Below are 130929 nucleotides of genomic sequence, written 5' to 3' on the forward strand. Positions count from 1 at the left end.
CAGTCAGGGCCCCCGTCACCGGGTCACCCCTGACCCGGCATCCTCACCGCTGCCCCTCCTCTGCAGCACCTCTCAGGTGGAGGACCGGCCGTCCTCCACATGGAGCGCTCCTCCCCGGAGCACCCCGTGTCCAAGGAATCGTCCTGGTCTATCATGTTGCAGGACAGATGTGTTGGAGGCCCAGAGGCTGCTGCCAGGTCTGGTCCTGCGGCGACAGAGGGCTTAAGGGGGACACAGTCACATTAGGGAACAAACAGCACCCCATACCGTGGGCGTGTATGTCGTGGGGACACAGGACTGACTGTGGGTGTGTCTGGGAGGACTCGAGTAGAATATGTGCCCAGAGCCGCGTGCCTGGGTGGGCCCTCAGGTATCCCCCCTCGCTGAGCCCATCCTGGGAAGTGGGTCTGCTCCCTATGGGGGGGCCTCCTTTCAAGACCAAAGTGGGGTCTGGGAATGTGGCTCAGTGGTAGAGTGCTTGCCGAGCACGCATGAAGCCCTAGGTTTGATCCCTCAGTACCATACAAACAGAAAAAGCCGGAAGTGGTGCTGTGGCTCAAATGGTAGAGCTTTCACATTGAGCTGAAGAGCTGAGGGACCGTGCCCAGGCCCAGAGTTCAAACCCCATGACTGACAAAAAAAAAAAAAAAAGCCAGAAGTGGCGCTGTGGCTCAAGTGGTGGAGTGCTAGCCTTGAGCAAAAGAAGCCCAAGGACAGCTCTCAGGCCCTGAGTTCAAGCCCCAGAACTGGCAAAAACAAAAAAACAAAAAAACCAACAACACGGATTTGTTGAAACCCTTTTGTAACAACAGATAATAAAAACAGGGCTGGGAAGGTGGCTCAGTGGTAGAGAACTTGTCTAGCACACATGAAGCCCTGGGTTCAATTCCTTAGTACTACATACACAGAAAAGGCCAGAAGTGGTGCTGTGGCTCAGTGGTAGAGCGCTCGCCTTGAGCTGAAGAGCTGAGGGACAGCGCCCAGGCCCAGAGTTCAGGCCCCACGACCGGCAAAAACAAGAAAGACCAAAGTAGTTCATCCTGGGCCAGATGGGCCCCTTGCTCACTCTACCCTGCCACTGCCCAGAGCAGAGCCTGGGGCAGCAGGTGGTACACCAGGCTGTGAGTGTTTGGCTGCCTGGATTTCTCCGTCGCCAGAACTGGTGTCCACCGCTGTGTGTGTGGTCGGCTGACCACGGCCACGGGGGCTTTCCGCCACCCTCAGCCCTTGCTCCGGCCTGACCTGCCCCTGTCAAGGCTGAGGATGACTCAGGGCCCAGCTGTCACCGCAGCAACGCGCGTAGCTTAGTGATGGCGGTCTGGTCTCCTAGCAACGGCCGTCTCCTAGCAATGGATATTTTCCCAGCCCTGGCTGGAGCAGCAGCTATTTTTAGCTCAGCTGCAAATCAATCGGCAGCTGCATTTTGGGCTTCTTGAGAGACACAAGGTGTGGGGGTGGGCTTCTTAGGCAGACAAAAGGAGCAGAGGTAGGAACCTTGGCCCGGGGGCCAAGACAGAGGAGCAGTGGGAAGGGGCCCGGAGGAAGTGCAGGCCGCGTGGAGGTCACAGCCAGGACCATGGACTGCCTGAGGCCTCCACAGGCCAAGTCAGCAGGGTGACCAGGCCCGTGCTCGGGAGCGTCCTGGCGGCTCCGTCCTTAGCTGAGGACCCACCTTCCCCCCCCCCAGGCTTCTGGCCTCTTCCGGACCAGCTTGAGTAGCAGATGTGGCCAGTGGGAGGTGCCACGGGCTCAGGGATGCAGCCGGGACGACCACCAGCCACCCATGTTGCTGCTCACCTGATGCTGGTAGACGCTGAGATCCGCGTAGGGAGGTCCTGGACAAGGGGGGAGGGGGGGACCTGAGCATTCTCTGCTTCCTTAGGGGCGCGTTCCATCCAGCCCAAACTCAGCCTTGACCATTGGGCCTGGTCACAACCCACCAGCTACTTTTTTTGGGGGGTCAGTCATAGGGCCTGAACTCTGGACCTGGGCAGCTGTCCCTCAGCTCTTCAGCTCAAGGCTAACGTTCTAACATTTGAGCCCCAGCGCCACTTCTGGCTTTTTGTGCTTATGTGGTGCTGAGGAATGGAACCCAGGGCCTCATGCATGCAAAGCAAGCGCTCTACCACTGAGCCACCTTCCCAGCCCCCAGGCTGGCTTTGAACCACGATCCTCAGATCTCAGCCTCCTGAGTAGCTAGGATGACAGGCGTGAGCCACTGGCACCTGGCTCACCATCTACTTTTTGTGGTCCAGGTTTACTCAAAGTTCATGTGGGGTCTTCAGCACTGGGTCTCCCATGAACGCCCCTGGCTCTTGGTGGTGTCTCCTGGGAGTTCCCGCTAGCCTAGCCTCTAACTTGGTTGGGAGTGCTTCTGCCCTAGCACCATGACCTGCCCTTCAGGACTAGCTGCCTCCCTGCCACTATCTCCCCTGAGCTGCCTGCCGCAGCCCTGCTCAGGACCCAACACCGTGGACGCAGCACCTCATTCTGCTAGAACCCCAGCTGCAGGAGGAAGGGCCGAGCCTGGAGGTGAGCAGCTCCAGGGTACACCCCCCGATGGCATTGGAGGCCTGCACTGGGAGGACCTTCAAGGCCCAGCACAGGAGCTGGGCCTCGGGATGGGCTCTCCAGCTGCCCTGTTTGGGTCACGGGGCTTTGGGAATGTCTGCCTCCAGTTAGTCCGAGCCCAGCAGTCTTCGGCGGGGGGAGGGGACAACCATTCTCGTTCTGCTCACCCCCCAGAGGGGCTGCAGCCTTCTGCACACCAGGCCCCCAAAGGCTACTCTTCCTTTTCTTACTCCAGTCTCTGATACCGGAGGGACGGGGATCATGGCATCGGGAAGCCCAGAGCTAGGTCCCCCAAACTGACCTTAGCCAGCCAGGAAGCCCGAGATCTGGGCTGTCAGACATCCGCTCATTCATTTCCCACGTAATGACTGCGCGCTCGAGTCCAGGTGTGTGGTGCCCTGTCCTCACAGAAACGGAAGGCCGCCATGGGTATGGGAACTCATGGCTGCGCCCAGGTCTGACCCTGGGCAGGAATGCAGAGCTCTGAGAGGTGGCATCTGTCAGATCTTTGTGGCACCAGTGTCATTGGAAGGCCGCGAAAAGTAAGCTGAGCAGGGCAGGCCTGGCGTCCAGGAGACAGCTCAGGACCAGCGCCTGTCTTCAGGGAACCCTAACACTCCTTCTCCCAGAGAGGTCGGGGCCTGAGGCTCGCCAGGTGATGCCTCACCACCACCAGAGGGCGCCCAGAACCCACTCCTGCCCAGTGGACTGGTGACCACTACCCTGCTGACCACCCCCAGCCCTGGCTGGGAAGGCTGCGGGGGCTGACCCGTGTGCCCCGCGGTCCCGAGGCTGTGGGGGCTGACCCGTGTGCCCCGCGGTCCCGGGGCTGTGGGGGCTGACCCGTGTGCCCCGCGGCCCCGGGGCTGTGGGGGCTGACCCGTGTGCCCCGCTGCCCCGGGGCTGTGGGGGCTGACCCGTGTGCCCTGCGGTCCCGAGGCTGCGGGGGCTGACCCGTGTGCCCCGCTGCCCCGAGGCTGTGGGGGCTGACCCGTGTGCCCCGGGGCTGCGGGGGCTGACCCGTGTGCCCCGCTGCCCCGAGGCTGCGGGGGCTGACCCGTGTGCTCAAGGGCCTTGAGCACCTGATAGTTTTCCACCAGGCTCTGACACTCTTCTTTTTCATTTAATGTTTGCTGGTCACGGGGTTTGAACTCAAAGCTGGAGCACTGTCCTGCTCAGGGTGAGCGCTCTGCCACTTGGAGTCACAGCTCACTTCCGGTTTTCTGGTGGTTCATTGGAGATAAAAGTCTCACAGACTTCCCTGCTTGGGCTGGCTTTGAACCAGGACCCTCAGATCTCAGCCTCCTAAGTAGCTAGGATTACTGGTATGAGCCACCAGTGCCTGGACCCTTTACATTTTGTGATTGTTTTATCCTTATTGCTGTTAGTGTGTTCTGGGGACTGAAGTCACTGCCCTGCACACACTAGGCATATGCTCTGTCCAGCAAAATCTCCAGCCCATTTTAACTTTTTTCTTATAGCTCAGTAGGAGTAAGCACATGGTCTAGTGCTCTAAAGCGTTTTCCACCTCCCCAGACTGAAATCAATGATTTAAACCCTAACTCCCGGGGCTGGGTAGGTGGCTCAGTGGTAGAGCACTTGCCTTGCATGCTCGAGGCCCTGGGTTCGATTCCTCAGCACCACATAAGCAAAAAGAAAAAAGCCAGAAGTGGCGAAGTGGCTCAAGTGGTAGAGTGCTAGCCTTGAGCTGAAGAGCTGAGGGACAGCGCCCAGGCCCAGAGTTCAGGCCCCACGGGGACTGGACCCAAAAAAAAAAAAAAACCCCAAAAGCCCTAACTCCCGGTCTTCTTCCCCAGTGGTCAGTTTGGAACTTCAACTGTAACCGAAAGTTCCTATTCCTGTGGATTTCATTTTACTCTCTGTCTCTGTGGATGTCATTGCTCTAGGGTCCTTCTCCTGGAGGTAATCACATCGTCTTTGTCATTTGTGAGTGGCTCATTTCACTTTAGCAAGGATCTCAATAATCACCTGCCTGCAGGTCTTCCACACACCTCTGCCCCCCAGTGAGTTCATTTTTTTTGGGGGGGGGTCTGGTCATGGGGCCTGAACTCTGGGCCTAGGCGCTGTCCCTTGGCTCTTCAGCTCAAGGCTACAGCACCACTTCTGGTTTTTTTTTTCTGCTTATGTGGTGCTGAGGAATCGAACCCAGGGCCTCAGGCATGCAAGGCAAGCGCTCTACCACTGAGCCACCTTCCCAGCCCGAGTTCATTATTTTCTATGCTTAATAACCCATTGTGTGAGTAGACCACCCTCTGTAATCCTTCCACCTGCCCAGGACTCCGGGTTGCCTCTCGTGTCCTGGCTATTTTGGGACTGTTTTGGTTCTTCAGCCCGAGAGGCCCTTGGGATGTGAAGGGGACGTGCGAGAGCATCCGTGAGCATCAGTGAGTGTACTAGCAACTTCTCGCTTGGACGGGCAGCGGGGTCCGGTGGCTGTCCGGCTCCTGTCGGGGCGGCCCAGGCCAGGGCAGAGGGCTGGCTTCGAGAAGGGCTGGGCGCAGTAGGTGGCGCTGGCTCCCGCAGGTGGCCGGCCTCCTGGCCAGCCCGGGACCGGCTCCGGGCTGCCGCCGGCCTGGGGGCTTCCGGGCTCAGGTCTCAGCCGGTGTGGATCGCGGGCGTCCACCCGTGGACGGAGCGGGCTGGAGCTGAGGCCCTGGCCGCTCCCCTCGGAGCCGCCGGCCCGCGCGCCCCGAGCCCCCGCCGGCCCGCGCGCCCCGAGCCCCCGCCGGCCCGCGCGCCCCGAGCCCCCGCCGGCCCGCGCGCGCCCCGAGCCCCCGCCGGCCCGTGAGCGCCCCGAGCCCCCGCCGGCCCGTGAGCGCCCCGAGCCCCCGCCGGCCCGTGAGCGCCCCGAGCCCCCGCCGGCCCGTGAGCGCCCCCCGAGCCCCCGCCGGCCCGCGCGCCCCCCAGCCCCCGCCGGCCCGCTCCTCCGGAGGGAAGGGCACTGACCCTCCGCCCCGGGGCACTGTCTCCCTGGGGAGAAGGTCAGTCCCCTCCCTGGATGTCTTCCACGGGGACAGCGCCCGCCGCGCCACCCGCGCTTCTCCGCACCCCGCTCCCGCACCCCCGTCCCCAGGCCTGGGGGACAACAGCGGCCGGACGAGGAGGAGCCGCTGGGGCCCGGGGTCGTCCCCGCGCTGGCCCCGCCCCGCCCCGAACACGCCCCGCCCCGCGCACAGGCCCCGCCCCCGCGCACAGGCCCCGCCCCGCGCACACGCCCCGCGCAGGCCACGCCCCGGACAGGCCCCAGGCGCCGCTGCCATTGGCGGAAAGTTCCGGGCGCGACGGCCATTGGCTGGAGAGCGGCAGCCCGCCCTCCGCCCCGGCGCGGCGGGGGCCGAGCGGAGCGGTCGGGGCGGAGGGGACGCGCGGGGCCGGCGGCGGCGCCCCGGGCAGCTCCCGCCGCCTCGCCCCGCCCCGGGGCAGCGCCCGCGAGCCCGGAGCCCAGGCGCGGGCGCGTTCCTGCGCCATGCCGGCCGGGGCGCTGCTCCGCGTCCTCTGCTGCGGCCTCCTGGCCGCGTCCGCGCGCGCGGGCTACTCGGAAGACGGCTGCGGCTGGCGGGGCAGGTGCGGGCCTCCGTGAGGCGGGGGACGGGGGGGCGGGGGCGGGCGGCGAGGGGCGCCGGAGGGCGGGCGGCGAGGGGCACCGGAGGGCGGGCGGCGAGGGGCGCCGGCCGCCGCGGGCTCGGGGGCTCGGGGGCTCGGGGGCTGGGGACAGGGCCTCGCCGGCGTGGGCTCGGGGGCTCGGGGGCTCGGGGGCTGGGGACAGGGCCTCGCCGGCGCGGGCTCGGGGGCTCGGGGGCTGGGGGCTCGGGGGCTCGGGGCAGGGCCTCGCCGGCCCGGGCTCGGGGGCTCGGGGGCTCGGGGCAGGGCCTCGCCGGCCCGGGCTCGGGGGCTCCGGGACTCGGGGCAGGGCCTCGCCGGCCCGGGCTCGGGGGCTCGGGGGCTCGGGGCAGGGCCTCGCCGGCCCGGGCTCGGGGGCTCGGGGGCTGGGGGCAGGGCCTCGCCGGCCCGGGCTCGGGGGCTGGGGGCAGGGCCTCGCCGGCGCGGGCTCGGGGGCTCGGGGGCTGGGGACAGGGCCTCGCCGGCGCGGGCTCGGGGGCTCGGGGGCTGGGGGCTCGGGGCAGGGCCTCGCCGGCCCGGGCTCGGGGGCTCGGGGGCTCGGGGCAGGGCCTCGCCCGCCGCCGCCTCAGCGCCTCGTCCCGTCCCCAGCGGCCTGACGCAGGAGCCGGGCAGCGTCGGGCACCTGGCCCTGGCCTGCGCCGAGGGCGCCGTCGAGTGGCTGTACCCGGCCGGGGCGCTGCACCTGACCCTGGGCGGCCCCGAGCTGGGCGCGCGGCCCACCGTCGCCTGCCTGCTCCCCGCGCGGCCCTTCGCGGGCGCGCAGGTCTTCGCCGAGCGGCCCGGGGGCGCCCTGGAGCTGCTGCTGGCCGAGGGCCCGGGCCGGGCCGGGGGCCGGTGCGTGCGCTGGGGCCCGGGCCAGCGCCGGGACCTCTTCCTGCAGGCCACGCCTCACCCGGACATCAGCCGCCGCGTGGCCGCCTTCCGCTTCGAGCTTCGCGCAGACAAGCATCCGGAGCTGCCTCCGCGGGCCCAGGGCCTGGGCGTGGACGGTGAGCGCGGGGCTGACCCTGACCGGGGCCTTGTGTGCACGGGTGCGTGCCTGTGTGTGCACGGGTGGGTGCGTGTGTGCACGGGTGGGTGCCTGTGTGTGTGCGTCTGTGCATCTGCATGAGTGTGCATGCATGTGCGAGTGTGCACGGGTGCGTGCCTGTGTGTGCGTGTGTGCGTCTGCATGAGTGTGTGCCTGTGTGCATGCATGTGCGAGTGTGCACGGGTGCGTGCCTGTGTGTGCGTATGTGCACGGGTGGGTGCCTGTGTGTGTGTGCGTGTGTGTGCGTCTGTGCACGGGTGCATCTGTGCACAGGTGGGTGCCTGTGTGTGCCTGTGTGTGCGTGTGTGCGTCTGCATGAGTGTGTGCCTGTGTGCATGCATGTGCGGGTGTGCACGCGGGACAACATGACTGAACTAGAGGAGTCGGGCCTCGACACTGAGGCCTGGAGGCCTATCTGGTTGTCAGTGCCACGCTGGGCCAGGAACGCAGCTCTCACCAGGCCAGAGGGTGGCGGCTGGGGTGCCCTTTTCCTTCTCCCTCCCCCCCAGAATTCATCTTAGAGAAAGAGTGGGCGTGGGGACAAACATGGCAAATGTAGAAAGGTAGGCCCGGCAGGGCAGCCTGGGGGCTGTGGTCTCAGAAGGGTTGGGGGAAGGGAGGGAGGCGCAGAATCAGAGCTGTGGCTGAAGCTGTCCAGGGCTCCCTGGCCTAGCGGTGACCTCACTCCCCTCCCCCAGCCCAGCCAACAAAAGTCCAGTGTGCCTCATCACCATGGAGACCAGGAGCAGCCGGCCCCCTTGCAGGGCAGCAGGCCCAGCTCTTGGCTCTCCTGAATCTCCCAGCCTGACCCTGCTGGAGATGGGACCGTCACTGTGCTACCTCTGGCTGGGGACCCTAGAACCAGGGCCAGCCAGACCCCCCCACCCGCACCCCCCTGCCGCCCTGTCCGGCTGTTGTTCTATGGTCCAGGAGGCAGTTCAGGAAGGCCGCAGCACTGGATGTGCGGTTGTAAGCTGGGCAAGCGAGAGTGCAGCACAGCTCCAGCTCCAAACAGGCAGCCCGAGTTGGTGCCCCGACCCACACGGCCGTGCACACAATGTGGTGCAGCCCTTTGGTTTCCATTGCTCCTTGGGGCTCCTGCTGAGAGGAGCGGTGGGCAGGCCCCTGGGTGAGGCAGAGACGGGCTGACGGGCTGCCCTGCTCGACAGGTGTCTGCAGACCCTGCAGCGACGTGGAGCTCCTCCTGGCGGCGTGCACCAGTGACTTCCGTGAGTGTCCCCTGAGCGAGGGAGCCCCGGGGCCCGCTCTCCCTCCCGTCCTCACCCTTGCCACCGCGCCTCCCTGCAGTGATCAACGGGACCATCCACGGGGTCACCCACGACTCGGAGTCTCAGGAGTCCATCATCACCGTGGTGCCCACGCGTGTCCTCCGCCCGATGCTGCCAGTGGGCGGCGCCGAGGGCCCGGGACCGGCCTCCATCCACACCCCCCTGCAGTGCGGGGTCCGCCCGGGCCCAGGCACCTTCCTCTTCATGGGCTGGCGCCACTTTGGCCAGGCCTGGCTGGGCTGTGCCCCCCGCTCCCAGGAGTTCAGACGTGCCTACGCTGCTGCCCATGCTGCCCACACCCACCCCTGCGAGGTGAAACTGGACTGAGGGGACTGGGGACCGCCAGTGGGACCTTCCTGGGCGAGGGGGCAGGAGGGTGGGGGGCTGGAGGTCCCCAGACGGCATCGCAGGACCAGCTGACAGGCGTCCTGAGCTGACAGGCGGCACCAATAAGAACACTGCTCATACTGGCTACCGCAGACCTGGTCTCTTGGGTCAAGCCCAGGCTTGGACTGGGCTCCCCGCATTGACTTCTCTCTGCTGTCCCCCCCATGCTCCCTAGCCTGACCTCTGACCGGCTCCCGTCGGCCTCCCTGTCTTGGGTCTTTCCGGGGCTCAGAGTGGGAGTGGAAAAGGTGCCTGGGGTGGCTGTGGTCCCTCACCGGGCCCCGGCGAGGGGCAGCGGACACCGGAGACCCCGAGCTGGCTTGGCAGGGGAGGGGACGCACTCCAGCAGGGTGCGATTCCTCTGTGGTCACCATGAGCCCCGGTGCCATCGTCGGGGGAAGAATGGGCCCCTCTGTCCAGACGCGGCCAGGCGCGCGGTGTGGCAGCGCCACCGTGGGCCTGCTGGGCTGCGTCTGGCAGGAGGGGTGCACAATGGGAGCTCTAAGGACCGTTTCCCGCCACTGGCCCCATTGTCACTGTCCCTGCCTTTCTCCTGGGCCTCCTGGCCGCATAAAGAGCCAGTGGGGCTCTGCCAGACGCGCTGAAGGCCTGGTGGACTCGCATTGAGGCCTCAGCTCCGGTGCCGGGGGTCCGGCTGCCCCCGCAACGGCTGACTGGTTCCCTCCCTCCCTCCCTCCCTCCCTCCCTCCCTCCCTCCCTCCCTCCCTCCCTTCCTCCCTTCCTTCTTTCCTTCCTTCCTTCCTTCCTTCCTTCCTTCCTTCTTTCCTTCCTTCCTTCCTTCCTCCCTCCCTCCCTCCCTCCCTCCCTCCCTTCCTTCCTTCCTTCCTTCCTTTCCTCTCCTCTCCTCTCTTCCTTATTTTTCCCCACCCCAACCCCCAAATACTGGGGTTTGAACTCAGGACCTCATGCTTTTGCTAGGCAGGTGCTGCACTATTTAAGCTGTGCTCCTAGGACAGACTTTCCCCCTTCCCCGACCCCAAGAGAAAAACTGGGGGTGGAAGCCCTGTCAGGATGGGTGGAAGCCTCACCTTTCAGGCCAGGACAAGCTGGGAGAGGACAAGGCTGTGCACAAGGACCACACACAGGGCCCATGCTCCAAACCCAGCTGATGATGCCTGGCGATGCTGTGTCCTGAGCCGGCACCTACACCCTGAGCCGGCACCTACACCCCGAGCCAGCACCTACACCCTGAGCCAGCACCTACACCCTACACCCCGAGCCAGCACCTACACCCTGAGCCAGCACCTACACCATGAGCCGACACCTACACCCTGAGCCGGCACCTACACCCTGAGCCGGCACCTACACCCTGAGCCGGCACCTACACCCTGAGCCGGCACCTACACCCCGAGCCAACACCCTACACCCCGAGCCGGCACCTACACCCTACACCCCGAGCCAGCACCTACACCCCGAGCCGACACCCTACACCCTGAGCCGGCACCTACATACACCCTGAGCCGGCACCTACACCCCGAGCCGGCACCTACACCCCGAGCCGACACCCTACACCCCGAGCTGACACCCTACACCCCGAGCCGACACCCTACACCCCGAGCCGGCACCTACACCCTGAGCCGGCACCTACACCCTACACCCCGAGCCAGCACCTACACCCCGATCCAACACCCTACACCCTGAGCCGGCACCTACATACACCCTGAGCCGGCACCTACACCCTGAGCCGGCACCTACACCCTGAGCCGGCACCTACACCCTGAACTGACACCACCCTACACCCCGAGCCAGCACCTACACCCTGAGCCAGCACCTACACCCTGAGCCGGCACCTACACCCCAAGCCGACACCCTACACCCTGAGCCGGCACCTACACCCTGAGCCAGCACCTACACCCTACACCCCGAGCCAGCACCTACACCCTGAGCCAGCACCTACACCCTGAGCCAGCAGCACCTACACCTTGAGCCGACACCCTACACCCTGAGCCAGCACCTACACCCTGAGCCAGCACCTACACCTTGAGCCGACACCCTACACCCCGAGCCGACACCCTACACCCTGAGCCAGCGCCTACATACACCCTGAGCCAGCACCTACACCCTGAGCCGGCACCTACACCCTGAGCCGGCACCTACACCCTGAGCCGGCACCTACATCCTGAGCCGGCACCTACACCTTGAGCCGACACCCTACACCCCGAGCCGACACCACCCTACACCCTGAGCCAGCACCTACACCCTGAGCCAGCACCTACACCCTACACCCTGAGCCAGCACCTACACCCCGAGCCAACACCTACACCCTGAGCCAGCACCTACACCCTGAGCCAGCACCTACACCCCCAGCCAGCACCTACACCCCGAGCCAACACCCTACACCCTGAGCCAGCACCTACACCCTGAGCCAGCACCTACACCCTACACCCTGAGCCAGCACCTACACCCCGAGCCAACACCTACACCCTACACCCTGAGCCAGCACCTACACCCTGAGCCAGCACCTACACCCTACACCCTGAGCCAGCACCTACACCCTGAGCCAGCACCTACACCCTGAGCCAGCACCTACACCCTGAGCCGACACCCTACACCCTGAGCCAGCACCTACACCTTGAGCCGACACCCTACACCCCGAGCCGGCACCTACACCCTGAGCCGGCACCTACACCCTACACCCCGAGCCAGCACCTACACCCCGAGCCGACACCCTACACCCTGAGCCGGCACCTACATACACCCTGAGCCGGCACCTACACCCTGAGCCGGCACCTACACCCTGAGCCGGCACCTACACCCTGAACTGACACCACCCTACACCCCGAGCCAGCACCTACACCCTGAGCCGGCACCTACACCCTGAGCCGGCACCTACACCCCAAGCCGACACCCTACACCCTGAGCCGGCACCTACACCCTGAGCCAGCACCTACACCCTACACCCCGAGCCAGCACCTACACCCTGAGCCAGCACCTACACCCTGAGCCAGCAGCACCTACACCTTGAGCCGACACCCTACACCCTGAGCCAGCACCTACACCCTGAGCCAGCACCTACACCTTGAGCCGACACCCTACACCCCGAGCCGACACCCTACACCCTGAGCCAGCGCCTACATACACCCTGAGCCAGCACCTACACCCTGAGCCGGCACCTACACCCTGAGCCGGCACCTACACCCTGAGCCGGCACCTACACCCTGAGCCGGCACCTACATCCTGAGCCGGCACCTACACCTTGAGCCGACACCCTACACCCCGAGCCGACACCACCCTACACCCTGAGCCAGCACCTACACCCTGAGCCAGCACCTACACCCTACACCCTGAGCCAGCACCTACACCCCGAGCCAACACCTACACCCTGAGCCAGCACCTACACCCTGAGCCAGCACCTACACCCCGAGCCAGCACCTACACCCCGAGCCAACACCCTACACCCTGAGCTGACACCCTACACCCTGAGCCAGCACCTACACCCTACACCCTGAGCCAGCACCTACACCCCGAGCCAACACCTACACCCTACACCCTGAGCCAGCACCTACACCCTACACCCTGAGCCAGCACCTACACCCTGAGCCAGCACCTACACCCTGAGCCAGCACCTACACCCTGAGCCGACACCCTACACCCTGAGCCAGCACCTACACCTTGAGCCGACACCCTACACCCCGAGCCGACACCCTACACGCTGAGCCAGCACTACACCCTGAGCCAGCACCTACACCCTACACCCTGAGCCAGCACCTACACCCCGAGCCAACACCTACACCCTACACCCTGAGCCAGCACCTACACCCTGAGCCAGCACCTACACCCTACACCCTGAGCCAGCACCTACACCCTACACCCTGAGCCAGCACCTACACCCTGAGCCAGCACCTACACCCTACACCCTGAGCCAGCACCTACACCCCGAGCCAACACCTACACCCTACACCCTGAGCCAGCACCTACACCCTACACCCTGAGCCAGCACCTACACCCTACACCCTGAGCCAGCACCTACACCCTACACCCTGAGCCAGCACCTACACCCCGAGCCAACACCTACACCCTACACCCTGAGCCAGCACCTACACCCTACACCCTGAGCCAGCACCTACACCCTACACCCTGAGCCAGCACCTACACCCCGAGCCAACACCTACACCCTACACCCTGAGCCAGCACCTACACCCTGAGCCAGCACCTACACCCTACACCCTGAGCCAGCACCTACACCCTACACCCTGAGCCAGCACCTACACCCTACACCCTGAGCCAGCACCTACACCCTACACCCTGAGCCAGCACCTACACCCTGAGCCGGCACCTACACCCTGAGCCGGCACCTACACCCCGAGCCGACACCCTACACCCTGAGCCGGCACCTACACCCTGAGCCAGCACCTACACCCTACACCCCGAGCCAGCACCTACACCCTGAGCCAGCACCTACACCCTGAGCCAGCAGCACCTACACCTTGAGCCGACACCCTACACCCTGAGCCAGCACCTACACCCTGAGCCAGCACCTACACCTTGAGCCGACACCCTACACCCCGAGCCGACACCCTACACCCTGAGCCAGCGCCTACATACACCCTGAGCCAGCACCTACACCCTGAGCCGGCACCTACACCCTGAGCCGGCACCTACACCCTGAGCCGGCACCTACACCCTGAGCCGGCACCTACATCCTGAGCCGGCACCTACACCTTGAGCCGACACCCTACACCCCGAGCCGACACCACCCTACACCCTGAGCCAGCACCTACACCCTGAGCCAGCACCTACACCCTACACCCTGAGCCAGCACCTACACCCCGAGCCAACACCTACACCCTGAGCCAGCACCTACACCCTGAGCCAGCACCTACACCCCGAGCCAGCACCTACACCCCGAGCCAACACCCTACACCCTGAGCTGACACCCTACACCCTGAGCCAGCACCTACACCCTGAGCCAGCACCTACACCCTACACCCTGAGCCAGCACCTACACCCCGAGCCAACACCTACACCCTACACCCTGAGCCAGCACCTACACCCTGAGCCAGCACCTACACCCTACACCCTGAGCCAGCACCTACACCCTGAGCCAGCACCTACACCCTGAGCCAGCACCTACACCCTGAGCCGACACCCTACACCCTGAGCCAGCACCTACACCTTGAGCCGACACCCTACACCCCGAGCCGACACCCTACACGCTGAGCCAGCACTACACCCTGAGCCAGCACCTACACCCTACACCCTGAGCCAGCACCTACACCCCGAGCCAACACCTACACCCTACACCCTGAGCCAGCACCTACACCCTGAGCCAGCACCTACACCCTACACCCTGAGCCAGCACCTACACCCTACACCCTGAGCCAGCACCTACACCCTACACCCTGAGCCAGCACCTACACCCTGAGCCAGCACCTACACCCTACACCCTGAGCCAGCACCTACACCCTGAGCCAACACCTACACCCTACACCCTGAGCCAGCACCTACACCCTACACCCTGAGCCAGCACCTACACCCTACACCCTGAGCCAGCACCTACACCCTACACCCTGAGCCAGCACCTACACCCCGAGCCAACACCTACACCCTACACCCTGAGCCAGCACCTACACCCTACACCCTGAGCCAGCACCTACACCCTACACCCTGAGCCAGCACCTACACCCTACACCCTGAGCCAGCACCTACACCCCGAGCCAACACCTACACCCTACACCCTGAGCCAGCACCTACACCCTGAGCCAGCACCTACACCCTACACCCTGAGCCAGCACCTACACCCTACACCCTGAGCCAGCACCTACACCCTACACCCTGAGCCAGCACCTACACCCTGAGCCAGCACCTACACCCTACACCCTGAGCCAGCACCTACACCCCGAGCCAACACCTACACCCTACACCCTGAGCCAGCACCTACACCCTACACCCTGAGCCAGCACCTACACCCTACACCCTGAGCCAGCACCTACACCCCGAGCCAACACCTACACCCTACACCCTGAGCCAGCACCTACACCCTGAGCCAGCACCTACACCCTACACCCTGAGCCAGCACCTACACCCTGAGCCAGCACCTACACCCTACACCCTGAGCTGGCACCCTATGCCAAGCCGGCACCCTACACCCTGAGCCGGCACCCTACCCTGCGCCCTGAGCTGGCACCCTGTGCCCTGAGCCGGCACCCTGTGCCCTGAGCTGGCACCCTGTGCCCTGATCCGGCACCCTATGCCAACCTGACACCCTGCGCCCTGAGCCGGCATCCTATGCCAAGCCGGCACCCTGCGCCCTGAGCCGGCACGCTCAGTCACTCCAGTGGCTGTCCTGAACCGTCTACGGCACAGGCTGCTGGCAAGGGAAGAGGCATTCACTTTTACTTGGCTTGTGTCCCCTAGGCCGGGCTGACGAGGCTGAGTGGGGACGAACGGTTTCTTCCCCTGTGCTCCTTGGGCTCCTTGCTTCCACGCATCAGCTAAACTTCCAACCATTGTTGGCTGTGTGCTCAGGCTCAGACCCTCACTTTTTTTGGGGGGGGTCCTGTCATGGGGCCTCAACTCTGGGCCTGGGCGCTGTCCCTCAGCTCTTCAGCTCAAGGCTAGCATTCTACCACTTGAGCCACAGCGCCACTTCCGGCTTCTTTCTTTTTGCTTATGTGGTGCTGAGGAATTGAACCCAGGGCCTCAGGCATGCAAGGCAAGCGCTCGACCACTGAGCCACCTTCCCAGTCCCCCCCCCCCCACTTTTTTTTTTGGGTCTGGTCGTGGGGCCTGAACTCTGGCCTGGGCGCTGACCCTCAACTTTTCAGCTCAAGGCTAGCGCTCTACCACTTGATCCACAGCGCCACTTCCGGCTTTTGTTTTGCTTATGTGGTGTTGAGGAATCGAGCCCAGGGCCTCATGCATGCAAGGCAAGCACTCTACCACTGAGCCACCTTCCCAGCCTCACTTTTTTTTTGTCAGTCCTGGGTCTTGAACTCGGCCTTGGCACTGTCCCTGAGCTGCTTTTGCTAAAGGCTAGTGCTTGATCACTTGAGCCACAGCGCCACTTCCAGCCTTTTCTGTGTATGTGATATGGAGGAATCAAACCCAGGCCTTCATGAATGCTAGGTGAGCACTCTACCGCATTCTCAACTCCTTTCACTTTTTCACCCCCAGCCCGGATCATATTTTGGATGCCAGGCCCTTGTATCCCTGGCACCAGCACCCTGTACCCCAGCATCACCAGGAATAGAAGCCCTGTGTGTCTCCACCTCTCAGTTACCTTGGGGAGACGGTCCACACAGGTCTCCCAGGCCTTGCCACCAGGGCTGAGCAGCACCCTCCCCTTTGGCACCTGCCCGGATCCTCTAGCTAGCTCCCCACAACCTAAGAGCTGTCCCCACTGCCTGGCCTCCACACGGCATGGCCGTTGGCTGAGCACCAGCCCCAGACCACCCATACACAACAGGCCGGGCTGCTAAACGTGCTCTGCTCACTTGTTCTGGGAAGGGCCGGACCCCAATGCACTGCCTTCCAGAGACAGCTCCTGCTTTCGGCCTGTGCTCGGGCCAAGAGAACCCCGTGTACCCCCAGAACACGGCCAGACGGGTGGGGGCATGGGAGGTGAGGCAGCCAGGCTAAGTGTGGAAGAGCATGTGGTCTGGAGCTAAGGGAGGCGGGCCGGGGGCCTCTTGTGGGCCAGCTGAACCTGTCACGGGGTGCAGACACACAGGCGCACCTGTGCCCTTGGTCTGACGTTGCTGAGCATCTCAGGTGCTCTGGGCACTGGGAGTCCTGAGACCAGGTGTGTGTAAGCACTCCTGTCTGGAGTTTGGTGATGCCCTGCCCTGGGAGGGGGTCAACTACAGCCCCCGAGGAGGCTGGACACAGAGCTGGGAGTGCAGGTCACCTTCTCCCTAGCAAATGAAGGCTCTCCTGTGGCCTGTGGAAGGCCTGCCGGTTAGACTGGTTAGACTGGGACCAGTGTGCCAGCACCAGCAGGGCCCTTGCTGCGGGGAGGCGTGGTGATCGTGGGCGCCGGCTGGCCGCAGGGGATGAGGCCGGAGCTGGGGACACAGCCCTTTCTCCACACAGACAAGACAGACCTCAGCGGCGTGAGTAGTCAGCCCAGCCTGGCCCAGGGCTTTGCCCAGAGCGACTCTTCCCTCTTGTTCTCCTTGGTTGTTGGGCTGTTTTACCCCCCCCTCCACATGTTCGGCCAGCTGCCAGCGGCCAAGCCCATATCCAGAAGCTTCTCCCTCCAGAGCCAACATCTGTCTCTCCCCATCATCCCTCCCATGACCCCCACCGGCTCCCGGGCATCCACTCCCCCTAATTGTCCTGGGGGGGTGGGGGAGAGGGACTGCAGGGAGTCTCTGTGGGACCTGCCCTGGGCTTGGCTAGCTTTCCAGGAAGTCCTGGCTGGTGAGCCCTGGGGACAGCGGTCACATGGGTCCACGAGCCTGAGGACAGCGGTCACATGGGGTATGGGGCAGTCGCACCAGCTTGGCCGCTGCCCGGCCCTGCCTGAGCCTGCCCCCTGCCCCCCCTTTCTGGCTCCAGAGGCCGGCATCCAGACGCAGCGGTCAGGCCAGACAAACCCGGAGCAGGGCACGGCCCGCCGGCCGCCTGCCAGAGCCACCATCCGGAACCCCGGTGAAGGCCGGCCCGGCCCCTTCCGGTCCTCCCAGGCCTCCCGTCCCGCAGCCATGGAGCACGAAGACCCGGCTGAGGCGTTCCTGGGGCCGCGCGCCAGGCGGCTGCGGGCGGTGGAGCTGCTGCAGCTGGCAGCGGGCTCGGGGCTGGCGGCCTACGCCGTGTGGGCGCTGCTGCTGCAGCCTGGCTTCCGCGGGGTGCCGCTGCGGCTGCAGGTGCGGGGCGCGGGGGGGACGCGGGGGGCCGGGCCGGGCGAGCCCCCAGCCTCCCCGCCGCCCGTCCCAGCGCCCGCACCTCCTCTCCAGGTGCCCTACGTGGGTGCGAGTGCGCGGCAGGTGGAGCACGTGTTGCTGCTGCTGCGAGGCCGCCCCGGGAAGACGGTGGACCTGGGCTCTGGGGACGGCAGGATTGTGAGTGTGTGTGTGTGTGCACGCGCACGCGTGCTCATTCGTGTCCCACGCACCCCTCCCCTGCACCAGCTCACACTCGCGACTCCCGCAGGTGCTGGCGGCACACCGGTGCGGGCTCCGGCCAGCCGTGGGCTATGAGCTGAACCCGTGGCTGCTGGGGCTCGCACGCCTGCACGCGTGGAGGGCCGGCTGCGCAGGCCGCGTCCGCTACTACCGCCAGGATCTCTGGAAGGTAACCTGGGGAGCCCTGGGACCCCAGGCCTCGGCTGCCCTCCCCGCACGCCCCTCGCCCTCATCTCCGCTCGGGTCTTGCGCAGGTGAGCCTGAAGGACTGCTACAACGTGTCTGTGTTCCTGGCCCCCAGTGTGGTAGGTCGGGGTTTGCTGCTCTGCCGGGAGGTCGGGCCATGTTCGGCGTTGGTGGGCCTGGGGCCTGGGCCGGGGCACTGGGCCCGCTGACGGCCGGCCCCGCCCGCCCCTCCCCTGCTCTTTCCCGCAGCTGCCCCTGCTGGAGGACAAGCTTTGGGCAGAGCTGCCCCCTGGGGCTCGCGTGGTAGCGGGGCGCTTCCCGCTCCCTACTTGGCAGCCTGTGGCCGTGGCGGGAGAGGGCCAGGACTGCGTCTGGGCCTACGACGTCCCTGGCGCTGGGTTTGCTGTGTCCTCCTCGGGAGTGCCCAGCGAGGCCACCCCAGGGTTGGGCTCTCCTCCAGTCCCCGGGACCCCCACCATACAGGCTGGCTGGACACAATAAAGACTCCGCAGCTCCCACCCCAACTCTTGTTTGGTAGAGGAGGGCTAGTTTCCCGGGGGGGGGGTTGGGGAGGCTCCTCCATGCCGGCTGCCCTCGGAGACCGGCTAGCAGGTGCCGCGGGTGCTCGGGTGCTGGGGCCTGGCTGGAGGTAGGGCCTCTCCATCCCGGGGGTCCTCAGAACCCACCAGCGTCCGCAGTCTCAGGATCTCCTGCTTATACCTTGGAGGAGAGGCTGGGTGACGTCGCTTGCTTGGTGGTGGGCTTTCTTCCCTCTTCCGGGGCCAAGATCCTTGGGTCACGCCTGGCCCACCTGCCTAGATGCTGGTCTACGTACTCCTGTAACTCAGCAAGCTGCTCTTCCGCCACCGTGGCCCGGACCAGCAGCTGGGCCTGCTGACGCTCCAGCTCCGCCTGGCAGCAAAGCACGCCGTGAGCCAGGGCAAGGGGTGCGGCGGGGCCCCTGCCCGGCCTTGCCTACTACCTGGGTGTTCCTGGAGAAGTCCCGGAGCTTCTGGTGGATCTCGGCCCAGGACACAGTGGCCAGGCCCCTGGCAGGGGGACAAAAGGTTGGTCTCCGCGGGGGTCCCCCCCAGGCCCATTGGGCTCCTTTCCCCAAACCCTAGGAGGCGTTTCCTCACGAGCCCTGCTCACGGGCAGCCGGGAAGGGGGAGGTCTGAGCCAGGGGCCGGCCTGGTCACAGGCGGTCGGCGCCCACTCTGACCTCCTTCTAGCAGGTCCCTCTTCTTTATCTGCAAGCTGCTTAGCAGGAGCAGCCACTCCACTATTCCTGTGATTAGTGTCTCCCAGGAGGTGCCAGGGCAGGGGTAGCAGGAATAAACGAAGGCAGGCGGCTGCAGGGTTCTGTGCTCTGCCTCTTCCTCCATTCTCCTCCTGCCCCCACCCCGCCCCACTCACAGCGACAGTGACGTCCCCTGGGAGCCTTCACCAGGTCCTTTCTCTGGGCCCAGAAGTGAGGTCCCGAGGCTGCGGCACTGTAAGACATGGCAAGGACCCCTCCGCTGGCCGCGCAGAGGCCCTGGGGCTTTGCCGAGCCCAGGGCAGTGCTGGGCAGCGGGGAGAGGCCCTGGGCTTGCTTGTCTCACCTTATCGGCCCTTGGGTGGCCAGGCTCGGCAGCACAGGTGGCCCCGGGGGTCTCCAGTGCCTTGCTGGGGTCCGTCGGTGCCTGGGGCCGTTCCTGCTGCACACTAAGCCGCATTCCAGGTCACGTGGGGCTCACCCCACCCCATGAGCCCGAGCCGGGATGGGGCCTACCTGCAAGTGGTCAGCAGCAACTCGTGCCTACGACTTAGGTCTGCCAGGCGCTTGCGATAGGTCCGGGCGGCCTGTGCCAGCTGCCGCTCACGGCTGCGGTGCGCTGCCCTGATGTCCTCCAGAGTGGCTTCCAGGAATGTCCGCAGGGAAGCCTGGCCCGTGCCACTGGCCTGTTCCTGGGGGATGGGGCGGAGCTTACTTGGGCCCCGCCTCTTCCCGTCCGGCCGGCTGGGTTCTCTGCCTGCGGTGGTGCCCAGTGGCCAGGGCTCACGAGGGCTGCTCACCACCGCCTGCTGCGTGCAGTGCTGCAGCCGGGCGGCATACTCCTCTGTCAGTCTCTTCAGCCGCAGCTGCAGCCGGGCGTTGTCGGCCTCGGCCTGGTGGAGCTGGGCCTGCCAGGTGGACAGTACCTGGGAAGACGGGATCCTTTGCTGCGTTTCTAGGCCCCGTCCTCCAGACCTCTTACGTGTGTACGGCGGGCTAGGCCTCACCATAGCTTGTGCGGCCAGTCGCTGCCCGGCCGCCCTGGCTTCTTCTTGGGCTCCCTGCAGCTGCCGGTCCAAGGCTGCCCTGCTGACAGCGGGGGGCTCAGTCAGGCCAGGGTGGGGGGTCAGCACGGCCGCGCTGGACGCCGAGTGCTGTCCTGCTGGGCCCTCCCGATCCAGGATGGGGGGGTGGCTCACACTCGTTCCTGCAGGGCCTGCTGCACCCGGGTCCCATCTTCCCGCAGGTGTCCCCCGACTCCTGGTGGCTGTACGGTACAGAGCTGGTTGTTCATACCCAACCCCCAGCGACCCCCAGGAGGGAAGCCCTGCGTTAGGGGCTGTGTGGTCCCGTTGCTCCCCAGTTTGACTTGCTCTTGCTCAGAAGCCGGGTGTCGTGGGCTGCATCCCCAGGGAACAGACGGGACTGAGGCTCGGGTGAGCAAGCTTCCACCTCGCCGCGCCCCCGTGGAACTCACCGGCACCCCGCACCCAGCCCTCCACGTGCTCACGGTGACCTGGGGTCTCTGGTGCTCCCGGGGCTCAGGCCCCTGAGTTCTGTGGCTGAACTCCTGTGCCGGTATTGGGCAGCACCCCTGGTGAGGGTCTGCTGGGGCTCTGTGGCTGGCGCGATCTCGGTGCAGCTCCAGCTCCAGCACCCGACTCTCCAGCCGCAGGACCTGGAGGCAACAGGGCAGCTGCCCGCTGGACCGCCCAGCGTGGGCGAGCATGTATCGGGCACAGACACGGCCACACGGCTCACGAGGGACAGGCCAGGCCCCCGCGGTGCCTGGCGGAGGTGCTCACCTCCTTCTGCAGCTGGAAGACTTCAGCCTCGTGCTGCTCCTGCAGGCGGTGGGTGGTGATCTGAAGGTCAACCAACTCCTTGGAGATCTGCGGGTGCCAGGTTGAAAGGCGCTGCCTCTGGGCTCCGTGGCTGCCCTCCCCAACTGGGAGCTCCGGGGTTCCCCACCCACCTGCAGCCGCTGCTGCTCACTCAGCTCCCGGGCGGCCGGAAGCTCCGTCTGCAGGCTGCCGGCCCATGCGGGGGTGTCCCCAGGCTCCCCCAGCAACCAGCTGTCAGCCCCTGGCACCTGGGGAGGCCACAGCACCCCAGGCCCCGGTGGGTCTGAGGCCTGGGCTCTGGACACTCAGCCAAGGCGGCCCTTCCCTGGCCAGGAGAGGAGTGGGCGCCTGCACACCTCCTGGCCTCTGAGGGAAAGAGCCCCGACCCAGGGTGCTGTTGGGGAGACTCACTTTCTCCATGGCTCTAGGCGGCTCCTCTCCTAGGGCCAGGGAGCTGTGCCCAGGGCGGCTGGGCCTCCTGCCGGGTGGTGGCTGTTGACTGGCCTGGTTGCCAAGGCCTCTGTTGGTCTTCGGGCCTGCCCGCCCCGCCCAGGAGGCCCTGGCCCTGGCCGGGCAGCGGCTGAGGAGGAGTCCCTGTGTGAAGGTCCTCCCTGCTGGCTGCTGTGTGTGTGGGGGGGGGGACGGGGGGAGGCGATGGGAGGGAAGGGGAGGGGGGAGGGAGGAGGGGAGGGAAGGGGAGGGGGGAGGGAGGAGGGGAGGGAAGGGGAGGGGGGAGGGAGGAGGGAGGAGGGGAGGGAAGGGGAGGGGGGAGGGAGGAGGGAGGAGGGGAGGGAAGGGGAGGGGGGAGGGAGGAGGGGAGGGAAGGGGAGGGGGGAGGGAGGAGGGGAGGGGGGGACCAGAGGTCGAGAGGAAAGCGAGGGGCACGGAAACGCCCAGCTGCGAGACGCGGACCCAACGCGGCGGGGTCCACGCACGGCCAGCCGCCCTCCGTGCCCTGTGCCCGCGTGCCAGTCACCACTCCTAGTCGCCTTCTGTGCACCCCGCGCCGACCTGAGACAGGGGTGTGGACGGCGGGGCGGGGCTCCGGGCATCGCTCCTGAGGGGGCGGGGCTCTGGGAGATGGGGCGGGGCTCTGGGAGATGGGGCGGGGCTCTGGGAGTCCCAGGTGCAGGGGCGGGGCTCTGGAAGATGGGGCGGGGCTCTGGGAGTCCCAGGTGTAGGGGCGGGGCTCTGGAAGATGGGGCGGGGCTCTGGGAGATGGGGCGGGGCTCTGGGAGTCCCAGGTGCAGGGGGCGGGGCTCTGGGAGTCCCAGGTGCAGGGGGCGGGGCTCTGGGCATCCCGCGTTCAGGGGGCGGGGCTCGCAGCGTCCCGCGCGGAGGGACGGGGCTGTGGGCTCCCGAGGAAGGGTCTGAGCATGCGCCCCGCCCGGGCGCTGCCTGCCGCGCGTGCGCGCTGCCTCCCGCTGCGGAGGTTCCGGCCGGGAGGCGGGGTAGCGGCCGGCCAGCGCAGCTCCGGCGTCGGGGCCGTGACCGCCTTCGTCCTCCGTCCCCCGTCGCCCAGGTCTCCCGCTCGTCCTGGCCTGCGCACCGGTGCGGTGAACGGAGAGGCCGGGCTGCCGGCGGGGCCTCCGGAGGAGGAGGGCGGGCGGCGGGCAGGGCCCGGGAAGCCGCGGTCCTTCCGGGAGCTTCCGGGGCGGCGGGCGGGGGCGCGCCCTCTCGGGGCGCCGGGGTCTGAGCCCCGCGACATGAAGGTCAAGGTCATCTCGGTGCTGGAGGACAACTACATGTACCTGGTCATCGAGGAGCGCACGCGGGAGGCCGTGGCCGTGGACGCGGCCGTGCCCACGCGGGTGAGGGCCGCCGCCCGCCGCCCCGCCCGGCCCGGCCCGACCCCGCCCCGCCAGGCTCCGCCCGGCCCGACCCCGCCCCGCCAGGCCCCGCCCCGCTCAGCCCGGCCCCGCCCCCCGCTCAGCCCGGCCCCGCCCCGCTCAGCCCGGCCCCGCCCCACTCGGCCCGGCCCCGCCCCACTCCGCCCGGCCCCGCCCCCCACTCCGCCCGGCCCCGCCCCACCCCCCACTCCGGCCCCGCCCCGCTCAGCCCGGCCCCGCCCCCCGCTCGGCCCCGCCCCGCTCAGCCCGGCCCCGCCCCACTCGGCCCCGCCCCGCCCCACTCCGCCCGGCCCCGCCCCCCACTCTGCCCGGCCCCGCCCCGCTCAGCCCGGCCCCGCCCCCCACTCCGCCCGGCCCGCCCCGCCCCCACTCCGCCCGGCCCCGCCCCGCTCAGCCCGGCCCCGCCCCCCGCTCAGCCTGGCCCCGCCCCCCACTCCGCCCGGCCCCGCCCCGCTCAGCCCCGGCCCGGCTCCGCCCGGCCCCGCCCTCTACTCCGCCCGGCCCTGCCCCGCCCCGCTCAGCCCGGCCCCGCCCCCTACTCCGCCCCGCCCCGCCCCACCCCGCCCGGCCCAGCCCGCGCCTCTGTCCTCTCCCCCCCTGGCCGGCCCGACCCCGCGCTCGCTGGGGGCGTGGGGCGCCTTGAGGTCGGGTCGCATCTGCTCTCCGGTGCGGCCCCTGCAGTAGCCCGTGGCCTGCGGGGCGCTGGGCGCGCAGCCGTGGCGCCCCGTGCGGGAGGGGCGGCCCCCCGGTTCCCGGCCCCCCCCAGGCCCGGCCCCCCGCTGCCCCCCCACCCGGACTCCCTCCTTCCAGCTGCTGGAGATCGCGGGCCGGGAGGGCGTGTCCCTGACCACGGTGCTGACCACACACCACCACTGGTGAGCGCCTGGGGCCGGGCGCCTGGGGCCGCCCCCGCCCGCGCCCGGTGTGACCGGCTCGGCTCCCCCGCAGGGACCACGCCCGGGGAAACGCGGAGCTGGCGCGGCTGCTGCCCGGGCTGGCCGTGCTGGGAGCCGACGAGCGCATCTGCGCGCTCACCCGCAGGCTGGCCCACGGCGAGGAGCTGCTGGTGAGCCTGCGCAGGGCGGGGAGGCGCCCAGGCCGGGACCCCCGGGGGCTGCCCAGGCTGCTTGCCAACCCTCAGGCCCTCACGTCCCTTACTCCGGTGCTGCTGCAGTTTGGGGCCATACACGTGCGCTGCCTTCTGACGCCCGGCCACACCTCGGGCCACATGAGCTACTTCCTGTGGGAGGAGGACAGCCCGGACCCACCTGCCCTCTTTTCAGGTACCCTGTGAGCGGGAACCTGCCACCCCTTCCCGAGCACACTGCCCACCTCCTCTGACCCATCTTCCTCCCCAGGGGACGCCCTGTCGGTGGCTGGCTGTGGCTGGCGCTTGGAGGACACGGCTCAGCAAATGTACCAAAGCCTGACAGACATCCTGTGTAGCCTGCCCCCCGAGACGGTGAGTGGGCCCTGGCTCTGTGACAGGGTTTCCGCACGCAGTGACCCGGCATGGACCCCGGCCAGGCCCCGAGCGCTTGGACATCCCTGTGCCACGGAGCACCCGCTTTCCGCAGAAGGTGTTTTGTGGGCACGAACACACGCTGAGCAACCTGGAGTTTGCACAGAAAGTGGAGCCCTGCAATGACCACGTGAGAACCAAGCTGGCCTGGGCACAGGTATGGCCGCTCCTCGTCCCCTCCTCCCTGGGAGGGTGTTGTGGGGGCGCTGCCCTGGTTTGACACCGCCACCAGTGGCTGTAGTGGCCTGGGCCTGGGCCTCGCGGCCCAGCGCTGGAGTCCTGGGCGGCGCTGGACGGCCCGTGGCCGTCAGCGGCGTGCTGTGGGGCGAGGGCCTGTGTCATTGCAGAGGAGGGAGGAGGACGACGTGCCCACCGTGCCTTCCACACTGGGCGAGGAGCTCCTGTACAACCCTTTCCTGAGAGTTGAGTGAGTACGGCCGTGGCGGGCCCGCCGGGGCTCCCTGCGGCACGGGCTGGCCAGGGCCGGTGTCCCGCTGTCCTTGGGGCCCCCGTGGCGGTCACTGGGGTAGTTAGGCGGGTGCTCAATGTCCCTGTCACCGGGAGGCACACTGTCATCCCCCGGCCTGCCCATCCCTGCTCTCCTGGGCATCCAGCCAGACCTGCTCTCCCTTACAGGGAGGGGGCCGTACGCCGGTTCACAGGCCAGACGGCCCCGGCCCAGGTCCTGGAGGTGCTCTGCAGGGAGCGGGCAAAGTTCCAGCACACGTCCGAGCAGCCGCAGCCCCAGGCCCGGGCTCTCCTGGCTCTGCAGTGGGGCCTTCTGAGCGCACTCCGGCAGAAGTGAGCCCGAGGGCCCCCTCCGGGTCCCCCTCCCCTGGCAAGGGACAAGGGCCTCCGCCAGTCCCTGGCCTGGGACTTCCCGCTGGGCTCGGCTGGCCGCCACTCCGCCCTGGCCTGCTGCTCCAGGAGGCCGCCAGGTGCAGGGAGGGCTTTGTACTGTGAATAAAGCGCTCAAAGCCTGGCTCAGTGACCTGCCAAACGCCATCTGTTTATTAGGACAAGGCCGGACCAGGTGAGGGCCAGACTGGGGACAGCCAAGCCCCCGTCTTCCTCACACACACCTGGTTTGAGGGCGCCAGGCACCCCTCCCTTCCAGGCCCCATGTGGGGCAGTCCAGCCCCGTGGCCCTCTGCACCAGCTTCAGGGTTGACCCTGGAGAGCAGGAATAGGGTTCACCAGGAGCGGGTCATCACAGCCAGGAATGGGGCGTCGGCGCCCTTGCAAGTCAGTTCTGGCCAGAGAAGGAGGTTCTGGAAGCTCTCTTTGGCTGCCCCATCCCAACAGGGCCAGTCCGGAGGCACGGGCTGTGTGTGGGCCATCCGTGCGAGGCTATCTGTTCACGGGCTATGCGCGCGGGCCGTCCGTGCGAGGTGGCCCCTGGTGAGCGGCACCGGGGCCCAGCACGGTCCTGCAGCTCACTCTGAGTTTTGGAGAAGGCCCCCGCGGCTGAGGGTGTATGGCCTCGCCGACCAGAAGCGGCCTACCACCGGATGCTGAGGCCTGAGCTGGGCCTCTCCACCGCGTGGTACTGGGTGTGCAGCAGGCGGCCAGCCAGCTCCGAGCCCTCACCCTGCAGCCAGCGCTGGTACAACTCCTGGACTTCAGGTATGTCCTCTGGTGCCCGTGTCCTGACCATGCTGTACTTTCTCTCCACCTGCAGGAGAAGCTGCTTGCTGGGCGTGTCCGCAGCCTTGAGCTGGCCCCCGCCGTTCAAGCAACCTGGGGCAAGCAGAGCAGGGGTAGGGTAGTGAGAGAGCCAGGCGGGGGGATTCCCAACACCACCCCCCCCTGCACTGGTGGAAGGCCGTCCGTCAGTGCCCAGGCGGTTACCTGACGGGCAGGCCATGATCTCCACGTAGTGGTAGGGGCAGCGGCCCCGCTTCAGCTTCTGTACGAGGTTCTGGATGTTGCGAAAGCCATAGGCTGTGGCGAAGTGCAGCAGCACGCGGCCCTCCCTCTCCAGGGCCACCTCCTGGAAGTCCTTGTTCCTGGTGGCACAGGCTGGGCTTGCGTCACGCCCCCTCCCCTGCGGGTACCCGGCCCCCTGGGGAGGCCTGCTGGGGTCCCTGGCTCCTGGCTGCTTCCCCGCCATGCTCCGGTCCAGCAGAACCTCATCCAGCTTTTGGCTTCCTTAACTGCACGGATGGAGTGCAGCAGGCGGGGTTGGCCGGGCCTCCCGGGTGGGGGTCACACAGCCTGTGAGGAGGGAGGCTGTGCGCGTCTCCCGCCCACCTTGGGGCGGCGCCGGCGGGCGGCACGGCACTCACCTCAGAGGTCTGTAGGTGACCTCGTCCACGTGGATCCCAAAGAGCTCCTGGGCTGCGTAGCGGAACACGTGCTCCAGGTACCCTCCGGACCCCCCGCCCCGGTGGCTGGTGGGCTCTTCACACGAGCCGCCGGTCCTGGGGGAAGGGCGTGTCAGTGCAACCCCCCAGCCACCAGCCACTGCGCCGGGCTGCGCCGGGCTGCGCCGGGCTGAGGGCTGAGCCTTGCCTCCTGTCGAGCCTCGGGGCCCTAAGGTGGCAGAACCCACCCACACCACCAAGGTCCTGGAAGCTACACCCGACGCAGCCCCTGCCTAGCCCAAGCAGGCCACAGTGTACGAAGGCAAAGAGGTGGGACAGGGCCCCCCCCCCGCCCCCAGGCCATTAGCCAAAGTGAACGTTCCCAGCGACTGCATAGACTCACAGGCTGTCCAGAGCGGCCGGCTCCAGCTCCAAGAGCGAGACCCCCTCTTCCTCCAGCAGCTGGAAGACTTCCCCTGCAGCGGAACCACAGCGCACGGCTCAGCGCGAAGACATCCGGGGAGCCCGGCTGACCCCTGGACTTTGGGAGGGCCGTCTCAGCCCTGCCGGGCGATGCAGCCTGCTCAGCTCAGAAGCGGGGTGAAGGTTCAAGCCCAGGGATCTGCTGCCTGTCCCCCAACACACACAAGGAGACACAGCTGGGGCTGCGGGGCCCTTGGGGGCGCCCCAGCAACACACTGGCGGGGGCGCCCTGGCCTCACCTGTGGTGAGCACGCAGTCCACCTCCCGAGCCGGGTGCTCCCGGCTGAGGAAGTCGGGTCTAGATGCTTCCAGCTTTTTGTCATAGCAGGGCATCACCGTGACGTGGTAGACCTTGTCTGGGGTCAGGTGCTGCGGGAACAAGGGAGTGGGGGGTCTCACCACCTCAGACGGCCTGGCCGTGACAGGAGAGGCGGGACCCATGGCTGACCAGGATGTCAGCCGTGAGACCACGTTTTCCAGAAGGTTCTGTGCACATGGATGCCACGAGGCCGACCTGCAGGAAGGCCAGCTGCGCACACGGCCATGGGCACTGTGTCAGTGGCTCCCTCCCGGCCCCGCTGGCCAGGACCTCAGGCAGCGCCCGGCGGTATTCACCCAGCGGCCTGTGCGGGCTCCGGCCACCTCTGGGCAAGTGACAAGCACTTCCACCTCAGAGCTGGCCCCTGGCGACACCTGGGCAGCGGGGGTGACGGAGAACCGAGACTGCCCACGGCAGCCCCCGTGGGGTTCCCTGGCAGCAGGCCCTGCCTGCCCCAGCTCCCGGCCCGGGCCGCTACCTGCTGCTGCGTGAAGAAGTCCTTGACCAGGGCGCCCATGACCTGCTGGGGAGAGCGCACCGTGCTGAGGTAGGGGAGGACGAGGCTGCCGTGCGTCTTCTCGGCGTAGCAGATCCAACCTGAGCCAGAGGAGCAAACGGGTGTCGGGGGTGTCGGGGACGCGGGGCGGCAGGGGGCTCTTAGCAGCTTGGCAGTGACTTGACATGCTGGGGGCGGGCCTCTCCCCCAGTGTCACCACCGTCACGAGGCAGCACGCTCCAGGCAGCCGGCACCGCGGGGCGGGGCAACAGCGGGCGACCCCGGGGCACCTCCACCCTCCGCCCCACACACACCTGGGCAGGCAGAAGCCAGTACGGGCAAGGCCTCTTTGGAGTCAGCCTGGCGTTGGAATCGCCGCACAAACTCTCGCTGGCTCTCCAGGAGGCTGAAGTTCCTGGAGAAGGCGGTGTCGAATACGTAGTGCACCCCTGGAAGTGGAAGGAGGGGCGCTTGACACCTCGCCGTGGCAGGGGCCAGCGGGGCAGGGGGCTGGCACCGTGGACGCGCTGTTCCCACGGGAGGGCAACCGTCAGCAGTGGGCGCAGATTCCGTTCCCCAGCAGCCACCAGAAGACGCTGCTGCGCACAGCGGTGACCCCGCTTCACCTGCTCCCCAGCACCCACCCACGGGCTCTTCTGCATCCCTTCACTGGAAGTGAAGCTCAGCCGGCGACAACATTCCTCCCACAGAGGCCTACCTTACGTGGCCCACTCCGGGTGCCCACGGCCCCACAGGCAGAGACCTGAGCCCCCAACCCTGTCCCTGAGATGCCCTGGGCTCATGCGTGGCCCAGCTGCCACATGCAGCTCCCACAGGATGTGCAGAGAGGAGTCCCTGCCCCCAGGACCGGAGCTCGCGTGCCAGGTAGCACTGCACCCGCTGGCACCATCGGAATCAGGCCTGGGCCCCGGGGTGCCCGGGACTTGGGCGAAGTCCACAAACCAGACCAGCCACAGCATCGGTGTGCTCCCGAGGGAGCTGGACCCCACGGCCAGCGTCCTGTGGTTGGGCTGTGAGCGCCACGCCCAGCCCCTGGCCCCCTGCCAGGGCAGGCTGCCGGCGGCTGGAAAACGAGCTCGTTGAGCAGGGGTCGCTCTCACAGCACCCACGTCCTCCTGCAGCCCAGCACCCGGCACAGAGCCAGCCAGGGCCGGCCCAGGCCGAGCGCCGCAGAACTGCCTTAAAGGCAGGAACCGAGGTCTGGGTGGGAGGTGTGGCCCAGGTGGGAGCGTGCCTGTCTAGCAAGCACGAGGTCCCGAGTTCAAACTTCACCACAAAAAAAAAGCCAACAAAACAACCTCCCAAACCACACCAAAACCCCAAAGTACAACAGGGAAGGCAAAGCACAAAACCAGAACGCAGAGGGCTTCTCCAGAGACCCTGCCCTCAGCCATCCAGGCAAAACTTCAGGCTGAAGTCAGACTTGGAGCCGAGTCTGCCGTGGGGTTCACAGGAGTGACGCGTGACCCGGGTGGGAAGAGGCCTTGGCACCAGATGCCCTTTTGTTCTGTGGCGGTGACGCACCCGGCGTTCTGTGCCTACCTAATTTCTTAAAGAACGAAGTTAATTTCCTGGCAGCGTCTGTGGGATCCAGCTGAAACCTCACTGCCAGGGACGCCGTGGACTGAGGAGAGATTGACACCACCACCAGCCGCTGCTCACCGGGCGCCGCTGTCTGCAAAGCAAGGGAGGTAGGCCTCTGACCCCGCAAGCCTGGTGCAGATCCCGTGCCCAGCCTGCCCCAGCCGGGCGCCGTCGCCCCACTCAGAACCCAAAGTTCAGGGCCCAGGACTGACGGGTGGAGCGTGCAGACGTCATGGGGGGTGCCCTGGAGACCCACGAGTCACCTGGGAAAGGGTGGGCGGCCGGGGACGAGGTGCCTGGTGGAAACACGGCGGGCTGCGGGGGCCGATCTCCACGGCTTACCTTATTAGCATCCAGAACTTTCCGCAGCTCCTCGTGGCTCTGCTGGGTGATGAGGACGGTCTCTGCAGAAGTGACACAGCCGCTGCACGCCAGGCAGTCATTGAGCGAGACCTTGGCTCTCTCCAGCTTCTGGGTCCCACCATCCTGCGGAGAACACGGGTGGAAGGTCCTGTGTGGGGAGCCCGCAGGCCTGGGCTCAGCAGGAACTCTGTCTTCCTTTTATAAACAGCTGCCACGGCAGCTATCTGGGCTGCTTGCCACTCCATTTTCATTTCTACTTTTGGGGTGCTAGGGATTGAACTTGGCCTTATGTGTGCCAGGAAGACACGCTGCCACTGAGCCAAGTCCCTAGCCCTGCTACTCGATCGTTTTCTTTTTTTCCTTTGAGGTGGAAGATAGTAGGAGGGGTTGAACTCAGGGCCTGGTACCTGCTGGGCAGGTGCTTATCACTTCATACGTGTACCCAACCCCGACTCGATGTTTTAAAAAATTTCATACTTATGATGGAAATGTTAAGTTTACATCCTAGGTGTTCATATCAATGTCACATTCATTAGCATATCTGAGTGATGCGAACAGGGAGGGCGTGAATTAAGTCAGTGCAGAAAAGTGGACTCGCTCACTCAAGGGTCTGGGGGTCGTCCAGCCCCCTGGGTGTGCACGCAGGCTATGAGAGAGGACAAGCCAGGGTAGACAAGAGAGGAGAGACGGTGGCGTGGACAGTAGTGTCAGACTCAACAGAACAGAACAGACCTAGGAGTCAACGTCCTAGAGTTCAAGTCTGAAGACAGTTGGGGTGAATTTTAACACTGTCACACCTAGATCTTATGATTGTTTAATTAGGAAGGAAGTAGGTGTCCTGGTGCCAGAATAGAAAATCTAGGACTGAGGCAGGCAAGTCTGCCTGCCGCTAGGCCTGGGTGCCCTACCCCGCCCCCACCCCGGTCAGGGAGGGGCCAGGAACTGAGGTCTGGGTGGGAGGAGGGACTGGCGGGGGAAGCAGAAGACTCAGGGTCACATGTGTCACGCGTCTCAGATCCCCCGCTTACAGCGTGCACTTGGAAGTAACTTCCGTCGTCTTCAATGTGGATCTTGGCCACGCCACCTCCTGGCTTCTTATCCACCTTCACGGGCTTGATGCAGTCCTGTGCAGGGAGAGACCCAGGCCGGCCTGTGAGGGGGAAGCGGGCTCCAAGCAGGCCAGGCGGCACCAGGCAGTGGCCCCAAACAGGCAGCGCCCTCCTGCCGCTGAAACCAGCCTAGGCTAGGGCTGAGGCCAGGGCAGCCCCGAGGGCCAGGCCACAGACGGCCTGCACGCCAAAGCTCTGCCCACCCTGACCTCCATCCTAAGTGTGGACAGCAGCACCGGCCCTCCACCTCTGCAGGCCGCGGGCAGGGGGGCGGCCAGGCCGGGCTGACAGCCCCCAACAACCCCCACAGCCCCCTCCTCCGCACCCCAAAGTCCTCTCCTCCCCCCTTCCCCTCTCTGGGCTGACAGCCCCCCCCCCGCGCCCTCCCCCCGCTGGCAGCCCCCCGCGCCCTCCCCCTCGCTGGCAGCCCCCCCCTCCCGCTGGCAGCCCCCCCCCCGCGCCCTCCCCCTTGCTGGCAGCCTCCCCCTCGCTGGCAGCCCTCCCCCGCGCCCTCCCCCCGCTGGCAGCCCCCCGCGCCCTCCCCCTCGCTGGCAGCCCTCCCCCCGCTGGCAGCCCCCCCCCCGCTGGCAGCCCCCCGCGCCCTCCCCCTCGCTGGCAGCCCTCCCCCCGCTGGCAGCCCCCCGCGCCCTCCCCCTTGCTGGCAGCCTCCCCCTCGCTGGCAGCCCTCCCCCGCGCCCTCCCCCTCGCTGGCAGCCCTCCCCCGCGCCCTCCCCCCGCTGGCAGCCCCCCGCGCCCTCCCCCTCGCTGGCAGCCCTCCCCCCGCTGGCAGCCCCCCCCCCCGCTGGCAGCCCCCCGCGCCCTCCCCCTTGCTGGCAGCCTCCCCCTCGCTGGCAGCCCTCCCCCACGCCCTCCCCCTCGCTGGCAGCCCTCCCCCGCGCCCTCCCCCCGCTGGCAGCCCCCCGCGCCCTCCCCCTCGCTGGCAGCCCTCCCCCCGCTGGCAGCCCCCCCCCCCGCTGGCAGCCCCCCGCGCCCTCCCCCTTGCTGGCAGCCTCCCCCTCGCTGGCAGCCCTCCCCCACGCCCTCCCCCTCGCTGGCAGCCCTCCCCCGCGCCCTCCCCCCGCTGGCAGCCCCCCGCGCCCTCCCCCTCGCTGGCAGCCCTCCCCCCGCTGGCAGCCCTCCCCCCGCTGGCAGCCCCCCCCCCGCTGGCAGCCCCCCGCGCCCTCCCCCTCGCTGGCAGCCCTCCCCCCGCTGGCAGCCCTCCCCCCGCTGGCAGCCCCCCCCCCCCGCGCCCTCCCCCTCGCTGGCAGCCCCCCCCTCCCGCTGGCAGCCCCCCCGCGCCCTCCCCCTCGCTGGCAGCCCCCCCCTCCCGCTGGCAGCCCCCCCCCGCGCCCTCCCCCTTGCTGGCAGCCTCCCCCTCGCTGGCAGCCCTCCCCCCGCGCCCTCCCCCTCGGTGGCAGCCCCCCCCCCGCGCCCTCCCCCCGCGCCCTCCCCCTCGCTGGCAGCCCTCCCCCCGCGCCCTCCCCCCCGCCGGCAGCCCCCCCGCGCCCTCCCCCCGCGCCCTCCCCCCGCGCCCTCCCCCCGCTGGCAGCCCCCCCCCGCGCCCTCCCCCCGCTGGCAGCCCTCCCCGCGCCCTCCCCCCGCTGGCAGCCCTCCCCCCGCCCTCCCCCCGCTGGCAGCCCTCCCCCCGCCCTCCCCGCGCCCTCCCCCCGCTGGCAGCCCCCCCCCGCGCCCTCCCCCCGCTGGCAGCCCCCCCGCGCCCTCCCCCCGCTGGCAGCCCCCCCGCGCCCTCCCCCCCGCGCCCTCCCCCCGCTGGCAGCCCCCCCCCGCGCCCTCCCCCCGCTGGCAGCCCCCCCCCGCGCCCTCCCGCCAGTTCCCCGCGGCGGGGCGGGACCCCCACTCCGGGGGCCTGCCTGCGAACCCCGCGCCCTCCCACGGCTCCGAGGGCCCCCGCGGGGCATCTGGGGCACGGCGACCTGGCCGGCAGACCCGGCCCTGCCCGGCCTCAGTTTCCCCGGAAGGAGGACGGAAGCTGCGCTATCTGGAGCCCCGGCCAGGCGGACGGAGCTGGGAGCGGCCGCCCCGCCCCGCCGGCCCACCTGCGACGGCCCGATGAAGTCGTCCAGGTCCGTCAGCTGCAGCGCCCCGCTGAAGGGCGACGCCATGTCGGCCGCGCCGCCGCCCGGCGCAGGTGTCGCCAAATGGCGCTAAACGACGGGGCTCTTCCGCCACGCTGCCGTAAAGCGGCGCACTGCCGTAAAGCGGCCCGGGGCCCGGGGGGCGGGAGCGCGCGCCCTCCGCCGGCGGCCCGGAGCTCAGCGCCCTCCCCCGGCGGCCCGGAGCTCAGCGCCCTCCCCCGGCGCCCCGCTCAGCGCCCTCCGCCGGCGCCCCGGAGCTCAGCGCCCTCCCCCGGCGCCCCGCTCAGCGCCCTCCGCCGGCGCCCCGCTCAGCGCCCTCCCCCGGCGCCCCGAGCTCAGCGCCCTCCCCCGGCGGCCCGGAGCTCAGCGCCCTCCCCCGGCGCCCCGGAGCTCAGCGCCCTCCCCCGGCGCCCCGGAGCTCAGCGCCCTCCCCCGGCGCCCCGGAGCTCAGCGCCCTCCCCGGCGGCCCGCGTTGACCCGGCCTCACGCTGCGGCCCCGCTTGGCTTCGGCTCCCAGCTGAGCCCGCGCCGGGCTCCCGCCGCCGTCCGAGGAGGAGGAGGCCTCGCCGGCCCGCGCCTCCGCCCCTGCCCGGCGCGGGTGGGCGGCGGGGTCCGTGCGGAGGCCTCGGGGCCGCGGCGGGTCTGTCTGTCTGTCCGTGCGGAGGCCTCGGGGCCGCGGCGGGTCTGTCTGTCTGTCCATGCGGAGGCCTCGGGGCCGCGGCGGGTCTGTCTGTCTGTCCGTGCGGAGGCCTCGGGGCCGCGGCGGGTCTGTCTGTCTGTCTGTCCGTGCGGAGGCCTCGGGGCCGCGGCGGGTCTGTCTGTCTGTCTGTCCGTCTGTCCGTGCGGAGGCCTCGGGGCCGCGGCGGGGTCTGTCTGTCTGTCTGTCTGTGCGGAGGCCTCGGGGCCGCGGCGGGTCTGTCTGTCTGTCCGTGCGGAGGCCTCGGGGCCGCGGCGGGTCTGTCTGTCTGTCTGTCCGTGCGGAGGCCTCGGGGCCGCGGCGGGTCTGTCTGTCTGTCTGTCCGTCTGTCCGTGCGGAGGCCTCGGGGCCGCGGCGGGGTCTGTCTGTCTGTCTGTCTGTGCGGAGGCCTCGGGGCCGCGGCGGGGTCTGTCTGTCTGTCTGTGGGGAGGCCTCGGGGCCGCGGCGGGGTCTGTCTGTCTGTCTGTGGGGAGGCCTCGGGGCCGCGGCGGGTCTGTCTGTCTGTCTGTATGTGCGGAGGCCTCGGGGCCGCGGCGGGTCTGTCTGTCTGTGGGGAGGCCTCGGGGCCGCGGCGGGTCTGTCTGTCTGTCTGTCTGTGCGGAGGCCTCGGGGCCGCGGCGGGTCTGTCTGTCTGTCTGTGCGGAGGCCTCGGGGCCGCGGCGGGTCTGTCTGTCTGTCTGTCTGTGCGGAGGCCTCCCGGCTGCCCTGGGCTCTGGCTCCTCTGTGGGCCCGGCCCAGCCTTGGCTTAGCGGCATCAGATGAGGGCCGCGCACCGCCTGGGGGCTGGGCCTGGATTCAGCCTGCCTCCCCCTGCCTCCTCCCCCTGCCTCCCCCTGCCTCCCCCTGCCTCCCCCTGCCTCCTCCCCCTGCCTCCCCCTGCCTCCTCCTGCCTCCCCTGCCTCCTCCCCCTGCCTCCCCCTGCCTCCTCCCCCTGCCTCCTCCCCTGCCTCCTCCCCCTGCCTCCCCCTGCCTCCTCCTGCCTCCTCCCCCTGCCTCCCCCTGCCTCCTCCCCCTGCCTCCCCCTGCCTCCTCCTGCCTCCCCTGCCTCCTCCCCCTGCCTCCCCCTGCCTCCTCCCCCTGCCTCCTCCCCTGCCTCCTCCCCCTGCCTCCCCCTGCCTCCTCCTGCCTCCTCCTCCTGCCTCCCCCTGCCTCCTCCTGCCTAGTTTACTTCCCAGCTGGAGCTCTGGCAGCCTCCAGGCCAGTGGGCATCTGGCACTGCCCAGGCCTGCCTTGGTGGTACCCAAGCAGAGTCTGAGATACTGTGTCCACCATCTGAACAATCTCATTGGTAGTAGAAGGACACAAGTGAAGGGAGTGGCTCACATTTATCAGCCCAGCCCCCGAAGGATCTCAGTTCCAAGTCAGCCTGAGCCAAAAGTCAGGGTGCCTGCAGCTCAGAGAGCAAGCTGGGTATGGGGGTCACCTGCGTAAACCCATCTGCATGGCGGGTGTGGGTAGGAGGCGTAACTGGGAAGGCTCATCCAGCTCGTCCAGGCTCATCGGAGGACTGAAGCCAGCCTGGGGCCAGCCTGGGCAAACAGGACCAGGGGTTTTTGACCCCCTCCAATCCCGAGCAAGTTCTCCGCTGTTCTGGGCCGAGCTTCTCAACCCCTTGGGGATGGTTCTTTAACTCATTTCCCTGCAGATTCCGCTCCTGTGCCAACCCTGCACCTCCGGGTCCCCTGGCTTTTATTTGCAAATTGTTTCATCATCATCATTAGTGTGTATTTACTGCGCGCTTCCGTGCGCGTGTCCCTAGGCCAGACCCTGGGAAGAGCACACATCGGTGAGGGGAAGGGCAGCCCCGTGGTCAGCTGGGGATGCTGGGCTGTGCGCACGGACCCCGGGGTGCTCTGGGGCTCCCCGTGTGCCTCACTTCCTTGTGCGCTGCTGGGACTCCTGGAGGGGCCCATCAGCATCCACGGGCCACTGGGTGGCAGACCCAGGGCCTGGTGCCCGCCACTGCCCCTTCCCCGGGCTGGCCACAGCTTTGCAGGCTTCTGTGCCACAGGCTCAGGTGCGGGTTTGTGGAACCACAGAGATCTCTTCCCACAGTTGTGGAGACCAGAACTCTGAGGTTTGAATGTGCATAGCCGCGCCCCTGCGGGTGGGGGGCTGTGTGCCCCCTCTCCCCTGCGGGTGGTTTCTCCCCTGTCCTGAGCATGGGCAGTCTAGCTCCAGCCCCTCTCAGCACAACACCTGCTGTTGGACATAGAGCCACCCCAGCCCAGGACCCTGTGAGCAAGGACCACTGGTGGGAGAGCCTCTTCCTGGGGAAGGTCACCCTGGGGTTCTGCAGGACGCACACCTCGGACACCCAGCCTGGCCACACTGCCCCCGTTCCAGGTGCCCATGGGCCTGGAGGGCAGATGCAGGAAGTGGGCTTTGGGGGGCCCACAGCAGCGGTGGGGACCAGGTGGGTTGGGGCCAAGCCGCTGTGCCCGCCCGGGCGCCACAGGCAGGGATTCTGCCAGGCAGCGGCCCTGCGTGAGGTCGGCGTCCAGAGCGTCACGGCCGCGGTGGGCCTGTGGGGCAGCGGCAGTGGAAGTGGCCACCGTGAGGATGCAGCGTGGGACCGGCCGGCACCTGCGATGTGCGGTGTGTGTCTGCATTGCGGGACGGCCGCGTGCCCGGCTGAAGGCGAAGCTGTCTTTGCCTGCTCATCCCTCCATGTGTTTTGTGCGTGTGCTCCATTTTGTGACCTTATCGTTTTTTTTTTTTTTTCTTTTGTCGGTTGTGGGGCTTGAACTCTGGGCCTGGGCACTGTTCCTTAGCTCTTCAGCTCCAGGCAAGTGCTCTACTGCGTGAGCCACAGCGCCACTTCCCGTTTTCTGGTGGTTCGTTGGAGATAAGAGTCTCACGGACTTTCCTGCCCAGGCTGGCTTTGAACCGCGATCCTCAGATCTCAGCCTCCTGAGTAGTTAGGGTTACAGGCGTGAGCCACCGGCGCCGGCTTCGTTCTTATTGTTGAAGCAGTGTTTTGCTATGTGGCCCGGGCTGGTACAGCATGTGTGGCTTTCATGCAGGGATTACGGCATGCAACGTCATACCTAGCTGTTCCATCGGTGTGTTTATGAGTGTGCATACGTGGCGTCATGACCGCCGGCTTGTGTGTGTTTGCACAATGACGTGGCCGCCAGCCTGTGCGTGAGTGTGCTCATGCGTGTCCGCATGCCCCCACCCAGCCCCCATGAGAGCTGGGACTCGGCCCACAGAAGGTGGCCCGTGGACAGGTTTTACCCGTTGAAGGAATTACTGCCAGCAATGAACGCATCATTAGTGGCATAATCAGCGCGATGTCTTCCCTCTGGGGCCGCCACATCTTGTCAACAGGCGGAAGCCTGGTAACAGCCCCGGGGGGCCTGGCACGGGCCGCGGTGAGCCTCTAATGAGCCGGCCGCGCGCCACACAGGGCAGCCGGCTGGGTGGCCGCAGAGTGCCAGCCACGGACCCCGGTCTGTCCCCAAGGCTGGGCACCATGTAGGGACGCGGGTGTGCCCGCCTGCGATGTGCGTGGCCCCACAGTCCTGCAGGGGACGGGCGTTTCTGGTGGAGGCTCTGGGGTGCCTGACGTGCGGCCCGGACGCTGTTCCTGGGACGTGGTGGAAGGGCCTGGTGCGTCCGGGGACAGCTCTTTCTGCCTCGGAAGCTGGTGGCTCCTCCTGGGACTGCCCTGAGTCCTCGCTGACCCCGGGGCCACACAAGTCAGAGCACCGGGCAGTGCTGGCGGCGGGGCCAGGCGCAGGACAGACGGCTGGGTGTGGGGAGCTGGGAGGCGGGCAGGGGCCTGGGCGGCGTGGCCTGCCCCTGGCAGCTCCCGAGGGTGCGTGCGGCCCTGGGGAGGGGGGCGGGCCACGTGGGGGAGCATGAGAGCCCCGGGCCTCCCCCTCCATCCGCCTTTCTTGTGGTGATGCCCACAGCGTCTCCTGGCGGCTCCCAACCACTCCCCAGCTCCCATTCTCAATGGTTGCAGGGTGACAGGGAGGGCGTCTGGCTGACTCCTGCCCTGGGCTCCGGCTGCTCTGTCCAGCTCTTCCTGTGAGTCCCGGCCTGTCCTTCTGCCCATGGTCCCCACCCTGGGACCCCAGAGGATGGGAGAGGTGGGGCTGTGTACCCACTGGGCCAGCAGTGCCCCTGAAGTGGACCAGATGACCAGCCCTGGGGACGCGGTGGTCAGGGACACTAACTGCCACCACCAAGGGAGAGAGGCCCCTCCGAGGCCCGCCCCAGCCCCACAGGCCTCCGCGCCTCCTTGCTGGGAGGGGATGGCGTGCAGAGACCAGAGCGAGGCCCGGCCTCGTCGGATTAGCGTGGAAGCAGAATCAGTGTTTATCCAAGTTCTCAGCAGGTCCGCAGGTAGCCTACAAACAACAGATCTGCTCATGCGAAAAGTCAAAGAATAAAGGGTGTGTGTGTGAGTGTGTGTGTGTGTGAGTGAGTGTATTTCCTCACACAGTGAAAAGGCCAGCGGTAGCCTGGGGCTGAGATTGGCAGCCCACGGGGGTGGGGTGGGGGTCACAGGAAGCCAGTGGTGCCCGGAAACCAACAAGGAAGATCACCTGGGGGTGGCGTCTGGGGACCGGAGCCGTGTGCCAGCTCCGGACACCTCCCACAGCTCGCCGTGCACGCACCCCGGGACCGCAGCCTGAAGTAAAGGCTTGTGTAAATGCCCACCCAGAACACCACTGGGACACACAGTCACGTAGGAGAAAGAAGCGTTTAATGTCAGCTAGAGGCTGGCAGGCTGTCCCTCGCGGGACTGCGCTGCAGCTGTGGAGGTAGATAGAGTGGCAGGAGTCGGAAGGCAGAGGAGGGCCGGGGCAGGAAAGCTTCATAGTCACAGCTGACACTGGAGCTCTCGGACAGCCAGGGCAGGGAAAACATCCTAGAGCGGATGCACCTTGTGATCACACACTGGAGACCAGTGTGGCCGGACTGGCATCCCGGCAGTGTGGCTGACACAGCCGGGAGGTGGGGATAGACATCTGTGGCCAGGCCTGGCTTGGGAATGGCTCAGGGTGAAGGCTGGCAACCCAAAATAGGGGTGAATAAGCTTACACTGTGTACCGTGATCGGCCTCGGCATTCGTCCTGTTCCCTCCGTGCTGGGCTTAAGCAACCCCCCTGCCCGGGTCTCCAGGAGTGTGTACCACTGTACCCTATTTGCTTCCAACAACCTTTTTTTTTTTTCTGTTCAGTTGTAGGGCTTGAACTCTGGGCCTGAGCGCTGTCCCTCAGCTCGTCAGCTCAAGGCGAGCGTTCTACCACTTGAGCCACAGCACCACTTCCAGTTTTCTGGGAGAGAAGAGTCTCAGGGAGTTTGCTGCCCGGGCTGGCTTTGAACCGTGATCCTCAGAGCTCAGCCTCCTGAGTAGCGAGGATGACAGGCGTGAGCCACCAGCGCCCAGCTCCAACAAACTTTTTACAAGTCAGGATTTACTCATTTGTAGTGTAGAACCCACAGCCTTGCAATTCTCTGCCACCACCAACACGCAGCCAGGCCGTATTTACTGACGTGTATGTTACACAGGGAAATTCCTTCCTTGTAGCTAGTCCGAGCAGCACCCGGGTGCCAGCTCTTCCACCACCGTGAGAAGGGTTTTCTCTGTGGTTACCTTAGACATATCAAATTTCCTCTGCCATTGCTGCTTTGTTCCGCGGAATTAGGCGGGTGGTGAGGTTTGCGTGCGTGGGTTTTCCTAGGTGTGTGGTTCCTGGGAGTCTTACATCTGTGGGGGCCAGATCACATTCTGTAATTTCCGTCACCACAGAACCCCTGGCACCTGTCGGTGTACGGCTGAGAACGGCCGGTTCTCTGCCGTTGGCTGGGACGTTCTGTGCCTGTCCACCGCCCTGCCCCGAGGGTTCGCTGTGCTGTCCGAGCTGCCCGGGGTTCAGGATCCTCGGCCTCCCAAGCGCTAGGATTTCAGACCCAAGCTGCCAAATCTAGCTAGGTGTCCGTGCTCTGTGATTTGCAGTGTGTGTTGGGGGTGAGCTGCACCCTGGCCTGGCACCCGGCCTGGGCTCCGCTGCCTCTCAGTCCCTGCCCCTAGAGGTCAGGGTGAGCGCAGCCCGACCCCCAGCTCCTCCCCAGGGGCCCACCCACCCTTCCCGTGCCCGCCCGCGGCCGCCCGCCCCCAGCCAGGTAGCCACGCTTCATTGGTTCCACTTGGCCTGCTGGGAGCCTCCACCCAGCAGGTGAAGAAACTGAGGCAGGGTGCTCACTCAAGTCCACCACCCCCGGACTCAGTCTCACCGTGAGAGGTCACACAGGGGGCGTCCCTACACAGCCAAGCGCAAGCCCTCCCCTCCCCGCACCCCCACCCCGGGCCGCCCTCCCCTCCCCCCCACCCCGGGCCGCCCTCCCCTCCCCGCACCCCCACCCCGGGCCGCCCTCCCCTCCCCGCACCCCGGGCCGCCCTCCCCTCCCCCCACCCCGGGCCGCCCTCCCCTCCCCGCACCCCGGGCCGCCCACTTCCCAGCCCTGTCTTCACATGAACTCAGTGACTTACAGTGACCCTGTGCCCATGTGCACGGCGTGCGCTGCCTTGCTGTGCCGGCTCACACCCCCCTCCTCACCCCTCCTCACCCCTCCTCACCCCTCCTCACCCTCCTCACCCCTCACCCTCCTCACCCTCCTCACCCCTCCTCACCCTCCTCACCCCTCCTCACCCCTCCTCACCCCTCCTCACCCCCCCTCCTCACCCCTCCTCACCCCTCCTCCCTCCTCATCCCTCCTCATCCCTCACCCCTCCTCATCCCTCCTCACCCCTCCTCCCTCCTCACCCCTCCTCACCCCTCCTCACCCCTCCTCATCCCTCCTCATCCCTCCTCACCCCTCCTCATCCCTCCTCATCCCTCCTCACCCCTCCTCATCCCTCCTCACCCTCCTCACCCCTCCTCATTCCTCCTCACCCCTCCTCACCCCTCCTCACCCCTCCTCACCCCTCCTCATCCCTCCTCATCCCTCCTCACCCCTCCTCATCCCTCCTCATCCCTCCTCACCCCTCCTCATCCCTCCTCACCCTCCTCACCCCTCCTCATTCCTCCTCACCCCTCCTCACCCCTCCTCACCCCTCCTCATCCCTCCTCATCCCTCATCCCTCCTCACCCCTCCTCATCCCTCCTCACCCCTCCTCATCCCTCCTCACCCTCCTCACCCCTCCTCATTCCTCCTCACCCCTCCTCACCCCTCCTCACCCCTCCTCACCCCTCCTCATCCCTCCTTACCCCTCCTCATCCCTCCTCATCCCTCCTCACCCTTCCTCATCCCTCCTCACCCTCCTCACCCCTCCTCATCCCTCCTCATCCCTCCTCACCCCTCCTCACCCCTCCTCACCCCTCCTCACCCCTCCTCATCCCTCCTCACCCCTCCTCATCCCCCTCATCCCTCCTCATCCCTCCTCACCCCCTCCCTCCTCACCCCTCCTCACCCCTCCCCCATCCCTCCTCACCCCTCCTCATCCCTCCTCACCCCTCCTCATCCCTCCTCATCCCTCCCCCTCATCCCTGCCTCCCATGAGTGCAATGTGGAGCCCTCCCCACTGTCCACCCTCCTCAGGACCCAGAGTAATGCCCAAGTCTGGATACTGAATGGAGGCTGTGCCCCCCAGGGGCACAGAGGCTGCTGGGGCCCCAGGGTGAGGGGGTCAGGCTCAGGTGGGAGGGTCAGGCTCAGGTGGGAGGGTCAGGCTCAGGTGAGGGGGTCAGGCTCAGGTGAGGGGGTCAGGCTCAGGTGGGAGGGTCAGGCTCAGGTGAGGGGGTCAGGCTCAGGTGAGGGGGTCAGGCTCAGGTGGGAGGGTCAGGCTCAGGTGGGAGGGTCAGGCTCAGGTGAGGGGGTCAGGCTCAGGTGGTGGAGTCAGGCTCAGGTGGTGGAGTCAGGCTCAGGTGAGGGGGTCAGGCTCAGGTGAGGGGGTCAGGCTCAGGTGAGGGGGTCAGGTGCCGCGTGGGAGGGTCAGGCTCAGGTGAGGGGGTCAGGCTCAGGTGAGGGGGTCAGGCTCAGGTGGTGGAGTCAGGCTCAGGTGAGGGGGTCAGGCTCAGGTGGGAGAGTCAGGCTCAGGTGGGAGGGTCAGGCTCAGGTGAGGGGGTCAGGCTCAGGTGGTGGGGTCAGGCTCAGGTGGTGGAGTCAGGCTCAGGTGAGGGGGTCAGGCTCAGGTGAGGGGGTCAGGCTCAGGTGAAGGGGTCAGGCTCAGGTGGGAGGGTCAGGCTCAGGTGAGGGGGTCAGGCTCAGGTGGAAGGGTCAGGCTCAGGTGGTGGAGTCAGGCTCAGGTGGTGGGGTCAGGCTCAGGTGAGGGGGTCAGGCTCAGGTGGTGGAGTCAGGCTCAGGTGAGGGGGTCAGGCTCAGGTGGGAGGGTCAGGCTCAGGTGAGGGGGTCAGGCTCAGGTGAGGGGGTCAGGCTCAGGTGGGAGAGTCAGGCTCAGGTGGGAGGGTCAGGCTCAGGTGGTGGAGTCAGGCTCAGGTGAGGGGGTCAGGCTCAGGTGGGAGAGTCAGGCTCAGGTGGGAGGGTCAGGCTCAGGTGAGGGGGTCAGGCTCAGGTGGTGGGGTCAGGCTCAGGTGGTGGAGTCAGGCTCAGGTGAGGGGGTCAGGCTCAGGTGAGGGGGTCAGGCTCAGGTGAGGGGGTCAGGCTCAGGTGGGAGGGTCAGGCTCAGGTGAGGGAGTCAGGCTCAGGTGAGGGGGTCAGGCTCAGGTGGGAGCCGTGGGCATCTGACTGCCCTCAGCAGGACCACCCTGTGCTCTGTGCACACTGCCTCCCCGGGGCACAGTCCAGCTCAGCCTGGGGCTTGGGGCAGGGCCCGGGCACTGCAGGGCCTCCCCAGGGTTCCGGCCTCTGCCCTGTGCCTGTGCTGTGGTGGGCAAGCCTGCGGAAGGGCACGTAGCCCCTCAGCGCTTCAGCCCTGGGAGGGAAGGGGGCCGGGGGGGAGGGGGCTGGGCTGATTGGAGACCTGCCCGCCTGGGATGGAATGTGGGGGGCCCTGGGCGGATCCAGGGCCTGCTGGCCTGTGTCCACTGTGGACCCCCTTCCTCTGCAGTCACCGGAATGTCTTCCTGCCCCGCCCTGCCCGTGCTGGGTGCCCGTGGCTGCCACAGGCTTCTTTGCGGGCCCCAGCAGGAATGCGGCTCGGCCTCTCTGCCCCGGGTTGAGGGCCAGGCCTGCGAGCTGCAGCCGGACGCCGAGGCTGACGGGTGGGCGTGGCAGGTAGGCCAGGAGAGAGGCCTTGTCCTGGGGAGCTCCAGACCGCGGTGGCCGGGGTAGCAGGCACTGTCCCCCGAGACAAGCCTCCTCAGCGCCGCCCTCCTGGACGAGCTTGCCTGGGTGGGGAATAGGCAGCCTGAGGGCACCCTGGGGTCTCACACAGGCCGGGGTCGGGCAGGTGCCCAGCTGCGTGCAGCGCGGAGCTGGGGGATGGGAGGGGCCCCTGCAGCTGAGTCCCGCCTGGAGTTCTGGGCTGTGGAGGCAGGCGAAGGGCCTACCACCGCCAGAGCCTCTGCCGGGGGCCGGGAGAGGGCCGCGGGCTGCCAGGGTGCCATCGCCGTGGTTCTCGCTGGGTCACTCAGCCCTCACCGGGCCAGCCAGCGCCGGGCCGTCCACCACCTCCTCAAGAGTCAGCTGCAGGAGGTTCCCTGGAGCAGTGGGTGGGGCTCCCCTGGGGCGGGGGGGGGGGGCCGGGGAGGGTGGGCTGATCTCTGTGCGTCCCCCTCCTCCTCCCCTCCTCCTCATTCAGGGAGGCCCCTCCCCACAGCTGCAGGGGGGTGTGGGGTTGGAGGAGCTGGCCGACCGGAGGGCGGGCAGAGGCCAGTGTCTCCCTCCCCTGCCCCTCACCGTCCACCTGGCAGAGCCCCGGGGCTGCAGCTGAAAGCACTGGGGAAGGGAGAGGCCTGCTCAGCCCGCCCCCTTCCCCACACAAACGGGGAAACTGAGGTCTGCCTGATTGGAGGCAGCCCAGGGCTCTCCCGGCCCTGCCCTTCAGGGAGTGGGGACGGGCTCAGAGCGGGGCCTGGCCCAGCACCCCACCCCCTGTGGGAGGACTCACTTCCGCGGGGCTGGCCTGGAGCTCCCCTGGGCGCCCAGGAGGTGGGACCCACAGAGCCTGGGGCGGCCCCGGGTGGGTGGGAGGGCGTTGGAAGGGGAGCCCAGCCACTGTCCTCCACAGACCATGGCCTTGTCGGCAGCCAGACGCCTTCTGGGGTCCCGCAGGACCCCTATTCGGGGCGGTCTGCTGCTGCTGCTGCCGCTGCTGGGCCTCGGTAAGTAGGGGCAGCTGACCAGAGAAGCCGGGGAGGGCTGGGCGTTGCGGGGGGCGGGGAGGGGTGCTGAGCACGGTGGGGTCTTGAAGACTGGTGGTACCTGACCACCCTGAGGAAGGTGTGGGGGTCCGGGCCCCCGTGGGGGCCGAGCCCTGGGCCTCCACACCCGGCAGGGGGTCACTGGGCTGCGGCTAGGGAGGGAGAGGCTTTGTCCCCTTCTCAGGGCCAGGCGCACCCCCAGAGCCCCTCCACCCCAGCCTCCTGCCTGTGCTCCACAGGCAGGACAGAACCTCCAAGGGCTGCAGAGACGGGACAGGTGAGGCTGGAGGACGGGGGGGGGGGGAGACGGGACAGGTGAGGCTGGAGGATGGGGGGGTGAGGGGGGTGGGGGTGGGGGAGGGGAGATGGGACAGGTGAGGCTGGAGGACGGGAGGGTAGGGGAGGGGAGGCAGCTGGGCTTTCCCCTCCTGGGTGGAGACCCAGGCCTGGCCCGCAGTGGAAGACAGGGCCAGGTATCTTCCACACGCACCAATACCTAGCAGCTGTTCAGGGGACCCACTGGCAAAGGTGTAGCTGGGCCCTAAGCATAGCTGGGTCAGGTAGAAGTTAAGCCAGGAGATCCAAACGTGGGTCCCAGCAAACAGCCAGGCTCCGCATACCCGGCCCCCCACCCCACCCCGGAGTCTGGGCCTTGAAGCAGCTGAGCCCAAAGTGTGGCAGAGACTGAGAAACACCCACCTGGGCGGGCATCAGCAGAGCCTTGTCCCCACAGCCTCCGCTCCCGGGCGCGGCGGGCCTGCGTGACGCTGACAGGTACGTCCGGGGTTCCTCAGGCCCCGGGGCTCCGGGGGCCTCGTAGGCCGGGCACCCAGGGGCCGGCTGCACCGCTTCCTGGGCCTCTGCTCCTGCCCCTCCCCTGCCTCTCCTGCTTCCCGGGGCCTGACCAGGCTCAGGACTGGGGAACGGCGGCCAGCCCTTGCCCTCCAGATGTTGCCTGGCCCTGGGAGGCCTACGGGGTCCTGCAGGGAGGGGGTGCTGTGGGACCAGGGGGTACTGAGAAGGCCAGAAGTGGGTACACACTCGGGGCCCGCCCCAGCCCGGCCCTAGGCCTCTCGAGCTTCTCCTGCGAGGAGGCGTCCCGCCTGAGCGCCGGGCGCGCCCTGGAGCTGGCTGTGACTGTGAGGCGGGAGCACATCCCGCTCCAGGAGGATCAGGTGGGTCTCCCGAGGGTCTCCTGTGGGTCTCCCGCCGGCGGGAGGATCAGGTGGGTCTCCCGTGGGTCTCCTGTGGGTCTCCCGCCGGCGGGAGAATCAGGTGGGTCTCCCGAGGGCTGACCGGGTGTGTGGCCACACGGGTCTGGCTGTGGGGGGTGACTGAGGAGGCCTGCCCGCCCCCCTGGAGACTGGGCCCCCCTTCAAAGCCTTGCCCCTAAAACCCGGCTTCCATGGGCCGAGTCCCTGCCTGCCCGCCCCGGCCCGCCCTGCCCACGGGTGCGGGGGCTGGGGTGTGCTTTGTGGGTGGGAGACCTGGAGCCCCCCGCCCGGGGCCCAGCACATTCCGAGCCGGCCGGCCTGGTCTCTCGGCAGCTGCGCTGTTTGGCTCACCGTCTCTCAGAGCACCTTGCCCCCCAGGACCTGGACGCCCTCCCAGTGGACATGCTGCCCTTCCTCAAGTAGGCTCGGTGCCAGGCGCTGGGGCACCCCCCCCCCCCGTCCCCGGCTTACAGCCCAGGGGCTGGGAGGCTGGGCCAGGGCGGGATCGGGAGGGGGTGGGCTGCGGGCAAAGCCGTCCCCGGCATTTCTCTCCACAGCCCTGCCTCGTTCCCGCGGCCTCAGGTCTGTAAGAGCTTGTTGTCTCGAGTCTCCAAGGCCAGCACCTTGCGCCAGCTCCCACCCGGGGCTCCTGAGCGCCAGCGTCTGCTGTGCCTGGCTCTGGCCTGCCGGGTACAGAACAGAAGGGGGGAGCGGGGGGGGGGAGCAGGGCAGAGAGGGAGGGGCGGCCCCTCACAGGAAGGCACTGAGGCCGAATGTGTGTTCAGGGTGTGCGGGGCTCTCGGGTGAGCGAGGCCGACGTGCAGGCCCTGGGGAGCCTGGCGTGTGACCTGCCCGGGCGCTTTGTGGCCAGCGCAGCGGCCGTCCTCCTCCCCCGGCTGGCCAGCTGCCCAGGTCCCCTGGACCAGGACCAGCAGGAGGCAGCCAGGACGGCTCTGAAGGGCGGAGGACCCCCCTATGGGTGAGTGAGGGGGTGTCTGAGGTCTCTGGGGCGTGCCCCTTCACAGCCAGGAGCAGCGTCTGACCCCGGCTGCCCCCTGCACTGCATCTGGGGGCTCCTCTGTCCAAACAGTCCTCCCTCGCGCTGGTCCCCCTCCACCCTGGACGCTCTGCAGGGCCTGGTGACAGTGTTGGACCTGCCCATCGTTAATAGCATCCCCCAGGTGAGCCCCCCTCCTCTGCTCCCGGCTCTGATCCCGGGGACCCTCGGGCTCACTGGTCTGCCCTGCTCTGTCCTCAGGAGGTCTTGGACTCCTGGCTACAGCGCATCTCCGGGCCCCCATCGTGGCGGAGGTCTGAGCTGGCCCCCGCGGTCCAAAGGTTCCGGCGAGACACAGAGAGTGAGCTCTGAACCTGCTCACCAGGCCTTGGGCACTGGAGCCGGGGGCCGGGCATGGGGCAGGCCTGGGGCAGGGGGAGGGCACGGAGGAGGGCAGGTAACCAGGGGCCGGGAGGCAGGGGGGACGGGCGGCACTAGCACTGTCCATGCCTGAGATCTTTCCTGCCTTCTCAGCTAACCAGGTCATCCCCTCACAGACCGGGTGGGTAAGCGGAGGCCGGAGCAGGATGGAGGCTGTGGGAGGAGGAGGGGCTGAGGCAGCAGGCCTGTCCTCGCAGGGGCCTGTCCCCCGGGGCAGAGGGCGTTGGCCGTGGACGAGAGCCTCTTCTGGTATGAGGAGTGGGAGCTGGAGGCCTGCCTGGACGGCGCCGTGCTGGCGGAGCAGATGGAGGAAGTGAACAAGATCCCCTTCACCTACCAGCAGCTCGGCGCTCTGAAGCGCAAGTTGGACAAGGTAGCTCACCGTGCCCCCCTGTCCCGGACAGACACGGGGCGGCCCAGCCCTCCAGTGTGGCCCTGGCCCTCAGGGTCACTTCCTTTCCAGACCTTTCCACAAGGGTACCCCGAGGCCCTGATCCAGAGGCTCGGCCCCTTCTTCCGCCACGTCCTCCCGGAGGACATCAGCAAGTGGAACGTGACCTCCCTGGACACGATCAAGGACCTGCTGGAGGCCAGCAGTGGGCACAGCACAGATGCGCAGGTGAGGGCCGCCCGGGGCGTCGGCTGGGGCGCATCCCGGGCAGGGTGGGTCCCGGGCGGGTTTGCCTCTCCCTGCCCCGGGACTCCACGGTGGCGCCTCCACAGGTGACTGCCCTCATCACCCGCTACCTGCTGGGAAGGGACGACTTGGACGAGGACACGCTGGACCTCCTGGCTGGTGTCCGCCCCACTTACCTGTGTGTCCTCAGCCCCACGCAGCTGGAGTCCCTGCCCCTCGGTGTCCTCTGGTGAGTCCCCCCCCCATGTCCTGTGCTGTGGTGCCCGCCCCCCGTGTCCTGTGTTGTGGTGCCCCCCGTGTCCTGTGTTGTGGTGCCCCCCGTGTCCTGTGCTGTGGTGCCCGCCCGCCCCCCGTGTCCTGTGCTGTGGTGCCCGCCCCCCCCCCGTGTCCTGTGCTGTGGTGCCCCCCGTGTCCTGTGCTGTGGTGCCCCCCGTGTCCTGTGCTGTGGTGCCCGCCCCCCGTGTCCTGTGCTGTGGTGCCCCCCGTGTCCTGTGCTGTGGTGCCCGCCCCCCGTGTCCTGTGCTGTGGTGCCCGCCCGCCCCCCGTGTCCTGTGCTGTGGTGCCCGCCCGCCCCCCCGTGTCCTGTGCTGTGGTGCCCCCCGTGTCCTGTGCTGTGGTGCCCCCCGTGTCCTGTGCTGTGGTGCCCCCCGTGTCCTGTGCTGTGGTGCCCCCCGTGTCCTGTGCTGTGGTGCCCCCCTGTGTCCTGTGCTGTGGTGCCCCCCGTGTCCTGTGCTGTGGTGCCCCCCGTGTCCTGTGCTGTGGTGCCCCCCCCCCGTGTCCTGTGCTGTGGTGCCCTCCATGTCCTGTGCTGTGGTGCCCGCCCCCCGTGTCCTGTGCTGTGGTGCCCTCCATGTCCTGTGCTGTGGTGCCTGCCCCACCCATTGCTCAGCCCCACGCTTCCCCCAGGACAGTCACACCCAAGGATCTGGACTCCTGCAGCCCGCAGCAGCTGGGCCTTCTCTATCCCAAGGCCCTGCTGGCCTTTCAGAACGTGAGCGGGCCGGAGTACCTTGGGAAGATCCAGGCCTTCCTAGGTGAGCCGGGGCACACGCAGCCAGTCGGGGCGGGCACAGGCAGGGGCGGCCCCGGCCTCTCCTGCCTCCCCTGCCTCCTCCGCCCCTCAGCAGGGGCTGGCTGATCTAAGCTCCAGGCCGTAGGCCCCCAGCCCACAGGCTGAGGTTGGGGGATTCCCCTGGAAAGAAGGCAGGGTGGGGGCTGGGAAGGCGGCTCAGTGGCAGAGCGCTCACCTCGCATGCCTGAAGCCCTGGGTTCGATTCCTCAGCACCACATACACAGAAAAAGCCGGAAGTGGAGCTGTGGCTCAAGTGGTAGAGTGCTAGTCTTGAGCAAAAGAAGTTCAGAGACAGTGCCCAGCCCCTGAGTTCAAGCCCAGGACTGCCAAAAGGGAGGAGGAGGAGGAGGAAGAGGACGAGGAGGAAGAGGAGGAGGAGGAGGAAGAGGGGGAGGGGGAGGGGGAGGGGAGGAAGAGGGGGAGGGGAGGGGAGGAAGAGGGGGAGGGGGAGGGGGAGGAGGAAGGGGGGAGGGGGAGGGGGAGGGGGAGGGGAGGAAGAGGGGGAGGGAGAGGAGGAAGAGGGGGAGGGGGAGGGGAGGAAGAGGGGGAGGGGGAGGGAGGAGGAAGAGGGGGAGGGGGAGGGGGAGGAGGGGGACTGTCTGTGGTGGGGCTGAGGCCCGGTGTTGCGTTGCACGGTCTGGAGCCTGGGTTCCACTCTCCGTGCAGGAGGGGCCTCCGCAGAGGACCTGCAGGCTCTCAGCCACCAGAACATAAGCATGGACATGGCCACATTCAAGAAGCTGCGGGTGGAGTCGGTGGTGGTAGGCGCGGAAGGGCTGGGGAAGGGCTTTCGGGAAGGCACAGCCAGGTCACAGCCGGCCTAGAGGGGCCGAGGTCTGAACACAGGGGAGACTGACGGCTGGCTCGCTCCTGGGCAGCGGCTGACGGTGGACGAGGTTCAGGCACTCCTGGGGTCGCACGTGGCAGAGCTGAAGGGCGAGGAGAACAGCAGCCCTGTGCGGGACTGGATCTTCCGGCAGCGCCAAGAAGACCTGGACCAGCTGGAGCTGGGGCTCCAGGGCGGCATCCCCAATGGCTACGTGATCCTGGACCTCAGCTTCCAAGGTGGGCCGGCGGCCCGGGGCGGGGCCGGGGGGGCTGGGGGCTGGCGGGCCTGAGTCACCCCTCTAACGTGCAGAGGCCTTCTCCCGCGGAGCTCCGCGTCTGACACCAGGACTGGCGCTTGCCTGGAGCTCTGCTCTGCTCTTGGCCTTCGCTCTGGGCTGAGACCACCGCTTCCGACCGTCCAGCCCTGGCCCTCCGAGGAGCTCTGCCTGACCCGAAGGCAGCCCAGCCCCGAGGGCGTTTGGGCTCAATAAACAGCAGTGTGTCACTGCGCTGATGTGGGCTGTGGTCTTGTCAGGCTGGGGAAGAGGGAGGGCCTGAGCTCGGGGCTCCCTGTGACCCCACGCACGCAGCACCCTGAGTTCCCATGACCAGAGAAAGGGGTGCAGGGCCTCTAACTGGAGCCCGCGACTGTCCAAGGCCTTCCCGGCATGATAACTGCCCTTCCCGAGCCCCCAGTTTTGGGTGTGGGGGAAGGTCTGGGCCCAGGAAGGTCTCTGTGTCACTCCTAGCAAAGACACAGGTGGCAGAATAGCTCCACACTTTATTCAGATCCTCTCAACAAGGCAGTGACAGCCAAGGGCCGCCCGGACCGGCTGTCCTAGCAGCCAAAGGGCCTTCTGTTCCCTGCCGGCCTGGGCTTGTAGCTGGGCATGCTCCCTCTCCTCCCAGACCAGGCTCTGGGAGCCGAGGTATGTGGGTGGGGGGCCTCCTGGGGCCTGGGGTGTGAGGCTCCCGCTCAGCCTGGGCAGGCATCCAGCTCGGCTAGGCTAGCAGCTTTGTGAGCCTGGCTGTGTGGGAGCAGGGCTGCCCGCAGCGGCCGGGGTCCTGATGCCCGGTGCACAGCTCAGAGCCGTCCATTACAGCAGCAGCCACAGGAGGCCGGAGGGCAGGGCCACGGGGAGTGGCAGGTATCTCCGGAGGACCGGCAAGCTGCCTGTAGGTGGAACAAAGGAGGGCACCCGTCAGGCCCGGGGCTCACGTGGGGCCGAGGCCTCGGTCTGTGGCTACTCTCCTGGTCCAGTCGGGTCCCCTCTCCGCAGCTCCATGTGGGATGTGAGAGCGCAGGATCAAGAGTAGCTAGTGGCTGGGGAGGGGGCGGGGAGGGGGAGCGGGTCGAACCTGAGGCTGGGGCTCCGGCTTCATTCTCGGGCAGGCCTGAGGTGGGGGCCAGGTGGAGTGCCAGGTGCGTGGTCCAGGAGGGCCGGGGCGTCCCGAGGCCAGGGCCGGGGCTGCTGGGGTTGGCGTCCAGGCCCAGCTCCCTCAGAGCTGACCCGCTGAGGCTGCGCAGCCAGGAGCTGATGGTGGGGTGGCTGCGGGCCTTCTGCAGGTCCCCCACGTTCTGGCCCAGCAGCGAGGTCACGGTGCCCACGCTCAGGCTCTGCGTGGGGGCAGACAGGGGTGTGGGGGAGGGTCATGGGGAGGGGCGTGGGGGAGGGGGGCCGTGGCTGTCTCCTGGGCTGGGCACCACGCGGGTGGCGAGGCCCAGAGCCGGCCTGGAGGAGCCATGACACCAAACCCAGGGCTGGGAGCCCGGCCCGCCCTGCCCCAGCCGCCCGCCACCAAGGCGGCCGCAGACCTCACCTGCAGCACGCTGGGGTTGAGGTTGGTGAAGGTGTCGATGTCCATGGAGACGTTGGCCTGGACTAGGTGTTGCAGCTCATCCACAGACGCGCCGCCTGGGGGCAGGGGTGAGGAGGGCAGGGGGGTGAGGGTGGGTCTAGGGAGGGAGGGCAGGGGGGTGAGGGTGGGTCTGGGAAGGGAGGGTGGAGGGTGAGGGAGGGTGGGGGGTGAGGGTGGGTCTGGGGAGGGAGGGTGGGGGTGAGGGAGGGCAGGGGGTGAGGGTGGGTCTGGGGAGGGAGGGCAGGGGGGTGAGGGTGGATCTGGGGAGGGAGGGTGGGGGTGAGGGAGGGTGGATCTGGGGAGGGAGGACGGGGGGGCGAGGGTGGATCTGGGGAGGGAGGGTGGGGGTGAGGGAGGGCAGGGGGGTGAGGGTGGGTCTGGGGAGGGAGGGCAGGGGGGTGAGGCTGGGTCTGGGGAGGGAGGGCAGGGGGGTGAGGGTGGATCTGGGGAGGGAGGGTGGGGGTGAGGGAGGGCAGGGGGTGAGGGAGGGCAGGGGGTGAGGGTAGGTCTGGGGAGGGAGGGTGGGGGTGAGGGAGGGCAGGGGGTGAGGGTGGGTCTGGGGAGGGAGGGCAGGGGGTGAGGGTGGGTCTGGGGAGGGAGGGCGGGGGTGAGGGTGGATCTGGGGAGGGAGGGTGGGGGGTGAGGGAGGGTGGGGGTGAGGGAGGGTGGGGGTGAGGGAGGGCAGGGGGTGAGGGAGGGCTGGTCTGGGGAGGTTGTCAGGGCTGCACTCACCCAGGTAGGGACGTATGTAGGGGTAGTATTCCTCTGAGCTCCTAGTACTGCTGAAGGCCTCCCGGGCCTTGGCGAAGAGCACGTTTTTCCGGCTCTGAGGGCAGGAGGAGATGTCCAGGGCCCCAGCCAGCCTGGGGTGGGGTGAGGCGGGTCAGGGTGGGAGCTGCTTGGCCCTCTCCCGCTCGGTACCAGGTTCAGCGGCCTCTCCCCCAGAGCCGTGTCCACCCAGAACCTCGGGGTGTTGGCAGATGAGATCAGATCCAAAGAATTTAGGCTGGATGGGGCTGGCAGGAAAGCCGGTCCCTGGCGTCCGTGGAGGACGGGAATCTGGCCCAGCCGCGTGGGGAGGGGCTGTGCAGAGTGGGACAGCGGGACGGGCCTCGCTGCCTGTTGGCAGCACCGGCGGGTGGCGGGGCGCCAAGGCCGGCTGTGGGCACGGAGGGGACCTGTCCTGCTGCTCTGGGCTTGGCACACTGGTTTCCAGAAGAGAGTAGACGTCACCCCGTTTGTGATACGTTGTGGTGGTGGCCGGGGGCATCAGCTCTTTACTGCCTCAGCCCAAACAGGACTCCGGCCAACCGCAGTTCCTCACCGGAGCTCGGAGGGCCGGATAGCCTGGATTTGCAGCGGACTCATCCAGCAGAGGCGAGAGCCCCCGATGGCTACCAGCAGGGCGCCGGTGACCGTGCCATTGTGGTCCAGGAACTTCTGTAAGACGGCCTGGCGGGGAGGGGGGGCGGGGGTCAGCTAGGCCCAGCAAACCAGGGGCCTGCGGCGTCCCCCGCTCCCCCCTCACCTCCGTCTGGTTCTGCAGGGCCCCGTCCGAGGCCAGCAGGGCCATGACTGTGTCTCTGGACGTGATGTTCCACTGGCTTATCTCCGCACGGGAGTAGAGGTAAACCAGAGAGGTGATGAGACGCAGCTGGTCCTCAGGAATGCCGCCCGGGTAGATCTGAGGGGGGCCGGGGGTGGGGTTGGAGGCAGCAGGCGGGCCCGCCCTCCCGGGCCTCCCCCTCCACCCGCGCGGGGGGGGGGCCCCCCCGGCCCACACACCTGGCTCAGCTTGGCCTTGACAACGCGCTGGCACTCAGCGGGCAGGGGGTGCTGCAGCAGGGGGTTCAGGTTGGCCCTGAGCACCGGGTGGCCCAGGCAGGCCCCCAGCTGCACGCAGTCATAACGCACCAGGAAGAGGTCATCCCGCAGCGTGGCCGCCGTGATGTTACCTCGGACACAGGATCTCCCTGTGGGGTGTGCCGATGACTGGGCTGGCCAGCCCAGACTCCAGCTGAGCAGTGTGTGTGTGTGTGTGTGTGTGTGTGTGTGTGTGTGTGTGTGTGTGTGTGTGTGGTGTGTGTGTGTGTGTGTGTGGTGTGTGTGTGTGTGTGTGTGTGTGTGTGTGTGGTGTGTGTGTGTGTGTGTGTGTGGTGTGTGGTGTGTGTGTGTGTGTGTGTGTGTGGTGTGGGTGTGTGTCCTGGGCCTTGAGCCACGCCCCTAGCCGGCTCTCTGCTGGTTATTTCTTGCTGAGCAGTGTGTGTGTGTGTGTGTGTGTGTGGTGTGTGTGTGTCTGTGTGTGTGTGGTGTGTGGTGTGTGTGTGTGTGTGTGTGTGTGTGTGTGGTGTGGGTGTGTGTCCTGGGCCTTGAGCCACGCCCCTAGCCGGCTCTCTGCTGGTTATTTCTTGCTGCCCGCCCTGTGAGGAGTCCTGTAGCTGCTGGGGTCATAGGTGAGTGCTACCACACCTGGCTGCCCTGGAGAGATGGAGTCTCAAAAACTCTACTTTCTGGCTGGCCTTGAGCTGACATCCTCTGCACCTCAGCCTCTGGCCTGTGGCTGAGGACGGCCGGCTTGTGCCCACACCCCACCCCGCTGTGAGCTGAGAAGGAAGTCCTGCCCACTTCTCTGTCCCGCTACGGCAGCGCTGTCAACCCTCCCTTCCACTTTGACCCCAGCCAGAACCCCCCTCCCCCCGCCCCGCACTTAACCTCTGACTGAGAATCTGGCCCAGATCAGATGGGCTTAGGGAAGGCCGCGATGCCACACTGACCTGTGCCCCGCTTGGGCCTCGAGGACACGGAGGGGGACTTGGCCTCCAGGAAGCTGGTGACAAAGTGCCTGGCATCTCTCTGTCTGAGCCTCCCTGCCCGGCAGGCGGCCACCACACTCTGGAAGAAGTCCAGGGCCACGGCCTGGCAGGGCGGATGTTGCCGCTCTGGGTCTCAGGGAGGGCCAGCCCGGTCCCTCCTCCTGCCCCCCTTGCAGCCCTGCCGTGCACTGACAGGAGGGCCGGGGCCCCGATGGCTCAGCGTGGACATGGACAGGCCACCGGTGACCGCGGCCAGCCCCACCCTGGCCTCCTCCTACCTCCTGCACCTGCTCCCACAGGCGCGGGCTGACATAGGCAGCCAGGGGTCCCAGGGCCTGCAGCCCCTCCAGCTTCCAGGAGCCAGGAGGCCTGACAGGAAGGGGACACTGCGTTGGTTCCCACGTACCACCCGCCTCTCGCTGAGCAGAGAGGGGACCCCGCGGTGTGTGAGGGGGGTCCCGGATGGTGCCCACACACAGTGCATGGGGCTGTGTGCTGTAGACACCAGAGCCTCCGGCCATGTGCCCGAGTCTGGAAGGCCAGAGTGGACTGAGGACCATGGCCCTCCACACCCAGGACGCTGCTCCCTCATCTCACAGAGGGGATGCCCGTCCCCCATCCCCGTCCCCGTCCCCATCCCCTGTCCCCGTCCCCAGTCCCGTCACCTTCACTTACCCAAGCAGGGTCCTCCCGCTGGCCAGCAGGGTGTTGAGGGCGGCTGCCTGGGCAGCGGTCAGCTGGGGGCAGCGTAGCAGGTTCTGCAGCACGCTTGGGTCCGAGGTCTGGATGCTGGCTGCATCCATGTCACATACCAGGGCCCCAAGAAGAACCAGGTCTGAGGCACTGAGCCGCAGGTGGGGCCCGCCCTGCAGGGACCACCGGTCAGTGGTGGGCAGGAAGGAAGCCCCGCCCTGCTGGTCAGTGGTGGGCAGGAAGCCCCGCCCTGCCGGTCAGTGGTGGGCAGGAAGCCCCGCCCTGCTGGTCAGTGGTGGGCAGGAAGCCCCGCCCTGCTGCCCACCCCCTGCTCTCTGGAGGTGCCTACCAGGCAGGTCCAGGCGGTTTGCTGCAAGGCAGCCCTCTGGTCAGGCAGGTTGGCCAGCAGCTGTGGGTCCCCCTGTGTGGCGCGGTGGGTGAAGGCCCGGCAGTCAGCTGCCCTCACCTGGCTCAGGCTGCAGACAGGCGATAGGAAGTCGGGGAGAAAAGGTTGGGCCTCCCTCACTGTCCCCTGCTGCCCGGGGCCCCTGCAGGAGAGGCTCCACCGTGGCTGTTGGGCATCCTGAGGGGAGAGGTGGGCCAGGGGCACTCACTTGTAGAAGAGCAGGAGGTCAGGAGGGTGCAGGGCAAAGTCCTCCTGGAGGCCGAGCCGCGCAGCGAGGTTGGCTAGGCAGCTGAGCTGGGCAAGGTGGGCAGCAGGTCACTCCATCCAGTCTGGACCGGCCCTGGGGGACACTGCCCAGCCCCTGCCCCCTCAGCAGTGTGCACATTTTAGTGAACCGTTGGTGGTGTATGAGAAAACACCGCAGCACAGGGAAAAGTAAAGTGTGACGGAAGAAATGAGGCCAGATGGAGATAGCAATCAGTGTAAACGGGCTAACTTCGCTGCTGAAAGACAGACGCTTAGATTTCAGCTAGATCAGCAACTCAGATCTGTGGGGTGTAAAAACTGCACCTAAAACGAAGACAATTCAGAGCTGCATGCCAGAAGCTCGTGCCTATAATCCTAGCTACTCAGGGGGCTGGGATCTGAGGATCTCAGTTCAAAGACAACACAGGCAGGTAAATCCAAGAGACTCTTATTTCCAACTAACCATCAAAAAGCCAAAAGTGGAGGTGTGTCTCAAGTGGTTGAGCACCAGGCTTGAGCAAAGAAGCTAAGCAAGAGTTCAAGGCCCAGTACTGGTGTATGTGTGAATGCGTGTGTGTGCATGCACACGCACACATCCTACTCATGAAAGACAATTCTGTCAAATGTTCAAAACAATCTGGCAGCTTTGGCAAGTTGACTGTTGCTGCCATTTCTCCCGTTGGCAGTACTGGTGATTCCGGTGATCCGTGTTCCTCACCTGAGCCCCGGACTTCATTCCTCTCAGCTATTACACTTATGTGCACAGCTATGCCCTTCACCACCAGATCTGTGGCTCGTGCATGTTAATATTAATATTAATAAGTTGCATCTGCTCTCTGTGTTCCCCACCGTGGCCTGGCTGGGAGCTCTGATCTGTTCAAAGAAGCTTCATTTTGTGGATTTTGTCTTCTTCAGTCTCATTGGTCTTTTCTGTCACTTCCTTCAGATCTTTCTCCCTCCTAATGTACACTTTCAGTGTATAAACCCAAATAGCTACGATTCTAGCTACCTAGGAGGTGGTGAGCAGGAGGATTGAGTTTCTAGGCTAACTCAGGCCAAAAACACAACCCGCCCTCCCCCCGCATCTCAGCCAGTAAATCCAGTGATGGTTTGTGCCTGTGATCCTGGCCGCACCAGGTACTGTAGGTGGGTCGGAGTCTGGCTGGAACAAGAAGGGGCCACCCTAACTGAAATGGCCAAAGGGTAGAAGGAGGGCTAAGGGCGCGGATCAAGTGGTAAGGGTCCTGCAAAGCTATGAGTTCAAATTCCAGTACCACACAAAAGAAAGTTGAATATTTCATTTTCAAGTTTTTGGGGGGAGTTTTCCAGATATCACTCATTGATTTCAAGTTAGATTCCACTGTGGTCTGAAAGCAGACTTTTATTTAGATCTTTTGGCAGTACTAGCACTGGCTAGGAAGAAAAGTTAGCCCTTTTGTGCTTTGATACACTGGGTTTTTGGTTTTGTTTTTTTTTACAGTACTAGTTTGAACGCAGGCTCTCACATCCGCAAGGCGGACATTCCACTGTTTGAACTACATCTCTAGCCCCATTTTGGCACTGGTTATTTTTGCATGTGTGCAGGTGCTGAGGCTTGAACTCAGGGCTGGGGTGCTGTCTCTGGGTTTTAGTGCTCAAGGCTAATGCTCTACCACTTGAGCTCTACTTCTTTTTTTGGTGGTTCACTGGAAATGAGTCTTATGGACTTTTCTGCCCTGGCTAGCCTTGAACTGTGATCCTCAGATCTCAGCCTCCTGAGTAGCTAGGATTATAGGCATGAGCCACCTGTGCCCTGCTCTCTTCCTTTATTAAGTTGGGCTGAGGCTGGGGTGGGGAGGTAGAGAAAATCCTCAGCTCACCAGGGAGGCAGAGAACAAGCTGGAAACTCCAGAGACACACCCCCCCCCCCCCCCCCGCCGTGGGGCCAGACTTTTGGAGCCACTAAAGAGGCCGCATTTCTGTCTATTTTTGTCTGTTTTTGATAGTACTGGGTTTGAACTGAGCCTCATGTTTGCTGGGTAGAGGATCTGCTTGATCCAGGTCCCCAACCCATTTTGTTTTAGTTATTTTTCAGGTAGGTCTTGCCTGAAAAATAACTCGACTGGGTCACGTCCTCTCCTGACCACCTCCTGTGTGGCGCGGGTTACCGGCATGCGCAACCACATCCAGTCCGTGATGTTTCTGAAACTGGCAAATCTGCCCAGCCTAAGCTTATCAGCTGGGTTCCACCTGGAACCCTGGTCCCTCTGGACGGTCACCACATCAACCGACTACCCCTGCCGTGACCACCACTCTGAGGGAAGGGGGGTGGCCGGACTTCAAGGCCTGCATCCCCCCGGCCCTGCCCTGCCGTGGCTCTGCCCATTCCTCTGCTGGGGCCCTGGGCACCCATACAGGACACCTCCATCTGCAGCTGCCCGGGGATCCCGGCTTCCCCTCATGCCCTCACTCTCTTCACCCAAGTTACCTGCCAGGCTTTGAGGGGTACCCGCTTCGAGGCCAGGCTCCTGACCAGAGCTGAGAGCTGCTCCCGGGGTAGCTGGCTGGCTGGCTGGCACCAAAAGTCTTGCAGGAGGGCAGCGTTGGCCCTGGACAGAAAGGGAAGGCACTGAGAAGCTGGGAGAAGCTGGGACTGGCAGCTCTGAGAAAGGCCAGGCTACAGCACGTGGAATCAAGGTCAGACTGTTTCCTCTCACTGGGAGAGTGAGAGGCAGGAAATAGCTTTTCTTCCATCCATCCATCCATCCATCCATCCATCCACTCATCCATCAGCTATACATCCATCCATCATCCATCCACCCACCCATCCATCCATCCACCACTCATCCATCCATCATCTATACATCCATCCATCCATTTGTTCATCCATCCACCCTCTTACACATCCATGCACCCACCCATCCGGCCATCCACCTGCCCATCCATCCATTCATCCATTTCCTCTTTCAAGGAGCCCCCTGATGGGTGGATTCTTAGCTGTATGGGGGTTAAATGTGGCCACAAGTCCAGCCGTCTCCTAGAGCCTTCCTTAGGTATGACTGCAGTGAAACGCATACGTAGAGAGTGTGTGTGTTCTGTGTGGGGTGACATTAGCCTGGGTTTGGCTGGTCCTACTTGGGTCCCTGCTCCTCCAGGACCATCCACTTCACTAAATGACCAGCTCACAGGGACTATGAATCCTAGAGAAGAGGAGGACAACTGTCCAGCCCAGGCGGGAGATCCCTGGATGCCAGGAGATGACCAAGTGGAGGAGAGCTAAGAGACTTGGGAAGAGGTGAGGATCTGGGGACGCACAGGTGGGTTAATGGGGTTTGAAGGCTGCAGGAGGCGGCTTGGGGAGGTTTGGGGGGACCTTTGGCAAGGTCCTGGCCCTTCGTTGTTCAAGATGGCTTTTACTTCTGGCTGCACTCTGGACAATGGCCAGGCGCCTTCGGAAACTGGACCTTGAGTGGGTGGCCGGGGATGCGGTCAGGCCTGAGACCAGAGCCCAGGGTGCAGGAACCCCACCTGGGAAGACTCTGGGCGTGGTCTCTCTTCAGGGAACCCCAACAGCGGCCCCTCCGCTCTGACCGGTGTGCACTCACCTGGCCCAGGGGTCAGCCGCTGTGGCAGCCAGCGCTGCCCGGGGGGCGCTGTTGGCCTGGGCGCTGGAGCAGTGGGCTGTGAGGGACAAGAGGAGGGCCAGGCCTGGGCTGACCAGAGCACCTGGAAGAGAGTGGAGCGCGTGCCGTCGGGGCTGCGGGGCCCCCGAGATGCCTGTGACGCCCACCCCGGGGGGCCCCCCGAGATGCCTGTGATGCCCACCCCGGGGGGCCCCCCAGATGCCTGTGACGCCCACCCCGGCCACGCCTCCCTGTGTGGAGGAACCGGAGCTGGTGTGGGAGGCTCACGGGAGCGCCTACGCGCACATGCGCGGGTCTGAATGTGGCGTGTGTCACAGGGCGTGAGCACACACCCATCATGCCTGTCCTGGCGTGGGCTCCTGTCCACCACCCGTGTGCCGGCGTGCGTGGGCGCGGCCGGCCTGGGAGGGGGGACGGCAGTGCAAGGATGCCAGGAAACCAGGCTGGAGCACTAGGCACCCCATCCCTCCCAGGCTGGGCACGGCAGAGCCCCCGGGGGCCCGGGCCCCCGTCCGTCCGTCTGTCCTCTCACCTGCTCTGGGTCCGGTGGAGGAGTGGCGGCGTGCACTGGTCATGGTGGCTGAGATGTCCCAGGGCAGCCAGGCACAGGCAGCTCTCGGGTCCAGGACCAGCGGGAGAGGAGGACCGCGCAGGATGCCGGCCTGGGGGAGAAGACATGGGCATCAGAGGGAAGGGGAGCGGAGCTGCCGAGCCGGCCTGCCTTATCAGCAGCAGGACCCCAGGGAGGGCCTGTCACAAACAGCAGGTCCCTCAGGCGGGGGAAGAGATGCCCTTATGCGGGGGCCACGCCAGGCTGGATGGGCCTGACCATGGCCAGGCCCCAGGCACCTGCACCACCATTGAGACCCAGTTCTAGGGACAGAAAGGGGCTGTGGAGAGCCGCTGGCCCCACGAACCCCGCACGTACCACCCAAAGCGGGGTGCCACCGACCCCCCAAAGCCCTGCACACACCATCTGATGGCTCTTGAGGCCTCTTCAGTCTCCTGGGCCTATGTAGCCTGGGAGAAAGACAGACTTACTGCCCAGTACAGAGTTCAAAAGAGAGGCTTGGCCCCTACCCCACCCAGTACCCGCCCCTCACCTGAGCAGGAGCAGTGCGGTCTGTGGTAGAGAAGGTGCTCGGGCCTCATGCACAGATGGGGCTGCTTTGGGCCAAATGGTTGCGGGGTGCAGGCAGCTGCAGATCGGTTGCTCCAGACACTGCTGATCTTAACCTCTGGGCACATCAGTTCCTGCGGCTGAGCTTTGCGTGCAGGGGTGGGGAGCAGGGACACTGTGTCTGCTTGCCTACATGCCTGGCTCGATGCATCTGTCCATGCCTGGTGCCTGCCCCTGCCTGGTGCCTGCGGGGGGCCCTGTGGGGAGGGGCTGTGCCGTGCGGGGTGACGATCCTCTCAGCCCCAGGGGGCCCCAAGCACAGCCGCACCTGGTCCCCGATCCTGGGGGAGCGCAATGCTGAGCTCAGAGTTGGCTGGCACCCAGGGCCAGCCCCGCCCGCGCCCCCGGGGGTGGGGTGAGCCTGTTTGCCATCTGTGTTGTGTCTGTGTGGAAGGGTGTGCGCTCCTGTGTCTCAGTCCTCGTGGGCCTTGCGCGCTGCTGCTCGGGGTCCCGCGTGCGTGTCCGGGAGTGCAGAGGGCTGGCTGGCTGCGTGTCCGTGGCAGGCTCCCTCAGGGCAGAGCCATGTGCCGGGACACACCAGGAGACTGCCCCCGTCCTGACGGCTGCAGCCAGGCCCCAGCAGCCCTGGGAGCACGGGGCTCCACAGTCCGGACTTGGGGGGCGGGGGCACATGGAGCCAGGCAGGAGGGTAGACCAGAGGAGGAACTTTCTGACTCTCCAGGGTCTAGGGCATCTCCCAGCTAACTGCAAAGAGCAGTGATGTCCCAGGCCAAACTGAGCCCGGCCTGGCCCTATGCAGCTGCAGCATCAACATCATCTGCACCCCAGGGTCTCAGGTGCCCCTATGCCAGCTTTGGGGGCCCCAGCTGACCTGGGCTGTGTGCGCTGACAGCTGGGGAAACGGCAGCCGGCAGCCTCTGCCTTCCTGACAGGCCCTCCCAGAGCCGGAGCACGGCAGGGCTCCCGGGACGGAGTGGAGAACACAGGCGGGCAGAGGCAGCAGAGAGGGAGGCCTAGGCGGCCTCTAGGGGTCTCGGGACAGCCCTGCCTGGGGGACCCGGGGGGGGGGGTGTCAGTCCCAGCCCCTGCAGGTCTCACCCTGCAGACGCTGCCTCTCCGGCAGCCAGGGCACCTTGGGGATAGAGTAAGGGCGGCCGCCGGCCGGCAGCGCCACCGTGTGGCAGCAGCAGGTGTGACAGCGAGGGGAGGGGCAGAGCCATGGGTGCTGGGCCCGTCCCCGAGGTGGGTTCTCCTGTGGAGCTTCCAGAAGCATCTCTCCTGAGCACTGCTGTGGGCCAGGAGGGCAGGGGCCCCACAGCGAGGAGGCCTGTGAAGCCCGGGGGTGAACCAGAAGGGAACAAACCGGATCCTCTCTGCTCTCCTGGCAGATGAAGCAGGCTCGGGACCCCGTGGCCCTCCCAGGAGCCTGTGTGTGCGCATGCACGCGCATGCGTGGCCAGGCCTTGTGGATCCAGACACAGGCTGCCACAAGGAACAGGCTTCAGCTGGCTGGAGGCTGATGCTTTTGGCTAGGAGGGCTGTGGGGTGCTGAGTTCCTGCTGAGCAGGTCAGCAGCCAAGACCCCCATGTCTGTTGTACCTGCCGGGAAGTCTCAGGGCGATCCTGGTTGCAGGAAGCAGGGCTAGCAAGGGTCTGGAACATTCCAGCCCGTGAATCAGGTACACCTGTGAAAGCTCTCAGGATTAACAACTAAGCATTTATTTATAATTCTAGATTCCAGCCGCACCAGCATGGCGTGGCGGTACTGCGAAGGATGGAGGTGAGGCCCGGGACTCCCAGAGACGGACATTGCTGCGTGGGAGTCCGGCAGGTCACACCGCGCTGCGGCCCCGAGCCCATACAGCAGACGCATCACACGAGGCTTGGTAGCCGGGTGCAAGTGGAGGGCGTCCATACTCCGGAAACAGGCAGAGGAGGCTGAGCCCAGGAGAGTCTGGCAAAAGCAAAGGCATAAGGCAAGCAGGGCGCAGGCTGTGGGTCCAGCCCGATGGAGAATTAGGGGCTCTGAGTGGAGCAAAGTGCTTCAGAATGCAGGAAATGGCTGGGCCAGGCCGGGGCCAGGTGGCTCTGCTGAGTCAGTGGGCCCAGGAAGGGCCCTGTCCGAGCAAAGGCTTCCAGGCCCTGGCTCCACCCCGCCCAGCAGCGTGGTCTCAAGCAAGTGTAGAAGACAGAGACCCTTGCACTGATGTTCCTGTTCCAGGAGAAAGACACTGGGTTCCTCCGGGGGAATGTTTCCAGAAAAGCCTTCCCAGGCCCAGTAGCCATCCTCCAGCCCCGGTGGCTTTCTGCTGCCCCTCCCAGCCCGAGCTCTCAGTTGTCTGGCTCCAAGGTCCACTCCGAAAGCCACTGCAGGCAGGAGGCTCGCTGGGCCTGGGTCTCGGGAGGGGGCCGGCCGGGCTCGGGTGGGGGGGCTGCAGGCCCGGGCTCCCCCTCCGTGGGGTCAGGGTCTGGGGCGGCCCGTAGGGCCTGCACAAGCTGGTCGAGGGGCTGCACCAGGGTGTGGGGGCTCCAGCAGGCGTCAAGGGCAGGCAGGAAAGGGTCTGGCGTGCAGGCCTCCACACACTCGGCCCGAGTGGGGATTCGCAGGTAGAAGGCATGCAGCATCATGCGGAAGGGCTGGTCCTCTGGGCCCGTGGCCTGCCCATAGGTCAAGTCGCCCACAACAGGGTGGCCAAGGGCGCTGCAGTGCACGCGAAGCTGGTGCGTCCGTCCTGCGGGTGGGGGAGGGAGGGTCAGGCGCCCCGTGACGCCGCACCCAGTTCTGCTGTGGAGCCTCACAATGGTCTCTGGGGCCCGCGCCTCCCCGTCCCGTGCCGACGAGATGTCAGGCTCTGAGGCAGAGAGACCCTCGGGGCCGCGGCCTAGCCACCCGCTCTGCCCAGGAGGTGGGGGACCTCAGGCAGACCACACTGCTTCCACCTCGGGGTCACACGGGGGGGGCACTGGACGCACCTGTGAGGGGCTTCAGCAGCACCTTGGACACGGGGTCACCGGCGTACAGCCCGTGCTCCAAGACCACCAGTTCTGTGAGGCTTGGCTTTGGGTTCTCACAACCTGGGGGCAGAGAGGAGTGTGGCGGTGGGCTGGGCCAGCCCTGGGATTCCAGTCACCCCCAAGCCTCACCTGCCTGGGCTGGTGCTGTCTCTGCAGCAGGTGTGCACGCAGCCCCTGCCCCAGCCTGCATACCCTGGGTGCCCTCAATGCACATGGTGTGGGTCCGGCCCTCCGTGCTGTTCCTGCCAATGGCATAGCTGATGGTCGTCTGGTGCTCCTGGACATGACCCCGAACCTGCCAAACAGGAGCAACCCCTTCAGCTCACAAGACCAGCCTGCCTCCGCTGGGAAGCCTGCCCTGTACCCAGTTGACCATCTGGAACCAGGGGCTCACGTTTGAAGCCTGCTGAAGTGGATAGGGAGTTTTGAGCTCTAACCCTGCCCCCCCCCAACCACCTAGACTTTGCCAGGGCCAATCTACCCCCCCCACCCCATGCCCCCACCTCACCAGAGCCAAGTAGGCTTTGGTGACCCGCCGCTCCTTGAAGCATCTGTACGCGCTGCCTGCTGCTGCCTTGTTCAGAGCCACACATAGGGCGCCACTGGTGGAGAAGTCCAGCTGGTGGCAGAACCTGGGCAGGGAGAGGAGTCGTGGTATTTTAGTCCCCACCTTCTGGGCGCAGTCCAGCGCCGGGTTGCTTCCCTGGGATGAGTACAGCCAGCTGTGTGTACCTACCTGAACCCGTAGCAGGTGTCGGGGTCGGCCAGCTCCGGGAAGCGGTGCCTCAGCTGCTTCTGCAGGGTCAGCGTTTCCCGCCAGGTCTTGCTGTCGATGCGCAGGTCCCAGTGCTTGTTCACCACCAGGAAGTCACTGCTCTGATACACAATGGACAGGTTCTCCATGCTGCCCGGCTCCATGGCCCGACTACCCTGTAGATGGGAGTGAGGCCTGGGGAGGAGAGCCGGGATCCCTGGCCTGCAGCCCCCCCCCCCCCCCGCGCCACGCACCCGCACCCGCACCCGCTGGGGCCCTTATATGTGCCTCCCACCAGGACCAGGGCAGTGGCGTCGGCCGGGGCCGCCCGGCCAGGGTCTGCGCTCAAGAGGGCTCAACATGCCCGGGACACGGGGGGGACAGCTTGGCCGCCCACCTCCCCCGCCCCGCCGTCCGGTCCACCGCCCCCGCCGCGGCCCAGTTTCCGAGCGAGCACTGGGGCTGCGGCGCCCCGCCGGGTTTCCTCCCCGCCCCGCCCGCGGGAGGTCTGAGCGGCCGCTGCCCCCGCCCCGCCCCGCCCCGGCTTCCTCGTCCCGACACCGCCGCCTCGCCCCGGCCGCAGCCCCGCGTACCACTCACGGGCAGACCCCGCAGCCCGTGCCGCTTCCAGGCCCAGCCTGCGCGCGCAGCCCCGCCTCCACCCCGCCGCGGCCCGCCCCGCCGCGGACAGACGGCCGTGAGGGCCAATGGTGAGCGCCGCCATCCCGCGACTCCGACCTCTGAGACGTGATTGGACGCCCGCGGTGGCCAATGGCGGACGGCGCCGGGCACGCCGGCCGCTGATTGGCGGCGCCGGGACGTTCCGGGGGCGGGACGCGGCGGCTGCGCGGGCGGTTCGGAGCGCGCGGCCGGGCGGCGGAGCGGAGCTCGGGCCCGGCGGGATGGAGGACTCCGAGGCGCAGGGCGTGGAGGACGACTTCCACCGGCAGTTCGAGGCCGAGCTGGAGGTGCTGGCCGAGCTGGAGGGCGGGCCGCCGCGCTGCCCGGAGCCGGCCGGAGCCCCGCTCGGCCACCGCGACCCTCTGTCCGCGGGAACGCCGGCCCCGGCGCCCTGCGCGAGTCCGCGGCCTGGCCCGCGGCCCGGCTTCCAGGCGGCCGGGGCCGCGAAGCGGGCGGTGGGCGGCGTCGAGCCGGCCGGGCCCCCGCCTCCCAGTATGTGCGGGCGCCGGGAGTGCGGGAGCGAGAGGGGCTGAGGCATGGTGTGTGTGTGTGCGTGCCCGGAGCGCGGGAGCGAGAGGGGCTGATACACTGTGTGTGTGCGTGTGTGTGTGTGCGTGCGTGCCCGGAGCGCGGGAGCGAGAGGGGCTGAGGCACGGTGTGTGTGTGTGTGTGCGCGTGCGCGTGTCCGGAGTGCGGGAGCAAGAGGGGCTGAGGCACTGTGCGTGTGCGTGTGCGTGTGCCTAGAGTGCAGGAGCAAGAGGGCTGAGACACTGTGTGTGTGCGCATGTGTGCACATGCGTGCACGTGTGTGGAAGGGGTGAGGCAGGGAGGTTGTGGGGCTGAGATGGGGTGTGGGAGGGACCGTCTTTTCCTTGCTTGTCTCTGTAGCCCCCAGGGCCAAGCGCCCCAGACTAGAGGTGGTGAAGAGGCTGAACTTCGATTCAGAGATAGAGGAACCACCGTTTCCTGACTCCCCTCCTGGGGCCATCACTCCCCCGCTGAGTCCTGACGTTCCCCCAGAGCTCTGGGGTGTTGGGTGTGTGGCTTAGGGACTGCCAATTCCCTTACCTGGGAGGTGGAGTTCTGTGTGTGTGTGGGGGGGGGGGGTGGAGGCCGGCTGGGCACTCTGGAAGATGGGAGCTGGACCTCGGCCCCTTCCAGGCCTCCGGACCCCGGCGCTGAGCTGGGCCCCGCACACGCCCTGCCGGCTCCCCGCAACCCTGTCTTGAGGCGGCCTCCCACCTTGGAGGACTACATCAATGTGACATCCACAGGCGGCGACCGGGCCTTTCTGGTGTTACGAGCAGACCCCACGGGCACTGGGGTACAGGTGGGTGCTGTCTAGGAAGGTGCTTACAGAAAGGGGTTCCCAGTGTGCCTTGTGGTCCCCGAAGGTCTTCTGCAGATCATATTTGCCCATTTTGCCAGCAGGGCGTGCCCACCGTCCACCACCCTGCGGGAGGTGGTCTACAGGCCACTGTGGCTGGCATGAGGCGAACGGATTCTCCGCCCTGCCCTCCCCTTGCTCCGCTCCCTCAAAGCTCTCGTCCTTTGGCTCCCATCTATGGAGACAGGCTCTCCTCTGTCTCACTTGGCCAGGTAGCTTCTAGGGGTGGGCACTGTATCCAGAGATGATGATGTCTTCTCCCCACCCAGAGCCCCCTCTCGAATGTCCAGTGGCGAGGCCGTGGCCAGCTGGACCTGCTGGGTGTGTCCTTCACCTCCCTGAAGGAGCAAGTTGACAGTGAGGTGGGGCCTGCAGTTTGGGCTGGGGTGGGAGGGAAGGGACTGTGCACTGGAGCTGTCTGACTTCAGCCTGTTCTGTTTGCACAGCGGCGGCAGCGGCTGGTTGAAGAGACCCAGCGTCTCTCAGACTTTCTGCACAGGTGACTGATGGCCCTTCTGCTCCTGGGTCCAGTGTTGGTTCCTGGACCAACCCTGTGGCGTACACAGTTAGCACAGTCCAGGTCAGGGGTCATAGCTGGGGCTTGTTAGCTCAGGACACATCCTCTCCAGCCTTAGGTCTGAAGAGGAAGACGCCCAACCTGTGGGTGCTCCTGAGGAAGAGCTTGCTGACACCCCCCAACACTGTCTCTGGGTAGATGAATTTGCACCCCAACACTACATGGAGCTGCTCAGTGATGACGTGAGACTGTGTTATTGCTCAAATATGACTGGTGGTCGGCTTTCTCTGTTAGCTGTGGGTTGTGTTGCCAGCCTGTTACAGTGGTGTGGAGTTGTAGATGGGGAAACTGAGTCGGCATAGACTTGGCTTACTGCTTGTGAACCTGTGAGCTAGGTTAGGGGTTTGGGTACCTTTCTGGTGCTGGAGTTCCCTGGCTAGGGTGGGGAATTGGGTTCAGGGCTGTGAGGATACAGGCCCTGGTGTGAGATCTGCTCTTACCTATTGGCAGGGCCTTCCTCTGAGCCTGTGTTCCCGTCTGTGGTGGGTCTGGTGGCTCAGGGGACCTTTCCCTTAGGTCATGTCTCCTCCCCCTGCAGTTCACCAATCGCTGCCTTCTCAAATGGCTGAAGCTCTGGGACCTGGTGGTGTTTGGGCAGGAGAGGCCTGCCCGGAAGCCCAGGCCCAGTGTGGAGCCGGCACGGACAGGGAAGGAGGCCACAGCCCCTGGCAAGTGGAAAAGCCACGAGCAGGTGCTGGAGGAGATGCTGGAGGCCGAGCTAGACCCCAGCCGGAGGCCCCGGCAGAAGGTGAGTCCTGTGTTACCCTGGTGTGGACTCCCTGAGCCTGAAGGTCTGGTCTCTGGCAGCCAGTCCCACTGCAGCCTTAGGGGTCCTGAGATACTTTTAGTTCTAGAGGTTGGGCAGGCGTGACAACACCAGGGCTGATGGGAAGAGCCAGCGTCAGCCTTTTCTCTGGTTGTGTTTGGGCTTGAATCTGTTTCAGTGGTTAGATCGGTGACCGTGTTCACTGGAGGGCTGTGGAGGGCGCTGGGGTCATTCACGCGGTACTGGCTGTGTCAGTTCTCGCAGGGTCCTCTGCTCTGAGCTCTCTGCTTCCCCGTCTCCAGCTGTCCTGTGGGAGCTTCCCAGAGGCCAGGGCCGCAGAACCCCTTGTTCTTACCTGCAGGTGGCACTGCTGTGCGGGCCCCCGGGGCTGGGCAAGACCACGCTGGCACACGTGGTTGCCCGACACGCTGGGTACTGTGTGGTGGAGATGAACGCGAGGTGGGAGGCGTGTGTGCGCATCTCTGGTTGAGGGTGGGCTTTCTCCTGCGGGTGGGGGCTGGGGCTGTGGGTGGGATGACTCCCCGCGTGGGCCTGGCTGGCCTTGCTGGCAGCTGCCGTGTCTCGTGGTAGGCACCGTGTGGGTGTGGCTCTGGCACAGAGGCCGCCCTGTGGAGGGGCTGTGTCTGCCAGTGACCCCTCTCCTGGGCTCTACGCTGTGCAGTGATGACCGTAGCCCCGAGGCCTTCCGGACACGCATTGAGGCGGCCACACAGATGGAGTCGGTGCTGGGCGCAGGGGGCCGGCCCAACTGCCTGATCATTGATGAGATTGACGGGGCTCCTACCGTGAGTCCCTCCTACTTGCTGGGGCGCAGGGCGGCCGGGGGACTCAGGCCAAAACTCACCGGTCCCCTCTGCTCCTGCCCCAAGGCGGCCGTCAACGTTCTCCTGAGCGTCGTGAACCGTGGAGGTCCGCAGGAAGCGGAGCCAGGGACCCAGGCGGTGCCCGCGGGTGGAGGGCGGCGCCAGGCGGGTGGAGGCCTTCTGACCAGGCCCATTATCTGCATCTGCAACGACCAGTGAGTGGGTGTGCCCTGGCGTGGGCGGCCCCTGCCCTGGCGTGGGCCCGAGCCTGCCCGTGGTACGGCCAGTGCTGCACCTCCCTCCCGTAGGTTTGCTCCCTCCCTGCGGCAGCTGAAGCAGCAGGCCTTTCTGCTCCACGTCCCCCCGACTCTGCCCTCCAGGCTGGTGCAGCGGCTTCAGGAGGTCAGCAGGGTGGCTGTCAGTGGAGGCTTGGGGGCACAGGGAGCCCTGGCCTCCCACCCCGCCCCTATTTTCCCTCCTTTGAAATGCCTCCACCCCTTCTCCATCTAGTCCGGGTCCAGCTTGGCCTGTAGCCGTGGGTGGGTAGGCTATTTCCTGTGAGCCCTTGTTTTCTGTAGCCCCTCGCTTCCTGTGAGCCCATGTTTCCTGTGGGCCCTTGCTTCCCATGAACCCCTGCTTCCTGTGGGCCTGTTTCCTGTGAATCCCCTCTTCCTGTGGGCCCATGCTTCTTGTGGGCCTATGCTTCCTGTGGGCCTTTGCTTCCTGTGGGCTTTTGCTTCCTGTGGGCCTATGCTTCCTGTGGGCCTATGCTTCCTGTGGGCCTGTTTCCTGTGAATCTTCGCTTCCTGTGGGCCCCCGCTTCCTGTGGGCCCCTGCTTCCTGTGAGCCCAGGCTTCCTGTGGGCCCCCGCTTCCTGTGGGCCCCCGCTTCCTGTGGGCCCCATGCTTCCTGTGAGCCAGTTTCCTGTGGATACCTGCTTCCTGTGGGTCTGTTACCTCTGTGCCCATTTCCCGTGAACCCAGTTTCCTGTGAGCTCAGTTTCCTGTGAACCCCAGCTTCCTGTGAACCTGTTTCTTGTGGGCCCTCCAGGAGGGCTTGTTGCTTATGTCTAGGGATTGGACTCTGGGGCCAGTGGCCTGCGCTCGTGCTCTTGGAGCAGCGTGGACCGCCTCTTTCTCTAGATCTCCCTGCGGCAGGGCATGCGGTCAGACCCGGGCGCGCTGGCAGCCCTCTGCGAGAAGACAGACAACGACATCCGTGCCTGCATTAACACCTTGCAGGTGGGGGGTGGGAGGTGGGCGGGTGGGAGGTGGTCCAGGTTGGGGGGTGGGCGGGTGGGAGGTGGCCTAGGTGGGGGGGTGGGAAGTGGGGGGGTGGGAAGTGGGGGGTGGGAGGTGGCCCAGGTGGGCGGATGGGTGGCCTAGGTGGACAGGTGGGTGGCCTAGATGGACAGGTAGGTGGCCCAGGTGGACGGGTGGGAGGTGGCCCAGGTGGGCGGGTGGGTGGCCCAGGTGGGCAGGTGGGAGGTGGCCCAGGTGGGCGGGTGGGTGGCCCAGGTGGATGGGTGGCCCAGGTGGATGGGTGGGAGGGGGCCTGGGCAGTGGGCCAGGCGGGGCGCTGCCTCTCACTCTACCACCTGTGTCCAGTTCCTGTACGGGCGTGGCCGCCGGGAACTGAGTGTGCGGGATGTGCAGACCACCCGCGTCGGTCTGAAGGACCAGCGCAAGGGGCTCTTCTCAGTGTGGCAGGACGTGTTCCAGCTGCCCCGGGCTCAGAGGTAGGAGGAATGCCAGGCCAGCTTTGGCCCCAGACAGCCATAGTGCTCAGAGCCAGAGACGCCCGTGGTGTCCTGAGCTGGGCTCAGCACCCAAGCTTCACACCTAGTGCCGAGAGGCCTGCAGCCTTTGACCAGCCTTCAGGCTTCTCTGAGCCTCCTAGGTCCGTGGGATGTTGTGTGCTCAGGCTGGTCGCTGAGATGCCCTTCCCTGACACCCGCCCCAGCCCCCAGGTCAGTTCTGAGCAGTCTTCCTGCCAGGCCTGGGGGCTTAAGCCAGCCTCCGGCGTCCCCGGCCAGCCCTCCAGTGTCCCCGGCCAGCCCTTCAGCGTCCCCGGCCAGCCCTCTGGTGTCCCCGGCCAGCACCGGTGTTGCCAGGATGACCCTCTGAGAGAGGCGGGTGCCCTGTGTCTCCCTGGACTCCCTGCCTCCCGCTTCTGCCTGCAGGCGACTCGTGGGTCAGGGCCAGCCTGTGCCAGCCCCGGCGCTTCCACACGGTGAGGGGGACACGAGCTCCCTGTCGCTGGCCTCCCAGCGTTTCCACCACATCCTGCGCGTTGCTGCCGCCGTGGGCGAGCATGAGAAGGTGGTCCAGGTACCCGCCTTCCTCTGAAACCCTGACGCCCTCCGCCTCCAGAGCGCAGGGGGCTGGGGGGGGACTGGCAGTGGGTCCCTGTGCTCTGCTGGGGTCCCGGGATGCAGGTTGTGGGTCTTCTGCTCTAGTCCAGGGTGGGCGGGGTGTCCTGGGAGCGAAGGAGCTCCATTTTGGATGTGGGTACCCAAGGTAGAGGTGGATTCCGAAGTCAGAGTCCTCCCCCTCCCCTGGAAAACCTGCCTAAGCTGCCTCCAGTGCTAAGCAGCTTTGGATTAGCAGCTGGGAATCTGTGACCCATCTGAAAACCTGGGGTGGGGAGGGAGGGGCCCACAGGGCTGGGTGAGGAGGGGCCATGGGTGGGGAGGACCCCACAGGGCTGGGTGAGGAGGGGCCATGGGTGGGGTGGAGCCCACAGGGCTGGGTGGGGAGGGGCCGTGGGTGGGGAGGAGCCCACAGGGGTAGGATGAGGAGCGGCCGTGGGTGGGGAGGACCCCACAGGGGTAGGATGAGGAGCGGCCGTGGGTGGGGAGGAGCCCACAGGGCTGGGTGGGGAGGGGCCGTGGGTGGGGAGGGAGGAGCCCACAGGGTTAGGATGAGGAGGGGCTGTGGGTGGGGTGGACCCCACAGGGCTGGGTGAGGAGGGGCAGTGGGTGGGGAGGAGCCCACAGGGGTAGGATGAGGAGGGGCCATGGGGTGGGGAGGACCTCACAGGGGTAGGATGAGGAGGGGCCGTGGGTGGGGAGGACCCCACAGGGCTGGGTGAGGAGGGGCCGTGGGTGGGGAGGGAGGAGCCCACAGGGGTAGGATGAGGAGGGGCCGTGGGTGGGGAGGGAGGAGCCCACAGGGCTGGGTGAGGAGGGGCCGTGGGTGGGGAGGAGCCCACAGGGCTGGGTGAGGAGGGGCCGTGGGTGGGGAGGAGCCCACAGGGCTGGGTGAGGAGGGGCCGTGGGTGGGGAGGAGCCCACAGGGCTGGGTGGGGAGGGGCCGTGGGTCGGTCACAGAGCTGGGCGCCGTGCTGCTGTCTCTGGTTGGGGCTGCTGTCTTCAGTCAGTGTGGGCTCCTTGGTCTGTAGCCACTTCCTAGCATTGGGGCAGATTCCTCCACCCAGATCCACAGGGCCCCCTAGGTGGTGTCTGCCGTGAGGGGCAGGGTGCCAGGCCCAGGCGCGGCGCTGAGGCCCTGCTGCCCGCAGGGCTTGTTTGACAACTTCCTGAGGCTCCGGTTGCGGGACTCCAGCCTGGGCACGGTGTGCTCGGGCCTTGACTGGCTGGCCTTCAACGACCTGGTGGAGGGGGCCGCCTACCACGGCCAGAACTTCCAGCTCCTGTGCTACCTGCCCTTCCTCCCTGCGGCCTTCCACGTGCTCTTTGCCTGCAGCCACGTGCCACGCATCTCCTTCCCCAGCAGTCAGCAGGAGGTGAGCCGCCCCGCCTGCGCCGCCGCCCGGCCTCCCGGCTCCGGCTTTTCCCAGCTCGGCCCTGGCTCACTCTCTGCCCCAGGCCCAGAGCCGCATGAGCCACACAAGGAACTTGATCCAGACGCTGGTGTCGGGCATCACGCCGGCCACCCGGAGCCGGGCCACGCCGCAGGCCCTCGTCCTGGACACCCTCTGCCTGCTTCTGGACGTCCTCGCGCCCAAGCTGCGGCCGGTGAGCGCTGCGCACCACGGAGACGCGCGGGCTCTGGCTGCGGGGCCTCCCCTGCTCAGCCTCCTCTCCGCCCCCTCTGCCTAGGTGAGCACGCAGCTGTACAGCGCCCGGGAGAAGCAGCAGCTGTCCAGCCTGGTGGGCACCATGCTAGCCTACAGCCTCACCTACCGCCAGGCCCGCACCCCGGATGGGCAGTACCTCTACAAGCTGGAGCCGTGAGTCCCCCAGAGCTCACGGCAGGGAGCGGGGAGGCCGGGGGTCCCAGTGAGATGTCCACGGGTGGTCCAGGCCAGCGCAGCCGCGGCCGTGCTGGAGGCCCTGCTTGGGGAGCCTTGCAGAGACGTGCAGACTCGGCGTCTCCCTTGTGCGTGCCCGGCTCCCTTTGCTGTGACGCGTGGCTGCCGCAGGCTGGGTCCTGCTGCCCGCGAGAGGCCCGGGCCGCTTCAGCTTCTCACAGCACCCCCCTCGGTACAGCTGGGGGCCCTCGCTGTGGGCTCGTGTGCGTGTGCCAGGGGCGCTGACTGCCGTGGGACCGGGGGAGGCGTGGCATGGCACCCCCCGCGCCAGGTCAGGCGCCATCGGTGTCTCTGGCTGGTGACCAGTGCCCTGGTGTTCTCTGACCACGTGAACAGGAACGTGGAGGAAGTTTGCCGCTTCCCTCAGATGGCCGCCCGCAAGCCCCTTACCTACCAGGCCAAGCAGCTCATTGCCCGGGAGATTGAGGTGGAGAAGATGCGGCGGGCAGAGGCTTTGGCCTGGGCCAGAGACAACCCCCAGGTGAGCTGGCCCCCAGCCCCGAGGTGGACATGACCGTGGCCTGGCCCTGTTTAATGACCCTCACATCGCTCCTGCAGGTGGCCGGGGTCCCCCCAGGTCCTGCCAGCCCGCAGGGGAGCAGTGCTGAGAAAGGGGAGAAGCGGCCTGCCCTGCGCAGTCACGAGCAGCGGCTGGAGCACATGGTGAAGAGGGTGGCGCTGGAGGCGCAGGTGAGGGGCTGGGCGGGGCGGCCTTGCCGTGCGGGAGAGGCTGGCCGTGCGGCCTCTCGGGCTGGAGGCGCAGGTGCGGGGCTGGGCGGGGCGGCCGTGCGGGAGAGGCTGGCCGTGCGGCCTCCCGGGCTGGAGGCGCAGGTGCGGTGCTGGGCGGGGCGGCCGTGCGGGAGAGGCTGGCCGTGCGGCCTCTCGGGCTGGAGCGGCTCCCTGGCCCTGGCATGTTGCTCAGAGGTGGTTGTGTTCTTTCTGCTCTGGGAAGGCTCTAAGTCCCTTCTCTCTCCTGATCTGCTGGCCAGACCCATTCCCCCCATCCTCCCCCCCCCAGGCCACGGGTCTGATGGCTCTTTTCCCACCAGCCCGAGAGGGACTTCTTTGGACGAGTGGTGGTCAGGAGAGCTGCAACCCCAAGCACAGGTGTGTGGTGGCTGGGAGAGGCGGACCGGGGCTGGGGGGCGGGGGGGTGTAGGAGGTTAGTTGGGGTGAAACGGTGTGGTCCCCACAGAGGCCAAGGCTGCAGAGGACGCTGCCGAGTTGCGTATGGGCGTAGCCCTGGGCAGGAGCGAGGTGTGGTTCCGCTTCAACGAGGGCGTCTCCAACGCCGTGCGGCGCAGCCTGTACATCAGGGACCTGCTGTAGGCCCGCCCCAGGGCCGGCGGCGTTGCCCCCACTGTACGCATACGCAGACACAGACACACACACAGGGAGGAGTCTTTATAAACCTGCAGCCGCGCTGCTCAAACCACGCTCACAGGATGGCACACTTGGCCTTCTCCACCCAGGGGTTGTTCTTCATCAGGTCGGGGTTCAGAAAGGGGTCCTTGGGGATCCCGTCCTCAATCCACTTCAGCAGCCTGTGGGTGGGGCCGGCATGAGTGCCCGAGAGTGCCAGCTGCCATCCTGGCTACCTGAGGGTGCGGCCCCTCCCAGCCCCCCATCTGGCCCCTCCCGTGTCCTCCCCCACTGCCCCTCCCCTGACCCCTCCCAGTCCCCCCTCTGGCCTTTCCCATGCCTCCTCTCTGGCCCCTCCCGTGTCCTCCCCCTCCTCCCTGCTGGCCCCTCCTGTGCCCCCCCCTCTGGCCCCTCCCGTGCCCCCCTCTGGCCCCACCCTTGCACCCTTGCCCCCCCCCCCCCCCCGCTGGCCCCTCCTGTTCCCCCAGCCCCTCCTGTGGCCCCTCCTGTGTCCTCCCCCTCCTCCCTGCTGGCCCCTCCTGTGCCACCCTCTCTGGCCCCTCCCTCCCCCCAGCTCCTCCTGTGGCCCCCCCCACCCCTCCCATGCCCCCCCTTTGGCCCTTCTCATGCCTCCCCTATGGCCCCTCCCATGGCCCCTCCCCTGCCCCCCACCCCTCCCCTACCCCCTCCCCTGCCCCCCCACCCCTCCCATGCCCCCTATGGCCCTTCCCATGGCCCATCCTCTGGCCCCTCCCATGGCCCCTCCCTTGCCCCCTATGGCCCCTCCCCTGCCCCCTTGGTCCTGGCTCATGCAAATGAGCAGCCTGGGCAGGTGGACGAGGTGCTGGGTGGGCGGCACTCACTCGGGGATGCTCTTGGAAGACATCTCCCTCTTGAAGGCCAGCTGGTACTTGAGGCTCTCCACCTCTTTCTTCATCTGTGGGACGTCCCACTCCTCCATGGGGTCGGGGGCTTCGGAAGTCGCCAGCCTGGAGCTGGGGGGCAGGGGAGAGGCAACAGCCAGGGCTGCTCACCACGCTCACGTCCCGTCCCGAGCCCCCAGGACTGAGGGAGGGGGTCCGGGCCTGGGGGCCGTCTCCTGCCAGCGTGGCCTGAGGTGGGGCCAGGGCGCGGGGCCCGGATGTCCCAGACAGCCTCGTTAGCCATGCCTTCCCTCCCCAAAGGAGCTCATTAACTGCAGGGCAAACTTCCATCCCAGGCTCTGCGCCGCAGTCCGCAGCCTCCCCGCCGGGGCCCAGGGTGCCCGCGCCAGCCCCCTCCCCCACTGCCCCGCAAGCCGGGGCCCCTGGGGGGGCTGCGTACCCTCCCGCTGTGCGAAGGTGGGATCCCCGGGCAGGACCTGAGCCCACGGCCCCGGGGTGTGGCTGCCATTTGCATCCCAGGCTGAGCCGGCTGAGTGCAGGTGTGGGATGCTGCCCCTGCCCTTCCCGTCTCCAGGGCATCCGCCAGTCCCTTCGTGCCCCACCCCGGCTACCTGGGCTGGGCTGGGCAGAGCACCCAGGGGTGTGAGGCTGCACCCCTTGGGCCTTGGAGCCTGGCCTGGGAGGAGGGGGTGGGCCAGAAGCTGGGCTGCTGGCCTGCAGACAGGTTCCCCCAGAGCCTGAGGTTCAGGCCCGCCCTGCATGTGCTTGTGTCCCGACACGGCGTCCCGCCGCCCTGCCTTGCTCTCAGGAGTTGGGGTTGGGTGTGGAGGGTAGGGGGCCTTGGTCCCCCCTCCCTCCCGGCACCTGCTGGCTGAACTTACTCTGGAAGGTGACAAGCAGGAGCGTGTGGTGGGTAGCGGTGGTGGCTGGAGAGGCGGGCAGCGATGGGCAGCGATGAGCAGCTCTGCAGGGCTGGGCAGCAAGGCTGGCAGAGCCGGGCAGGGGCCCCGCCCACTCCTGCCACCTGGGGCCAGGCACCGCCTCACTGGGCTGGGCCAGGAGCTCCCCTGCCCCCGCCACTCTGCTGACCCCTCCCGGCATGCAGTGGGGCCCTGCAGGTGCTGAGGCCTCCGGGGCTGCCTTGGGGGCCAGTGGCACCCAGACCAGAAGGCGCCTTGGGGTGGAGAGAGGCCGGGACCCCTGCCCTGCCCTCTCCTGCCCTGCCCTCCCCTGCCCTGCCCTGCCCTGCCCTGCCCTGCCCTCCCCTGCCCTCCCTTACCCTGCCCTCCCCTGCCCTGCCCTCCCCTACCCTCCCTTGCCCTCCCCTGCCCTGCCCTGCCCTCCCCTCCCTTACCCTCCCCTCCCTTACCCTGCCCTGCCCTCCCCTACCCTCCCTTGCCCTGCCCTGCCCTCCCCTGCCCTGCCCTCCCCTGCCCTGCCCTGCCCTCCCCTGCCCTCCCCTGCCCTGCCCTGCCGTCACTGGCCTCCTGGCTGAAGGCCTTGGCCAGGTGTGGTGTCCCCCCTCTGCCCAGGGGCCTGGGCCTCCCAGGAGTTGCTCCCTGTGCTGTGGCTTCAAGTTGACAGCACCCTGAAGGAGTCTGGCTGGCTGGGGGGGCTGGGCGGGGCCTCTGGCTGGGCTGGGGGGGCCTGGGCGGGGGGCTCTGGCTGGGCTGGGGGGCCTGGGCGGGGGGCTCTGGCTGGGCTGGGGGGCCTGGGCGGGGGTTCTGGCTGGCTGGGGGGCCGGGGCGGGGGGCTCTGGCTGGGCTGGGGGAGCCGGGGCAGGGTTGCTGTGTTGGGAGGGGAGGGGGCCGGGGAGGCGCTGTGCTCATCAGCCCAGCACAGCTCTGCCGAGCACCTCGCCAGCTCTCAGCAGAGGGGCTCCCTAGAGGCCGCGAAGTGACGCATGTGCCGGGCTGCACCCTGGGCAGGGGCCCCCAGACAGCAACCAGGGGCCGCACAGGACTAGGAGAGGCTCTGTAGACAAGCCATCCGGCCACTGCCTGGGCGTTAGGAGCCCCCAGTGCTGGGCCTGGCGGGGAGGTGGTCAGTGGACAGATGGTGCTGGGCCCGGCATTGGTTGGCAGACCTCCCTGCTGGGGCTGGTGAAATGGGGTCACCTGTGCCTCACTGCTGGGCTTGGCACCTCTGGAACTGGGGCATGGGAGGAAATGAGGGATTACTGTCTTCTACTGTGGATTTGGGGTATGGGGAGCTTGAGGCCGCCAGGGCCAGCCTGCCTCGGGGCTGATGGCTGCATCTCAGCGTGGGGGAGGTTTACCTCGGGGCTGGCCTGTGCACACCCTTCCTGCTTAGGTCCCCCTGTGCTTTGGATGTGCACGCCCGTACGTAGCCTGTAGGGGCACCCCGGGAAGAGAACTCGAGTTAGAACATGAGGTTAAAGGGTCCTGCCAGGAAGCCCTGGATGCTGTGCACTTGTTGCGGTGCAGGAATGTTTCTGGTCCGAGCTCCAGTGGGAATACCACAAGCCTCAGGGCCCAGGACCCTATATTGCTTAGCATGCCCCACAGCAGGCCCACCATACCTAAGATGCAGCCGGATGCTGGTGGCTCACGCCTGTCATCCTAGCTACTCAGGAGGCTGAGATCTGAGCATCGTGGTTCAAAGCCAGCCCAGGCAGGAACATCTGTGGAACTCTTACCTCCAATGAACCACCAGAAAACTGGAAGTGGCACAGTGGCTCAAGGGGTAGAGTGCTGGCCTTGAGCTGAAGAGCTGAGGGACAGCGCCCAGACCCAGAGTTCAGGCCCCACAACCAAGAATAAAAATAGAACCAAGGGGCTGGGAAGGTGGCTCAGTGGTAGAGCGCTTGCCTTGTATGCCTGAGGGCCTGGGTTCAATTCCTCAGCACCACATAAGCAAAAAGAAAAAAGCCGGAAGTGGCGCTGTGGCTCAAGTGGTAGAGCGCTAGCCTTGAGCTGAAGAGCTGAGGGTCAGCGCCCAGGCCCAGAGTTCAGGGCCCACGACCGGACCCAAAAAAAAAAAAAAAAAAATGGAACCAAGATGCTCACAGCAAGGGGATTCAAGTACTGGTGTGGCCCTGGGTTCAGGCTTGGGTTGGGGTGCATGTCCCACTGATCTGGTTCCTGGGGTGCTCACCACAGAGGGCAGGGGTGGGGGGTGATCACTGTGTAGGGCAGTCTGGTATTGACCCCCACACACTTTTTTTTTTTTTTTTTTTTTGCCAGTACTGGGATTGAATTCAGGTCCTGGGTGCTGTCCCTGAGCTTCTTGTTTAAAGCTAGCACTCATCGCTTGAGCCTGTGCGTGTGGTGCTGAGGAATGGAACCCCGGGCCTCGAGTGCCCCTCTGGCCGCCTCTGCAGGCATTGCCCACCACGCCCTGGCCCCTTGTTTGCCAGGAGAGTGCAGTGTCCCCATCTGCCCGGTGCGAGTCCCTTCAGGGAACCTCCCGCTCCGCCAGACCCCTGAGACCTGGTCTCCACCAAGCAGGGCCCAGAATCCCTTTGTGCTCATCTTCCTGCCAGGGGCCCGCTCGGCCTGCCGAGGCTCCTGGATCTGGTCCCGACTCGCCCTGGCCTATGCTCTGGCCACCTTGTTTCCTACTACTGGCCCGCTCAGGTGCCAGCAGCTGTCCCAGAGGCTTCTCGTGAAATTAGGGCACAAATTGGGCCACCAGGTGAGCACACAGGCTCCTTCTGCTGGCCTAGAAAGGGCGTCCCTGGGCTGGAGTGCTCCCAGTGGGCACGCAGGCCGGCGGGAGCAGGAGCTGGGGTCCGCGCAGGGGAGGGGCCGGCGGGAGCACGCCGAGGGGTCCGCGCAGGGGAGGGGCCGGCGGGAGCACGCCGAGGGGTCGGCGCAGGGGAGGGGCCGGCCTGACCACGCCGAGGGGTCCGCGCAGGGGAGGGGCCGGCGGGAGCACGCCGAGGGGTCGGCGCAGGGGAGGGGCCGGCGGGAGCAGGAGCTGGGGTCCACGCAGGGGAGGGGCCGGCCTGACCACGCCGAGGGGTCGGCGCAGGGGAGGGGCCGGCCTGGCAGGAGGGGTCCACGCAGGGGAGGGGCCGGCGGGAGCACGCCGAGGGGTCCGCGCAGGGGAGGGGCCGGCGGGAGCACGCCGAGGGGTCCGCGCAGGGGAGGGGCCGGCGGGAGCACGCCGAGGGGTCCACGCAGGGGAGGGGCCGGCCTGACCACGCCGAGGGGTCCACGCAGGGGACGGGGCCGGCGGGAGCACGCCGAGGGGTCGGCGCAGGGGAGGGGCCGGCCTGGCAGGAGGGGTCCGCGCAGGGGAGGGGCCGGCCTGGCAGGAGGGGTGCGGGCCGGGGCGGGGGAGGGGGCCTGGGGTGTCAGAGCAGCGGGGCTCATCTGGGGCTTCTAGAAGCAGCCCCAGCGTATGCGGGAGGCTCTGGCAGGGCAGTGGGCCCAGCGGCAGGGGGAGCCGGTGTCCGTGAAATGGCCACATCCCGGGGCCAGGCGGCGTCCAGCGGCGGGGGCTGGGCCGTGTGTGCGTGCGTGTGCGTGCCCCGCGCCGCCTGCCCGTGCAGGACGGCCGTCCCGTGTGTGACCCCGGGCGCGGAGGCGGAGGGAGCGGCCCCGGCCGGGGGGGCCTGAGACTGCACGCGGCCTTCGGGGGCTGCCCCGGTCCGGCTCCGCGTCTCCTCGGCGGCAGCTTCCGGTCGGGACCGGAAGGGGCGGGGCCGTGGGCCGGCTCCCGCGCGGCCATCTTTGAAGCGGGCAGACACTCTGGGAGGTGGGTCTCGGGTGGCTTTGCCTGTGGGCCGGGAGCGCCGGGGAGCCCCGGGCCTCGCATCCCGCCCTGGTCCTGGTGCGGGGCCTGTGCCCACGCGGGGCGGGGCGGGGCAGGGCTGTGCGGGGCCTGTGCCCACGCGGGGCGGGGCTGTGCGGGGCCTGTGCCCACGCGGGGCGGGGCTGTGCGGGGCCTGTGCCCACGCGGGGCGGGGCATGGCTGTGCGGCGCCTGTGCCCACGCGGGGCGGGGCTGTGCGGGGCCTGTGCCCACGCGGGGCGGGGCAGGGCTGTGCGGGGCCTGTGCCCACGCGGGGCGGGGCTGTGCGGGGCCTGTGCCCACGCGGGGCGGGGCATGGCTGTGCGGCGCCTGTGCCCACGCGGGGCGGGGCTGTGCGGGGCCTGTGCCCACGCGGGGCGGGGCAGGGCTGTGCGGGGCCTGTGCCCACGCGGGGCGGGGCTGTGCGGGGCCTGTGCCCACGCGGGGCGGGGCTGTGCGGGGCCTGTGCCCACGCGGGGCGGGGCGGGGCTGTGCCCGCGCGGGGCGGGGCTGCGCGGGGCCTGTGCCCACGCGGGGCGGGGCGGGGCTGTGCCCGCGCGGGGCGGGGCTGCGCGGGGCCTGTGCCCACGCGGGGCGGGGCAGGGCCGTGCGGGGCCTGTGCCCACGCGGGGCGGGGCTGTGCGGGGCCTGTGCCCACGTGGGGCGGGGCAGGGCTCCTGCGGGGCTCAAGCTCCAGCCTTGGGGCTTCGGTGGTGGCAGAGACCTGGCGCAGGGCCCTCAGTGCCTTATGAGCTGCGGCCGGGCCGGCCTCTGAATAGCTCAGTGCCGGCCGTGAGCAGCTTGGCTGCGGCAGGCATCACAGTGCATTTTAAGGAAAAATAAAGCATAAAAGGAGTATTCGCAGCCGGGCACAGAGCCTCACGCCTGTCATCGTAGCTACTCAGGAGGCTGAGGTCTGAGGATCGTGGTTCAAAGCCAGCCTGGGCAGCAAAGTCCGTGAGTCTTATTTTCAAAACCACCAGAAAACCAGAAGTGGTGCAATGGCTCAAGTGGTAGAGCGAGTGCTAGCCTGGAGCTGAAGAGATGAGGGGCAGGGTTTAGGCCCCACGACCGGATCTAAAAAAGAAAAATTAGGGAATTGGTAACCTACACCAAGCTTGAACAGAACAGGGGTGGGGCCCTTCCCCGCCAGCTGATTCTTTTTGACTGGTCAGAATTGAGAGGGGCAGCAGGGCTGCTGTGGCCTGGCCCTTCCCCAGGCCCAGGCAGGCTCGGTCTGGAGAGAGGACCCCTCTGGTTTGCACAAGAAGACTGCTGACAGCGCTCCACTTCTCATGTTGCTCTGTGGACAGAGCTGGTCTCCACACCCCGGCCCAGCCTACGCCTCGGCTGGCCTGTGCTCCTCCCGGTGTGGCCGCAAGGTGGAGCCACAGGCCTGCGGGTCGGTGCCCCAAGCCTGCGTGGCTCCAGACGGAGGCTCTGCTCTGAGCCCTTCTAAAGATAACTTTTCCTCCTCTTGTGGTGCTGGGAATTAAGTCCATGATTTCCTGAACACTAGGCAAGAACTCTGCAGTCGAGCTACCTCCCCAGGAGTGGAAATTTGGGCTTCAAATACTCAGTGTTCTGTGCTTTCAGGTGTGTGAATTTAGGGGCTGCCGCCTGCCCCGGGGTTCCTCGGCTGGGGTCAGTGCTTGGAGAGCCTTCTACCCTTGGCCTCTGCGGTCCTCCTGTCTGTGGACTCCACCCAGCCCGTGTCCAGATGGGAGCTGGGGTCAGGGTTGGGACGCTGGGCTGCGGCCTCTTACGTCTTCCTGGTCTTTGTGGCCAGGCTCTGCTGGCTTCAGGTTCCTCGCTCTCTGACACTCAGAACCACTGTCAACCTGTCCCATGGCCCACACCCAGGTGATTCATGGCAATGCCGACTCAACTGCCCTAGGTGACCTTGGGGAGTCACCATGGTGATGGCAGTGAGGGTGGCAGGATCGACGGTGATGGTGGTGATGGCAGTGAGGGTGGCAGGATCGACGGTGATGGTGGTGGTGATGATCGTGATGGTCATGGTAGTCATGGTGGTGATGGCCGTGGTGAGGGCGGTGGTGGTGATGATTGTGATGGTCATGGTAGTCATGGTGGTGATGGCTGTGGTAAGGGCGGTGGTGGGTGGTGATGATCGTGATGGTAATGGTCATGGTGGTGATGGCCGTGGTGAAGGTGGTGGCGGGTGGTGATGATCGTTGTCATGGTCATGGTCATGGTGGTGATGGTCACGGTGAAGGCGGTGGCACGTGGTGATGATCGTCATGGTCATGGTCATGGTGGTGATGGCTGCGGTGAGGGCAGTGGTGGGTGGTGATATCATTGTGATGGTGATGGTCATGGTGGTGATGGCTGCGGTGAGGGCAGTGGTGGGTGGTGATATCATTGTCATGGTCATGGTCATGGTGGTGATATGGTGATGGTGATGGTGGTGATGGCCGCAGTGGTTGGTTGGTGATATCATTGTGATGGTGATGGTCATGGTGGTGATGGCCGTGGTGAAGGTGGCAGTGGTTGGTGATGATCATGATGGTGATGGTCATGGTGGTCGTGGTGGTGTTCACCATCATGGCTGCCAGGACCCCGGGCCGCCCTGGCTGACTGCCACACACAGTCCGAGGATTTCTGACCGCAGCCACTCTGCATGGCATGGTGAGCAGAGCACTTGCTTTGCCCCCTCGGAGTCATTCCCTTTTTGCTGGAAGGCAGCGTCTCAGGAGTGTGCTGTCGGCCCCACAGGAAGCTGTGGCAAGAGCAGCAGAGCGCGGAGGGCTGCCCTCAGGTCGTTTCTGGGGCCTGGGGCAGGTGGGCCTGACAAAGCCCCGTGCTCCCAGGGTTCCAGGGTGGGAGGGCAGGCCTGGCTGGCAGCCGTGGCTGGGAGGTGGGGACGGCGCTCAGTCCTCCGACTCCATGTGGGAGAGACTCAAGGTGAGTTCACACACAGGCATCTTACCATTATTCATGGTAGTTGTCGGAGCCCTGGACTGAGGAGGTGGAGGAGGGATGGCCTGTTCTTCGTGGCATAGTTTGGTCTTTGTGGCCGAGGCATTCAGGAAGCGGTCAGCTGGATGGTTTTCTTCTGGACGCCACTCTGGCCGGAGCTCTGGCCTGGCTTGCGTGTCCAGCCTCCGCTTCCTCCGCTCTGCACTTCATCGAGGCCCAGCATGGCCCCTCCCTCCCGCCATGCTGGGCCTCCCGGGAGAGGTGAGGCGCTGGCCCAGGCAGGTGGGCTCACGCTGCGGCCGTGGGGCTGCTGCGGGTCACACGTCAGGGCCTCCCCGGGACTGTGATGACCAGGACCCTCGCTGACCCCCGTGGCGGTGCTGAGGGCCTAAGCTGCTCTAGGGTTTGGCTTTTAGTCATTCTGGCTTTCACCAGGTTTTAGGATAGGGTCTCCCACAGGGTAAGAGAGGAGACATTATTTAACCTGGGCTGCTGTTGAGTGGCTTTAGTTCTATCAGCCCGAGACATGGTGTACTAAGCTAGGGGCAGCAAATGAGAGGGGACTCTGGTGGCTGTGGGCAGGGTTGGTGAGGGGGCCTGAGGGGGTTGAACTCAGGGCCTGGGCACTGCCCCTGAGCTACTTTTGCTCAAGGCTAGCGCTCTACCACTTGGGCCACAGCGCCACTTCTGCCTTTTTCTGAGTAATGTATTGGAGGTAAGAGTCTCTCGGACTTTCCTGCCCAGGCTGGCTCTGAACTGTGATCCTCAGATCTCCGCCTCCTGAGTAGCTGGGATTTTAGGGGTGAGCCATCAGCACCTGACTTGAGGAGCTCATTTTGAAGGGAGTGTCTGGAGCTCGGTGGGTTGGAGGCTGCAAGCTGTGTCCACGTCATTCGTGGCTCTGGCTTGGGAACACTGAGGTGGTGAGGTTCACAGTACGCGTGTTATACAATGAAAAGAAGAGGGGGCTGGGCCAGGGCGGGAGGGGCCCCAGACAGCCCTGCCTCTCCATTGGGGCTTGGGCCTCTGGGCCGCTCCCAGGACTGCCCCCCCCCAGGGTGCAGCCCACCCATGGCCTACCCTGAGGGTGAGGGGGGCTGTGGTGTCCTGCCCAGAGGGGGCCCGGCCCCACCCCTCCCTGGCCCCCAAGCGGGTCTGGTGGGGACTGGTTCCTGAAAGAGCAGGGGTCCAGGAGGCCCCTGGGCTGGGCTCCCCTCTGCCGGTGGGACCGGAGGTTTTCGAGACTGTTTAACGTCTTCCTGGAGAGACCCCAGGGATTCTAAGTCTCACTCACTGTCTCTAAGTTTTCATTAGCAGCTTTCTCCCAGAGATGATGGATTAGATTTTATTGTTGGAAAAAAGCCAGATAAAATCAGATGCCTCCTTCAGCCCCTGCCTCCCTTCCCTCCTCCCTCCTCTTCCTTTGCTCCCTGGCTTCGGGGTCTGCCGCACCTGGCCTTCATGTTGCGTGTTGTGCTCACTCCCAGTCTAAGAGGGCAGTCCACCAGCCCCAGGCTGTGTGTGAACTCTGCGGCTCTCAGCTGTGAAGCACTCTGATTCCTTGTGTCTGCCTCCTGGCCGTGCGGCTCCTTCCCCTGGGGAATGGAAGGGGGAATCTGGGAGCCCTGGGCACACCCCCAGGCTGCCCTGCGGCTTGGGGCCCCAGAGGACCAGGTGCATGCTCTGTTCTGTGGGGCCGGGGCTCTGTTCCTGGGGTGCAGCAGCTGGTTTGGTCATTTTCCTGGGTTCCCGTGGGGCCTTGTGCACACCTCTGGCTGCCTCGCCCCCGGCTGATAGTACTTTCCAGTAAAAGGTGGAGTGGGGGGGGGGGGGAGGCGCCCACCTGCCCCTGTGTTCTGGGACGGAGCTGTGTCCGCTTTTCTTTCTGTGATGTTGTGTCATGGTTTTCTGGCCTGCAGAAGCTCCCAACAGGAATGGGCGCCTGGGGTTTCCCGCCACCAGGCAGAACCTGTGGGCGGCTGCTGGGAGGACAGCCCGCAGGGCTTGAGCCGTGAGCCCAGCCATTTTTGCTGTGATGACGTTCAGGTAGGGTCTGATGCTTGCGCCACACGCTCATCAGGTCGGATGGGTTCTTGGGGGCGGCGGGGGTGGGGGTGGGAGGGAGCTCAGTGGCAAAGCACTTGCCTAGCAACTGCAGCGTACTGGTTCCATCCCCACCACCACAAAAAGAAAGACAAGAAAAAAGGGGTTCTTGAAAACCTCTCGCTTAGGATGGCTCCAGTTAGTGATCTGGTCTCCGCTTCCCAGGTAGCTTGGGTTAGAGGCATGACTTAGAGGCCACACCTGGTCTCCCTTTACTTGTTTTTGTTGTTGTTGGTCATGGGGCCTGAACTCTGGGCCTTGGCGTTGTCTCTCAACTCTTCAGCTCAAGACTAACACTACTACTCGAGCCACAGCGTCACTTCCGGCTTTTTCTGCTTATGTGGTGCTGAGGAATCGAACCCAGGACCTCATGCATGCGAGGCAAGCGCTCTACCACTGAGCCACCTTCCCAGCCCTCCCTTTGTGTTTTGAGTGTGGCACTAGGCAAGTAAAGTCGCTCCGGTAGCTCTCTGTCAGGGCTGTCTGCAGCCATTCTTGCAGCACACAAAACATGTAAACGCAGCTACACGTAGCACACACGCAGTTGTTGGGGACCACAGGCACACAGGGTTCCCAGCATGGGCACCCTCTCCAGCTTGCTGAGTCCCTGGACACTGTGCTTCCACTGCCAGGCTCCAGGGTAAGAGGACATGGGAATGTCCAACTTTTAAATCAAAGTATCGTGTCCGCTTCAAACACCAGCAGCCAGAATGTCCTGGGGGAAGGACTTCCCAGCCTAGTGGGGACAGTGTCTGGACTTCTGAGTGTTTACCTGCTTCCTTGTTACGCATGGAGCCTCAGGTGTGTGTGGGCTGTGCTGAGGTCTGTGTACATTGCTGAGGCCTTCCAGGCTCTCCACTTCCCAGACGGGGCCTGGGGTGGTCTGGAATCTTGGCTTCTGGGCCCCAGGGCAGGGCGTGGCCTTCCTCTGCTCTAGGATCCTGGTCCTGCGTGGGCAGCTGCAGTTTCTACCTCAGCCTTCTGAGGAGCTCTGGCTGGGAAGGAAGTCTGGTGAGGGCCAGCTGACAAGGTGGAAGGGGCCCTGGTGTGGAGGGCCGGGGTGCTGGACCCCAGCAGGGCCCCCAGGGGATGCGAGGGGTGGGGGTGGAATCCAAGGCTGCACACTGCACATGTGGGGAGCCCCGAGGAGTCAGACGAAAGGGCAGGCTGGGGGATGCTTCCTGCCCACCCCCCAGCCTCTGACCCCACTGGGGTCCTCGGGGGTTGGGCTTCCTGTGCAGCTTTGCAGCCGGCTGCCCTGCAGCGTCAACGCTGCGGTGAGCAGCCCAGGCTGGGGCTCATGCAGAGCTGCACCCCCTGCCCAGCGGCAGCACATGCGGACCCGCCCGGCTCTCTCCCGTTCTCCGCCCTGCTCCAAGGGTGTGAGCTTCCCATGGCACTCCAGACCCGAGGCGCTACCTCTCAGACATGCTGCAGGCCAGACAGCCTGGGACACAATAAGGCGGCTGCCTGAGCAAGCACTGAGTAGCTTTCTTTCCCTCAGATGGCAGAGATTTACCTCTCCATCTGGCGGCAAGGCCCGAATGGGCTGAGCACGCTGGGGGGCGTCCGGAGCCTGCTCTGCCTGCCCCGGTGTCACTCTAGCCCTCGTCTGCCTCCTGGGGGGTCCGCTGCACAAGGCCAGCTCTTCCCTGTGCGTCCTCACATTCCCAGGAGGGTGGAAGTGAGTTCTGGACAGGAGGCTGCAGCAGGGTGGCGGTGAGCTGGCGGCCCTGCCTCACTCCCCTCCTGCTGGGCTGCTGCTGCCCAAGCCTCAGGGACCTGGCCTGAGGGGCTGCAGGGCCCAGTGCCTTCCACACATCGGGACACTTCCTGGGGAAGCCACGGCTTTGTTTTTATTTATTTGTTCCAACCAATGTGTTTTTTGGAGATGACCTTTAAGATTTGGTTCTGATTGCTATCTCAAAGAGGATGCAGAACAGCCACAGGTCAGGCTCCAGAGAAAACAGAGGATGGGAACTGAGTTTGGTCTCCGGGAAGGAGCCAAGCCTGCTTGTGCACCCAACCCCACCTGGCCTCGCTCACAGGGGCCATGGTTGGTCAGTGCCTTCTGCCTTGGGAGGACCAGGCAGGCCCAAATGCCTGTCAGTGGTGGCCTGTGCCGGCTGCCCTGAAGAGGAAGGGTCACTGTGCGTGTGTGCTTGTGTACGCAAGGGCGTGTGTGTCACCATGTCTGCGTGTAAGCTGCAGTAACGGGCAGATATATCCGTGGGACTGCTGGCCCTGGCCCCTGGGGCTTCCCCCAGATCCTTCACCACCCCTGGCAAGGCTGGAAGACAGGAGGTGAGACAGGCGTGGCCGCACACGCCTGTAATCCTAGCTGCTCAAGAGGCTGGCATCTGAGGATGGCAATCTGAACCCAGTCCAGGCAGGAGAGTCCCTGAGATTCACCTCAATTTAGCAGCCAGAAGCTGGGAGTGGAGCTGTGACACAGTGCCACCTTGAGCAGGAAGCAAGCTAAGGGACAGGGCCCAGGCCCTGAGTTCAAGCCCAGTACCAGCACACACAGAAAATGGTACATTAGGTGCTTCTTGGCCATGAGATGGCCCTGGTGTCTGGGTAGACACACCAGCCAGCCTGCTGTCAGCCCAGGGTCCTCCCACGGCCCGGCCTAGGCCTAGCTCAGGACACTGCTGTGGCGGCTGTGGCAGTCATCCTAGTGATCAAGGGGAGCTGGTGTTTCCCAGGCCTCCATCCTCCCACCAGCTTCTCTCTCTCTCTTCCTCTCTCCTCTTTCTCTTCCTCTCCCAGTTTCTCCAGCAGGCCCTGGCTGTCCTGAGCCCTACTTCCTCCCAATTAGCATATGAAAGAGCCACATTTGCATTGGACAGGCAGAGGTGATTTCCCACCCCATCCCCACATCCCAGACTGAAGGAGAAGCTGAGTCCTCCCTCTCCACCCCGCCTCCCCCCAGGCCTGAGGACAGCAGTCCCTGGCGGTGGCATCCCTCCCAGAGGATGGCAGTCCGGGGACCAGGCAGCTCTGCTCCAGAAAGGCCTCGGTATTTTGTCAGTGGCCCTGCTCCCAAGGCCATGTTCTGAGGGTGCTGACTGGAGTTTGGGGTGAGAAGCCCCACCCTCCCAGTGGCACCAAGCGTATCCCCTACCCCGTCATCCCTGCCACACCACTAAAGACGGGCCCTGGTGGGCAGCAGAGAAAGCAACTGTGTGCAGCACAGCTGTGCTGGGAGCTGGAGGGGCTCAGAGATGCTGAGGTCTTAGGGGAACTGGCAAAGGTTTTAGGTTTAAAGAAAAAGAGGGCTGGGAAGGTGGCTCAGTGGTAGAGTGCTTGCCTAGCATGCATGAAGCCCTGGGTTCGATTCCTCAGTACTGCACAAACAGAAAGGCAGAAGTGGCGCTGTGGCTCAAGTGGTAGAGTGGTAGCCTTGAGCAAAAGAAGCTGAGGGACAGCGCCCAGGCCCTGAGTTTAAGCCCCAGGACTGGCAAGAATAAAGAGAAGAGCAGGGAGCTGGGGCAGGGGCGTGTGACTGTCACTTTGGTAGTAGCAGGCCCTGGGAGGGCGTCAGGCGTCAGAGGTGGAGGTGCCCGAGGTCTGTCCTGGAAGCTCTGAGAGCTTCATGGCTCCGCAGGGAACACAGGGCGGAGCGGGGCCGGACACACCTGCAAGCCCGGCGTTCGGGAGGCCAGGCCCTCGGTCTGTCCCTCGCTCCCTCCCGGTCCGGCGGCGGGCGGCTCGGGGGCGCCTGGGGCCGTGCCCCGCGCGCGGGCCGGAAGCGCCTCACAGCCTCGTGCGCGGGCCGGAAGCGCCCCTCCCTGCTTCACGCGAGGAGCCGGAAGCGCCTCACCCCCGTGCCCCGTATGCAGGACCGGAAGCACCCATCAGAGCCTCGTGCGCGGACCGGAAGTGCCCCTTAGAGCCCCGTGAGCGGGGCCAGAAGCGCCTCACAGCCTCGTGCGCAGGACCGGAAACGCCCCTCAGCCTCGTGCGAGGAGCCGAAGCGCCTCAGAGCCTCGTGCGCAGGACCGGAAGCGCCTCACAGCCTCGTGCGCGGGGCCGGAAACGCCCCTCAGCCTCGTGCGCGGGGCCGGAAGCGCCTCACAGCCTCGTGCGCAGGACCGGAAACGCCCCTCCGCCTCGTGCGAGGAGCCGAAGCGCCTCAGAGCCTCGTGCGCATGACCGGAAGCGCCCCTCCCTGCCGCACGCGAGGACCAGAAGTGCCTCACAGCCTCGTGCACAGGACCGGAAGCGCCTCAGAGCCTCGTGCACAGGACCGGAAGCGCCTCAGAGCCTCGTGCACAGGACCGGAAGCGCCTCACAGCCTCGTGCACAAGACCGGAAGCGCCTCAGAGCCTCGTGCACAGGACCGGAAGCGCCTCACAGCCTCGTGCACAGGACCGGAAGCGCCTCACAGCCTCGTGCACAGGACCGGAAGCGCCTCAGAGCCTCGTGCGCGGGGCCGGAAGCGCCTCAGAGCCTCGTGCGCGGGACCGGAAGCGCCCGCCCGCTCTCGGAGCTGAGGCGCCGCGCGCACGAGGACGGCCGCGGCTCGCCCTTCAGCTCCGGACCTGGAGACGGTCAGGTGGGTGCTTCCTCCCCGGCCTGCGGCGCCGGGCCACCCGAGGCCTCCCCGCTCGCGCCCGGCCCGGCCTGCGCGGCCGCACGCGGGCTCCGGGCACAGGTGCGGGCGGCGTTCCAGGCGGCTGGGCCGAGGCCCGGCTTGTGCGGCACAGCTGTGGCACCGGCTGACGGCGCCGCCCCAGCTGTCCCCAGGCCGAGCCGCCGGCGGAGAGGCCGCCCGGGCCCGAACCGCGCCGCCCCCCAGCCCGGGCCCGAACCGCGCCGCCCCCCCCCCCCAGCCCGGGCCCGAACCGCGCCGCCCCCCCCCCCCAGCCCGGGCCCGAACCGCGCCGCCCCCCCCCCCCCCAGCCCGGGCCCGAACCGCGCCGCCCCCCCCAGCCCGGGCCCGAACCGCGCCGCCCCCCCCCCCCCAGCCCGGGCCCGAACCGCGCCGCCCCCCCCCCCCCAGCCCGGGCCCGAACCGCGCCGCCCCCCCCAGCCCGGGCCCGAACCGCGCCGCCCCCCCCCCCAGCCCGGGCCCGAACCGCGCCGCCCCCCCCCCCCAGCCCGGGCCCGAACCGCGCCGCCCCCCCCAGCCCGGGCCCGAACCGCGCCGCCCCCCCCAGCCCCGAACCGCGCCGCCCCCCCAGCCCGGGCCCGAACCGCGCCGCCCCCCCCAGCCCCGAACCGCGCCGCCCCCCCCCCAGCCCGGGCCCGAACCGCGCCGCCCCCCCCCCAGCCCGGGCCCGAACCGCGCCGCCCCCCCCCCCCAGCCCGGGCCCGAACCGCGCCGCCCCCCCCAGCCCGGGCCCGAACCGCGCCGCCCCCCCCAGCCCCGAACCGCGCCGCCCCCTGCTGACCCCCGCTACCCCCCCCCTCAGCCTGCGCTTCGTCCGCAGCTGGGGAGGGGCTCCCGTCGCGGCTCTCCGCAGTCCCCCCCCCAGCCTGGCCCGGCTGTCTGACCCGCCTGCGGCCCCGCCCCGCCCGCCTTCAGGCCGCGCTGCCTGCCGGGGAAGGCGGGGTAAAGCGGAGGTGTCAGCCCGCAGCTGCCTCCAGGCTCGGGTCAGACTCCACCCCGGGGCTCTCTAAGCGTTTCTTGGTTAGCTGTTTTTCAGGTGGGCTTTTTTTTTTTTTTTTCTGTCACCGTCACTCGGATGAGGTCTTACCAACTTTGTGCCTGAGCTAGCCTCTAACAGTCTAGTCTCTGACTCAGAGGCCTGAGAGGACAGGAGTGAGCCACTGCATTCAGCCCTAGGGCTGTCCTCGTTAAGTTCTGTTTTGAGAAGTCTAAGTTGCTTCGGGCTGGTGTGGAACTCAATCCTGCTCAGCCTCCTGGGTAGCTGAGCGTGCGGGCCTGGGCCGTCTGCTGCAGGGGCCTGAACTTAAGGTGGCCTTAACCCTGGGCCCTTGTTCTAGGCTCACACCTCAAGGTTCTGGGCAGACTTGGGGGACACAGTCCAACTCGCTTGACCCTTGGATGATCCCACATTCCCAAGATGGGGCATAACAGAGCTGACCAGACAAGCCCAGGGAGGAGGAGCTGGCGGGCCCATGTGTCCCTGCTGGGCAGGACATTGGTGGGGACACAGCGGGCCCTAGACCCTGCTAGTGGCCCATCCACTGAGAGGAGGGAGGGAGCCAGTGGATGCGGGGTGGGGGGCTCAGCCCAAAGAGGCATCTTTCCCCCTCTCCCTCCCGGGCTCCCTGTGGCTCAGACAGCTGGCTTCTTAAATATTAATCATGGTCATTGAGATGCAAATAGCCAGCTGCATAGCTGGGACCAGGGCCCCAGGCAGCCCAGGTGCAGCTGAGCCGAGCCAGGAGGAACTGGCGACCTCCCCCGGGGACAGGGCGCTGGCGCAGTCTGGTGACCGGCTGTGGCTTCCCGGGCAGGTAGATGGCCCAGTACCAAAGGGTGTTCTGGTGGTGAAACAGGAGTTTGGAGGGCTTTGGCTTGCTGAGCAGTGTTATTTCAGGGTGGGGGTTGCACTTTACACCCAGCCTGCCTGGACTGTGGTCTTCCACCTTTGCTGCTTGCGTCACTGGGATGATTGGTGTATGTTGACTCTCAGCCCTTGGTTGAGATGGGGTGTCTTGTGAGTGTTGTGCCTGAGTTTTTTATTTTTGCTAGTCCTGCTTGAACTCAGGGCCTGAACACTGTCCCTGAGCTTCTTTTGCTCAAGGTTAGCACTCTACCACTTGACACAACGCCACTTCCGGTTTCTTCTGTGTATGTAATACAGAGGAATGGAACCCAGGGCTTCAGACTTGCTAGGCAAGCACTAAGCCACATTCCCAGCCCCTGGGCTAGTCTTGAACCACTTGCCTCCAGGGGCTAACCTCTCAAGTAGTTAGGATTATAGGTGTGTGCCACCATGCCTGCCAAGTGCTTTCTTCCTTCTTCAGGTGCTGGGGGTGGATCCTAAGGCTCCTCGCATGCTAGGCAGCCTCTACCACTGAGCCACCCCCCCCAACGCTTAAACTGATTGTGATACGGTATGAAGGCCCCACTTCATGCTTTGTATGTGGATCTAGTTTCCCAGCAACATTCACTGGTCTCAGAGCCCTTTCAAAACGCACCTTGCTGGACCAGCTGATGGCTGGTCCCTGGGCTGACTCCACTGTCCAGCAGCTGCCTGTTCTTTTGTTTTGTCCTTTTAACATAAGGTTCAGTGTGTAGCCTAGGCTGGTCTTGAACTCATGGTCCTCCTGCCTCAGCTTCCTGACTGCTGGGACTACAGGCATGTACCACCATGCCTGGCTTAGTGTGCCTACCAGTACCACAGAGTTCCAGTCACTGGCTTTCTGAGAAGCTTTGAAACCAGGAAGTAGGGGACCTCCAGTTTCACCCTCTTTCAAGATGGCTTACTATTGCAGTCCCTCACGAGCTTGAGACTCACAGGGTCCTGGGCTGCTGGCTCCTGGGCAGCCCAGTCCCGCTTCCTGGCTCCCTGCACTTACTCTGGCTGTTGGTGATGTGCTGCTGTAGCATTTTGTGGTTTTCTCAAAACCTCTCTGATATTCCCCCAGCTCTTCTGCTATAGCACGGCTGCCTCCTCATTTTACCCATTCTGAGGAGGGAGAAGCACTTGGGTGAGCGGCAGCCACACAGCACTCCCCACAGGTGGCAGCCCCGCCCCCTGCAGCAGGGCCCTCACAGGCTCCGCAGGGCCCCGTCAGGCCCACCCGTGTGCCTTGCTATTCCAGAGTCCTTGGGCCATCTCCTGCTGGCCCCATGTTCTGGAAGGTGAGTGACTATGCTGCTGGGTGTGGGCAAGCAGATGTCTGACTTGGTGTCTGAATTTTATCCCTCCCTCCCCCGCCTGCTGTGGGGCGATTGTAGGGAAGTGAGGAAGAAGGTGCCACTCAAGTGTTCTGGGGTTGGAAGGATGTAGTGGACATGCTATGGTCCTTCAGCAGGTCCAGTTTGCCTCGCATTGCTGTACTGCCCTTGCCACTGGAGCGAGGGGGAGCAGGAAGTCTACGTGGGCCTGGGCACAGGTGGCTGTGTGAAAGGACCTGTGACCCTGGTGTGTGTGGGGGGCGGGGAGGACATGCTGGCGCTCTGGCTGGGGTGACAGGGCTAGAGAATAGAGAGGGCTGTGTGTGCAGAAGGGAGAATGGGTGTGACAGGGCTGTGCTAGTCAGAGAGCAGAGGTCTGGGGTGCCACCTTGGGCCCTGTCCACCCTCTGGGGTGCGGGGCTCCCCTCAGAGCCTTGGCATCTCGAGTGAGCTCATCAGGTATCTGATGGTTCTGCTTTTCGGGGACCATGGGACCTGCCTTGCTAGGGATGGGCGGGCATGACGTGGGCCAGGCCTGCTCAGCCACTGTGGTTCTGTCCTGCCCACCTGAGGCCTCACTGGGTGCCTTTGACACCCGGTGGTGGGTCCCCACCCTCGCAACAGTATCACAGGACACAGACAGAAACATCAGCCTGCCTAGTGCCAGTGCCCACGCCTAGAATCATAGATCCAAGGTCTGCAGTTGAGACAGGCTGGCAGAATGGCCCTGGGACTCCAATTCAGCAGATGCACGTCTGCAGATGTGCTCAAGTTCCCAAGTTCAAGACCTGGTTTTGGGCACACACATGCGAAGTGGGGTGTGGGTGAGCTGCCCACAGGACGCAGGGTACAGGGTGTCTGAATGGTGACAGGGCCTTTCTGTGGCCTTGTCCACAGAGAACACGTTGCTCCAGACCCTCTGGCCTGCCAGGCCCGCGGGTTCGTATGTCTGCACTGAGCCTGCAGGGGCCACTTGGTGTCTGTCACCTCTTCTGGGCTATACCAGCTGCCACCCCTGCCTAGTCCCCCTTCCTCACCTCCCCTGCCGCCTGCCAGGCAGGCCCGGGAAGGGGGCCCAGGCCTGCCCGCGCCTCCCATACTGTGTGCCCTTGCCGAGCCCGGCTGTGCTCTGCAGACACAGGCGCCCTGTTCCCAGCCGGAACACCAGCTCTCTGTCTGCACCTGGGCTGGCTCCCAGGGGCCCGGGGTCCACACAGACCTGCACTGTGCCTCTGCTAAGCCCCTGCGCAGTGTGGCCGAGCCTTGGGCACATGATGGAGGGTGCTGGCTGCTGGCCGCCCCGTCAGCCAGGCGAGGGGGGGGGCGGGGAGTGAGTGTGGGCTCCCCAGGCCCTGCCACCCACTCAGGACTAGACAGTGCCTCTGGCATTGCTCCCCTGGGACCAGGCCACTGTCCCCACACTCCTGTCCTGGGCCACAGCCCTGCTGCAGGCCTCTGCAGGGATGGGATGGTGGCCGTGGGGTCATCCTCTATGCATTGCGCTGTGCTGCCAGCTGGGTGTCCAGGCGTGGGCTGAGGAACACGGGGACTCCATGTGGTGTGGTGTGGTCTCTGGCCTTTATTCCAGGGTGTCCCTAGATGGGCTGTGGCAGTGGCCACTCCCGTGCCTTGAAGTAGTTCCTCAGGTCCTCAAGGCGGAGAGGAGGGAAGTAGGGACCAATGCGCCTGCGCAGCCACCACTTGCCCTGGGCGGCGTGCTTGCCTCCCGGGCGGCTGAACTGGTACCGGTAGTGCTCTCCTCGGACCCACCTGCAGGACAGAGGACAGCCTGAAGCCCTGGCCACCAGTGTCACCACCCACCCCTCTCAGGTTGTGGCTTCCCAGAGGAGCTTTGGGTCCTCCCGTGTGTGAGGGCTGGAGATGTCTGCTACCTCACCTAGCTGGATTATATACACGTTTCTCAGAATTCTGATGACTTGTTAGTAGTGTGAAGTATCTCCCTTTGGAATTTTGCTGTGTGTATGCTGGTCCTGGGCTTGAACTCCGGGCGCTGTCCCTGAGCTTTCTCACTCAAGGCTAGCACTCTACCACTAGTCACAGCTCACTAATGGCTTTATCAGTTAGAGATAGCTCACGGGCTTTCCTGCCCAGGCTGACTTTGAACTGTGATCCTCGCATCTCAGGTGTGAGCCACCAGTGCCCAGCTGTGATTCTGCTTAAGTGGCTACTCACAGTACACTGTCTACTTCCCACAGTCTGCTGGTGTTCCTGACCATGGAAGTAAACTGCAGGAGCTCATTTCCTTTATCTGTCTCCCTCACTTGTCATTGTCTTGACCACCCCAGACTGGCAGAGCGGCGCCTCCCACGGGCTGCAGCTGCCAACTCCAGGGCAGGCAACACAATGTCTGCGCTTTGGTCTCCTCCCTCCTGGTGTCCACTGTGCTCAACACAGAACTCAACACTTGCGGTGACAGGTCTGGTGCCCTCTTGTGGGGTGGGGTGGCGCACAGCTCCTCATCCAGCGCCGCCCTGCTGGCCGTGGGCTGGGCCACATGCTGTCTTGTACCTTGGCTGCCCGCCGGGCAGGGTTGCGAACCCCTGCTGATTGCACAGCCTTCGCTGCCTGAGGTTTTCAAAGTTTAGTGAACTTTGGTTTAAATTTCTTTGGGGTCTACATAGTTTATTGGCCATAAGTATGTGCCTTTTGTTAAATTTGGAAAGGTTTTGGCCATTGCTTTTTTTGGTAGTACTGGGCCTTAGGAAGTCCAAACTTGGGGCCTCGATTGCCAGGCAGGCCGATTGCCCGTGTTCTGGTTGTTTCCCTTGTGTTTGCCTGGGTTGGCTTGCGACTGGCTGCTCTGGGCCTGTCTCTGGGTGCTGGGATGACATGAAAGCGTGCGGCTGCTCCTAGTGGGGCCTTGCACGCTTGCAGGGCCTCCTGTTTACACCTCCCCTATTGATGGGGTAGCAGGAGTGTGCTGCCCTGCCCCTTCCAGCTCTGTGCCTTTCCTGTCTCCCCCTGGGGACCTTGGTGACCCATTCAGACCTCTTCACAGACCTCAGGCTCTGAGCTCTGCTCACTTGGGGCCAGTGTCTCCCTCTGCTCAGTTGGCTCATTGCCTTTTCCTGTCTCCAGCCCCCATCTTCCCTCCTTGCCTCTGCTCAGTGCGGTCGTGTGGCCACGACACTTTAGATCTCAGCCTTTCTTTCCTCTGACACAGGTCTTCCTGGGCTGACTGCGGTTCTCAACGGTGACTGTGGTGTGTCTCTGAGCATCTGCACAGAGTTCCCACTCTGCTGTTACTTCCAAGTCTTCTGGTTGTTGGTATGACAGGTGGTTTTTCGTTTTGTGGCCATGAGACAGTGTCTTTTGTCACTGGTGAGGAGTGTGCTGCCAGCTGGTCCTCAGTGAACCTTGTTACTGCAAGAAGTGAGCATGCACCACCCTGGGGGGGGGGGACAATGCGTCACCACGGGAGGAGATGTGTCGCCGTGGGAGGTGATGCGTCCCCGTGGGGAGGTGAGGATGTGTCACCGTGGGGAGGTGAGGATGTGTCACTGTGGGGAGGTGATGCGTCCTCACGGGAGGTGAGGATGCATCACTATGAAGAGGTGAGGATGTGTCACTGTGAGGAGGTGATGCATCCTCGTGGGAGGTGAGGATGCATCACTGGGGAGGTGAGGATGCGTCGCTATGGGAGGTGATGTGTCACCGTGAGGAGGTGAGGATGCGTCCCAGTGGGAAGTGATGTGTCACTGTGGGGAGGTGAGGATGCATCACTATGAAGAGGTGAGAATGTGTCACTGTGAGGTGAGGCATCCTCATGGGAGGTGAGGATGTGTTGCTGGGGTGGATGCACTGTGGTGGGAGGCGCAGGGTCTTGGCCTCTGCTTACTCTCCACCGTGGGGTGGGGCTCCGTGCAGTCCTTTCTGGCTGTGGGCTCTTTGGCCATGTGCTGGCGTTTCTGAGTTCCTGCTGCTTCATCTCCAGCAACGAAGCAGGGGGAGAGCCAGGTGCTCGCCTACATTTTGGGGTCTTGGAGGGCCCGAGGTCTCCAAGGTGCCTCCCTCCCTGGCCTAGCGCTGTGCGGGCCTTGTGTGCTGTGGCTGGGATGTCAGCCATCCTTCGAGGAGCACCAAGGCAGCGTTCACTCCTCTTCCACTGCTCTAGGAAAAGGAACGCTCCTGGTGGCCAGGCTGTGGTCAGCCCCGCACCCTGGCACTGGCGAGAACAGGCATCCGCACGCAGCTCCTGAGAACACACGGGCGCCGCAGAGGGCCACGTGCTCCCTGGCGGCTCAGACTGCACAGCTGCCTGCGTGTCCCTGCACCTACCCCAGCCACGCCCAGGAGCTGCCTCACACCTCCTTTCCACAGCAGTCTCCCCTGGTGGACAGGGCCGCGGGCAGGGCAGGCCTGGCCCGGCAAGCTGGGGACGCGTGCCCACGTCCAGGCATGCCACTGGCCACAGGGCAGGGATTCTGTGCAGCCTTGCCTGGGAGGGCAGCTGCCCCCAGAGGGTGCCGGCGTCCCTGAGGCTGGCCCCGGAGGGGCTATGGACAGTGCCCCCTGGCTGGGGTGCCATCCTGGGCGCAGCTGCCCCGCAGCCCTGCCTGCCAAGCCCGACAGCTGGGGAGCTCCAGGGCACAGCTGTCCCCAGGCTCCTCCAGGGAAAACAGGAATGCGTCCTGTCAGAGTTAAGAGCCCGCAGGGAGGGGGGCGGCCAGCCCAGGCCTGCTGTCCTCATTTGCGCTGGAACTAGGTTCCATACTACGGAGCAGAGTGCTCAGCCCCCTTGGAGGCTGCACAGGCCCTGCTCTCTGGTTGTGGGCTCCTGGTGGCCCCCCCGCCCTCCCCCCCCAGTTCCTACTCTTTTCCAGCCCCTGGCTCCTAGGACTCGTCCTTCCACAGCAAGTCAGGCCCCCAGTATCTTCCTGTAGCTCTCACTGCTGTCACCAGGGCCCCCGATCTCCATCTTCCTGTTCCCAGCCCCCTAAATGCTCACGCTCCCCCGTCTCTGGCTCCTGCGGTCCCTCCAGCTGGCCTGATCTCCACTGGGTCAGGCGCACAGCAGGCTCTTGGAGGGCAGGCCCTGCCGCTCTGCCCGGCCTCCTGGACACTGGCGGGTATGGTGCAGAGCAGCTGTGGGGCAGCTGTTGAGCGAGGCGATGGGCCTCTTCCAACCAGGGGCTCTGGAGACCAGTATCGTACAGAGGGGCCCTGCTCCTCTGTGAAGAGCTGGTGGAGGCTGTGGGGCAGGCGGCCCGCCTTACCTGGGAGGGGCCCGGCCCTCAAAGGGGTTGAGGGCCAGCAGGGACAGGGCCTCAGCATCATTGGCCAGGAGCTTGCCCGCCAGGTGGAGGATCCACTCGTTGTGCTCGTAGGTCTGGGAGGAGAGGCGGTGCCGTGAGGGCCACGTGTGTCCAGGCGCAGCTCCTCCTGTCCCCCGGCTCCGCCCTGCCGCAGGCTGTCAGTGCCATGCTAGCCTCTGGGGCTGCCTGCTTCCCGCTCTGCCCGGGGGCCTGACTTCACCTCCCTGCAGGTGCCACGCTCAGCTGTTTCAGTCCTGCTGGAGGTCTGGCCACCTGCTGGGCCTGGCGTCCCTCTGCCCAGAGGGTGCTGTGGTGTCTTCATCCTGTACTCGAGTGACCTCCACAAGGGCAGGGTCCTTGTGAGCCAGACGGGACCCTGTCAGGTGGACTTGGGCCCGGCTGGTCCTGGTGACCCTCCGGTGAAAGGTGACCTCCTTGAGTCCTCTTCCCTCCCTGACTCCCACAGTCTCGTGGCTTCTGTGGTATGGGACCGATGGAAGCCTGCGCGACCACTCGGGCCTAGAAGGGAGGACATGCTCACCTGGAAGGCGGCGAACCACATGAGCCAGTCCAGGCGGTAGTGGTAGGGGGAGATGAGGCAGGGCCGCCTCCAGGGGTCGCCCGGCTTGCATCTGAACTCGTAGTCCTCCCACACGGCATCCGGCGCGCTGGCGTTGGGGCTGGCCGTGCCCTGCAGGATCACCTCCGTCCGCTCCTTGGTGATGCTGGGGAGTCAGCAAGGCCATGGGTCATGGCAGGGCCACCCCGTGGTGTGGGGAGGGGGCAGGGGGCACGGGTGATGCTGGGGAGTCAGCAAGGCCGCGGGTCATGGCAGGGCCACCCCGTGGTGTGGGGAGGGGGCAGGGGGCACGGGTGATGCTGGCATCTTGCACACTTCCTCCAGGTGGGCTGAGTGCACAGGCAGACCAAGGCACGGAGGGCACGGGTGCAGGCTGGCTGTACCTTCCGAAGGCCCCGTAGGTGTTGACAATCCTGAGCGGACTGAAGGAGGTGTTCATGACCTGCTTGGAGCTCAGCAGGTTGAGGACCACGGGCACGCTGAGCCAGGCCACCAGGGCGCCCAGCGCCAAGTTGACCAGCTGCCGCACCCTGGAGCCTGGCCGGAGGGGAAGAGTCTTCAGCAGGGGTCCTGGCCCTAGGGGGGGCAGTCTCACCAGAGGGAGACAGCATTCTCACTAGTGGGGTCCTAGCCTGAGGGGGAGGCACCCCCATTAGTGGGGCCCCAGCCCAAGAGAGGAGGCGCTCGATCAGCAGGGTCCAGCCTATCCCTGGGGGCCCTGGCTTCCGTCCTCCCCTCTGGGCCCAGGGACAGGCCCCACTGGCCGTGCAGGGGCCTCCCACAGTGTGGCCGTGAACCTCCCGGGGGTTGTGTGACATGTTCCCCGGGCAGGTTTTCGCTGGGACCCCACGTCTACACACAGCATCCCTCCCAGGTGCGGGGGCTCACGCCGTTCTGGGGGTGGCAGTCCCGGCTTCCCTGTGGGCACGAGGTAACCGGCTAGGTCTCACTTACCGTGAGTCGGCCATGGCCGGGCCCCGCGAGCCCCCTCCTGCTGCATCCTCAGGACACGGTCTTTGAGGCCCTGTGGCCCGGAGGGAAACAGGGAGCCCAGCGCCATGTCATCGAAGCAGGCGAGGCTGGGCACCATGGTCAGCCAGTTCAGGAAGCTCAGGTTCCCGCTGAGGATGAGGACCACCTGTATGGGGTGCAGGCCCGAGTACAGCCTCCTGCCTCCACCCCCACCTGGCCCTGTGGGAGCGTGCGGCTCCCCCAGGACCCTGGTCACGGCACAGCCATCTACAGTGCGTCAGGCCCAGCCAGACCTTGCCACGGTGACTCCTGAAGGCAGCCCAAGGCCGAGTCTCGCTCTGAAGTTTCAGGGCCCACGCCCAGCCTGGGACCCCTGGATGAGAAGCCCCAGAAACTTGAGGGCACACGCAGGAGCTCTCACGGGGCTGGTGACAGCAGCTGGTTGGCTGGGGCCACAGGCCTGGGACCCTTTTCAGTAACTGCACTGGCCCAGTCCTGGAGTGATCCAAAGTACAGCCCAGGACCGCACAGCAGTGAGTGACCACAGAGCCCCCGTCCCACAGCAGTGAGTGACCACAGAGCCCCCGTCCCACAGCAATGAGTGACCACAGAGCCCCGTCCCACAGCAATGAGTGACCACAGAGCCCCCATCCCACAGCAGTGAGTGACCACAGAGCCCCCGTCCCACAGCAGTGAGTGACCACAGAGCCCCCGTCCCACAGCAATGAGTGACCACAGAGCCCCCGTCCCACAGCAATGAGTGACCACAGAGCCCCGTCCCACAGCAGTGAGTGACCACAGAGCCCCCGTCCCACGGCAGTGAGTGACCACAGAGCCCCGTCCCACGGCAGTGAGTGACCACAGAGCCCCGTCCCACGGCAGTGAGTGACCACAGAGCCCCCGTCCCACAGCAATGAGTGACCACAGAGCCCCCGTCCCACAGCAATGAGTGACCACAGAGCCCCGTCCCACGGCAGTGAGTGACCACAGAGCCCCCGTCCCACAGCAATGAGTGACCACAGAGCCCCCATCCCACAGCAGTGAGTGACCACAGAGCCCCCCGTCCCACAGCAATGAGTGACCACAGAGCCCCCGTCCCACAGCAGTGAGTGACCACAGAGCAGCCCTGTCCCACAGCAGTGAGTGACCACAGAGCCCCCCTGTCCCACAGCAGTGAGTGACCACAGAGCCCCCCGTCCCACAGCAATGAGTGACCACAGAGCCCCCGTCCCACAGCAATGAGTGACCACAGAGCCCCCATCCCACAGCAGTGAGTGACCACAGAGCCCCCGTCCCACAGCAGTGAGTGACCACAGAGCAGCCCCGTCCCACAGCCCAGGACCCTCAAAGCAGTGGGGCGATCGGTCCACAGAGCAGCCCTGTCCCCAGCCCGGGGTACTGCTGGGTTTTCTTGATCACTGCAGAGGAAGTCACATGGTGTCTCTAGGGAGCTGTGAGGGTCACTCTGTGAGGGCAGTGTCCCAGGCCCGTGTCACACGTTCTATGATGGACAGACGCCGCTGTGTGGACATTGCCAGACGACCCTCTAAAGGGGCGTCACGGCTGGCCAATGGGACATGGGCCCATAGTCACTCTCTAAGCACTCCCAACACTTGAAGCTGCACCATCCCAACTCTGGCAGGCTGGAGACTTGGACAGATGTGAGCGACAGGGCTGGCCCAGGCCGTCTCCTGGGGTGCTGTTGAGGATACCCCGGCATCCGGGAGCAGCACCAGTTCTTCTCTGTGCCATGGGGCATGGTGTGTAGTCAGTGCAGGGGAGGGGAGGCAGGAGCTCTCGCCGCAGAATCAAGCCTCGGGATGTGTGAACATCCCTCCCCGTGAGCCTCTCCCTGCTAGGGGCCAGGCCCTGGAGGCACATCTAACTGCCGCTGGCCAGGCTGGGGTGGCCGGTGAGGACGCAGCTAGGAGTCCTATAGGAGCCAGTGTCCAGCACTTGGGGCAGTAGGGGCCTCCAATGTCGGTCCTGCCTATGTCCACCTGTGTAAGTCTTCAAGAGCACTGTGCCAGGAATCCTCAGGCCACCCAGGGTGACGGGATCCGCTGTGGGAGGGGTCACAGAGGTGGTGAGCACCAGCCTGGCTTCCGACCCGTGCAACGTGGCTGGCTGGCCGCCCTATAAGCCCACCTCGACCGCTCACTGCCTGAAACGTACACACAAGGAGGAAAGGCAAGTCACAGAAACTTGGGACTGCTCACACCCGTGAGCCCCTGGCGGCACCAGCTCACAGCATGCCTCAGACCTGAGCTTTCTCCTTTCCTCTGCAGAGCAAATGAGAAATGAGTTCATCTTCTCAGGATGCCACATGCAAGTGGCTGCACATCCAACCCCTCAGCCAAGGCTCGGGCTCGTGGTGCTCTGGGAAGGGGAGGCCACGGCTCCAGGTTATTGCTGGGCCCGTGACTCATGCAGTGTTAGAGTAGGGTCAGAGGTTTGGTTCTGCCAGGCAGGAGCTGGACCCTCTGTAGCCCACGTAACGCAGGATACCTAAACAGGACACCTGTCCCGAGATGTCTGGCTGTGGGCCCGCAGGACCTGACTGCTCCATCGGGGACACCAGGGAGGCCTCTGGCAGCGCCTCCTGGACCTGGGACGGCAGAGGCAAAGACACAGACCGCGGCATGCAGTGTGAGGCCTTGTGTGCACAGGGACCGGAGGAAGGGGGGTGCCTTCTGGCCAACAAGACTTCAGAATGCGCACACAGTGAGCACTGTGTGTACACCAGGGCTGGCGCTCACACGGGGGCTTTGTGACTGGCGACCCAGTCCCACACACTCCTGTGAGCTCGCCGTGAGATCCTGAGAGCAAGTGTCCGGAGGACAGCACTGACTTGCAGCTAAGGTTAACACACGGACACCGGGGCCAAAGAGCAACATCAGGAATAGGGAGGAACCTAAACCTAACAAAGAGCGTCAGAATAGGCACGGGAAATGGGCATGTGGTCTACACATCCACCACCAGGAACGGGACACATGGGTGGGGGGTGGCCCTGGGCAGAAACACAAGACCCTGCCAGCGCTGGTCACGTGCCAGAAGCACCCTGGGGGCGCTCCTGGACTTGCTGGTAGAGGGGCTCTGACAGGAGCTTGTTTCCAAGGACCCCCTGCCGGGGCGGGGGCCTGGCCTGGAGAAGTAGGCCCCACAGCAGAGGCGGGGACAGGACTGGTTCTCACAGAGCTGTGTAGAAGCCCCATGACAGGTTGCACAGCTAGACAGAGAGCGGCCATGCTCGGGGTCAGCCCTCCAGACTCGCTCTGCTTCCTCTTTCCTCTGGCCACAGCACAGAGCTGGGCCTGAGAACTCCACAGGGATCTTCCCTCCCTCGGTCTTCAGTGCGGCCGGGCCCAGCACTGCACGTCTGCCGGCGACAGGTGCCCGGACCCCAGAGGAAGGGGGGTGTGAGGCGGCGGATCTTACAGGGCCGGCCCCGGTTCCCACAGAGGACATGGCAAGACACAGGCCCCAAGAAGTGGGTCTGAGCTCTGACAAGCCACAGTCAGGCAATGACCAAGAAACCTAGGCCAGATGGACAGGCATGCCCACCTGCAACAACATGCCACTGGCCTGAGGCTGGTGCTCAGGTGAGGGAGACCATGCTCAGAAGCCAAGAGCCACCAAATCCAGAGACGCAGGAGCCAGGCCTGAGGCGGGGCGGGGGGTGTCTGCTGCCCTGCAGAGAAGCCGTGTACTCCACAGCGACACCCTGGCCACGTGTGCGGGCGGACCCTCTAACCTCAGGCAGGAGAACCCTGCTCAAGGCCAGCCCGGGCAACGTGTCTCGGAAAAGGGAAAATACAGGATATCGTATTTTATCGCATTTGGCTCTGGTGGGGGTGCCACTAGGACTGGGTCCCGACGGTGCAGGGAGCTGGCGGGGCCCCAGGCCTCCTGCCCTTCCCACAGGCCCCCGGCTAGCCGGCGGGTCTGCGGCAGGAGCCCTCCAAACAGCTGTGTAAATGGAGCGTGGGCGGCGGCGAGCACGTGAGCATCCATCCTCCCAGAGGAAGGAACGGCAGCCTACGCACCAGGAGGTGGGAAAGGAGTGGAGAGCAGAGTGCAGGCTGTGGGGAGGGAGGCTGTGGAGGATGGGGTGCCGTGGAGGGAGTGGGGGAGAGTAGAGTGGAGGATAAGATAGAGTAGAGGAAGTGGGGGATTCTGTAGAGTGGAGGACAGGGTAGAGGTAGGGCGTGAGGGATAAGGTACAGTGGAGGGAGTGGGGGTGGAGGTAGGGAGAGGGGGACGGGGCAGAATGGCGGCGGTGGGGAGGGAGTGGAGGCCGCATCCCTAGATGGGTGCGGCAGAGTTGTGCACACTCTGAACTCCGGGAGGGCAAAGGCCGCCCGGGCCCAGACATGCCCGCTGTGGGGACAGGATGGATGCCTGGCACACTCTGCCCATCACCACCTTGCCCCACACAGTGTGGGCTGAGGACGCCAGGGGTGGTGGACCAGCCAGCCACCCCGCTGACCCCCCCACATCGTCGTGGATGTCCTGCCACCCTGTGGCCTCCTTGTAGGGGCCGTGAGCTGCTCACGTCGGCCCTGGCACACCCGGGAGTGTTGCTGAGGAACTGCACACAAGTCTGCGTTCCGGTGGCTGAAGCTTCCTAGCACGCAGGGGCCCCCAGCCCCCGACACCAGTTTTGTGTACTAGGACACCCTGCCTCTCGGTTCTGGTCCAGCAGTGTCTGCTCATCTGCAGAAGCAAGGAATGGGGCGGTGGGAGAGTTCACAGCCCCAGCCCTGGTTTGGAGTCTGCAGGAGAGCCCTTGCTTCTCCCTGAGCCGCGTGTCCAGCAGTGCCCAGGCTTCGCAGCGGACGTCGGGAGAGGCAGGTGAGAACCACTGGCCGGGGCCTGAGGGGCCAGGCTGGAGCCTCTGTGCCGTGCCTGTGCGCTGGCAGTGCCCCACACGGACGGTCGCTGGGACCGATGGCACATGCGTGGGACGTGCGCACTCAAAGACGCGGGAAGCCAGCCCGAGTGGCACCACCCAGCGTAGTCCCAGCTGCGTGACGTTTACAAGGCGGGGCTTGCTCTGACGCGGTCCCGGCCCAGGACACCCACTCCGCTTGCTCGCCGTGACCCTGGTCTGCACATCTCTGAGCTCCAGGGCCACAGGCTGCAAAACAGCCCCGGGCAGCGCGGCCGGGGCAAGGCCACGGAACTTTTCTTTCCCTGCCAGACGTGCCCATGGAGGCGGTGCTCCATCGAGGGAGGGGTGAGCTGGAGGCCAGGCCTCAGAGCCCGTTCTAAAGTTGTATCCACCGTTGGATACATGTAGAAACCGCCGGAAAGCACAGATGCTCCGGAGAGTTCTCCCCAGCCGCTGCAGGCTCTGTACAGAGGGGTGTGGGGTGGCCCCCCCCCACACTGGCAACCATGCCAGATCCCACACTAAACCCTGGTGAGGTCACCCCAGCAATGGCAGGGCGTCCACGCCCCAAGGGAACACATTCCAGGGGGGCTTGGCCCAGGGAGAGGAGTGCAGACGCAAGACACTGAAAGCCAGCCCAGCAGAGAAGCGAGAAATCCCGGCACACACGGCGACAACAGATGGTGACCCTGGGGTCGGGGCAGAGCCCTCCGGAGAACTTGCCAGACCTGGGACGGGGAGGTGGACACAGCAGCGAGGAGGCGGGGCCTGCCACCCCTCCAGGGACAGGGCCACCGGTTCTGGCTGTTCTATGAGCGTCAAGCACAAGGGGACTGTGTGCCTGGCCCAGGCCAGCGCAGAGCGCAAGCCCTCGTGCGGAGTGGGGCAGGGGGCGGGGGAGGGCTGCTGGGAAGCCCCGGGCGGCTTCGGGGGCCATGGGCGTGGCCTACCTGGAACAGGATCTGCAGCGCCCCGTGTATGAGGCACGGCCGGCGCCCGAGGAACACCAGGAAGGGCACCAGCAGCTCCACGACGTGGTTGCCAAGCGTCTCGAAGCGGTGGAGCCACCAGGGCGACCGGTGCAGGTAGTAGGCCAGCGGGTTGGGCACGGGCTGCGTCTGCAGGGACAGGGGCTGTGAGCCCTGGGGGACCCCAGAGGGTTCTGTGGGAAGCAGTTTGAAGCAAAGCTAGTTCTTTGCTTTAAAACCACTTCCATCCACCCTGGAGTTGGAGTGTACCTCTAAACCGAGTGTGCTCAAACTGGGGGTGAGGGACCCAGAGAGCGCCGTCTGCTCCCTGGGAGGAGCAGTGGGCAGCGTCTCGGCCCAGCCACCACACCTGCGGCCCCCTCAGGCCCAGCGGGGCCCTCCTGAGGGGGTTCCAGGGGCCTTGAATAAACAGCAGAGATAAACTGAGGCAAGTGTCAGCTGTCTGTGACAGGGAGGAAGGGTGGGTGGGGATGAGGGTCTGTCTCAGGTCCCCCTCACCACAGGGCTCAGCAGCGCATGCTGCCGTGGGGCCGGGCCCTCCAGGCCTCAGATCTGTCTTGCAGAGGATAAACCACTAGCTGGCGGGCCCGAGCCCAGCTTTCTACTCCCCGTGCTGTGTGCCCCGGGTAGCGATGGCCATCTAGGATGACAGGCAGAGGCCGTCCATGGCCTCCTCACATCACCTTCCCTGATCGCAGACTCCAGACAGCCCGAGCCACACGTGGAGCCACGGGCCTGGCTGCTGTGCACGTCTGAAATACTATCACTTGAAGGGATTGGGGTAAAGACAAACGCATTGTATTATGTGTGCATAACCCTAAAATGGCCACAGAAATTCAATAATTATAAAGCCAAGATGTCATGAAAATATTAAGTCCATCCAAAACAAGGCAGAAAAGGTGTTTTTTAAAGGCAAAAAAAGAAGATGGGGAAAGTAGAAAAGAAGCAGAGAGGGGCTGGGAAGGCGGCTCAGTGGTAGAGCGCTCGCCTGGCAGGCGTGAGGCCCTGCGTTCCATTCCTCAGCACCACATGAGCAGAAAAAGCTGGAAGTGACGCCGTGGCTCAAGTGGTAGAGCACTAGCCTTGAGCTGAAGACCTGAGGGACAGCACCCAGGCCCAGAGTTCAGGACCCACCACTGACCAAAAGAAAAACAAAGCAAAGCAGTGAGGGCCACACACCGACATCAAGGCGTGCCTGTGTCATTCGAATTTGAGGCACACGATGTCAACGTGGGATAAAAAATGACTCAGCTTTGTGCTGCTCGCGGCAGGGCGCTTCGGACGCAGCGGCAGCCAAGGCTGGGGGCAGGGAGCCGCTGGGCCGGCCCCCCTCGCAGAGCGGGTTTGGGGCAGCCTGGCATGTGGGAGGGATGTGCAGGAGCAGAAGCCCCTGCCAGCAAGGGCCGCCCCGGGGCTTCTGCAGGCGCTCGGGGAGCCAGGACCGACCGGCAGGCCCTGGTCAGGTTCCGAGACGCAGGCCGCCCACCTTCAGCCCTCAGGGGGAGCCAGGACCGACCGGCAGGCCCTGGTCAGGTTCCGAGACGCAGGCCGCCCACCTTCAGCCCTCAGGGGGAGCCAGGACCGACCGGCAGGCCCTGGTCAGGTTCCGAGACGCAGGCCGCCCACCTTCAGCCCTCGGGGGGTGCCAGGTGCAGCTGCAGAAGGGGGCTTCCCCACCCTGCCCGGGATGGCTCCCTGCCCCTTGCAGACCAGGCCTGGCCCAGGGGAGCAGCCTCCGGGTCTGTCTGCAGGAACTGAGGAACTGAGACCCAGGCCTGGGTTGGGGCGAGGAAGGGGAGACCTGGGGCGCCGTGCCGGGGCGGCAGGTCACACGTAAGGGAGACAGCCCCAGTAAGGGGGGTGCAGCCTGCCCCAGCACTGGACGGACAAGGAAAACCAAAGCTACCACTGGATTCGCAATCCGCGTGGCCCAGCCAGCAAGGGGGGCGGGGGGACACTGTGCAGGTCAGTTCATGACCTGAGGTCCACCCAGGGGAGGCCCGAGGGAAGGGGGAGGCGCAGAAGTCCACAGGGCTGGCGCGGCCGCTGTCTGAGCTCACCTCATAGTGGAAGTCCATGCAGGTGAGGTCCCACCAGCACCGATCTCCCCGGACCTTGATGAGGCCCTGCGGAGAGAAAGAGCAGACAGCAGAGTGAGGCCACACACGGCTGGCCACGGAGGACGGAGCCGTGAGGACGGACACGGCCGGCCACAGAGGACGGAGCCGTGAGGCGAGGGACTGGGATGTCTGCTTTGTCCTCTGTACCACCCTGAGCCTCGTCGGATGAGCAGGAGTTCACAGTTCGCTTGGGGGGCCAGCGAGGCTCTGCTCTCTGACTCTGTGGTGCTGGGGAGCTGGGGTGCACACCAGGGCTTCACGCAGCCTCTCCCTCAGCTTGCTTGCTCTACCTCATGAACCATGCCTCCAGTTTGGCATTTTGCTGGTTAACTGAAGATAAAGACTCGGGACGTCTCTGCCTAGGCTGGCTTTGAACCGAAACCACTCAGATCTCAAGCCCCGAGCAGGTAGGATTACAGGTGTGAGCCACCGGTGCCAGAATTCCTTGCTTTCTTTAATGCTGGGGTGGATGGGCCGGCGGGAGGGGAGGAGAGCTGACTGGCTCACGTGGATGGACAGAGAGCCGTGAGCGCTGACATGCTTCAGACGGGGAGTTGTGTGCGCGCCCACGTGGGCGCATCACCGTGGCCCGCCCCCCGTGCAGCCCGCGCGGGACAGTAAGCCGAGGCCTGCCTGGCATCCCTCACAAGGCAGCGGGGTCTCACGTGTGCCCTGGGTGCGGGGACGCGGCTGCAGGTGCTGGCGGTCAGGTTGTGCAGCCAGACCAGCAAGGATCAGACAAGACGCAGGCTGTGGAGCAGGTTTCTGCCCAGCAGTTGTGCTGGCCACCACGCGATGTCCAGAGGACCAGCACGCCTCCACTCCCCTTCTCTTGTACATGCTCCCAGAACCTCACCTGGAGACCCAGCCCACCTCAATCTCTGCACCTTCCATACTAGGCAAGCCGGAAGGAGAGGAACAGCCTCGCAGAATTCGCTGAGGCTCCACCAGACGGTGAGCACCCCTCTTACACAGCCAGACGGTGAGCACCCCTCTTACCACAGCCACATCTCCATCCCCACGTCTACCCATCCACCTTCCATTTAATCATTCTGTCATCCATCTGTCCACCTGCCATCCGCTCATCATCCATCCATCCATCCATCCATCCACTCATCATCCCCCACCTATCCATCCATCTACCTACTCATCACCCCCCATCTACCACCTTCCATCTACTCGTCACTGTCATCCAGCCACCGTCCACCCATCTTCTACTACTCAGCCGTCCCCAGCATCGTGTGTCCATCCATCATCCACTCGCCTTCTGTCCTTCTCTCAGGTCTGAGCCTGAGTCCAGGCTGACGCAGTGAGGCTCAGAAGGAAGCTGGGGTGGCTGAGAGCCCTCGCTGGGCCAGGCAGTGCGTGAGTGACCAGACAGCGGTGTCTGCAGCTGCCCAGTAAGTCAGCCTGCACAGGGCAGGGCAGTATGCAACTGGACTGGCCAGGGGCGGAGCGGGGCCGGGCCGTACCGCGGTGCCGCCCCCCAGTGTAATGCAGACACAGCCCAGTGTCTACGCAAGCACAGGGGTGTCCTGCGGGAGCAGGCGTAGTCACGTGGGCCGCACCTGAGGGCCACGTCCCCCCCAGCAAGCACAGGGAGCCACGTGTGGTGCGGGGCGCTGAGCGGGGCTCCTGTCCCGGAGCTGTGCTATTAATAAAGCCTTGCTGCATGAGTTGCTCTGACAACCAACCACCTCCTGGAACACAGAGAGCTCAGATCACCAAGCCCCGGAATCGGCGGCTGGCGGCAGCCCCTGCCTTGCGTGTGGGGGGCTCGTGAACATGGGTCTGGACACGTCAGGTAGGCTGGCTGCCACGACAGGAGGGCGCCCCTCCTGTCCCAGGTGGCAGAGCTGCCGGCTTGTGAGGAAACGCACGCACGGGCCCGACGCTCAGCGCCACCCGCCCGGTGCCCCGGAACCCGCACGCACCCGCGTCCCCCAGGGAGAACGGATGACGAAAACGTCAAAGCCAGGCTGATAAGAGGCGCTAAGAGCCGGGCGTCTGGGGACGGAGGGCACGTGCGCCCGCTGCTCCACAGGATTTCCCACGGGTCCTTTCCCCGGAGCAGTGTGAGAGGAACAAAGGCTTCTTTGAGCCCTTTCAACCCAAAATTAATTTTGAAAAAAAATGGCCGAGGTGGGTCCTGACGTGCCAGATGCGCAGGGAGCGCTGACCTTCCACCGGCCACTTGGACAGAGTCAGTGGGGTGCTGGCCCCTCCCAGGCCCCCAGACCTCAGGCACCAAGAGAAAGTGGCCCTGATGCCCCAAGAGCTCTTGACCGGAGGCCGTGCGGCGTGGCCAAGAGCGCTGCACCTGCGGCTGAGTGAGGGTCGAGGCGCCCGGGGCGGGGCGGGAGCCCGAGCGGGGGCCGAGGTCAGGACGCCGAAGGCGTCAGAGGCCAGAAGAAAGCCCCTTTTCTTCGGTTGTGCCCACGCTAATGCAATAAAACGAATGAGGCTGATTGCTCTCATCCTGGAGCAAGGGCGCCAGGCCTTCGGTTTGATCCCCTCTGCTCAGGGACGTGCCGCATTCCGACGTTTATTCCATTACACTTGATGTGATTTCACAGAGGCACTTGGAGGCTGAGGAGCTGCCCGGAGGCTGCAGGCCTTCCTCCTCACTCTTCCTCGCTAATGGTGACTCCCGCTGCTCGCTGACTGGTCACACCACCCACGGCGCACACCCACCACAGCCAGAGCTTCCCGGAGTGCCGGGGGCAGGGGTCACTGGCCCAACAAAGGCCCAAGATCCAAAATATACAGGGAGCTCAAGAAACGAATCCCTCCCAAACCTAACAAGCCAGTCACTAAGTGGGCAAGGAGCCAAAGAGAGACTTCTCAGAAGAAGAGGTAAGAATGGCAAAGAAACACGTGAGGAAATGTTCACCATCCCTGGTTGTGAAGGAAATGCAAATAAAGACAACCCTGAGATACCACCTTACCCCAGTCAGAATGTCCCACATCCACAAATCAGCCAACGACAAATGCTGGAGGGGATGTGGAGAAAGAGGAACCCTATTACACTGCTGGTGGGAATGTACACTCATACAACCACTTTGGAAAGCAGTCTGGAGGGTCCTTAGAAAGCTAAAGATTGACCTCCCTTACGACCCAGCCATACCACTTCTAGGCATCTACCCTGAACAACAGGAACCAATATACAAGGACGCGTGCACCTCCATGTTTATTGCAGCACTGTTCACAATAGCCAGGATATGGAAACAACCCAGATGCCCCACCACAGATGAATGGATCCAAAAATTGTGGTATCTATACACAATGGAATATTATGCAGCCATTAGAAATGACAAAATAATGGCATTTGCAGGGAAATGGATGGAGCTAGAAGGAATCATGTGGTGAGTTAAGCCAAGATCAGAGAGATAATGCAAGTTCTCCCTGATTTGAGAAAGTTAGATCTAAAACACACTGGGTTACGACAAACTGCACAAAACTCCAAATACAGTGACACTGAAGGACAGAATCACCAAGTTGTAATACCCAAGCACCTCTTCATACGGAAATAAACTAATACACATACTGAAAAACAAAGCCAAAGATAAGGAAACAAAGGACTTGTTCTTAACCTGTCTTTTTGTTTTCAGATGACTCTGGATTCTGTACCTGGCCCTGGGTGTGTACACGTGCACATCTGAGGGAAGGTGGGGGGGGGCACAGAATCAGCAGAAAATGGGTGAAAACGTGCAGCAAAGGGGCCGGCGGCCCTGGACACTAATGCACGTGAACCACGCAACTTGTGGGCGAAGATGGGGGAGAGAACGAAGAGGAACAGATGACAGGGCAAAAGGCAAGGAGTGTGCACCTCACCTGTTACATGTAAAGGTCACCCCTAAAACAATAAACATTTAAAGAAGAAAACTGACACCTGAAAAAAATACAATGAAGAACAGTTTTGATCTAATAAAATGGTCTGGCGCGTGCTGCGGGAGTCCCTGCCCACCCGGGGACCGGGAGCCTCTTACAGCCTGCTGGTGACAGGGACCAGTGCGCCCTCACCGGAGCACCCCGTGTGCAGCGTGCCTGCCCACCCAGCCCTGCCCACCCCCCACGCGGAGCGTGCCTGACTGCCCACCCAGCCCCTGTGCCAGACGCAGCAGCAGCAGCAGCAGGAGGCGCGGTGGCGGTGGCTCCACCCTGCAGCCCGGCCAAGCTGACGTGAGAGGGCTGTGCTACGACCCACTGGAGACAAAACTCACATCTGTGCTGTCCCGTGTGCCCCGTGCGGCTGCGCGGGGCAGAAAAGGGGCCGGGACCCCTGGCTGCTCGATTCCACGCTCCACTGCCACGAGGCAGCCACTGTCCTGCCCCACAAGCCGCCTGGCTGTGGCGGCCACCAGCCGCGTGGCACCGTGGCTCTGAGCTGCGTCCGTGCTAGCCGACGCGGACCCCCCTCCCCGCCTGGGTGCTGGCCTGGGGCGCTGTGGTTGTGGCACAGCCAGTGTTTGGTAGGTGCTGAGCAGAGTTTCCTGGTATCTCAGGTGAATCCTGTACCTTCCACGAGCCACGCTGGTCTGTCATTCAAGTATCGCGGTTGGTCGTGGCTCTGGCCTTCACTGGGATCAATCGGCACACTTGGAGGTTTAGTCTGTGGCCTGCCTACTCACTTTCCTAGTGGTGTTCTCATGACTTTGTTGTTGTTGTTGAACTCAAGGGTCTGGGCTCTGTCCTTGAGCTTTTCTTGCTCAAGGCAAGTACTCTACTACTTTGAGCCACAGCACCATTTCTGGTTTTCTGATGGTTTCTTGGAGAGAAGAGTCTCAGGGACTTTCCTACCTGGCCTGGCTTTGAACCGCGATCCTCAGATCTCAGCCTCCTGAGTAGCTAGGATGACAGGCACAAGGCACTGATGCCCGGCTTCATGACAAAATTCAGTATCCATAACTATAATTCCCCACGGCCCGGACCACCCCCAGGTCGCCCGCCGCCTCAGAAGCCATGCTTCTGGCTTCTGGCCGTATACCGGCGTACCCCAGCACCTGGCTTGGTGCTTGCCACGCACGTGGGTCTGCGGCTGGACACACACACTTCACGGGCGCCCTCGTCCCTCTGCAGACCAGCTCCGCACACCATCCGGGGCCGGGCCTTGTCTGCCTGTGGGACCTCAGACCAGCCATGCTTCCCACTGTGGACGAGCAGGTTTTTCTGCTGAACCCTCGCCCGGGCCGGCCTGGACCTGGGACCGCTTGGTCTCAGCCCACTGAGTACACTGGTGAGCGCTGGTCAGCGCAGCCGTCTGCCCTGGCACGGGCATGGACTGGGGTCTGCCTCGGATCCTCCAAGCACTCAGAGAGGGACAGGCACATGCCGTCGTGATGCCCAGCGTCCTCCAGTGGGGTGGAGTCCCAGTGGCTTCGCAATACTGCTGGCCTGGAACTGTAATCCTCCCAGTAGCTGGGACGGCAGGTGCACACTACCACACCAGACATGGGTTGAGATGGGGCCTCTGCTAGACAGGTTTTCGCCTAGGCTGGCTCAAACCATAATCCAGGCATTCTCCTCATTTTTTTTTAAATCTGTTGAGATAAAACTCTTCACCTTTATCTTGGTCGCTACAGTGCAAGACAAGAAATGATTTTCAACAGTTCAACCAACCTTGCATTTCCAAGACGAACCACGTTTTATGTGGCTGGATTTATCTGCCAGGTTTTAAGCGTTCGCATCTTTGTTCCCGTGGGGTACTGAGGTCCCACTGCTCTCCTGCTGCGTCCTCCAGGGCCGGGCGTCGCCTCCCCCCGCCGCCATCCCACGTCTGCGCGGGGCTGCCCTGACCAGCCCTCCACGGCTCCCAGTTCACCACTGAGCCACCGGGGCCAAGCTTGCTTTCTAGAGTGGTGTTCTATTTCAAGTTCAATTTCTTTGGCAGATACGGAGCTGTCCAGATTTCCTGTTTCCTTTCGTCTCAGTTTTGGTGTCTGTGTTTTCTCAGGGACTCTCAGCTGTCACATCTGTGGCCTGAACGCGTCTGTGACAGCCCCGGCGAGGTGCGGCATCATCCAACTCAGCGGCGGACCAGGGGCTCTGGGGGCCCAGCCCTGCACCTGGCGGAGGGGCCTGGCTGCTCCACATTCCCACCCGGAGCTACTGCTCCTGTGCGCTTACTCTTCATTTGGAATGCAGCTTTTCTCCGGGTCACGGGCTGGGGCACGCTGCACATGGTCTGTGCCCCACCTGCGGGGTGCGTCGCCAGATGTGCACCAGTCACGTCCCGCCAGCCAGCAGGGGGGAAGCTTCAGCTGTGTGGAAGATGCTCGCCACTGCTTTCTGTGGCCCGCAGACTGGGAGCAACGCAGGCCTCTACTGTTCTGTTCCTCCCCTCCTCCACGCGGAGCCCGCTCTGTGACGCAGCGAAGACCGGCTTCAGCCGCCGCAAGCATGTGCGCACTGAGGTCTGCTCACCTAGCAGCATGCAACTAACCCCTGACACGCAAAGCAAGAAGAAGAACTACACTAGGAGAAATGGCAGCATAAATATTAGGGCAAGAGGGGACCGCGGGGCAGCAGACACGGCACGGCAGGCTCCGCTGCACACCCAGAGCAGAGCCCCTCGGTGCCCCCAGGAGCCCGCTGGCCAGGCCTCCTCCCTCTCCTGACCACCGTGGGTGACATCTGCACGACGTGTTCACTTTGCCGCTTCCAGATGCCCTCTCTGGATATTCGTGGTTCCGGCCGGAGCGCCCAGCGGAGCAGGGCCCCGGGCCCAGGGAAGGCTCTGCACACATCCTGCAGACAGGAGGCGGAGGGCTGGGGGAGGCGGCGCAGGAAGGAGCGGGCTTCCAGCTCTTGGTTCTCTAGGGGGCCACACCGAAAGCAGGGGTCTCCCTCGGGTATGCCCCAGGTCTGAGAATTCTCAGCAACAATGACACTGGCTCAATTCCCAGAATCTCGGCGACAGAGAGTGTTAACCCGCCACGCAGCACAGTTCATCGGGACAAAGTAATCAAGGGCAGGCCCGGCTCCAGAGCACACACGGAAAATCCATCCCCTGCCCACAAGCCCGGCTCTACTAACAGGTGCCAGAAGCACTGTGGGACGAAGAACACAAACTCCACTCCTCATTTGCTCTGTGCAGAACGAACCGAGGCCGAGGAGACGGGCAGAGTGGTCTGCGGGGCGCGCTGGAACTCTGCTGGCCTTGCTCCCCGTGACCGGCACGCACGCGCCCTGCCGCCTGCAGTGCACCTCCGCAGAAAACCAGGCAGCCTGGCGAGTGGTCCGGCCGGTCCAGCCCAAGTGCAGGCAGAGGTGCGGGCAGGGACGGGGCGAGCACAAGGAGCCCTGCAGGCCGCTGTGCCCTGCACGGCCAGTCTCAGGGCCTTAAGCTGTGAGGCTCGGGTGCGGGCGGAGCAGCAGAAGCCCAGTGTCCGTGGAGAGGGAGCCAGGTGCCGGACCACCCCGGCCCCGGAGCCTGGGGCTCCGCCTTCCATCCCGTGAGCTCCTGCGGGGGGCCGTGTGCCTGGCAGAGCCCGGCCTCCTCCACAGGACATGGGAACTGCCCGTCAGTGGCCGCAGACAGAATGGCCTGGTGATCTGGGAGCTCCACCCCTCGGGAGGCGCCGCTGGGACAGGGAAGGACAGCGAGCAGGGAGGCAGGCGCACAGGCAGAGGCCACGCCCCCCTTGCTGGAGGACCGGGGATGGGGAGGCAGGGACAGAGGACACAAGCCCCCGTCCAACCAGAAGGGACATCAGTGCAGCCCTGCTGGGCGGGCACCAGGGGTCAGGCGGGAGCTCTCCAGCCCCGTGTCCTCCCCTCACAAGTGGGGGCCCTCCGACGCAGCTCCAGGGGACCCACCAGTGCTGAACACAAACATGATCAGACCACAAACCCCAAGACGGTGGTGAGCGGCTCTGGGCGGTGGCGGGCGCGGGTCCAGCCCGCGCAGAGGAGGCCAGGGCCAGGTCTGCAGCCGGGTCCCTCGTCCCCACGCCTCTCGCCTCCCACCGAAGCTGCGACGATGCCACCCAAGACTGTCACGTAATTGCACCTTTTAGTGCACCTGGTAATTTATATCCAGCTGGCATTAACAGTCAATCAAAATGTCATAAAAGGCTTCAGAACGTGCTAATAATGACTTGCCATCTCTCCCGGGCATCACGGTGCCTTCAGCTCTTGGCATCAGAACCACGGGCGGAGCCCGGCTGACTTTTCCCCACGGCAGCTTCTCCAGGGTCTGCTTCAGTGGGCATTACTCTCAAGTGACCCTGCTGACTCCCCGGGAGACAGCCCCTTGGCTGTGGCCCTGGAGTGGCTGAGTGCAGCGTTCAGAGTGGGCACCGTGAGGCAGAAAACACAGCAGGCCTGGTGAGGCCGGACAGGCAGCCTGGTCAGCAAGGAGCGCCGGGCTGGCCACCCCAGGCCCGCAGGCCACCCGGGGTGTTCTGGGAATGTCACTTCCCGAGAGCATCACGAGGAAGTTCCACTTACCGCTCCCAGCATGATCCTGAAAATCAGCCACCGGAAGCCCCAGAGCACGATGCGGGATGGCGGGGTGGACTTGGGCAGTCGGGACAGGGTCCAGAGGGGGCACAGAAAGATCCCCAGGAACCCGGTCTCCAGCAGCTGAGACTCCCACCCTGCAGCGAGACGGGGAGGGAGGGAGGGGACGGTGAGGCCGGCAGGAGCAGGCCACGGCGGCCCCCCCCCCCAGCTGTCCACTATGTGGGCCGCCGTGTGGCCTAGAGACCACGTCCCAGGACCAAGCAAACAGGACGTGAGCGCAGCAGCCCGTGGTCTCCTAGTGGCCGGCTGTGGGCGCCCTGGGACCTCAGCGCCCAGAGGGCCTTGCCCTGTCCAGTCACACACCGCCTGCTCCTGGGAAGGAAGCAGCGCAGCGCTGCGTCTGCGCCCACCCTGGACCCGGGCTGCCCGTGGGGCTGTGGGAAGTGGGCTTTGTATTTTTGTGGCAGTACGAGGGTTTAAGCCCGGGGCTTCAGCTTCCCAGGCAGGTGCTCTCCCACTGGAGCTGCATCGTAACTCCCCCTTTTCTGTCGGTTGTGGGGCTTGAACTCAAGGCCTGGCGCGGTCCCTGGGCCTCTTCCGCTCTACCACGTGAGCACAGCACCACTTCTGGGTTCCAGGTAGTTAATTGGAAGTAAGAGTCTCATGGGGACTTTTCTGCCGTTTGGCTTGGAATCTCAATGCTCAGATCTCAGCTTCCCGAGCATGTAGGACTACAGGCAAGAGCCACCCCCTACGCTAACCCCCCCCCCCAAAAAATATTGTAATAGTAAGAAGGTGACGTACAGAGGAGCTACAGCTACAAGCCCAAACCCTTCTGGCCTCCAGCTTTTGAATCATCTCACTTTTGGCCTGCCCGTCCTGGTGGTCCTGTTGACACTCCTTCCTTCCCTAGCCGGGCCGAGGGCCAGGCCACCGCACCTAGCTAGCTGAGATAGCTGGCCCTGAAGCACACTCCTCCCGAGTAGCTAGGATTAAAGGCCTGAGCCACCACGGCCACAGAGGAGCCCACTGTTCATCAGGTTTGCATGAAACAAGTTCAGCTTTGCGCATTTCCCTAGGGAAGCGCGTCAGTGCGGACACGGCACCATGCCACGAGTCTATTGGCCGCAGGGGGTGGGGTGGGGAAATGGAGTCTTCTGGCCCAGCTAGGAAGGAGAATCAGAGCTAGGGATCCCTGGATCCAAGTGACCTCCTTTCCTAAGCCCCCAGGACACTGCTGACACCGCTGCTGGGCTCTCTGGGCAGACAGCGCCTGCACATGTGTGTGCGTACAGGGACAGGCAGGAGGGAGAGGGGGGAAGTGGGCAGAGGGAGTCCCTCCTGTGATCCCTGCCACTTCTAAAACAGAGAGCTGGGGCTGTGTTGGGGCTCAGCGGGAGAGAGCTCCCCTAGTGTGTGTGAAGCCCGAGGTTACACAAGAAAGACTGGAAGGGCGCTGGGGCTCCAGTGGTAGAGCGCTCGCCTTGAGCTGAAGAGCTGAGGGACAGCGCCCAGGCCCAGAGTTCAAGCCCCATAACTGGACCCCCCCCCAAAAAAAAAGAACTTATGAAATAAGAGCTGTTTATGGATGGCTGAACCCTGGAACTTCCTCCCAGACTCACACCATCCACCGTGAAGGAGAGGCCGCCCGAGACCCTGCGCACCGCCCAAACGCCTGGGCCGCGAGGCTGGGAGGCCGCGCCCCCCAGCGCCTGGAACGCGAGGCTGGTGGAGGCCACGAGGCTGGCGGAGGCCGCGCCCCCCAGCGCCTGGAACGCGAGGCTGGCGGAGGCCACGAGGCTGGTGGAGGCCGCGCCCCCCAGCGCCTGGAACGCGAGGCTGGCGGAGGCCACGAGGCTGGTGGAGGCCGCGCCCCCCAGCGCCTGGAACGCGAGGCTGGCGGAGGCCGCGCCCCCCAGCGAGGCTGGTGGAGGCCACGAGGCTGGTGGAGGCCGCACCCCCCAGCGCCTGGAACGCGAGGCTGGTGGAGGCCGCGCTCCCCAGCGCCTGGAACGCGAGGCTGGTGGAGGCCGCGCTCCCCAGCGCCTGGAACGCGAGGCTGGCGGAGGCCGCGCCCCCCAGCGCCTGGAACGCGAGGCTGGCGGAGGCCACGAGGCTGGCAGAGGCCGCGCCCCCCAGCGCCTGGAACGCGAGGCTGGCGGAGGCCGCGCCCCCCAGCGCCTGGGGCCCCCCAGCGCCTGGGGCCTGCCGCCACGGCACTGCACAGAGGCAGGAGCAAAAGTTAGCGCGCGTGCGGTGGGAGGGGCCCCAGCCCCCCGATGGAGGGAATGGATCCGCTGTGGCGGCGCTCAGAGCCACCGCGGGCACCGGGAGGCGGCAGGCGGCAGGCGCCGGGGCGGGTAGAGGGGAGGCAAGCTCTCTGGAGTCGGGGGACGTGAGGCTGGGGCTGCGTGGCCGTCCTGCGCCCTCTGCAGTGAACAGAACATTCTTGTCTCCCTGAGACAGCTGCTGAGCCAGGACCTGGGGGCCCAGGGTCTTTACGGTGGACTCTGTCTCTGTGGCCTCCAGCCTGGAGTGGCAGCGGGAGCCACCCTCCCGTGCTGGGGTGCTGGGAGGGAAGGGTGGCCGCCCCACCGCCCCAGCCGCCGCTCGGAGCACACAGGGAAGCCATTGTCTACTTCAGCATGGCAGAGGATGCATCCCCAGAAAAAAATAACCAGCGTGCTGCCAGGGGCCAACGCCAGTGGGTGTCCAGCACACGGGGTCCTCGTGAGGCCCGCCTTCTGCAGGGCCAGACAGAGCGGGCCCAGCGCCGTCCGCTGCACCAGGGCCGTTTGTCAGCTGGGACGCTCTGCACAGCTCACCGCCTGTGCCTACAGCCGGGGCCTTGTGTGGAGGGCGGAGGTGCCTGGCTTCCGCTCTGCCACAGGCCCTGTGGCTGCAGGGAAGGGCAGCGCAGAGCCCAGCCTGGCGCACGCACGTGTGACAGGGGGGGCTGAGGCGTGGGGTAAGGAGCCAGTGCAGGCCCAAGGGGGCACCCACACACAGCCCCCCGTGTGGGTGGGGAGCCCGAGGCGAAGGCCCTGTCTGAGCCCTGTACCCTCCCTCCCTCCTGGCAGCTCCGAGGCACCTGCCCTCAGGAAAACCAATGCCGAAGGGGGTGCCTCCATCATTCTCCTATGTGCAAACCGTGACGCGGGAAGAACGCCACTGGAAGTGAGAAACCAAGTCACCAAAGGCAGGGGCACACGTGCCGGGCGCGGGGCTGCAGCCGCAGGGCTGGACGTGACGGGTGCACTCAGTCGGGTAAGCTGCCTGGACCCATCGGGCAGACTGCAGGTGACACACACAAGTGACATTCAGAGTGAGAGTAGCCATGTCAGAGACCAGGCCCCTCCCTCTACGCAGAGGAAAACCACGTCAACATCAGAGCCCAGGTCCCCGATGGCTACTCTCAAAAGAAAACTGTCGCCGGGTCTCAGGAGCTTTGTGGAAAACGATTTCAGCATCTTAGAAAGAGTAATTAAGTGCAGCACAGATGGATCCTTCAAAAGTGACAGCCACCATCCACGTGAGAAACAGGAAATCCATTAGCTCTGCTGTTAAAATCGGGGCGGAGGGGGCCTGGGCCCCCGGCTGGCTGTCACTCCGTGCGGAGCGGCCCGCCCGCCCGCCGTCACCCCAGGGGCCTGTAATGATGGCCCTGGAGGGAGCCAGGAGCTTTTAAAAGTTTAATTTTTGCAGGTTATATTTTAGGTTGAGAAGTTAAGAAGTAACACACCAAAATTATGTTCTGCACTATTGCTAGCAGGAGGGAAGGGCCGTGGGCCTAACAAACACCATGGGCACGCAGAAGGGGGTCAGCACGGGCCGCGGCACCACGGCAGGCCAGCCCCCAGCCGCCAGGCCCAGCGCGCACAGTGGCTCTGCCCCACGAAGCCGAGCCCTCCGCACCACAGCCCGCGGCGCTTGCAGCGGACGCCCCCGCAGGCCACTAGCCTGCAGCACACTCACCCCTCAGGTGCCACCCAGTTTCCAGGAGCACTCAGCGCCCCCCCCGCCACGCCCTCGGAACAGTCTCTGTGAGCCCAGGAGATACGCAGCCTAGCCCCGCCGACCGAAGGGAGAGAGAGCCACAGGGGTCAGAATCCAAAGCAGAGACGGGCAGGAAGCGGGAACTCAGTGACTTCTGCAGTGCTGGGCTTTGCACTCAGGGCCTTGGCTTGCAGGCTGGCGCTCTACCGCCTGCGCCAGGCCTCTAGCCTCACCGGACCCCCGCGCCCAGTTTCTCCAGATAGTGATGCTCCAACTTTCTGCCTGGGCTGGCCTGCAGTCAGAGATCTTTCCAACTCCCAGCTTCCCGGGTAGCTAGGGTCGCAGGCACGGGACACCGGCACCCAGCTGGGAAAGCACTTCCTGCTGTATGGATGTGTCTGGAAGAGCTGGCTAAAGGCTTCACGCTTTAAATATAATTACAACAATTACATGCTTCCGATCCTGAAACCTTTAGCAAGTTGTTAGTATGTATTTAAGGGAGTCCTCGGGCACTGCGGAGACAGGAAGTGACCTCTACAGCCGCATTCCCCCGCGGCGACCCCCCCCCAGGTCCTGTGCCTGTCACGGTGCTGGTCAATGCTCCGTTGCCGTGACAACCAGACTTCCGGCCTGGTGTCCCCCGTTGCTCAGCCTCTGCAGGTGTCACCAGCCAGCCTGGAAACAGGATCCACGGCGGGACCCGGCAGCTTTACGGCCTCTGGACAAACATGAAAATGCTTCCCCTCGACGGAAATTGGACTTAGCGACAGAGATTTTCTCAGATTAATCTATTCCGCATATCAGGCTGAAGGGCACAGTGCTGTGCCACTCCTTCTCTTGTTTCTCGTGTGTGGAAATGAGCTATGTTCGCCCTCAAGCGACAGGCGGGACCCTGAGGAAGTGCTGCCCCAACCCCCCCCCCCCCCCCCCCGCAGCCGTGAGGCGCGGGCTCCACGCAGCGCTCAGCGTGCAGGCTCGCGCAGCTGACGCGGTGTGGAACTGGTGCGGGGTCCCCACCTGACTGCCAGCCACCCCGGCGGCGCCTGCCCGCGGGGCCAGAGCCCAGCACCGGCAAAGCTCAGCTCTGCATCCGCCCGGGCCGGGGCCTGTGGAGCCAGTGGCAGCCCAGGCTGTGGGAGCGGGAGCCCCTCACACCGCACTGGCAGGTTTTCCTGGGGTCTCCTGACCTGTCTCACCTCGTCCGACCAGCCCAGGCACCGTGAACGCCTCTGTGCCGAGGCCTGTGCAGCAATCAGCACGCCTGGAAGGGGTGGGCAGCACCCACAGCACCCTCCACACACCCCACAGCAGAGCAACAGCACCTCCACACACCCCACAGCAGAGCAACAGCACCTCCACACACCCACAGCACCTCCACACACCCCACAGCAGAGCAACAGCACCTCCACACACCCCACAGCAGAGCAACAGCACCTCCACACACCCACAGCACCTCCACACACCCCACAGCAGAGCAACGGCACCTCCACACACCCACAGCACCTCCACACACCCCACACCACCTCCACACAGCACCTCCACACACCCCACACCACACCCCACACAGCACCTCCACACACCCCACACCACACCCCACACAGCACCTCCACACACCCACAGCACCTCCACACACCCACAGCAGAGCACACCCCCACACCACACCCCACAGCACCTCCACACACCCCACAGCACCTCCACACACCCCACAGCACCTCCACACACCCACAGCACCTCCACACACCCCACAGCACCTCCACACACCCACAGCACCTCCACACACCCACAGCACCTCCACACACCCCTCCACACACCCACAGCACCTCCACACACCCACAGCACCTCCACACACCCACAGCACCCCCACACACCCACAGCACCTCCACACACCCACAGCACCTCCACACACCCACAGCACCCCCACACACCCACAGCACCCCCACACACCCACAGCACCTCCACACACCCACAGCACCTCCACACACCCACAGCACCTCCACACACCCACAGCACCTCCACACACCCACAGCACCTCCACACACCCACAGCACCTCCACACACCCACAGCACCTCCACACACCCACAGCACCTCCACACACCCACAGCACCTCCACACACCCACAGCACCTCCACACACCCACAGCACCTCCACACACCCACATCAGAGCCCACACCAGGCAGCTGAGGGCAGCCGCCGCCCCTCTCTCCAGCCCCGCAGCGCCCTAACCCAGGAGAAGCGGGGTATGCATGGCCAGCACTGCCTAGAGGTGGGTGGTTGAGAGCACAGCAGGCCGGGGGCCTGCAGAGGGGAGACCACCCACAGGCCTGCCCTGAGCACCACACAGCCAACCAGCCTGGTGTGGACTGCACACAACCAACCAGCCCATCCCACGGCTCACAGAGAGCAGGAGTGGACAGGGAGGGCCGCGCCCAGGACCCCGCGTGCTGCCCACAGCCATGTCCCTCAGGCACGTCCATGCTGACGCCTTAGGAGATGAGCGCCCTGGAGCCCCCCCCCCCCCCCGCCTGCCGCGCAGCTCCTCTGTGGAGGTCTGGCACACCCAGGCTGACGGTGAGTGTGCACAGACTGGGTCCCCGGGCCTGGGGGAGGGGGAAGGCTGGGGAAGACCTGTCCTGGGGGCAGTGTGCCACCCAAGCTCGTGGCTGCGTGGAGAAACGAGGCGGTGGAGGCGGCAGGGGGTGAGCACTGCGAATTACAGAGAGGAGGGCTGGGAAGGCGGCTCCGGGGTGGAGCGCTCGCCTCGCACGCCGGAGGCCCTGGGTTCCATTCTCAGCACCACATAAGCAAAAAGGAAAAAGCCAGAAAGTGGCGCTGTGGCTCAAGTGGTAGAGCGCTAGCCTTGAGCTGAAGAGCTGAGGGACAGCGCCCAGGCCCAGAGTTCAGGCCCCACAAACGACTAAAAAAAAAAATTGTAGAGAAAAGATGAGATAATATGGAACCAAGCCTGGGCAAGGCAGGATACATGTATAACCTGAGCTACTCACCAGATGCAGGCAGGATGACAGCAGTCTGAGACTAGAAAACTAAATAGGGGCCAGGGTGGGAGGCGGGGCTGGGCTCACTTGGTAAGAACGTCTGCCTACAAGCACAAGGCCCTGAGTTCAAGCTTCGGTATTCTAATGTATGTGTGTGTGTGTACAGCAAAAAATAAAGAGACTCAAGAACCTCAGTGAATCAAAGGCAACACACGCACGCAGGGTACACAGCAGCCATGGCCAGCTCACCAGCACACACAACCCCCTCGCAGCAGTAGGACGCGGCGCCTGACGGGAGCCCGACCGCGGCAGCTGGCTTCCTGTCAGAAGCAGGCGGGCCGGGAGGAGGCAGCCAGCCCCGCACCCCCGCACCCCTGCACCCCCGCACCCCTGCACCCCCGCACCCCTGCCCGGGGACCGTGCGCACCACCCCGACGGGGGAGGAATGGCTTCGGCGACTGCAGATGTGAGGCACACGAGGCTCACAGGTAGAGCTGCACAAAGGGCAGAGGCGAGGCGGGCACAGGACCAGAGAAAGCCTGGTGTCCTGGGGCTGCTGCGGTGGGAGCCCGCAGGGGAGAGAAGAGCCACAGAAGCCTTGACTGTTCATGTGTCACCCGAAACCCGCCGCTGCCCTTCCTCCTGGTCGGCTTTCAAATGCCCACAGGCAGCCTGTGACAGGGCCAAGCAGAGCCAGCGGCCTCTACCTGCGACGGGGGAGCCCTAACAGCCAGCAGTGAGGGAGGGCGGGGGGGGAGGGGACGGGGGCAGCACGCGGGGGAGGGCGCAGCACGGGGGGGGGAGGGCGCAGCACGCGGGGGGGAGGGCGCAGCACGCGGGGGGAGGGCGCAGCACGCGGGGGAGGGCGCAGCACGCGGGGGAGGGCGCAGCACGCGGGGGAGGGCGCAGCACGCGGGGGGAGGGCGCAGCACGCGGGGGAGGGCGCAGCACGCGGGGGGGAGGGCGCAGCACGGGGGGGAGGGCGCAGCACGCGGGGGAGGGCGCAGCACGCGGGGGAGGGCGCAGCACGCGGGGGAGGGCGCAGCACGCGGGGGAGGGCGCAGCACGCGGGGGGAGGGCGCAGCACGCGGGGGAGGGCGCAGCACGCGGGGGGGAGGGCGCAGCACGGGGGGGGGAGGGCGCAGCACGCGGGGGAGGGCGCAGCACGCGGGGGGGAGGGCGCAGCACGCGGGGGAGGGCGCAGCACGCGGGGGGAGGGCGCAGCACGCGGGGGGAGGGCGCAGCACGCGGGGGGAGGGCGCAGCACGCGGGGGGAGGGCGCAGCACGCGGGGGAGGGCGCAGCACGCGGGGGGGAGGGCGCAGCACGCGGGGGGGAGGGCGCAACATGTGGGGGGGCGCAGCACGCGGGGGGGAGGGCGCAACATGTGGGGGGGCGCAGCATGTGAGGGAGGGCGGTGTGGGGAGAAGGGAGGGGAGGGGGCAGCATGTGGGGGAGGGCAGCATGGGGGGAGGAGGGAGGGTGCAGCACATGAGGGAGGGCGCAGCACGCGGGGGGAGGGCGCAGCACGGGGGGGAGGGCGCAGCACGCGGGGGGAGGAGGGGAGGGCGTGGGGGGCAGCAAGCAGGGGAGGGTGGTGTGGGGAAGGGCTGCCATGCACACTTGAGACGCATTAGCACCATCCACACGCACCATTCCGGCTCCGCCCACAGCCCCCAGGCCTGAGAAGGCTCAAAACTTCTGCTTTAAAACATGAAAGCTCTTACAAAACCCTGGCATGAAGACGGTGCTGGGCAGCCCAGCCTCTTCCTGCCTCTTCCTGCCCCCTGCGGCGGGGAGGCCGGGAGGCAGGAAGTTCAGGGCACACACGGGCCCCGACACTCGGCATCGGGGCAGGAACCTGCCCTGTGCGGAGTGTAGGCAGCCGGCTGCCGAGGCCGGGCCAGTCAGCAGGAACTGGGTGTCTTCCCATGCTCGCAGCACGCACAGGCTGACAATGACCCTTCTAAGAACACTGTTCTAGGCCGTGGGAGGGAGGGAGGAGGCTCGGGAAGACATGGTTGTTGATGCTGTCTTGTCCCCAGCACAGGAGGTCACCTGTCCCTGCGGGCCGCAGGACCCTTGTCATATAGAGGGACAAATTAGCCAGTGGAGCCCAATGTGGCAGAGACAGAGAGGCTGTGACCAGAAACCCTCACGATGTGGAAAAAGGAACGAATGAACTGTGCAGGGGGGCCAGGTGCCGGCGGCTCACACTGGCTCACGCCTGCAATCCCAGCTACTCAGGAGGCCAAGATCCGAGGATCGCCATTCAAAGTCAACTCACGCAATAAAGGCTATGAGGCCATCATCTCCAATTAACCCCCCAGAAGCTGGGAGTGCCCAGGTGTCAGTGGCTCACGCCTGTAATCCTAACTACTCAGGAGTAGTTAGGAGATCTGAGGATCACAGTTCAAAGCCAGCCCATGTAGGAAAGTCCGTGAGACTTTTATCTCCAATGAACCACCAGAAAACTCGAAGTAGAGCTGTGGCTCAAAGTGGTAGAGCACTAGCTTTGAGCTCAGGGACAGTGCCCAGGCCCTGAGTTCAAGCCCTGCCGCGGACCGGGGTCAGCGTGGCAAAGCCCCATGACAAAAAAAAAAAAAGCTCGAAGTAGTAGAGGGCCAGCCTTTAGCAAAAAGTCTTAGGAGTGCTGGGAAGGTGGCTCAGTGGTAGAGCACTAGCCTTGAGCTGAAGAGCTGAGGGACAGCACCCAGGCCCCACAACTAGACCCCCCCCCCAAAAAAAAGGTCTTAGGAACAGCACCCAGGTCCTGAGATGCAGCTGCAGTACCAGAAGGGGGGGTGGAGCTTTTGTGTGGCATTTGTGTCACACAATTTGGAACCAAATGGTAAAATATGAATGGAAATGAAAGTTAATGAGTTATTGAAAAAGAAAAGGCGACTGTTAACTACAGGAAAAACAAAAGTTGGTAGAAAAGAAATCATCGTAACTTCCTATTTGATACAGCAGCCAACCCCTGGCCCCTTAGGAGAGCCACAGTAACGCCAGGCACGGTCGGTGCGTGTTCCCAGCGGCGGCGGCGGCGGCGGGGAGTGGGCAAGCACGCACCAGGAGCCCTGGCGAGAGCGGCGGAGGCAGGGTTTTTGGAGAGTGGGGTCTGGGTGAGGAGCCCGCTGCTTTGATCTTGGAGGTGTGGGTTTGGACGTGGCACCTGCCGGGGGGGGGCCTCGCCACCGAGCCACACCGCACAGGGTAACAGGCATGCCACCACACCCACTCTTTGTGGAGATGGGGTCTCCAGGCCAACCTGGAACCGTGTCCCCAATCTCAGCCTCCAAGTCTGGACCACAGTCAGCCTGTGCTGCTGCTTTGAACAAACCCGGCAGCATAACTAGGCTCATCTATACACACGTCTTTTCTTTTTTAATAAAACCACAGTGTGGGCTGGGCAGGTAGCTCCTGGGTAAGAGTGCTTGCCCAGCATCCTCCCAGCCGGAGCTCCACTGCCAGCAACGCAAGGAAAACAACACAAAATAAAGGAGCACCACCCAGCTAGAGCACGCGGAAACTGAAGTGGATACACAAAGGGCAAGTTATAAACTCAAGACAGCCAGAGGCATCCGCCCGAGGGTCACGGCCCACCCACCATGCCACTGGGTCTCGGACAGGACGGGACGGGACCCGGCCACGGGGCAGCGGTCGCCACTCCCAGAGAACAAAGTAAATGAACTTGCTGTCAGCTGATGACACCAGAGAACAAGAGACTTCCTCCTCCAGGGAGGAAGCGGCACTCAAAACAAGTGAAAATTAACAAGTGAGGATGCAGATTTCAAAACTCTGAGGGACAGAGGTCAGTGGCACCGCACCTGTCCAACACATGAGTCCCTGCCCAGAAAACAAAGGAGAATGAAGGCACGAGTTAACACGTTAGGAAATGGGGTAGGGAAAGCTGGGCAGAGGAGACGGCCTGTGGGGAAGAGGGGAGGGAGCGCGGCCCTTCCAGGAGCAGCCACAGACAGGGACGGTGGGTGCCCAGCAGAGCTAGGGGTGAGCTTTCGGTCAGTCAGACCCTGGGGCAGGGGTTCAGCGCAGGCTCCCCCTCCACCGACTGACCCCGGTGGGGATGAGGAGGAAGCCGCCCTCCTGGCAGGCAGCCGGGCCACGCGCAGGGCTCGCCAGCCAGGCTTCCCTCCTCTCCAGAGCTAACGTCCAGCCCGGGACCGAGGCCTGGCGTGGAGGGTAAGAGGGCGCTCAGCACCCCAGGACCCTGTGATGAGGGAGGAGCAGGCACGGGCGCTGAACACCACAGGAGAAGCCCAGAGCAGCACAGCACTCGTGGTCACATGACTAAGGAAAACAGGTTTTCAATATGTCGTCTTCTGGGTTCAACTCCGTGTCAGCAGCGATTACTAAGCAGAGGGAGGAAAGGCTTGTCAGGCCCCAGGTGTCAGTGTTTAGAGTGACTGGCGCGCCTGCGCGGCTCCCAGCCTCGTGGCCGGACACCAGGCGGGAGGCCACCGTCCCGTGTCGGGGAGAGAGGCTCTGCTGGGGGGGGGGGGACACTGTGGGGACTGAGGACACTCCCCCGGCTCGCGCCTCAAATTATTCCCTTAACAGAGGAAGGAACGGCTGCCAGGGAGGCTGTCATGGAGGAGGCTGCTTCCTTGAATATGGGGGCTGGGAAGAGACTGGCGGACCGTACTGGAAGCTGTGAAGACCGGCCCGGCCCGGCGCGGCCCAGCCAGGCATGGGTGGCGTGGTCTGGACGCTGTTGGGGGCCCTGCTGGGCGGGTGGCTGGCCAATGGCTTCCTGCAGCCACTCCCGCCCGGCACTAATGGGTCCTAATAGAAACTTCCAATTGGGCCAGTAAACCCCTCATTAAGCTGTTTTTAAAGCATGAATTTAAGAGCGGCCAGGGGAAAGGGTCACATGGCGCATTTAATTCACACCGGCTGGCGGGAGGTGCTGCTGCAAAGGCCAACACCCAAGGATTCAAGCATCCCAGCCACACAAACACCCGCAGCACGCAGCCGGGGCCTGCCAAGGACAGCCCGGAGGGCAACCAGCAAGGGAGGAGAGTGGCGCTCCCCAAACCACGAAGGGGGCGCTCCAAGCACCAGGACAAAGGACGGAACTCAGAACCCAAGCTGAGGGGCTGGGAAGGTGGCCCACTCAGTAGTAGAGCGCTTGCCTTGAGCTGAAGAGCTGAGGGACAGCGCCCAGGCCCAGAGCTCAGGCCCCACGACCAACAACAACAACAACAACAACAACAACAACAACAAACAGCCAAAAACAAAACCAAGCTGAACACACAAGTCTCACTCCACATCCTGCACAGCCCCCAAGACAGGGACTGGCCCCTCCTCCCAGCCCACCTGGCCCCGCCCTGGGCTTCCCTGGCCCCTCCTCCCAGCCCACCTGGCCCCGCCCTGGGCTTCCCTGGCCCCTCCTCCCAACCCACCTGGCCCCGCCCTGGGCTTCCCTGGCCCCTCCTCCCAGCCCACCTGGCCCCGCCCTGGGCTTCCCTGGCCCCTCCTCCCAGCCCACCTGGCCCCGCCCTGGGCTTCCCTGGCCCTGCCCGCCCAGCTTCTCCACCTCTGCCTGGGTTTTCGGGCTGTGTGGAGACCCGCAGCCGTGCAGCAGATGGACAGTGCACCCCACAGCCCCACTGTGCTTAGTGACTGGGTGTGATCAGGTCGGGTATCTGAGCAGTTCTGCCATCACTGCCCTAGAGCAAGGTGAGCTCTCCTCAAGATGAAGGCATCAGAACCCTCAGGCCCTAATGTGTCCAGTTCCTAACCCTGCCAGCCTGCAGAGATGCCATGCATCCCGAGTGCTGGTGTCTAACACCGTACTCCTAGCGATCTGGAAGCCTGAGATTCAGAGAGTCACAGGCAGAAGCTAGCTAGCCCGGGCAGAGGACCCATCACTGGGTGCAGTGACGTGTACCTAGCACCCCAGCTGAATGGGAGGCTGAGGTCAGGAGGACCCCGGTTCCAGGCCAGCCTTGACAGAAAAGCCTGGGAGAGCCCATCTTAATGGCACCCTGCCATCCAGACACAGCAGGAAGCAGAGTAGGAAGGTCTTGGTCCAAGCGTGCACCCAGCCAGGGAGCAAGACTTCATCTCAAAGAATAACCAGCACAAAAGGCATGGCCCAGCAGCAGAGTGCATGCCAAGCAAGTACGAGGCCCCGAGTTCAAACCCCTAGGACCACCAGAAAGAACAATGGAATATAGTGTTCTGATGAAGGAATGCTTCCTGGGTGCAGGGTCTGGATCCTTGCTCCTGACTCCCCAGGTCCTTTACCCTTTGCTGCCCAGCCTCCATCCTGGCAGACTCCACCCTGGACTTCAGTGTGTGTGGGGGGGGTGGGGGGGTTGGACTTGCTGAGCCTGGTGTGATTTCTGGGGCACAAAGTCCACCTACAACACGCAGTCCTGTCTCCCTCCACCATTCCCAGCCTCCACCCAGGGCCAGCAGAGATGGTGGGGGCACACACCTCCACCATCCACAGACCACCGCCCAGGTCCTCCAAACTAGATACCAAAGGAATGAGAGGATGCTTTGGGGCCTAAAGCCCTGGACAATTCCAGTCTCTTCCTGAGGCCCCTACCAAATCCAAGAACGGAGCTGGAAGAGTGGCCTGTGCGGACCTCTGGCAGGCCTCCGGGCCTGGCACAGCCCTGGGACTGTGTGGCTGGCTCATCCCCCTGGCCCTCCCTGTGGCTCAAGCCCAAACGGGGAGCCTGGGATAGACGCCTTGCAGGAAGCTCGGGATGAGACGGCGATCAACCTTAGACACGAGGCTGAGGGCCCCCATGCGTACGAACCTCGCACACGGCACACACAGCCTACACGCTTCCTCCCCCAGGGCGCGGCAGACCTGGAACCCTATGGGGTCCGAAGCCACGCTGGGCTAGGCTGGGCAGCAGTGCATGCTGGGAGGGAACCCGCCAGGAGCTGCCCTGACCCGGGGAGCCCAGGAGCCCCTGCCGCTCAGCCTGGTGAGGTCCCGAAGTGTGTCTGCACAGAGGCAGCAGGAGTTCTGAAAGGACGCAGTCCCACAGGGAGCAGAGGGTGCTTAGCCTCCCAGGACACCGGGCAACCCCCATGCTGACATGCCTGTTACCAGGAGCTCTGCCCCGCCCAGCAAGCCTGACTTCCTGCAGAGAAGGCGGGCCACAGCCAGTGCGGCTTCCTGTGCCCTGGAAAGCACCCCGCCAGGCACCTCTGCCCCTCCACGATCACACCTGTCCAGCCACAGGAGGGTGAGAGAGGCAGGCAGCCCTGGACACTGGCAGTTCCATGGCGGCCACAGCAGAGCGGGACCTCATTTTAGGACAGCTGAAAAATGTGTCAGAAAAATGTGGTCATGACAGGCGCTGGTGGCTCACGCCTTCACCCTAGCTTCTCAGGAGGCTGAGATCTGAGGATCGCAGTTCAAAGCCAGCCCCGGCAGCAAGGCCAGTAAGACCTTTACCTCAATTAACCACCAAAAAGCCACAAGTGCAAGCATGGCTCAAGTGGCAGAGCACCTGCCCTGAGTGAAGAAGCCAAGCAAGAGCGTGAGGTCCTGAGTTCAAGCCCAGTACTGGCATAAAAAAAAAAAATGTGGCCACCTTAGACAACAGACGTGACTATGATCAATAGGGGCTCCCTGCCTGGCCAGAGCCCCTGCTGTGGGGACACAGACCCCCCCACAGGGCCCAGAGCCCCTGCTGTGGGGACACAGACCCCCCACAGGGCCCAGAGCCCCTGCTGTGGGGACACAGACCCCCCCACAGGGCCCAGAGCCCCTGCTGTGGGGACACAGACCCCCCCACAGGGCCCAGAGCCCCTGCTGCGGGGCACGGACCCCCCCACAGCCATGGTGACACAGCATCCCTGCACCCACGCAGACAAGGGGTGCTGGAGTTCCTTGCTAGCTGATGGACAGAGGATCCAGGGTGTGTGAGTGCTCCCGAGGGGACTCGCTCCCACGGCCACAGCCCAACGCGCAGAGTACAAATGCAGCTTTTTATTAAACTCAATTTTAAAATAATTAAAAAAATGTATCACCAGGGCTGGGAAGGGGGACTAGCAGTAGAGCGCTTGCCTAGCAGGCATGAAGCCCTGGTTCCATTCCTCAGC

The 130929-nt window shown here is 65.3% G+C and overlaps 11 protein-coding genes across 17 annotated transcripts in view; 4 read left to right on the top strand and 7 right to left on the bottom strand.

Moving 5' to 3' along the window:
- The first annotated feature begins 5954 nt into the window (after window positions 1–5954).
- Window positions 5955–18171, top strand: Metrn (meteorin, glial cell differentiation regulator). The gene is made up of 7 exons (XM_070019873.1): window positions 5955–6156; window positions 6802–7202; window positions 8413–8472; window positions 8552–8844; window positions 17443–17750; window positions 17841–17945; window positions 18037–18171. The coding sequence occupies exons 1-7, from the start codon at window positions 6059–6061 to the stop codon at window positions 18086–18088; spliced, it is 1317 nt and encodes a 438-aa protein (XP_069875974.1). The 5' UTR covers window positions 5955–6058; the 3' UTR covers window positions 18089–18171.
- A 573-nt stretch (window positions 18172–18744) lies between these two features.
- Window positions 18745–21830, bottom strand: LOC138825389 (coiled-coil domain-containing protein 78-like). 3 transcript variants are annotated; one of them, XM_070019869.1, is made up of 13 exons: window positions 21708–21830; window positions 21428–21544; window positions 21258–21344; window positions 20969–21130; window positions 20652–20719; window positions 20460–20538; window positions 20253–20378; window positions 19969–20144; window positions 19799–19901; window positions 19611–19687; window positions 19177–19243; window positions 19006–19106; window positions 18745–18914 (listed from the first exon to the last, which is right to left on the bottom strand). In XM_070019869.1, the coding sequence occupies exons 1-13, from the start codon at window positions 21714–21716 to the stop codon at window positions 18800–18802; spliced, it is 1287 nt and encodes a 428-aa protein (XP_069875970.1). In that variant the 5' UTR covers window positions 21717–21830; the 3' UTR covers window positions 18745–18799. The 3 variants fall into 3 exon arrangements, with proteins under 3 accessions (XP_069875970.1, XP_069875968.1, XP_069875971.1); XM_070019867.1 differs by having other exon boundaries at window positions 19611–19901; XM_070019870.1 differs by lacking the exon at window positions 19611–19687 and having other exon boundaries at window positions 18836–18914.
- A 903-nt stretch (window positions 21831–22733) lies between these two features.
- Window positions 22734–25659, top strand: LOC138825395 (hydroxyacylglutathione hydrolase-like protein). 2 transcript variants are annotated; one of them, XM_070019884.1, is made up of 8 exons: window positions 22734–23107; window positions 23957–24021; window positions 24095–24212; window positions 24321–24429; window positions 24505–24608; window positions 24724–24825; window positions 24980–25095; window positions 25305–25659. In XM_070019884.1, exons 1-8 carry the CDS (start codon window positions 23003–23005, stop codon window positions 25471–25473), a joined length of 888 nt encoding a protein of 295 aa, XP_069875985.1. In that variant the 5' UTR covers window positions 22734–23002; the 3' UTR covers window positions 25474–25659. The 2 variants fall into 2 exon arrangements, with proteins under 2 accessions (XP_069875985.1, XP_069875986.1); XM_070019885.1 differs by having other exon boundaries at window positions 25016–25095.
- On the bottom strand, window positions 25657–33509 carry LOC138825388 (cytosolic iron-sulfur assembly component 3). Its single transcript, XM_070019866.1, has 11 exons — window positions 33407–33509; window positions 31269–31364; window positions 30220–30363; window positions 29836–29968; window positions 28587–28721; window positions 28255–28373; window positions 27697–27826; window positions 27378–27450; window positions 26957–27091; window positions 26520–26677; window positions 25657–26408 (listed from the first exon to the last, which is right to left on the bottom strand). Exons 1-11 carry the CDS (start codon window positions 33470–33472, stop codon window positions 26170–26172), a joined length of 1428 nt encoding a protein of 475 aa, XP_069875967.1. The 5' UTR covers window positions 33473–33509; the 3' UTR covers window positions 25657–26169.
- Window positions 33510–44103: 10594 nt separating this feature from the next.
- LOC138825383 (mesothelin-like) lies at window positions 44104–50128 on the top strand. The gene is made up of 17 exons (XM_070019855.1): window positions 44104–44213; window positions 44293–44386; window positions 44665–44702; window positions 45159–45199; window positions 45483–45600; window positions 45973–46058; window positions 46197–46329; window positions 46425–46618; window positions 46730–46820; window positions 46898–46997; window positions 47275–47450; window positions 47541–47696; window positions 47801–47943; window positions 48621–48748; window positions 49453–49547; window positions 49665–49851; window positions 49925–50128. The coding sequence occupies exons 2-17, from the start codon at window positions 44296–44298 to the stop codon at window positions 50011–50013; spliced, it is 1866 nt and encodes a 621-aa protein (XP_069875956.1). The 5' UTR covers window positions 44104–44213; window positions 44293–44295; the 3' UTR covers window positions 50014–50128.
- Window positions 50129–50365: 237 nt separating this feature from the next.
- On the bottom strand, window positions 50366–62311 carry LOC138825274 (mesothelin-like protein). Its single transcript, XM_070019670.1, has 16 exons — window positions 62144–62311; window positions 59788–59917; window positions 59217–59337; window positions 58100–58220; window positions 55595–55680; window positions 55330–55456; window positions 54963–55153; window positions 54566–54656; window positions 54249–54390; window positions 53260–53447; window positions 53003–53158; window positions 52799–52926; window positions 52207–52337; window positions 51436–51530; window positions 50974–51232; window positions 50366–50788 (listed from the first exon to the last, which is right to left on the bottom strand). The coding sequence occupies exons 1-16, from the start codon at window positions 62309–62311 to the stop codon at window positions 50712–50714; spliced, it is 2211 nt and encodes a 736-aa protein (XP_069875771.1). The 3' UTR covers window positions 50366–50711.
- Window positions 62106–64823, bottom strand: Rpusd1 (RNA pseudouridine synthase domain containing 1). 4 transcript variants are annotated; one of them, XM_070019695.1, is made up of 6 exons: window positions 64759–64823; window positions 64148–64341; window positions 63920–64043; window positions 63604–63706; window positions 63370–63471; window positions 62106–63128 (listed from the first exon to the last, which is right to left on the bottom strand). In XM_070019695.1, exons 2-6 carry the CDS (start codon window positions 64327–64329, stop codon window positions 62728–62730), a joined length of 912 nt encoding a protein of 303 aa, XP_069875796.1. In that variant the 5' UTR covers window positions 64330–64341; window positions 64759–64823; the 3' UTR covers window positions 62106–62727. The 4 variants fall into 4 exon arrangements, with proteins under 4 accessions (XP_069875796.1, XP_069875794.1, XP_069875795.1 ...); XM_070019693.1 differs by having other exon boundaries at window positions 63541–63706; XM_070019694.1 differs by having other exon boundaries at window positions 63541–63706; window positions 64766–64792.
- A 49-nt stretch (window positions 64824–64872) lies between these two features.
- Window positions 64873–74081, top strand: LOC138825275 (chromosome transmission fidelity protein 18 homolog). Its single transcript, XM_070019671.1, has 21 exons — window positions 64873–65338; window positions 65735–65882; window positions 66008–66176; window positions 66503–66595; window positions 66680–66732; window positions 66863–66992; window positions 67349–67558; window positions 67938–68035; window positions 68259–68382; window positions 68467–68615; window positions 68709–68802; window positions 69543–69641; window positions 70008–70138; window positions 70583–70730; window positions 71923–72147; window positions 72230–72379; window positions 72464–72594; window positions 73012–73156; window positions 73234–73365; window positions 73725–73782; window positions 73871–74081. Exons 1-21 carry the CDS (start codon window positions 64873–64875, stop codon window positions 74002–74004), a joined length of 3087 nt encoding a protein of 1028 aa, XP_069875772.1. The 3' UTR covers window positions 74005–74081.
- Gng13 (G protein subunit gamma 13) lies at window positions 74067–75847 on the bottom strand. The gene is made up of 3 exons (XM_070019698.1): window positions 75803–75847; window positions 74901–75032; window positions 74067–74219 (listed from the first exon to the last, which is right to left on the bottom strand). Exons 2-3 carry the CDS (start codon window positions 74996–74998, stop codon window positions 74114–74116), a joined length of 204 nt encoding a protein of 67 aa, XP_069875799.1. The 5' UTR covers window positions 74999–75032; window positions 75803–75847; the 3' UTR covers window positions 74067–74113.
- Window positions 75848–79257: 3410 nt separating this feature from the next.
- On the bottom strand, window positions 79258–81770 carry LOC138825276 (uncharacterized). The gene is made up of 2 exons (XM_070019672.1): window positions 81584–81770; window positions 79258–79667 (listed from the first exon to the last, which is right to left on the bottom strand). The coding sequence occupies exons 1-2, from the start codon at window positions 81768–81770 to the stop codon at window positions 79258–79260; spliced, it is 597 nt and encodes a 198-aa protein (XP_069875773.1).
- A 12335-nt stretch (window positions 81771–94105) lies between these two features.
- Lmf1 (lipase maturation factor 1) overlaps window positions 94106–130929 on the bottom strand; it is a 47913-nt gene continuing 11089 nt past the window's right edge. The window contains exons 2-9 of the mRNA XM_070019893.1: window positions 115829–115977; window positions 107318–107383; window positions 105219–105386; window positions 99357–99540; window positions 98786–98939; window positions 98364–98547; window positions 97784–97896; window positions 94106–94316 (exon numbers count right to left, since the gene is read on the bottom strand). Of these exons, the coding sequence (XP_069875994.1) occupies window positions 94142–94316; window positions 97784–97896; window positions 98364–98547; window positions 98786–98939; window positions 99357–99540; window positions 105219–105386; window positions 107318–107383; window positions 115829–115840 (1056 nt within the window). The 5' untranslated portion in view covers window positions 115841–115977 and the 3' untranslated portion in view covers window positions 94106–94141. The remainder of the gene's footprint in view (window positions 94317–97783; window positions 97897–98363; window positions 98548–98785; window positions 98940–99356; window positions 99541–105218; window positions 105387–107317; window positions 107384–115828; window positions 115978–130929) is intronic.

Source organism: Dipodomys merriami, unplaced genomic scaffold, assembly GCF_024711535.1.
Source record: "Dipodomys merriami isolate MVZ:Mamm:240054 unplaced genomic scaffold, mDipMer1.0.p SCAF_137, whole genome shotgun sequence".
NCBI classification, from domain to species: domain Eukaryota; kingdom Metazoa; phylum Chordata; class Mammalia; order Rodentia; family Heteromyidae; genus Dipodomys; species Dipodomys merriami.

Excerpts from the sequence above, each read along its gene's own strand:
- LOC138825276 (XM_070019672.1), bottom strand. The coding sequence starts at position 81,770 with ATGACTACCATGACCATCACAATCATCACCACCACCGCCCTCACCACG. Across the intron at positions 79,668-81,583 it reads CACCATGGTGACTCCCCAAG|GCAAAGCCACCCGAGACCCA; the intron begins GTCACCTAGGGC and ends CCCGGCCCACAG.
- LOC138825383 (XM_070019855.1), top strand. The coding sequence starts at position 44,296 with ATGGCCTTGTCGGCAGCCAGACGCCTTCTGGGGTCCCGCAGGACCCCT. Across the intron at positions 46,619-46,729 it reads GGCGGAGGACCCCCCTATGG|TCCTCCCTCGCGCTGGTCCC; the intron begins GTGAGTGAGGGG and ends CTGTCCAAACAG. Across the intron at positions 46,821-46,897 it reads TCGTTAATAGCATCCCCCAG|GAGGTCTTGGACTCCTGGCT; the intron begins GTGAGCCCCCCT and ends CTCTGTCCTCAG.
- LOC138825389 (XM_070019867.1), bottom strand. Across the intron at positions 20,379-20,459 it reads GACTGGCCGCACAAGCTATG|GTACTGTCCACCTGGCAGGC; the intron begins GTGAGGCCTAGC and ends CCGTCTTCCCAG. Across the intron at positions 19,244-19,610 it reads CAGGGGACGTCACTGTCGCT|GGGCCTGGCCACTGTGTCCT; the intron begins GTGAGTGGGGCG and ends TCCCCCTGCCAG.
- LOC138825395 (XM_070019884.1), top strand. The coding sequence starts at position 23,003 with ATGAAGGTCAAGGTCATCTCGGTGCTGGAGGACAACTACATGTACCTG. Across the intron at positions 24,430-24,504 it reads CCCACCTGCCCTCTTTTCAG|GGGACGCCCTGTCGGTGGCT; the intron begins GTACCCTGTGAG and ends CTTCCTCCCCAG. Across the intron at positions 25,096-25,304 it reads AACCCTTTCCTGAGAGTTGA|GGAGGGGGCCGTACGCCGGT; the intron begins GTGAGTACGGCC and ends TCTCCCTTACAG.
- LOC138825274 (XM_070019670.1), bottom strand. The coding sequence starts at position 62,311 with ATGGACGCCCTCCACTTGCACCCGGCTACCAAGCCTCGTGTGATGCGT. Across the intron at positions 55,681-58,099 it reads TACCCCTCAAAGCCTGGCAG|CTCAGCTGCCTAGCCAACCT; the intron begins GTAACTTGGGTG and ends CACCTTGCCCAG. Across the intron at positions 52,927-53,002 it reads CCCTGCAGAACCAGACGGAG|GCCGTCTTACAGAAGTTCCT; the intron begins GTGAGGGGGGAG and ends CCTCCCCGCCAG.
- Metrn (XM_070019873.1), top strand. The coding sequence starts at position 6,059 with ATGCCGGCCGGGGCGCTGCTCCGCGTCCTCTGCTGCGGCCTCCTGGCC. Across the intron at positions 6,157-6,801 it reads GGCTGCGGCTGGCGGGGCAG|CGGCCTGACGCAGGAGCCGG; the intron begins GTGCGGGCCTCC and ends TCCCGTCCCCAG. Across the intron at positions 17,751-17,840 it reads GGGTGCCGCTGCGGCTGCAG|GTGCCCTACGTGGGTGCGAG; the intron begins GTGCGGGGCGCG and ends CCTCCTCTCCAG.
- LOC138825388 (XM_070019866.1), bottom strand. The coding sequence starts at position 33,472 with ATGGCGTCGCCCTTCAGCGGGGCGCTGCAGCTGACGGACCTGGACGAC. Across the intron at positions 27,092-27,377 it reads CCGGCCGCTCTGGACAGCCT|GACCGGCGGCTCGTGTGAAG; the intron begins GTGAGTCTATGC and ends CCCTTCCCCCAG. Across the intron at positions 26,409-26,519 it reads GATCATGGCCTGCCCGTCAG|GTTGCTTGAACGGCGGGGGC; the intron begins GTAACCGCCTGG and ends TGCTTGCCCCAG.
- LOC138825275 (XM_070019671.1), top strand. The coding sequence starts at position 64,873 with ATGGTGAGCGCCGCCATCCCGCGACTCCGACCTCTGAGACGTGATTGG. Across the intron at positions 66,596-66,679 it reads AGGAGCAAGTTGACAGTGAG|CGGCGGCAGCGGCTGGTTGA; the intron begins GTGGGGCCTGCA and ends CTGTTTGCACAG. Across the intron at positions 68,803-69,542 it reads TGGTGCAGCGGCTTCAGGAG|ATCTCCCTGCGGCAGGGCAT; the intron begins GTCAGCAGGGTG and ends CTCTTTCTCTAG.
- Rpusd1 (XM_070019693.1), bottom strand. The coding sequence starts at position 64,329 with ATGGAGCCGGGCAGCATGGAGAACCTGTCCATTGTGTATCAGAGCAGT. Across the intron at positions 64,044-64,147 it reads GACACCTGCTACGGGTTCAG|GTTCTGCCACCAGCTGGACT; the intron begins GTAGGTACACAC and ends CTCCCTGCCCAG. Across the intron at positions 63,472-63,540 it reads GACAGCACCAGCCCAGGCAG|GTTGTGAGAACCCAAAGCCA; the intron begins GTGAGGCTTGGG and ends CTCTGCCCCCAG.
- Gng13 (XM_070019698.1), bottom strand. The coding sequence starts at position 74,998 with ATGGAGGAGTGGGACGTCCCACAGATGAAGAAAGAGGTGGAGAGCCTC. Across the intron at positions 74,220-74,900 it reads TCTTCCAAGAGCATCCCCGA|GCTGCTGAAGTGGATTGAGG; the intron begins GTGAGTGCCGCC and ends CCCCACCCACAG.